Source organism: Coloeus monedula (assembly GCF_965178545.1).
Source record: "Coloeus monedula genome assembly, chromosome: 25".
Lineage (NCBI taxonomy): Eukaryota > Metazoa > Chordata > Aves > Passeriformes > Corvidae > Coloeus > Coloeus monedula.
The window spans coordinates 5,026,130-5,155,851 of NC_138805.1; the positions used below are offsets into that span (position 1 = coordinate 5,026,130).

Consider the following 129,722-nt stretch of genomic DNA (forward strand, 5'->3'; position numbering starts at 1 on the left):
ATCACCTCCGCAGGACTGTCCCTGGTGTCCCCAGGGCAGCGCCAGGCAGGGATGACAAGAGGGGACCCAAGCTCCGCGGGGCCATCAGTCCTGGGGGGGGAGGGTGGCACATGCCCGGGCTGTACAAAACGTTTTGCAATGAAGAGTGTGTGGAAAGGTTAAAACAGTTCCGAGATGTCTCAAAACCCTTCTCGACTGAGCCAGGCCTGGCTGGCACTTCCCAAAGCCTCCGCCACGGTCCGGGACCTGCAGGAGCACCGTGTCCGTCTGCAGAACATCTCTCACAGCAGGCCAGGCCCGGGAGTGGCACTGGGGCCCTACGGCCCCTTTATCTCTCAGATTTGACCTTGTACCTGAGGACCAGGTAAGCCAGGAGCCGCAGGATGACGAAAAAGATGCCCAGGATGAGGAAGTCCAGGTAGAGCTTGGCCTCCTCCACATCCAGCTCCTGCAGGATCTTGATGGGCTTTTGGAAAGGGCAGAAGTCCTCGAGGCACTCCAGGTCCTCGCGCTCCATGGCGTAGATGGTGAGGATGACCCCCTCGAAGCCATACCTAGGGCAGAGCACACCTGAGGGTCACCAGGGGCCCCAGGGGAGCCCAGGACAGGGAGCTCTGGCCAGAGCTGGGGGCCCACCTGACATAGGAGACGTAGGAGCTCCACTGCAGGTAGGTGGGGATGGTCTTGAAGCTGACGAAGAAGCCCGAGAAGAGCAGCACGGGGATGGCAGTGACGGGTCCCACAAAGGTGGCCACCTGGGGAGTAGAGGCCACTGGGGGTCACGCCCTTGCCCACAGCTGCACCAGCCGTGGGCAGCACTTCCCTCCACCCCAAATGGTCATGGGACCTCTTGCAACTCTCCACGGAGCAGGCAAAGCCCCGTCTGACCTGCAGGGAAGTGGAAGCAGCTCCAATGAGAAGCCCGAGGGACTGGGCCACCAGGGCCGTGGCGGTGGCCAGGGCAGAGAAGAGCAGGAAGCGCGTGGCCTCGGGGGGCTGGCCCGTCATCCAGTACACGATGCTGCAGTAGGCGATGGGGCAGATCACCTGCACGGGGACAGAGACACCGCCCTGCTGCACCCACGGCCATCCTCACCCCACAGAGCCTCCTGGGGGAGGCAGGGACCCCTCCATGGCCAGCCTGGGGCACTGGGGAGGAATTGGCTGTGCCAAGGGAGGCACCTCAGCATCAGGGTGGTGGTTAAATCCACGGAAAGCTCACCTGGAAGGGCACATCTGCCATGGTCTTTGCCAGGTAATAGGCTTTGAGGCTGTACCAGTAGTTCAGGTGCTCCCTCAGGAATACGGTCATCTCCTGGGGGACTGCAGGGACACAGGGAGTGAGCAGCCAGCAATTCCCTGCCCTGGGGTGCTCCAGCCCCTCTCCCACCTTCCCTGGTGCAGGCAGGGGAGATGCACCAGGTAACCCCCTGCCTGCAGCATGAGAGGGTGCCCAAACCTTCATCAGGGGAAAAAAAAATCAGTGCCTGATACGGGAAATTTCCTCAAGGAAAAGTCAGCTTGGGTGGGGCTTTTTAAGAAAAGAGGCGAAGCAGAAAACACGGATTCTCAGAAAAAAAATAAATTGAAACCAAACCCAAACCTGCTTTGAGCCAACGAGGATATTATAGCCAAACGAAGGGCAAAGCTGCAGCACAGGCAAACACAAGTTTTTCCCCTCTTCCTTAATTTTTTTCCTCTTCTTTCTCATTTTCCCCCTTCTGCCCAATCCCTCTGGCTGCCCACACCCTGCCCAGCACACACACACACGGCCACACAGCTGGAGCACCCCAACGCCCAGGAGCAGCGAAGGGATTTTGGGGCAAGGAGCTCCTTACAGGTGAGGATGGTGGGCATGAGGGCGGCGAACATGAGGAAGAGCATGGAGAAGAAGAGGAAGCCGGTGTTGTTGAAGACCTTGCCCGCGTCGTTGCCGATGTGCAGGTAGAGCAGCCCGATGAGCACCCCGATGCAGATGTGGGACATGAAGCGCAGGTGGGTCAGCACCTGCAGGCACAGTGGGGCTCAACAAGGTGGGGCTGCACCCCAAAAACATCCCAAGGGAGCAGCAGACAGCCCATTTAACTCCTTGTCTCTGCCAGCCCCCAACAGAGCCCAGCCTCAAGCCCCGTCCCAGCCTCCCCTGCCCTCACCGTGTCCCTTAGGATGCAGATGAAGGTTCTCTTGAAGAGGATGCAGAACTGAGTTGAGGTGCTGGTGGCAAATGTGTGGCTCTCAATGTGATCCACATCCTGCAAGAGCACAGGGACATGGCTCAGGGTCACACCACAGGGTCCCTGCTGGCACAAGAGGCTCCTCTGACCCCCCACTCACCGTCCCACAGGTTGGGCACGATGAATCTGCCTTGTCAGGGCTGCTCTTCTTCTCAGCCATGGTGCACATCCCGTTCTGGACAGCACGGAACAGGACAGGGTTGAGGTCCCCATACTCTCCTGAGGCCACCTCGATGACTGTGGAGGAAGACAGGACCCCTGAGAGGTGCTGAGCCAGCCAGCACCTAACAGGAAGGGCACAGGCATCGCCCTTGGGCAACCTGGGGGTGACCTGGGCAGCTGCCAGGGCTTGGGCACTGGGTTTGGAGCTTGCCACCCTCTGCTGGGATAGGGACACTCACTGAAGTCGGCGGGGTTGTGGTATGTGGGGCAGTGGAGGCCAAGACCCTTCAGGTAGGGGATGAGGTTGGTCACGACGCCCTTGAAGATGCACTGGCCCTGGCTCAGGATGTAGAGCTGCAAGAGAAAGTTGGGATGTGGCAGGTGCAGGGCAGCCAGGGCACTGCCCCCTGCTCCTGCCCACCTCCCTGTCCCAGGGTGACACAGGCCACGCTTGCCAGACCCCAGCCACACAAGCCCCAGATCAAATGCCTGCAGCCCACCCCTCCCATGGCCCCTCTCCTGGGCCTTGGGGCCAGAGGGACCCCGTCCCAGCCCAAACCTTGTCGAACATCTCGAAGAGCTTGGCGCTGGGCTGGTGGATGGTGCAGATGATGGTGCGCCCACCCTGAGCCAGGGACCGCATCAGGGACACCACCTGGAAGCAGGAGGCACTGTCCAGACCGCTGTGGCCACGCAGCGTGGGGAGGAGGAGAGAGAGACAGCAGAGAGAGAAGGGAAGAGTTGAGAGGGGGAGAAGAACATCCCAAAGATGCCCCCGCTTGCCTCTCCTTGTGGGCACCCTCCCCACAGATTGATGCAGAAGAGCACCAGCCCCAGGGGGCACAGTCCCATCCCATACTCAGGTGGGCACTGGAGGGTTCTGGCCATGCCAGCCGGGCAGCCCAGCTGGGTGGGCAGCGCTGGGAGCCCCTGTGGCCTCACCTGGTGGGTTCATCGAAGAACATGACGGGCGGGTTGTTGACCAGCTCCAGGGCGATGGCCAGGCGCTTGCGCTGGCCCCCCGACAGGGAGCTGGTGCGGGTGTACGAGCACTCCAGCAGCCCCAGGGCCGTCAGGATCTCGTTCACCTGTGAGACAGCCAAGGGTTTTCATGGACTTTCATCCACCTCCCTTCGCCAGGAGTTCCTTGCCATCCCCTGCTCCCCTCAGCCCTGTCTTGGGGGGAGACGAGGGGGTCTGGGCCCACCCTCCTCAGCACTCACCAGCTCCTTCTTCACCTCCTGCTTCTCATTCAGCTTCAGGTTAGCAGACACCTGCAGGGAGAGGATGGCCAGGGAGACACAACTGTCAGGTGTCAGGAACAGAACCTGCTGCACCACGGCTCCATCCCTGCCCGCCCAGGAGCAGTGGCTCAGGACAAAGGCAGCAAGGACAGCAGGATTTTGTTCCCGTGTCCCAGAGCCCTTGGAAATGCCTGATGTCAGTGTGGGCTCAGTGCCCACAAGGAGACAGCCCACAGGATGACCCCAGAGCTCACCATCATGGCCTCGAGCACGGTGAGGTGTGGCAGCAGCATGTCATCCTGCATGATGTAGCAGGACATCTTGCGGAAGGTGCGCAGGTCCCGCGGCCGCCCGTTCACCAGGATCTGCCCCTTCATCCCAGTCTCCCTGCAGGAAGGAGGTGTGAGGGAATGCAGCACAGCCCTGCACCCCCAGCCCCGCAGGCTGCCCCCAGCCTCACCTGTAGCCAGCCAGGATGTTCATCAGCGTGGATTTCCCAGCTCCCGAGGGGCCCATGATCCCAATGAGCTCCCGCTGGCAGAACTTCCCTGACAGGCATTTGAGGAGAGTCTTGTACCCTGGAGGGAGAGAGCAGCAGGGGTTTGGCTTCCCAGGGCAGCCGTGCTATGGGGACTGCGATGCCACCCCAGCACCTGGGGCACCTCAGGGCCTCCATGTGCCGTGCCTGGAGGTGTCTCCATCAGCACCCCCAGGGCTATAGCCACAGCAGCTGCCACCTCCAGCATGATCCCTGCCCCTGGTCCTTTGCTGATCCCACTGATTCCCAGTGCCGAAGAAGCTCCTGACCTGGATCACAGCAAAGACCAGGGAAATCCCCAGGTCAGGGCACAGAGCTGCCAAGGAAGATTACCAGGCTGTGACACTGGTCCTGGGCATGTCTTCAGATGCTGATCCCTAAGGCCAGGGGACAGGGCCAGCGAGGAGCAGGGCAGCACGGGGCAGGCAGAGTTCCCAATCCGGCTGCTGCCTTCATTGGCATTCACGCTGTGGCACCCGGCAGCAGCCACTGCTAATCAGACCTGGAATTATCTCTGCTCTAAACGCGGCTGATTAGCATTTTCTGGCAGAAGGAACACGATGTGTCGGGAGCAAGGAACAAGCACAGCCTCAGGCTCTCAGGAGCTGCCCCTGAAATGGAGCCCTGGCTGGACAGCAATGGCATCGGGGCGATAACACCACGGACCGAGCCTGAGCATCCCTCTCATGGAAATGTACCCCCTCTGTGCCCCACGGGGACAGCTGGTGTGGGGCAAGGGCGACAAATCCAAGCTGGGGCAACCCCAGGGACAGACCACTCACAGTCCCACCTCCCTGGGGACCCCTCTGGCTTGTCCATCCCCAGGGAAGGTCATCCAGCACCGCGAGCCCCCCGCTCCTCCTCTGCACCCCTCGGGGTCAGGAACGCTGCAGCAGGAAGGGGTCCCGCGGGCGGAGGGGCGGCCAGGGGAGGGCGGGGGGCTGCGCAGGGTGGCCGGGGCGAGCGGGGCCGGCAGCCCCCCCGGCAGCGCGCACGGCTCCGCACCGCGCATGCTGCTCACGTCGGCGCCACTGCAGCTTGCGCAGCGGTTACTCACGTTCATTGACTGCCAGTAACCTCCTGCCTCAGCACGGCGGGCCAGCCGGGGCCGGGGGCTGTGGCCAGAGCCACCGCAAGCCCCCGCCCGCTCCGCCAGCTCTGCCTGAACGGGGGGAATAAAGCGCCTCTCCCAGCGCCATCCCCGCGACCCCCGGACCCCTCGCTTGCTCCCACCTGGTCTAGCTGCCCGAGCCTTTCCCCCTCCCTCGCTGCAGGGCATTGGCCCGCTGGCAAGCAGCCGGTTCCCTCCTGGGGGCTACAGCACAATGTGCCCTGGCGAACCCGCGGCTGTGCCATGGATCCTCCTGGGATGCCTCCTCAGCATCCCGGGTAAACAGGGAGGCACCATCCCGGCAGATGTCGGGGCTGCTCCCACCGTGTCTCAGTGCCTCGGTTTCCCGAGCTGCACAGCCCAGGGACAGGGGCAGAGCTCCGTCCGGCGCTCCTGGCTGGCAGGGCCCCTCACCGGGCAGCCCTGTGACCTCGGTCCCTGCTCGTCCCCGCCTGCCTTCGGCTTCTGCAGATCAGCTCACCCTCCATCTTATCGGGCTGCCTGATTGGCATCCCATTAACTGAGAGCGCTAATTAAAGCGGACTACCACCCACCAGCCACCATCTGCCTCCCCTCTCCCCTCCCTGAGCTCTCGGCCAGAGTCGTACACAGGGAGGGGAGCCAGGGCCTCGGCTGCACAGGGAGAGGAAATCCCCCCCAAACCACACCTGCTCCTCACCAGGCTCTGAGCTGGGGCAGCCCTGGGGTCTCCTGCTGCATCCCACACAGCCATCATACCCCAAACAGCAGTGCTGGGGAAACCCATCCCATCCCATCCCATCCCATCCCATCCCATCCCATCCCATCCCATCCCATCCCATCCCTCCTGGCCGCCCCAGGATAGCTGCCCTGGCCAGATGTTTCCCTGGAATGCGCTCGGCCTTCGCCTGGCATTGCACAGCACACGCAGGCACGCAGCAACTGCTGCGGGACAAGAGCCTTCCCCCTCCTCCCGCGGGCACCCCGAACAAACAAGCGGCCACAAAGAGCCCCTGGCACTCGGACAGACCAGGGTGAGATCATGGCATGCAGAACGGGAACGAGAACGGGTGTGAGAGCCCTGCAGATCCCCTCCCCTCCCTGCCCTTCCCCACCCGCCAGCTCCTACCTCTCTTCCTCCACCAGGATCCCTCCCGCACGGAGTAGGACAGGTCGATGAACTCGATGTTGACAGCCGAGCGCTTCGGGAGGTGGGAGAACCTCTGGGCCTCTGTGATGTGGTTCTCCACCTTCTTTAAGTGGGTGGTGAGCAGCGGGGCGTCCGGAGGGCTGGCGTGGCACACCGTGTCCTCCAGGGCAATGGAGACGCAGGCGGGATCCATGCCCTTCTCCGCCATCCTGCTGCTCTGTGGGGAGCGCACAGGGATCGGCTCACAGCGGGCTCCCTCTTCCAGGCACTGCAGGGACCAGCCCACAGCGAGTCCTGTCTCTCCTTCTCCCGCTGGCTCCAGGCCTCGCTGCCCCCTCCGCCCAGCTGGGGCCAGCACCCACATCTGGCTGGAACGATGGAGCCGGCCAGGGATGCCGAGCCTGCACCGAGGGGCTCAGGGCGAGGAACAGCAGGATTTTGTGCAGCTCCACAGTCAATAATTCATGCACTTCCTGCAGCTTGGTCCAGCTCCGGCAGCAGAGCTGGCAGGGCTGCTCAGCTCCCCCGGCCCCGGGGCTGCTGGGGTGCCTGCCCCGATCCCATTTGTCACGGTGGGTGCAGGATGGGAGGTGGCAAAGCTGATGTTCTGCCCTGTGCCTGGATGTCCCCAAGGACTCACCAGGAACCAGCCCTGCCCGCCCTGGCCTCAGGGAACACAGGTATGAAATCTGAAGCAAGCAGATTATTCCAGCTGGTTTCTTGGACAAAGCACGCCGTGCTCCCGGGCCAGAGCAGTCCGGGATAGATCAGACCCTCAGCTGGTGCCTGGGGTCCCCCTGGGCTTGCTGGGAGAGCCTTAACAGAACAGGGAGGGGGCCCTGCCGGTGCCATTCCTTCTCTGCCTTCCTTGCCTCATCGTTTCACCTTCCGGGCTCTTACAGCAGAGCCTCGGAGGCCAGGCCAGCCCTTAACTGGGGCCATGACGCTGATACACCTGCCCCAGCCCTCTCCTGCCTGCAGCGCTCTCACGGCGGCTGCAGCCCGGCCGAGCTCCTCGTGTCTCCGCTCGGCTTGGGGACTCTGCGGCGCCGGGGGATGCTGAGCCGAGCAGGGCGGGGAGCACGCTCACCCCGCTCTCAGAGGCTGGGAGGAGATCGGGGATCCCCCCGGCAGCAGGAAAAGGAGCTCGGGCTGTGCCTGAGCGGGCTGTGCCCTGCACCCATCTCGCCTCCCAGTCCGGGGTCTCACCGCCTCGCTAACCTACATTCAGCTGGGGCTGCGGGCAGTGGCTCGCTGCGGATGCCGCGCACAACCACGGCCCCTGCGAGGGGCGGCCGGATGCCGGGAGCTGCGGGAGATCCCCCAGCCCACTCCCTTCTGCAGGCAGATCCCGCTCAGTGCTGGAAGGAAGCCAGCCCAGCCCCGGGGAAGGAGGGGTGGGGGTTCCCAGCCCGCGGGTCCCCTCTCAGCATCCGCGGGGTGCAGCAACGGGGGGCTCGGGGGTGGTGGTGGGGGGCAGCGGGCTCGAAGCGCCCTCGGGCTCACCTTGACTCCTCCGGCTGGGCGTTCACGGAGCGCTAAATCCCGCAAGCGGCTCTCCGCGGCTTAGCCCAGCCCCGAGGCGCGGGGTGGGGACGGGAAGGCTTTGCCGAGGATGCTCTTCCTTCATCCCTGCTCCCCGCCGGCCCCCTCCATCCCCAGCCCCCCCCCGGCCCCGGCCCGGGTCCCGGCTCTCCCGCAGCCTCACCTGGCAGGGTGCGGGGCGGCGGCTCCGCTCCCGCAGCGCCCCCGCCTCGCCTCCTCCGCAGACAAAGGGGCGATGCCCGGGGGGCCCGGCCGGGCGGGGGCCGGCTCGGTTCGGCTCGGTTCGGCGCGGCTCCGGTGCTCAGCGGCGGGAGCCGGGCTGGGCGCTGCCCCCGCGGGTGCCCGGCCCGGGTCTCCTCCCCATCCCTCCGCGGGGCTGGGTGGGCAGGGCGGGCGGGGGGCGCTCCGGCCCCAGCCCCGCAGTGGCTAGCAGAAGCCCCGCAGTGGCTAGCAGCGGCCCCGCAGTGGCCAGCAGCGGCCCCCCAGGCCCGGCTGCTCGGGGGTGCCCCTCTCCGCCAGCCCCGCGGCCGGTGCTGCCGGGCGGGGAGCGGGATGGGCGGCAGGATGGATGGATGGATGGGCTGCCCGGGCGGGCAGCGCTGCCAGGCAGCGAAAAATCCTCTTAAAGGGACCGGCCCTATTTCCTCCCGCTGCCTGCCAGCAGGCCCTGAGCATCCCCGAGCACACGCCTGGGGTTTGCCAGCCCTGCCTCTGCACCCCCCTGCACCCCAGCGCCGGCTCCCGCTCGCACCTGGGACACAGCCCCCACATCTCCCCCCGCTGCCCCCTCAGCCCAAACCTCCCTGAGGGGGCCCAACACACTCTAAACCCACTCGTGCCCCGCTCAGCCCTGCACAGACCCCTGTCCAGACACCCCAACACGGGCACGGGGTGAAACCAGGGCTGCAATGGCTTGGGACAGCCAGTGGGGTGACAGCTGGTCACAAAGGGTCGTGCTAGGGGGGTGTCCCTCCAGGGCTTTATGCCCAGCACACCCTCCCCGCTGCAGCTCATCCTGCAGGACCTGGATCCCGCTGCACCTCCACCCCCCCAGCATCACGCCTGGCTCCCTCCTCGCTGTTACTCACACCTCTCACCCACCACAGCACTTAAACACGAAAGACATATGGAAATGAGCGGCACCAGCAAGAGTATTAATTAAAAAACCATCTGTTGAGCCAAGGAGAGCTTTCCCCACCCCTCACCAGCTTAGGGCTGGGACAGAGCTCAGGGCAGGATCCAGGCAGGGGAGACCATGGGGCTGGGCCAGGGGAGGGCATGAGGAGTTATCCATGGAGCCAAGCTCCTCATGGAGGTCTTAAGTCATCTTGTCATGGAGCAAAAGGCACGTGGGACTCACCCAGCTCTCCCTGCATCCAGCTGCCTCCCCTCCCTGGGGCAGTCCCGTGAGCAGGTCCCAGCCCAGGCCCGCTCTGTGCAGCGCCACACAGCCCTTCCTCCCTAGAGGGGGGCAGAAGGATGGCCTGGGAATGACCCCGTTGCTGTTAAACCCCTTTCTGCTCAGCTGGGCCCAAGCTGGTGGCCATGCAGCAACCAGCAGCTGCTGTGGAGTCATTTCAAGGTGGAAGGAAGCAGAGATGGGGCCCATTCACATCCCTCTAATCCCCAGCTGGGACCCTCCTGAAGTGGCCTTGTCCACAGCTGTGTCCCCGTCAGGACAGTGGCACTGTCCCCACTCGCTCAGGACAGCGGCAGAGAGAGCCTGTCCTGGTTCTGTCATCTGTGTTCAGGGCCCCAGGGACAGAGCAGGCAGCAGAACCTCTTTGCATGACAGGAAAACCTGTGTGATTCCCTGCAAATACACTTTTAATTACCCGTGGCTGGTCCTGCAGCGCCCTCAGCAATGCCACCACACGTGCTCCAGACCTTCTCCTTCCCTGGGGAATAACGCTGCTTCCATGGCTGCTTCATCAGGAGCCAGAGACGTCCTCAAGGGGCACAAAGCTGTTCCTCTCTCTTTGTAGCCTCAAAATGCTGGGAGGAGAAGCCCCTGGGGAAAGGGGCTCTCAGAGCAGACCACAGACCCCCTGGAAGGAGCAGGACCAGCAGCCAGCACGTGGAGCAGCCCAAGGGAAAGATTTTCCACGTGGGAGACAAGACCTTTCCCCACTCTGCACTCCCAGGGAGGCTCAGGGCAGTTTGACCCACTGGATTCCTCAGCAATGCTGAGCCCTGCAGCCCTTGCCAGGCTGCTCTGCCCGTGGCATGGGGACAGGAGGCACATGCCACACTCCTGATGGCCTCAGCAAGCTCAGAGGGCAGCTCCACCTCTCATTCAGGGCCTGGAATTACCCGAGAGGGAGAAATCCCAACCTGCAGCACTGAGGGACAGGTATTTTGCAACAGGCACAGGTGCTGCTTCTGCCCTAGAAGGGGGTCTGGGCCTCCTTGGGGAAGCAGCCAGGCAAATGGGTGCTGGCACCACTGTCCCCAAGTCCAGCTGCAGGAAACACACGCAGATCCCAGCAGCTGCTGCTCCCAGAGCATCCCCTGCCCCTGGAGAGTCCTGGGATGAGCCAGCCCTGCAGGAGTGAGTCCAGAGCATCTCTTTGCCTCGCAGATGGCAGCCTCGGGACAGGCAGAGCTTATGGAAGGAGCACAGCAATGGAGACACGTGGTGAAGGGAAGCAGAACCCAGGGTGGAAGCCTCCCTCAGCACAGGGCCAGTGGCCACAGCCCCAGGTGGCCCAGCTCTACGTGGAGGAACCTGAGGAGAGCAAAGACAGCGGATTTTGAGCTGTTTGCAGCCCTCATCTCCCAGTGCCAACCTTCCCCACAGACCAGGGAGCCACAGCTGGGCAGTGCCACCTCCAGGACTCACCGCAGGGCACGTGGCAGTCGCACTCGCAGATGTCACAGCGCTGGAACCAGCGGGCCCAGCCCGACAGCTTGGTGACACAGGCCGAGATCTTGATGCAGCCGCGGTTGAGGAAGGCTCCCAGGTGCGCCTGGCTGCCGCAGGACGAGGAGCACTTACCGGTGATGTCCCGCTCGCTGATCTCGATGCGGCCCCGCAGGCAGATCCCTGCAGGGGCAGAGCCCATCACGGGCTGCTCACCTGGGGGACGTGCTCGCCCTTGGGGACGTGCGTGCAGCGCTGCTGGCGAGCGCTCAGCGCGGCAGCCGCGGTACTCACGGAGGCAGGAGGGCTTGGGGCTCCAGCGGCCGTCGGACTGGCAGGCGCTGGCGGGCTCCCCCAGCAGCAGGAAGCCGGGCCGGCAGCTGTAGCGCACCACGGAGCCCACCCACCAGTCGTTCCCGTGCACCACCGAGTTAAAATCCGCCTCGGGCCGCCCGCAGTTCACTGCGGACAGGGATGGAACCGGGGCTGGCAGCCTGGACAGCCCCGGGAGTGACCCGGGCTGTGTGCCCGCGTGGCCCGGGCTGCTGGCGGCACTCACACACCTGAATGTGGCACAAAGCCCTGCAGCACCCCCGGGGATGCCCCGTCCTTCCCCCCGTGGCTTTACCTCTGCAGAAGGACTTGTAACCCAGCCAGCAGCAGCTGCCGTTCCCACACTGGCTCCTCTTCAGCTCCTTGTGCCTCCCCTTGCAGCCCCCCACGCAGATGGGCGCCGTGCCAGACCAGTAAGTGTCCAGCTGTCCTGGGGCCGCAGCGGGCAGGGCAGGGCTGAGCGGGGCTGGCGGGACACCATTCCCACAGCCGCCCAGCCCTCAGGGTCCCACAGGGTCACAAAAGCTCAGCCCAGCCCACCCCAGCCCTTGCTGTGGTGAGGAGTGCATCCACTCAGAGCCCAGCTCCCAATTCCCCTGTGCCAAGCCTTGCTCTTGCTCCTCACTGGGGAGGACTGGTGCCAGCAGCTCTGGGGCACCCCATAAACTCCCTCATCATCCCCCAAGGCCCCTGTTACCTTCTGGGTCCTGGCAGGAGACCAGCGTGGCCAGCACGGTGAGGAAGAAGAGGCCCAGTGCCATCATCTGCCCTCCTCCCCTCGCCCCTCCAACCTCAGACCCCTCTCTGCTCGCCCAGGAGAAAGTGAATTGGTTTCCACACACACACCCAGGCCAGGGGATGCTGCAGGACATGGGGGGAGGGAGGAGACATTCCCTTTAATGCCAATCCTCCTGCAGCAGATAATCTCTGGCAGATTACCCTGAACCTGGTGTTTAAAGGGACAACTCCCAGCCACTCCCAGCACCCAACACCCACCCGAAACCCAGCAGGATGCGGGCACAGCCGTGGCTTTGGAGCACATTGGAAAGAGGGCCAGGCTGGAAGTGCTGCGAATGCAAAGCTGGCACGGGGCCCTTCTCTCGAAGGCATCCTCAGCCCAGCTCTGCCAAGGCCCGGGAGCAGAGGCCAGGCAGGGACGGGAAGGCTGGGCAAGGCCACGCTGAGCACCAAGGGCAGGGATGCTCTGCCTGGAGCAAGGAGCATCCTCCAGCAGTGGGTGCTGTCAGGGACAGCCTCTGCCTCTCCCTCAGGGGTGCTGGGATCAAGTGGTTTCCTCCGGCAACCTGGAATTCCAACAGCTTTTGCTCAGCTGCTTGAGAAAGGGACACGAGGGGATAAGTCAGCGTCCAGCCAAGACCAGCAAGGTGCCTCCCTGTGTCCCCCTGGGCACATCACCTCCACACCCAGGGCAGGGAAGGCCTAAGCGTCACTCCAGGGACCCCAAATCCATGCTGTCCTTGTCCAGCACTCAACAAAGGACGAGCTGGCTCGGCTCACAAGCCCAGGCTGCTCCCTGTATTCAGACAAGGCCGGAGCAGGCAGCAGACAGCCCTGGGGGAGGCAGCAAAACTCAATCCCACAGCAGCAACAGCGCCAGAGCTAAACCTGGCCTTCCAGTGCCACCTCTGGGGAGCAGCACACTCCAGTGGTGCCTGCACAGTGCCAGGGGAGCCTGGCAGCTCCTCAGTGCCCACCTCCCACACTGCAGGCATCCCAGTGCCATCCACCCACCACAGCACGGCTGGCAGGGATGGGGCTGAGCAGAAACAGACACCAGACACTGCTGAGCCCAGCAGCCTGATGTTTATTTTCTTGCCAAAGTACACTTAGCTCAGCCAGGAGCCCAAACCCCAATGTGGGGAGGACACCCAGGGCATGATAAAAGCAGCAAGAGGCTCCCAATGTCCCAGTGCTGCAGTGGCCTGCAAGGGACAGCACCTGCAGCGCTGTCCTCCCAGAGACCAGTGCTGGTTATGGGATCAGGGAGGGAAACACCACCACCAGCACCAGGTGAGACAGGAAACGTGTGCAGGAAGTGCTGAGGGAGGCATGAAATCCCCTGGAGAAGGGGGCAGGACAGGCCTGCCAAGGGCCACACACCTCCCCAGGGAAGAGGCGTCCGCACCAGTGTGTGCTCCCACAGCCTGCCTGCAGAACAGGCTCAGCACGGGCACGGCTGGTGACCACCTGCCCCTGCCAGGCCCAGGCCAAACCACCTGGAAGGGTGGGAGAAGCTCGACAGGCCCTAATCCCCAAAAGGAGGAGGCAGACAGCTCCCTCCAGCTCAGATCCCTCGATTCACACCTGGGAGAGCTCCCCCGTCCCTCCCCTGTGCCCATGCTGAGCAGAACCAGCCACCAGCGAGGCCAGGCTGAGGACAAGCCCAGCCCTCTCCCCAAGCACTCCCCCAGCAGCACAGCCCATGGAGGTTTAGGCTCTCCTCATGCAGCCCCTCACACGATCTGGATGCCCAGCTCCTCTGCTGTTTTCTGCAGCCTGTCCATGACGTTCTCCTCCAGCTCTGCAGCCAGGGCTGCTGTGCCCTGCTCCTCCGAGGCCGTGCTGGCCATCACATAATAGACAGTCTCGCTCTGGCCCTGCTCGTTGGTCCTGTTCACCACTCGGATGATGGGGCTGCTCGTGGGGCTGGCTCCTTGCTCCGAGGAGGAGGCAGCCCCCGGGCAGGGGCTGGGCCGCGCTGGCTCAGGGCTGGCAGCAGAGCACAGGGCTGGGGGCACCTGCAGCTCGGACATCCTGCTCTCTGCCAGGGCAGGGTTTGCTGGAGGCTCCAAGAGGATGCCCTGCAGGTTGCCCTCGCCCTCAGGCAGCACCACGCACTCGCTGGAGCCATCCAGAGCCTCCCCACGCTTCTCCCTGTCCTTGAGCAGCTGCTCCGTGAGCTCCACGCTCTCGTAGCGCACCAGCTGCAGCCTCATGTAGCCATCCTCGTGCTCCCTGTACCTGGGCACAGACAGGAAGGGTCAGCCTGGCACGCTCCCCTTCCCAGGAGATGGGGAGCAGCCAAGGAAAGGGCACAGCATCCCAGGTTTCAATCCCAGTGCTGCACAGATGGTACTGCAGCCACTATCCCCAAAAGCAGACCCACGTGGCAGCTCCTGAGCTTTGATGCCAGGCCTCAATCACCTCCCCAGCCCACCACCTTCCACCTCTGTCTCACTGGGAGCATTTCAAGTCCATCCTCTTCCCTTCCCAGCTTCTAGGTTCTGGAAACCCTTTGGAGTTTCCTAGAGGGGGTGCAGCAGAGGCTTCTGTCACAAGACTGATCTCTCTGGAGGGGGACACCTGGACCCAGCCCCTGCCAAGCTCAGAACTGTCCCACCAGAGGCAGCTGTGATGGCACGACTGCCACCCAGCACTGCTCAGATCCCACTGAATGTTTGCTGCCCAGTGCCTCCCAGCCACTGAGAAATGGGTCTTGAGCACATTTACAAACAGCAGAGCCCAAGCACTGACAGCACAGCACAGGACGCAGCTCCAGCGATCCCTTGCCCTGGAGAGGAGGTACTGAGGAGCTAAAGGTGGGCAGTACCTGAAACGAGGATGTCCCGAGGGCCACTTGAACTGGTGCTTCTTCCTGAGGTGCACGGTGAGGTTGTTCCCCCGTGTGAAGCACTTGTCACACACGTGGCACTTGTACCGGGGCTCCGAGTCACCCTGGGGGTAGAGGGAGCCATGTCAGCACCCCACAGGTGCACGGAAGGAGACACAAAGTTCTCTGAGAAGCCTGACATGGGCTATCACGAGCAACGCAAGCTCTGCTGCCTCCCCACCTCGTGGACTTTCCTGTAGTGCAGTTTGATGGAGCAGAGAGAGCGTGCAGAGAAGGTGCAGGCCTCGAACTCGCAGCGATACGCCGGCTCCTTGCTGTGCGTGTCCAGGTGCTTCCGCAGGTCAATGAGGTTCTTGCAGCTGAGGAGACAGCGAGGGGACAAAGCTGCAGCACACACACACTCACACAGGTGCCTCTGGGAGGTCTGGGGACAGGGCCAGCGCCGGCCTTCACCTGTAGTCACAGTAGTCACACTTGAAGGGGCGCTCCTCGCTGTGCCGGAAGCGGATGTGGTTGCGCAGGGAGGAGGGCAGCGGGCAGGTCATGTCACACAGGGGGCACTTGTAGTGGTTCACTGGGCGAAAAATGGGGGGAAACGTCACCCCAGAGCAGGGCAGAGCACACAGCCCACAGAGGCTGGGCTGGGAGCAGGGGCCTGCACTCACCGTGGTTCCTCATGTGGTCGCGGAGCAGCCTCTCCGTGGCAAATCTCTTGGAGCAGTGGGAACACTGAAACCTCTGCTCTGCAGCAGTGGGGACAGGGAGGGAGGGCAGGGTGGGGTGGGGAGAGGGCAGGGCAGGGAGAACAGCACAGAGAGCAGTGAGGAGAGGTGTCACAATGGGGCTGGGTCCCTACAAGAGGAACAGCCTCCAGTCCTGGCTCTGCAAGGAGACACTGCCCAGAGGACACGGCCTCAGGCTGTGCCAGGGGAGATGCAGGTGGGACATCAGGAGGAATTTCTTCATGGAAAGGGTGATTAGATGCTGGAAGGGGCTGCCCAGGGAGGTGGTAGAGTCCCTATCCCTGGTCAGGACGTGGCTGGCTGACAAAGTGAGCATCAATCACAGGCTGGACTCAGTCTCAGAGGTTTCTGATTCGGGAATTCTGTGGCTCACATCAGTCAGCAGAGAAGTCAGGCTGTCCCAAGCACACCCTGCCCTTGGCTCACAGGGTACAAGCAACTCCAGCAGCCCAAATATCCCAGCCCAGGCCTCCCCCAGCCCTCCCTGCCCCAGGGCTTACGGTCCAGGGCGGTCTGGCGGCGGATGTGGTCGAAGAACTTGGTGTTGTTGGCAAACATCCCCCCGCAGGTGGGACAGGCCACCACCTTCTCCTGCGTGTGGCTGCGCAGGTGCTCCCGCAGTTTGCAGCGGCCCTTGAAGCTGCAGTCGCAGTCTGGGGAGGGACAGCACAGCTGAGAGCCCTCCCACAGGTCACAGCCTCGCTGGAGAGCAGCTTCTGCCTCCTGTTCTGGCTGGCAGGGCTCCAAAATCCCCACGGAGAGGGGTGAGGTCACCTCAGTACAACCAGTGTGGGCCCCCCACCCAAGCAGTTAAGGCAATTGCACAAACACAGGAGAAATTCATGAAAAAAGTTAAAATCGAAGGAATAAACTGCAGCCTTTTCTCCAAGGCACGGGTTACATTTAAATGGGAAGTTCTGCACTAAGCACTCAACTGATTCCCTGAAGGAAACTCTGCAGGAACATTTCACAGCCAGAACCATGCACACAGCTGGTTCTGAATATCAGGGGGGTCTCTGAAACCTGTTCCCCTGTTTGCAACCCAGCCCAAAGCTCTCAGGAGAAGCTCTGCAGGCTCCCACAAACCTTTCCAGCCACAGAGCACCACGTGGTTCTCCTTCCCCGCTGCCTTGTACTCGGAGCAGAAGCTGTGATCCTCCACGTGCCGGTAGAACCACTCAGGGTTGTCAAATGATCTCTGAGCGGGGCAAGGACAAACAGGACAGGGTGAAAAGCCCAGAACAAGCCCAGATGCTTCCACACAGCTCCAACAGAGCCAGCAGGCAGCTGTGCAGGTGTCCAGGTGAGCTGCAGCACGGCAGCACCTCCCCTCTCACTGCCACACTGAGCCCCCTGCTCTCACCTCACAGTACTCCCAGAGGCACAGGAAGTTCTCCTGGATCTCAGGGATGATATTCCGGCTCTGGAAGTCCAGCTGGCAGTGGCTGACGTCCGCCTGGCTCTGCAGGGCCCTCAACCCCCACTGCTTGAGCTTGGTGTGGTAGCAGTGGAAGTAGACGTGGCGCACCAGGTCAGCCGGGCTCTCGAGGGAGCAGAAGCCACAGTCCTGCCACAGGCACGTGTACTCCTCTGCAACACGGACAGACAACAACCCCTGCAGCACAAACCACCCCTCTGCAGCACAAAAACACAGCTCCAAGGGTCTCTCCAAGCAAATCTGCCCTCCAAGTAACTTTGCTCTCCAAGCAAAGCTCAGGTTCCCGCAGGTGGACACACACCACGTGTGTTCTCCTGAAATCCCAGTCCTGCAGCACTGCTCTACTCAGGGAGAGGAGGAAAAAGGCCGGAAGCTTTCTCTTGTCAGAAACACACAGGGTTATTTAGGTTGGAGAACGCTCCAACATCATCGGGTCCCAGCTGTGCCCCACCCCCACCCTGTCCCCAGCCCAGAGCACCGAGTGCCACCTCCAGCCCTTCCTTGGGCACTTCCAGGGATGGGCACTCCAAACCTCCCTGGGCAGCCCCTGCCAAGGCCTGAGCACCCTTTCCATGGGGAAATTCCTGCTGCTGTGCACCCTGAGCCTGCCCTGGCCCAGCCTGAGGCCGTTCCCTCTCCTCCTGTCCCTGTTCCCTGCCAGCAGAGCCCGACCCCCGCGGCTGCCCCCTCCTGTCAGGGACTTGTGCAGAGCCACAAGGTCCCCCCTGAGCTCCTTTTCCCCAGTGCCTTACCCAGTGGGTCCATCTCGTCGCGGTGCTCGCCAGGGAGGTGCTGCTGCAGGTGCTGCGCCACGTGCCCGCAGAACTCCTCCATCTCCGAGGCCACGAAGGAGCACTGCTGCCACTCGCACTGCAGCACCACGGCCCCCTTACCGCCGGCCCTGGCGGGCGGCATGGCCGGGGTCGCGCAGGGCTCCCGTCGCTGCCCGGAACTGGCCCCGAGCCCGGCGGGACCCGCGGGGTTCGGGGAGAACGGGGACGCGCCCGGGGAGAACGGGGACGCGCCCTCCGCCCGCCTCTGCCCCGCGGGGGGCCCCGGAACGCGACGGACCGCACCCCCTCCCCCGCCATCCAGCCAATCACAGCCGCCGCCGCCCGCCCACCCACCAATCACCGCGCAGGAACCCGCGGCGTGCGCGCGGCGGCTGAGCGGGCCCGTCGGGAAATGGTGCCGGGTTACAAAGGTTCCCAGGTTCTTTAGGTCCTCGGGATAATTCCACGGATTAATTCGGGTTCGGGAAAAAGCCTATCCCGGGAGCCAGGACCGCTTTTCACTGCACGGAAGCTGTGGCTGCCCCATGCCTGGAAGTGTCCAAGGTGTTAGACGGAGCTTGGAGCAGCCTGGGACACTGGAAGGTATCCCTGCCCATGGCAGGGGTGGAACGGAATGAGCTTTAAGGTTCCCTCCAACCCAAAGCGTTCTGTGACTCCAAGTTAATTTTTGGTGCTTCCGGAATAATTCCTTGCTTAAACAAGAGTCCTCACACTGAAAATCCATCCCAGCCAGCACTGAACACAAAACCCACCAGCTCTGCAGCTCCTGCCGAGAGATAACACAAGGAATTCTCTTTGCTCGTCCATCAGTAGGCAGCTCGGAAGGACAGTTTGAATGAAACCCACGCTGGCTATCCCATCTGCCGTCCCAGGCTCTTTTGTTACCCAAAGCTGAGGCACAATTCTCCAAGTTTGCTCTGGCACAGGTAAATGCCTTTTTAAAAGCAAATGTGGGCGTACAGAGCAGGCCCAGAGCGCGTCGTGCCAACACACAGCAGCTCCAGCAAATCCAACCACACAGCCCAGCTCTGCCCCGATGGGAACGGAAAACACGGGCCCAAATCCACTAAACAATCCAGGAAATCTGGGTGGGATGATTTTTCAAACAAAAACACAAGACAAGAGGTTTTCATCTCAAAGAAGCCTGGCTGAGCTTTTGTTCTCTCTCTGGTTGGTTGCACTTTGCAACCAGCACAGAAAACACCTGAATGGGGCTGGGGTTGAACTTGAACACCCTCACCAAAGCACATCAATATCCAGCCCAGGAGACAGAACTCCGTGCCAGGAGGCAGCTGGCAAACGCAGCCCACTGCTGACAGAGCAAAACCAACCCTTTTCTGTGCCACTCTCCATCTGCCCCGGCCCACCTGGTGCTTCCTGCCCCTTCTGTTACCTGCCAGCCAAATCCCAGACACCTGTGGGCACCAGGAAAGGCTGGGAAAGAACAGAAGGGCCGAAAGGGGAGTTGTTTTTATATAGAAATCCATCCACACACTGGGAAAGATTCCGCACCCAGGGGCTCGAGTGCTCCCTGGGCTCCGTGGTGTGGAGTCCTCCCGGTCCTGAGCAGGCAGAGAACCCAAGTGGTTCTCCAGGTTAAAAACATCAGGAATTATTCAGGATGTTGTTTCAGCTTGCCTTGCCCAGACACGGCCTCGGCCAGATGCTGCTCTTGGTATTTTTTATTTCCTCCGAAGGAAAAGAAGAATTACACTTTAAAAAGAATTACACATCAAAAAACCCTTCCCCAGGAAGGCAGGACACCTGAGAGGCCGAATGAATCTCCAGGCCAGCGCTGGGGAGAGCTCATGGAATGAGCAGGAGGGCAGAATCTTCCCTAATGGCCCCGCAAGCTGGCAGCAGGCTCCACAACGAGGGAGATTGAATTAGGAGCAGCATCTCGGCGCCAGGCTCATCCTGCCCCTGTAAGATGAGCACAGCGATGCTGCACAGAGCCAGCCCCCCCTGCTCGGGCACACAGCACCCCAGAGATGCTCTGTGCAAGCCCCACTGCAGGGAAAAGGCTCCCTACCAGCAGTGTGGGGACGTGTCAAAGCAGGGTTTAAGTGGCAGTGGTTAAAGAAGGGTTTAAAGGCTCCATTCCTTGGTCAGATGTTGCACAGCCAAGCCCTGCTGCCGCCAGAGGAGTGGCCGTGGCAGTTTTGGCCACCAGAACCTTGAATCTGGGTCCAGCAGCTCCTTTGCTGGCTGCTGTTCCTTCTCCTTGTTCCCTCAGCCCCTCAGAAAGGGGAACCCTCAGCTGACAACAGGGAGCCAAACCCAGGGATGCTCCTGCCCCAAACTCTCATGGAGCTTGTCCTGCTCCCTGCAGACTCCAGGCAAAGCCCCCTGGGTTCCCAGGCACAGTTTTAGCTGTGGAAAGCCCAGACCAGTCTGTGAGTCCCAGAAAGGCAGAACTCCTGCCCAAGGCCTTCAACAGCTCGTGGGGATCTCACACAGGACAAGGTGCTCATCCCAAGCCTTGTTTTTCCAGGCAGATTCCTCACCTGTAAGGAAATTGTTCCTCCCTGCAAGGCTTGCCAGCCTTTCACTTCAACCCGAGGGTTTTCTGTCCATAAACCTCTGGTTTTCATCCATGAAATGTCAGCTCGGACAGGAAGGAGGCTCCTGGAGAAGGATCTGCACTGACCATGCAAATTGGAGTGAAACACAGATCCAGGGATTTGCATTTAAGCAAATCCCAAACAAGGTACGGTGCTGGAGTCATCCCTAAATTCTAGAAAACCCATTTCCGCCAGGCTCAGCTGGAAGTTTCCCAGGGAATTATGAGCACAGGCTTCACTCTGCTCTGGGAAGCTCATGAGGGACAGACCTTCCCCAAATTCCTGCAGGATCCGGGAGCTGGGACTCGTCAGCAGCACCAACAATGGAAACAGGTGAGTTCCAGCACCTCAGGTTTTCCCAAGTTGAGGCATCTTCATGGCAATATCAGGGAAAGAACAAACTGTGCTGTCCTTGGGCTCCTATTGAAAAAAAAAAAAAAACCCACAAAAATTGTTTAAAGCAGACAAATGACATCGGAAATGTCCCAGGAATTTAATGGCATCCATTAGCACGCTCTGCCTTCTCCAGACTGAATTGCTGCTCCTTCACACTGCAATGGTTTTTTGGGTTTTTTTTTTCCAAAAGGCAGTTAGATCAAAGTGATGTGAAATTGGATTCAATTTGCTTGGAAATGATACAAACTCAGGCCTGAATTAGCATTTTCTGCCCCAGTGCTGCCAGTGGCAGAGTTGTCTGAAGTTCTGACAGCTCAGCATCAGATGCCTCAGGATAATTCACTGGAAGCAACAGGTTTGGGGGTGTGGTAACTTCAGACCAGGGTCTGAGGGCTGAGCATTGCTTAATTAAAACCATTTGGGCAGAGGAACAACTGAGGGTGTGAGTGAAGTGACTTCACCAGCACAGAGCAGCGTGTAAGGGTGGAGGGGGGTGGAAATGCTTTCCTGATGCCTTGAGACCACAGTAAAGGTGTCAGGAAACCCCCTGCAGAGCATCAGGCTTGCTGGAGTCCTCTGCAGATTCTTGGGAGAGTTGATGTCCATTTTGGGCCACTTTTGTTGCTTTTTGGTATGAGATTCTCACCTTCACCTCTGGTTTTGGGACTCCATCCCTTGCTTTGTGTTTGCTTTGTGCCTGGCCTTGGCTGAATCTGTCTGGTCAGCACTCAAACACCAAAATAAAATTCCAGTTGCCCAAATTTGCAGCTGCTATGACCCAAAAAAACCCATCTGGGGCAACGCCAAGCCAGCACTGTGCTGTTTGAACCCTCTCATCTCCCCTTGCGTGCGTGTGTGTGCACACCTGGGGCCACAATGCCACCAGAAACGGAGCCAAAGGACACATCCTGAGGCACAGAAGAGCCAAATGATCAGTTCTAGAGATCAAACACATCAGCTGTGCAGTGGCAGTTTGTGCTCCTGCAGGAGAGCGTGGCTCTGTGTTTTCCAAGGGATTAGCTTCAAAGTTAGGGGTTATTTTCCGGGATAAGTCAATAAAAGCCCACATGGAAACTCCCCCCTGGCTGTGCAGGTGCGAGCTCTGTGTTCAGGCCAGGATAAAAGAGCTGGCCCTGCTATTGTCCCTCAGCTCTGCACCCTCCCTTGTGCCACAAGCTCTGTGCACAGCGTGGATCTCCCAAAGCTCCGTGCAGGCACGGGGAGAGGGCAGGTGCCTCATGCCAAAGCCACCCAGAGCTGTTTTGGGTTGTGCTGTGTCCCAGGCAGGGCAAAAACACAGGGCCAGAGCCTCCAGGTGCCACAGCAGGGACACTCAGTGCCTTCCTCAATAACCTGGGTAGAGCAGAGCCCTGAGTACCTGCCTGTGGCTGCTGTGGAGACAAAACAGGCTGAGCCTTTCTCTTCTTGAGGTCCAGAGGAGCCTCTCCATCCATCCAGAGCATTTCCATAGGATCAGAGCTGGCAGGGAGCTGTGCTGGGAGCCAGCAGCTCCACAAGGGCTGAGCCACGACCCCTCTGCTGAAAGAAACAGGGACTGAACAGTTAAATAAACATTTGCTGACCCAAACAGGAAATGTGTGGGATTCCCTTTGGAAAAAGAAAAGCCAAAAACCACCAGGCAGAGAGGGACCTGCATGGAAAGGGTAGCACACACCGGTCTTTCCTCTGCTCTCACTGTTGGGCTCCCGAGGGATGATTTTCTACTAATAATTGCAGATTTCTATTTTTCCTCCCTAACTCGATGCCCAGAGGTGATGAATTGGCTTCTTCCAGCTGCTCTGTGCTCTCCCTGAACCCTGCATTCCCTCAGTCCCTGCAGATTTCGGCAAACGCGTGTACCAAGGAGTGCGAGTGAAACACACGGTCAAGGATCTCCTGGCTGAAAAACGATCCCGGCAGAGCAGCGGCTCCCGGTTCAGTGTGAGTCCCATCCCCCCACCCCCTTTTTAACCCCATAAAGTCGTGTCATCCCATCCTCTGCTTTCAAGAGAGTTTGGGGCCCTGTCAGTAGTAACAGAGAACAGCAAAAACGTTTGCAACACTAATGCTTGCCCCAAGACATCGATGATAGCTCCGTGATTTTTACATCTGTGAACCCTAAATGCCTCAAAGCCCTTTTTCCCCCTCCCTTTTCAAGCATAGCAGTGATGTTAAATTCCTCTTTCACATCCCACGTGTGACACCTTCCCAAGTCAACTTCCTTTTCCACCAGCTACACTTGGACAATGCCCTGAAAATAGCTGCTCTTCCCCTAATGCTGAGCTCCTTCCAGCTCCTCTCAGAGTGCCAGGGGGAGCTGCAGGGATGTCATGGGCTGGAAAGAGGCCAAGCATCAGCCGGGAAGAGATGATTTCCTCTTAGAGTGGTTCTATGGCAACAGGAAACCCAAGTCCTACTACACTACATTGTTTTTCTCCTCAATTGCCAGCCAGAAAAGCAACGCTGTCCCCAGGAGGGGACACAACATTGTGATGCCAGTACGTGCTGGCATCCAGTGGCACAACGAACCATCCCCTGGGTGCTTCTGGGACTCACCTCTGCTGGGCAGCAGCTCCTCCCTTCCAGGCTGGCTGGGAGCTCTGGGACACTGACAGAGGAGGGGGTGCTGGAACTGTGTCCTGGAAGGAAAAAGAGGGAGCAGAGCGCCGGGTTACTGGCAGCAGAACACAGAGATTGGGGCTTCTGATGCTTTTCCCCCCAAAAGCCATTCACCTCTGGCTTCTTTTTGCTGAGGAGACCTCACAGGGACTTACTTGAGAGGGTTCTGCTCACTGTGACTTTCATGCCCGTTAACGCTGTGCAACAAAACAGGCAGGAAAAACCAGGATTGGGCATCACCAAACACAGCAAAATCCAGCCACAGATCCATCTGCAGAGCCTTGAGCTGCTGCGGGAAGGTAGAAGCCCCCTGAGCCATGGAGAAGCACTGGGAAAGAGTCATTGGGAAAGACAAGCTCCCACCAGGCAGAAGTTTAGGAAGAGTTCCTTGGGGAGCAGCAGGAAGCAGCTGAGAAAACAGCTCAGAAAACAGCTCCTGGTTGATGATATCACCATTTACCTGCTCCCTTTCTGGAGGCGGCAGCTTCAACAACCACAATCAAAATCCCCTGGAACTGTAAAAACCTCCTCGCTTTATTGCCCTTGGCTTTGTGCTCCGCAGCTCAGCAGTTGTGTGTCTCTGCCTGATGCAAAACCAGCCCTGCTGCTCCTTCCCTGAGAGAGACAAAAAATTATTGTGCAGGGCAAACATCCGTATTTGCTCAGACATATCATGAAAAGAGCAGCTGTAAGTGCAGCTCTGTTTGTCTGGCAGAATATGACCCAGAATCAAAGCCAGTGGCAGATAACTGAACACCCCTTTGTCTCTTGATGATGTGGGGTAATCTAGCTGCATCTTTTGTTTCAGGGTGATCTTTGCTCCAGAAAAAATCCCTTGGCCGTTGTTGGTGTGAGCAGAGGCCGCTGGAGGAGGCCTGAGCTGAGCAGGGAAGGTCAGGGCTCAGCAGAGCAGAGCTTTGGGCTGAGGGTTCAACAATTTCCTGACAGCCAGGCCCTGCACACATCGAGTGATGGGAAATCAGGGTGTGCTGTGAGGAAAACCACACTGGATCGGGGATTCTGCACCAGCTGCAGGGCTCGGGCCTGGGCTTTAGGGAGGCTCTGGCTGTTCCTGTGCATAGGTATGAACCTGCAGTTGTCCTCTGCAGGGTAAAAGGATTCCTGTCTTCTCTGAGGTGTGGAAGTGGATTCCTGCACAGGTGAAGCACTGCAATGCTCTGGTTTAAAGAGAATTCATTGCTGGGTGCCCAGAGGCACCCACAGACCAGGGCCAGGCACCCACAGACCAGGGCCAGGCACTCAGCAGTGCCCTGCCCAGGCTAGGCTTTGCTTTTTTGGAGAATTTTTATTCCTTCAGCTGCTCTGCTACAGACTGGGACCAGAGAAGTGATGCCCTGGAGCCAAAGCACTGCCAGAGAGCAGCCAGTGCAGAGCCAGGTCATTATTTTGAGCTGGATCCTTGAATTTAGGCATTTTTGTAGATGAGTTAGGAGGCAGTGAAGCAACAGAGCTCTCTGGAGTAATCCCAGGCAGGATCTGTGCCTGGCCATGGGCGAGGCAGGCTGAGCCCAGCTTATCAACAGCTGGACACGCTCTGGGCCCCAGGGAGGCTGAGCAGAGCTGCAGGAGATCCAGGCTCCCCATTCCCATGGCATGGAGAGGAAGCAGTGTAGGGAGGAAATGAACTAATGGGTTTCAATTAAGCCTGATAAGGAGCAGGGAAGGGAATGAAATGCAGGGCTCAGCTCTGATGAGCCCAAGGATGGGCTGCAGCAGAGGCTCCTGCACTTGAGTTAAGGCAGGTAAAGCCCTCAGAGCTCCTGGCACCTCTGTGACTCTGCACCACAGGTGTGTGCACAGAGCCAGGCAGTTCAGTGGCTGTTGAACAGACAGGATCAAAGATTAAATCCTCTAATAACTGGAAATGATTCCTGCTGGAGCCTGCCAGCCATGCCCAGGGACCTTCCTGTTCCTCCAGCAGAGCATCCCAGCTCCCATCACTGCAGCCCCTTGTCCTTTGGGCAGCATCTGTGCTGTGTGAACCTCCCAGCTCGGCTTTTTCCTCTGAAAGTGACCTGGATGCTGAGAGAGGACCTGGATTTGCATGTGATGGCTTTAGCTGGGGACAGGTGCAAGCCCTGCCCGTGTGACATGAACGCTCCTCTGTCCACAAGCCCAGGGGCTCCTTCCTGACACCTCCTGTCACCTCTGCAGCGCGTGTGGCCTGTGCAGGCTCAGAGCTCATTTCCATGACAGAGCAGGGAGCAGCTGCAAACCTTCCCTTGGCAGTAAAGGGAAGTCCTCAGAGCTGGCAAATTTAATTCAAATCTAAACCTCTAAATTTGGTTGCCTGCTACAGCAGGAACCTCCTGTTTGCACTATGCAAACTGGACAGAGCACTGCCCAGGGGACACAGAGCTGACATCAGTGCAGCTCGGCCCTCTGGATTCCTGCCCTCGGGATCCCAAAAGCAGAACTCAGTGGGATTCCAGAGGAGAAGATGCCTTTGCCAGGGTGCTGTGTAAGGAATTAGGCACTGGGAGCATCAGGGGCACTCCGGGGGTAATTCTCTTTACCTGGGGAGCAAGAGGACATGATGAGGGTGATTATTATTGCTGTAGGACCCAAATAGGATCTAGGAACTCTCTTTCCACACAGCCTGCTTGTGCTGCCAGGAGGGGCCGGGCCAGGTAAAGCAGCTCTGGGGCAGCAGACCCTGCACAGCTGAGCTGGAACACGGGCTGGAATCTGCCCACTTTGGCCACTCCAGAGCTCAGATCTCACCTTGTCTGGTTTGTGCCAACACCAAAAGGACTCCTCAGCATTCTGCCTGCTTTATGGGATGCTGTGGGACAGGAGGAAGAAGCCAGTTATCTTGATACTCCTCCTCTTATCAGCTCTGCACAAGACCTTCAAAATCTCTGCTTAGCCTACATCTGTTAATACCTCCAAGGCCCCGGGCTGGAAATCAGGGAGTTAAACCCTTCACAGCACCCAGGCTCAAATAATGCACGTGAATTACACTCGGAGAGCTGCCTTGCTTTGAAAAGTCATCTTTAAAATGTTTCTTTCTCTTTTGCAGGGCAGCACCAGCACAGTGCAGTCACCCTTTGGCCAAGTGCCAGGTGAGGTTTTCCCTCCGCAGATAAACACCTTCCCTGCAGGTGGGAGGGTTGGCACAGCCCTGTCTGTTCTCCTCCAGAGGATGTGAAACAAGCTCTGCAGCGGGGCCACCCCTCAGAGAGAGCCCAGGAGGAAAGTAATTAAAAGAATGGAAAAAAGAACAGCAATAATCTTGTGTAAAATCCTCAAAGACAGTAATTAAAGCACTTCCCAGCTCTTTTAGCAGAGGAGCCACACAGAACCCCTCCTTCTCCTCCTGTGTTTTCCAATTTTCCCTGGAGCTGGAGAGAGAAAACAAAATCAGGAGCTGACCTGTTTTATTCCTTGAGCTCTCATGCAGAGAAAGGGGAGTGAGGCTGGAACCTCCTCCCCAGGGGAGCAGAACAAGGCAAAAGCCCAGCCTGGCTAAACTGACCTCAATCTCCCTGCCCTCCTATTTAAAGCTCTCCAAACACGTTTGGTTTGCTGCAGTTGGAGGTCACCAGATGGAACCCAAAGCACCTGGGCTCACACACCTGTGTCGAGGCAGGATGGATTCCTGGGTGGATGATGCTGGACAGAAAAGGGCTCTGCTTTGCACCCACAGAGGTGCCCATAGTTCTGTGGCTGCTGTCAGAGTTTTCCTTACAGTTTCCCACCCTTTTTTCTGGCCCCCAGGCTCACCCACCACGGCTGGGTACTACGGCGTCCGCAGATCCTTCCCGGCCGAGCTGGATTTCCACAGCACCAAGCAGTTTGTCAGTGATGTCTACTCCTCCCCTCTGGGCTCCAAGCCCTTTTCCTGCGACTCCTCTGTCCCCCAGGGCTACCCAGCCCTCCTGGAGCCCTATCTCAGCGAGCAGTTCGGGGATCACCGTGCTCCTCCTCTCCCAGCTGGCACCAGCTCCTTCTTCAGCCCTCCGGCTGTGCCCCCTCTCCTGCCATCCTTCCCCAACGACACGGGGCACTTCCTGCTCGTGAGTGGCTCGATGGTTCCGTCCCCCAGGGCAAGGTCACCCCATTTAAATGCGGGGTTAAGTCAGGGGCACTCGTGGGGGAAGGATGTGGCTGTTACAGGAGCAGCCACAGCAGTGGGGCCGGGCTCTGGGGGAAGGTTTGCTCTTTTTGGTCCCATCTAATTCTCCCCTCTTCCTGTTGGGGACATTCCGCTCTGCTCTGAGCTGGACACCACTCCCAGGCACAGGGTGGGATTGTTGGGGTGCCCTGGGCAGGGCCAGGAGCAGGATTTGATGATTCCTGTGGGTCCCTTCCAACTCAGGATATTCTGTGATTCTATGATTTGACGAAACCCTCCCTTTCTAGAAACAGCCCTTGGTGACTCCAGGCTGTTGCCTGTCCCTATCCCTGCCACTTCCCAGGAGTCAGCTCCACTCACACACCAGGACAGAGCTCCTGGATCCTGTAGGATCAGGGCTGGTCAGTCCTACTGGGACCCTATTCCAGGCTTTGACAGGACGGATGTTTCCTTTCAGCAGTTCTAACACCAAACACTGCTCCAGAGCCACAGAAACCCTCTGAGTGTTCCCAGGGATAGATATTCCATTACTTGCAGGGCAGGCTTTAGTCCCTAAAGGTTTTTCTTGCCTTCTCTCCCTGTTTCCCTGCAGAGAGAGCCCTGGGAGCAGACCTCACCCGAGAGCCTCAGCCAGGCTGACAGTGCCTGCTCAGACCCTCTGCAGGCACTGCCTGCCAGCTCCAGCTGCCTCTCCCCGCCTGAATCCGGAGGTGTTTCCCCGTTCCGAGGTTCAGGTTGGACCCCGGCCATCCCTGGAGCCCAGCCCTACCCTCTGCACCCCCTTGAAGATGTCCACTACTCCCCCAGCTACGCTGCCACCTCGCCCTACAGCTTGTCCCCGTTCATGGCCGGGGCCAACGAGCCCTCCAGGATGAGCCACCTGTGCCCAGAGCAGCCCTCGGAGGCACCGCACCTTCCCGACCACTCTGCCTGGGCTAAAGAGGATGGAAGTGCCCTCTGGGGGACTTACGAAGGCAGGAGAACTTATTGAGGAGAGAGAAGTGCTGGAGGAAAGAGAAACAACAGACCGTTATTGAAGCAAATTTTACACTCCTTCCTAAAACTGCTCCTTCAAACGTGATGCTCTGTGCTCTGGTTAGAAACGCAACCCCTTGGACACACCACGTTTAGCCCAGAGTGGTGCCTTCTAGTGCCTCGTGAAAGGAATTTCTCCCAGTCCCACTGTGCCACAAGTAAAATACTCAGCCTGAAAAATGTCTGCGCTCGGCAGGTTTTTCCTACCAACACGGATTCCTCCTCAGAGGGCTTTTCAATGGTTTAGAGGTTCTGGAGGGTGTGGGCACTGCCCTGCCTGCTGACCCGTGCCCGAGGAAGCCTGCCCATCCCTGCCACCTGCAGAGCACCAAACGCAGCCTCCCCGACATCCCCTCTGTCCCGAGCTAACCGCAGAGCCGCTCCCTCCTTGCTCACACCAGATCCACACACACCTGGTGGGCACGGGGCAGGCTGCTCCAGGGGGCATCCAGGTGGGCTGTCGGTGGGAACGGGACCGATTCCCAGTCCCGGGGCCACTCCGGGGCCCGTGGCCACTAGAGGTAGCTCTGCACACGCAAACACACCGAGCTGGAACGCTCACGGCACATCCTGACTGCTCTGTCCGACGGAGGAGAGCACCCCCTTTGCCTCCTCTCGCCACCCCCCCCCCCCCCCAAGCCTGGCACCCACAGCAGCAGCAACAAAAGCCTCTGCAGCATTCCAGCCCCATGGAATGTGTAGCGATGAGACGTTTTAAATCCCTCCTTGCCTTTTCTCCTCAAATCCTGGGGCTGGGGGGGGGGGGGGGGGGGGGGGTATTTGAAGCCTTCACAGCCCCTTCCCCTCCCACGAGTGGCAGGTATGGAGCCTCCTAGGGTGGCCCCTGCCCAGCCAGAGCTGCTCCCCGATCATCCCAGGGTGTGTGCAGGTCTCCTGACCCCAGAGCCAGCCCTGCTGCCCCCAAACCTGAGTCCTGCTCCAGCCTTCTTCCACTCCCCAGCTGACACCAGTGCATCCCAGTGCCCATCTCAGCTGTTCCTTCTGCCAGGGGCTGGTGTGAGCAGGGCCACCAGGCCAGCATGGCTGTGTTGTCATCAGGCTCTGAGGGAGAAGCAGGGACAGGGTTTTGAGCTTGTCTTGAAAGTGCTTGACGCCGTCGGGCATTCAGCTCCTACCCAAGGCAGGGTTTTTATCCACCTGGAAATGCTCTGAAGCTCGGGCCCTGCAGGAACACCCAGAACTCAGCTGCCTCGTGTTCCCTGAAGGCATGCGGCTCCCCCGGGGCTGGAGATGGGCAGCCTGCCGGCTCTGGGCTCTGCTTACGGGGGTAAACACCATCCCAGCTCCCAGGCATTCCAGCTCCCTGCAGCCTGCCCGGGCCGCACCCACCCACAGCAGCTCCAGGAGGGAGCAGCCCCAGGAAGGGAAGAGCTTCAGATCCCAAATTCCTCAGTGAGACCCCCCCCGCCCCATTCCCAGCACAGCACATTCCTTTGTGCTCCGTGGCAGGCGGGCTCCTCTCCCGGTGGGATGTGTCCCTATAAAGCTGTCCCAGGCAAGGCTTGGCCTACCAGGAGCTGCAGGGGCACATTTCAGAGCCAGGAATGGCCTCATTCCCCGCAGAAATCCAGTGGTATTTGTTCAACTTAAAGGAAAAGAAAAGATTCGGCCGTGACAGCAGCCAGCCTGAGCTTGCCTGGTAGATGATTAACAGCCCGGCCTGCTCTCTGCCTCGACTCCCTGCCCGTGGCAGAGGCCATGGTCCCCAAGAAAAAGCTCAAAAGCAGCCTAAAAATGCAGCTCCAGCAGCGCTGCGAAGGGATGGTCACCTCAGAGCTCTGAGCCACACACACTGAAGCCCAGCAGCTGCAGCTCGCAGCGCAGGCCAGTGCTGAGGCGTGTGGGGAAAAGGCACAGACAAGTGTGTGTGCAGCACAGACAAGCAGCCTGAATTGGGGGAAAACACAAATAAACTCCAGTACGAGCTCAGCATCCGGGCAGAGGGAGGGAATGCTGTGGGAGCAAGTGGGGTTGAGGCAGCTTCAGCCACCTGGGTGCCCAGGGCAGCCTCTTTGTTAGGCCACGCCTGCCCGCTGCCATTTTGGCCCCAAACCCTCAGAATTTAGCCTTAAAATGCGAAAAAATGTGCAAAAAGCAAGTCGGTCCCTTGCAGAGTCCTCACTGCAGGTAGCAAATGAAATATGAGAGGGCTGGAGCCCAGCCTGTGCATCTGAGGGGAAAACACTGAGCTGCTTTGGAGGCATCTGCTTCCTTTGGGGAAAGATGGATAAAACCCTGCAAATGTCCCAAAAGCAAAGGGTGGGGAGGGGGAATCCTATTCCCCCAGACCCTCTGCTAGATGGGGATGTGCTCAGTTTCACAAAAAGATAGCCCATTTTGTGGAGCCTTTGAATATTCAAATTGAAACTATCGCGCAATCATTGATTGTCAAATCATTGGTTTCTAGAGGTTTTAAATACTTGGCATTAGGAGAGAAAAACTCAAACTTATACCCGTAGGGATAAAACAATAATATTGTCGGGATCCACCTGCCATTGCCACCAGGCAGGCAGGTCCCTTCACCCCCAAATTTCAAGCCTGACTCCTCTTGCCCCCTTCGCCAGCTCGTGGGGCCGGGGCCGGGGCCACCTCTGCTGCTGCACCGGGCCCCTGGCGAGGCGCTGCCCGCTCCGGCTCAGGATGTCCGGTAAGCCCCGCTCTGGCCCCCGCCGGCCCCCCACTCCCCGCTTTGGGGCCGTTTCGGGGTTCGCCGGGGTCACTTCGCGAGCGAGGCGATCCCGCCTGCCAAGGCAGGAGGGAGCGGGGAGAGCGGGGAGGGCGGGGAGGAGGGAGGGAGGAGGCAGGGAAGGCTCGGCTGCTGCCCGCCGGGTGCCGGCGCGGCCGGCTCGGGACGGGGCTCCGCGGGCACCGAGCGGGGCTCTGCCGGGTCAGCTGCGCTGCGACCCCCGGGCCGGGGGTGACAGGGGACCCCCGCACCTCTGGGTGCCCTCCTCGCACACTCCGTCCCGGTCACGCTGCTCCTGAACCCCAACCCTGCTCCCCGACCCCGAGTCCACCCCCGGTCCTTGTCACCCTGCTCCTCCTCACCCCGTGCCTGACTCCCAGCCCACCCTCAGCACCCTTTCCCTCGATCTCCAGCCCCATCACTCTGCCCCCTGACCCGCAGACCACCCCTGGTGCCCTTCTTCCTGACCCCCAGCCCCATCACCCTGACCCCCAGAACCACCACTCTGCTCCCTGCCCACCCTGTGCCCACCCTCGCCATCCCACCCTTGACCCTGCTAGAAGGGGCTGCTACCTCAGAGCCCTCCCTGGCTGGAGGGAGGCCTGGTAACCAGGGTGTTCTCCTTCAATTCCACCCTTCCCTCCCCTCATTTTCCCCATCTTTAGTTTGTCGAACAGAAACAAAACACCAAAACATGAGATGGATAATCCCCAGCTGAGCCCAGCTCAGCAAACTGCCCTCAAGGCAGCCCTGTCACCTCTCTGGAGGGACCCGGGTGCCTGTCACAGCTTGTCCTCACCCAGAGCAGCACGGGGGCACTGGGAGGGCTGGCAGAGGTTCCAGCAGAGGAGGACAGTGCCTGCAGTGCAGGATTCCCTGGATGTGTGGGCAGAACCTGCAAACCCAGTGCTGGTTTTGTGCCAGGATGTCCTGGCAGCATGCGGCTGCCTCGGAGAGGATGTCCCACATCCAGAGGTGGCACTGGAAGGCCGGGTTTAGCTCTGGCACTGCTGCTCTCCTGCTGTGGGTTTATTTTTGGTGCTTCCTTCAGGGCTGTCTGCTGCCTGCTCTGGCATTTTTTGAGTTTCTAACCAGTCTGGGTGTGTTTCCTTTTCTTGTGTGATTTGGATTAAAACTCCAGCAGAATGTTAGGGCAGAAACAACTGCCAGAGGATCTGAGTGCTTTACCATGAGTACAAGAAGTGGTTTTTCAGAAGACGTAAATTCTTTATCATTTCCTGTCCTAAAAATCCCTCATCAGGCAGGGACTGGTGATTGCTGGTTGGTTTTGGCTGGATTAAATACACTCTAAATGCTTGTTTGAAATAAATAGGAGTTGTACATGAGCAGAATAAAGAGATAATCTGGGCTTTGCAAGAAAGCAGTCATTTTATTTGTGTTTTGTTTAGCTCTCTGAATAACCACCCACATCTTTCCATTGTTTTATTCCTGGGCTTCATCTGCTGGATGAAGCGCTTCCCACATTTATTTACAGGTCCTGAGAGAGGCAAATATGTTAGGAATTTAAATGAATCCAACAGCAGCACCAGATGGAGCTGGAAGGGGGGAAGAAGGAGATAGAGGAGAATAAAACATGTGTGGTTATTAAACATTATCAACAGCAAGATTTTCATGAGCGTCTGCTTGCCACAAGCTGGAATAGCAGGTGTTAAAGAGGGCTGTGAGTGTGATTGCAAACAGTCACCAGTTAGTCATGTTAACTCTAATTGTTCTCCACATAGAGCATGCCTGAAAACCTGCTGGATTTGCTGTTTGCTCTGAGATTCTCCCTCCTTGTTAAGTGTTTTTTCCATGAATTCTTCCAGGAAAGCCCAAGGTGTACCAAGGTGTGAGGGTAAAGATCACAGTCAAGGAGTTACTGCAGCAGAGGAGAGCACGGCAAGCAGCCACCGGTTCAGCAGTGAGTAAAAATGTTGTGAGTAAAAATGCTTGCTTTGCACCTTCTCCTTTAATGTTTTGTTTGTTTAGGTTTTTTGTGGGGTTTTTTTGTGTGTGGTTTTTTTTTTTGTTTGTTTGTTTGTTTTTTGCCAAGACTGGGCAAAATCTGTAATTTCTGGGCCAAAACCTGAGTGTGACAGGCTGGTGAGGATGGGGGAAAAGAACATTCAGCCAGACTGGCTGCAGCAGTGACCTAGGGGGGTGAGAATCTGAGGAACACAGCGAGAAAACAAAGCTGCTGCTCCAGAAAAGTCACTCCCTGCAGGATGGAAGGCTCACCTGGGCAGCCCCATCCCTTCTGGAGGAGGGGATGGAGCTCTGTGTGCACACACACGTGCACATTCCCTCTCATTCCCTCTTCCAGCCTTTGTAGGATTCCTCCAGCTCCAGCCACTCTGGGGATTTGCATAAAGAGCTTGGCAAATCATTATTTCTTCCTGGTTCGTGACATTACAGCTCTTGAAGGCTTTCAGATTTCAGCTTCTGCACCTTGTTGCAGCTGACTGCACAAAAATCAGCCTGAGAGCCAGGGGCAGAGTGGTCTGGGTGAACAGAATTGTCAGGTTTTGGAAACGCTGGGTCACTCCTCCCCTGCAGCCCCGACAGCAGCAGCCTCTTCATCTCAGCCAGGTGTCCCAGGGCTGTGTGGAACCGCTTTTCACTTCCCACCACCCCGTCACACAACCCCTGTGGTGCCCACACAGGAAAAAGTGAAAAGTGGCGGTGAGAGAAGTCACCTCGGTGACCTGCACAAGGTGTGTCCCGCCCCAAAACCCCCGAGGGTTTGGGCTGGCAGGATGAGCACTGAGAAAAGCTCAGCCTGGGGACTTCATCTCTGTCTGCCTTGTCACATCTGCAACAGGGAGAAAAGGCACTCTCAGCCCAGAAGAGCCACTGTTTAAGGAATTAAATGCACGGGATGTGCTGGGAAGTTGTTACCAGGGAAATGAGCTGCTCACTCGAGAGCATCTTGAATAATGGAAATAAGTGGAGCTCTGTATGAATTAAAACTGAGGGGGAAAATCCAGCAGTGTTTGTACTTGTAGAGTAAAATCCTGGCCCCATGCAACAAACATCAAAACTCCCGTTGCTTTTGGGGTGGATTTCTCCCTTCCAGCAGGGCAGGTTCCTAGAAGTGGTTGATCTGTCTTGCTTCAGATTCCAACATCCCTTAAAAAACGAGGTTGTCCATTGTCTCTCAGAGGATATATTTCCAATTTTGCCCAAACCAGCACATCCATTTTCACAGACCTGTGTTGGAGTGGGGAGTAGTGCCAGAGCTGGTTCTCAAACGACATCAATCCGTTCTGATGGGATCCCTGCGGTGGTCTTTAGTTAATTACTCATTCTCAGTAATATCCATCTCTACGAATTCCTCGGGAATCCCTCCACTGTGGAATTCACGCTCCTGGAAATTAACACACGTGAGTTTCAGAGGCAGCTCTGTGCAATCGGGAGTGCAGCAAACAGAGCCCCTCAGCACGGTGCCGATCCCAGGGCTTCACACTGGGCTGGTGCTGCGGTTCCCAGCGCTGGCACTGGGAAAAGTCCTGTAACACACTTTAATCGAACGTTCTGTCAGTGCCGGGGAGCTTTTCCAAGCCACAGCCATGAGGGAAATTAGGTTTATATAAAGAGCTTACACCAAAATCCAGACTCACCTTGCTCTGTGCCACAATTCCTCTCCTTCCCTTCTCTTTGCTCAGGTTCCTTGGGGCAGCAGCAGCAGCAGCAGCAGCAGCATCCAGTTTGCAGAGCCTGTGTCTCCGCCTCACCCAGGTTGGTACAAAGCCCATCCACACGGCCCTTCCCTCCCCATTCCCAAATTTTCCCACAGCCCTGAGCCTTCCCAGCCCAGGTTTGAGGCCGGCACCACCCGCGGTGCGGCCAATCAGCACCTGGAAGGAGCCCGTGGAATGCAGATGAGGAGCTCAGGAGCACACGGTGCTCTCCTTTCTAGAGGTTGTTCTTCCCACAGCAAGGAACTGGATCCCCTTCGGGAAGGGATGCTCGTCCCTAGGGAATAACAACACCTTCCCCAGGCTCTGGGTGCCACTGAGGGTCAGAGTGCCCTGGAGCACTTGGCTGAGTTCTGTTCTCTTCTCCCTCTCCTGGCAGCATCCATAGGAGTGAGAGAAAGACCAGATTTTCAACACCACCAAGGGTTTCCTCCTCCTGCCTGCAAATATCCCAGGAAAAGGGGGAAGGGGTGAGGGGAGTGGCACTTTGGGCTCACAGATCCTTCAATTATCCCCAGCCAAAGCACAGGGGAAAGGTTGGGCAGGTGTGAGTGCACCCATTGCATGGACAAAGAAATTGTTCCATCGTCGATAGCTGGGAGTCCATTTGCTTATGTTAATAAAGAAATGTGAGACACGCCAGAGCTGACATGCCAAAGCCTTTCCAGGCTGGAAAGTCTCCATCAGTTTATGTATTTTGGGTGTTTCTCACTCCCCACAGCCAGCTGAACACTGCCAACTTGACCCTGACGTGTGCACTTCAGACCTGTGCCCTTCATGTGGACAGGGCTTTGCCTTAAACCATGTTTGAACTCGGTGTGAAAAGATAATAATTCTGAAAAGCCAGGTCTGCTGGGAGCTTTCCAGGAACTCACCATTTGGCCAGTAACACTACGTGATTGCAGTGCCACATCATCCCTGGCTTGCTCCATTTGTTCTGCTCAGAAGTTTGTCTCCTGTCTGGCTGTTCAGAGGATAAAAGAGCAAATTATCCTCCTGTTATCCCCCTTTTCCTGCAGGTGTAGCTGCCCCGGGTCAGGAGATGAGGCAAAGGCACATCTGCCAGGCTGGGAAGCACAAATCACTGCCTGGCACCACCTTCTGGGGCTGCAAACAGTGTCTGAGTGTTTGAGGGTCAAGTGTCTGAGGGAGTTTCCAGCTGGATCCCTGTCCAAAATTCCTGGGGCCAGAAGTTTCCAGCATTTGAAGAGCTTTATAGCCGAGGGGGCTGAATTCCCTGAGTTATTCACATGCTTTTGAGCATCTCCCTCCTGGTTTCTGCTTTCCTGGAAAATTCACCTTGCCCTTGCAGGACCTATTTTAATGTCTAAACTCACAGGGTTACTGAACATAGGAGAGCACTGAAGCCTGGCCTGGGGCAGCACTGCCCTTTGTGAGACAGACACTGAATAACCTGCTGCTGTCTGCTGTCCCTTCTCTCCCAGAACCTTTTGAAGCAGAACCCATCCCTTCTGTGCCCAGCTGCTGCCCGTCCTGGCAGTTTTCCAGCTGCCTCTCCTGCGAGGAAAGCCCCGGATACCTGGAGCAGCTGATAGATTCCTGCCTCCAGTCGGATGCACCCTCAGAGCCAGCATTCAGTGCCTGCCAGCCGTCCTCACACTACACCCCCGACGCCTTCCAGCCAGTCCAGCTCTGCTTCAACCAGGGCCTGGTGAGCTTTGGGCCCCAGGGGAGCAGCCACAGGTATCCCCAAGGGGAGAGGGAGTCACATCCTGGGGCAGAACAGCAGCAGTGTGGGAATCTGGCTGCTTTTAGGAGCCTGGGATGCTCATGGGCTCTGATTGCTTTCCCATGGAAGGCCCCAAATAAACTGGGAGAGGCTGCAGGATGGGGAATGTCCCAAGTTCAAGTAGCAGCCCAGTTCCTGCTAGGGATTGTCCCTACTAACAGAAATTGCCTTTGGGTTTAGACCTCCAAGGGCCAAACTGTCTGCCAGGACAGCCAGACCCCCCTGAGAAAGGCAACAGCACAGGAATTCTGGCTGCTGGCCACATTTCCCTGAAGTATCCCCTTTTTTCCCTTTTTCTCTCTCTCAAACTCCAGGCTGCCAGCTCGCCCAGCTCAGCTGACCTGCCCAGCCCGTGGAACTACAGCTGCTCTCCCCCTCAGCTGTCTCCCCTCACCCCGCTGACCCCCAGCCCGCCCTCCTCTCTGGACACCAAGCCCTACAGCTGCCCCGTGGAGGAGTGGCCCTGCCACCCCCCCTGCCCCTTCCCCAGCCCTGCCTGCTGCTGCACAGCCTGTGGCTCCCAGAACGTGGACAGCAGGGTCCCTCAGTGCTTCCCCTGCCCCAGCACGGACTGCATGGAGTTCCTGCCACCCCTGGCCGTGGCTGAGGACTTCTTCAGGAGGGACAGGAGCTGTGACATCTGCTACAGCTAATGGGGACTGTGGTTTCACACATCCACTGCATCCAAATCAGATTAAATTGCCCATGAACTATGCAAAGTTGTGCTGCCTAACACAGTCCAGTTTATTCTTCACTACTTACACAGTTTCTTACATGATGCTGTCACTACATTAATCCTGTTACAGTCAGGGGTGTTTGGTTGTTGTTGTGGTGGTTTGGTGGGGTTTTTTCCCTGTTTTTTTTCATTGTTGCTGTTTTTGAAATAAATCTTAAGCTGCCTTATCAGACCAGTGTCATGGAAGCAGCTCTTTTTGATACAAATAGATCATTTGGTGCAAATGCTGAATCCTGGTCATTTTTCGTGTGCTAAAGGTCAGTGCTTTTCCCTTCTGCTGCTGACCCTGCTCTCATGGAGGTGAGGATGAGATTTTGATCAGCCTATTCAGTGACATGAAAGGTCTCACTCACCCTTTCCAGCAGATAAAAAGTCCATATTTAATCCAGCATCCAGCTTTTCCCAGCTCTGAGGTGGATCTGCAGCCTCCTCACCCGCTGCTGCTGCCCTGGTGACATTTTCCAGTGGTTCTGGCAGAAAAGGAAAGCTGCTGTTTGCCACACCAGCCCAGGGTTTAGCCCACAGCCCCTCAGAGGTAAAATCCAGTGCCAAACTAGCAGGGTTTTGGCTTTTTTAAAATAAAATATGCTTTAAAAATAGTTTGACACCTTCAAATGATATCTCCCCTTCTCCCCTGATTAATCTCAGCGTTGGCCCAAGTGATAAATTCATGAGGTCACAGCAAGCTCATAAAGAGCTGTAACTTCACAGCAGTTAAAGGTGTGATCACCCCTGGGCAGGGACACCCCACCAAGTGTCATTTTAGTAGTGCTGGCAGCTGCTTCAGCCCCTGAGTGATATTTAGGGGCACTGGAGGGCTGAACTTCTGCCCCAGAGCTCACCCAGTGCCAGCTACCCCTGCCTGCTGCCTCAGGAGCGGGCACACCTCGAGCCACATGTCAAGGCCCCTTATCAGCAACATGAAAGAGCCAGGAGAAGACAAGGCTGAGGCAAGAAATTTGAGGCTTCTATAAAAAATGGGGTGCCCACATCCTCCCCAAGGTTGGCCTGAGCTTAGCAGAGCCAAGGAGATGCTCTCAGGGAGCCAAGGGCACCGTGAAATGGTGAATAAGGGTTGGAGAACACCCTTATTAGCACATCTTACAGGAGTAGCCTAAGTGTGCACAGCAGGGAAGGGAAGTGTTGGAGTCTAACAAGATATCTCTGACCTCCAGATGAGGTGGATGTGTAATTCTGATCGATTATTGGCAGATTGAACAGTTATCAATGTATTGTGGTGTGGATCCTCCCCAGGACTGCTCTGTGCAAGGGCTGTGGTTGTGCCCATCCCTGATGCCATGGCTGCTGCTTGGGCACAGCCACTGAGCAGTGTGAGCACTAAAACCACCCTAAATCTCCCATCCTTATCCTTGGATGATGCCCGGATCCAGGCAAAAAAAAATCTCCTCAGTGGAGGAGACAAGGATATTTCCAGCTAAATGCTCCTACACACCAAGATCTCCAGGCTCCATCAGCTTCCATCCCATAAGCAGCACTGTCCCCCATCCCTTGCGGCCTCTTCCTCTTTCCCTGCTGCTCCTTCTCCAGTGGTTTTGCAATCCTCCTATGCCAGACTGGAAATATGTTTGAGATGCTGTCCCCACCCCCCTGTCAACAGCCCCAGGGGACACACTCAGGGCAAGTAAAAGCTTGCTGGCTGTTGACACAAAGCCTTGTTGACTCAAGAAAGGGAAAAAACACAACAGAGGAGCCATTCAAAGGTTGACTGTGCATTTTCTGGCTGTGAGAAATGTATTATTTCCCTCCTTCATCCCTCCCAAAAATAAAAGAGGAGTTAAAGGAAATACCTAAACCAGAGCTGGCATAGCCCTGCTGAAAGGCTGGCATTTCATCAGTCCCTGCCAGGTGAAGCCCTGATGGCCTTTATAAACACAAACCTGAGGATCATCTCTTGCTCACAAAGCCATGAATAACTCCAGAAGTCACCCACAGTTACAGAGAAAAGAGAAGGTTCTTATTTTCAGCTTTTCTACCTGAGAATTTGATCTAAATGATCTAAAAGTTTTGCTTGCCAACCGACTGACAGCTTTTCTACAGTGCCACTTCAGAATGTTTGTTTGGTGATAACGAGCCTTTGTTATGAGCAACTTATCCAAAGCCACAGGTAGGAAGAGATAAACTGTGCAAATAAAGGGATATCACACGCTGCCAGCAATGCTGAGCTTAGAGAAGTTACATTTCCCCTGAAACAGCAATAAAAAAATGAGGGGTGAACTATGAACTGCTTAAATCTCACCCCAGTAGAGAAGACACTCAGGACAGGTTTGAGGCTTAAATCGATTTTCTTCACAGCTAGGCCAGGAATTAGGAAAGGGAAAGGTGTTTTACACACAGGGGGAAGCAGCAGCTTCCAACAGTCTGGTGGCTCCAGTCCAAAGCCAGCAGGAGCAGCTTGTGGATTGTGGCTGCTTTCAGAGCAGGCCTCTGGCGGCTGAGCTCTGGGAAGCTGAGCACAGAGAGAAGGAATCCTGGGGCTGTCATGGGTTCTTCCCACTCAAACCTCATCCATCAGCTCCCAGCAGCACCAGCTGCCAGGGTGATGCTTTAATGGAGCCACATTCCTCCTAAAAGGATGTTTTTCCAGATACTCTGGAGATGGTGATGATTCCAGACTCCCAGTGACACTGCTTTGTATGAAACACCCAACAGATGACATAATAAAGAGAAAAGCCACTCTGGGAGAGAAAGCTCCTGTATTTTTTTCACTCGCTGCCAAAGGACTTCAGTCACCTCAGAGACATTTCTAGATGGCAAAAAGCTTTTTACATTTTCCCTGCTGCACCACGTGCTGCTCACAGTTTGACAGTTCTGCTGCTGGCAGGTTCCAGAAATTAATATTTTATCCATCATTTTGTCTTGCCACACAGTACTAACTCCCTGATACAGTTCTCTCTCCATTCAGGTCTTGCTATATCATCCTTCCAAGTGAGACAGCACAGGCTTTTGCTGGCCTGTGCTCAGATACATGAAAATTTATGCAAACACATGCAAATACACGTCTGCTTCTCTGTCAGTGGTGTTGGCAGGATTGTAGACACGGTGTAGTGAGAGGCAATGGCCCAACAGCAGAGAGAGGAGGGCTGGAAAACCGAGACCTCTGCATTTCTTAAGAGCTTTTGTTCATGTCAGTTGTTTAAACACCCCAGGCCTTCGAGTGCCTCAGGAAATCCCACGCCACTGAGGCAGCTGGTGAGTGCTCAAAGAAGTGGCTGCAGTGATTTAAGAGCTCTCCCTTCATCTCTGTGCTCATCCTGCTAGAGAACAGCACCTGTGCAACACTGAGAAACCAGCAAAACACAGCTCAGAGTGAGCCCTGAGTGTGGGACAGCCTCTCAAAACACGGCCTCGCCTCCCTTCAGACACCGACCTTCAGTCCCCTGCCCTGGCAGAGACACTGATTGCACAGCAATTCACAAATCATTTCACAGAAACGCTAGAAAGAATCTGTTAAACCCCTCTCAGATGGGAATGGGAGTAGGGGAGCCCTCACTCCTTGCACCCTGACCCTGCTGTGCGCAGACCCACAGAGGTTTTCTGCCCTAAAAGCTGTTGGAGACCCAGAGGAATTCTCTGTCTCCCACACAGGTGAGGGTTCAGCTCCCCACCTGAGGGGCTTCCAGAGCTGTTCTGTGCCACCAGAGCTGGAGACTCGTGTTGGATTGGAAGTCTCCCTTCACTGGGAAGCCCTCAGGAGCCACACAAACCTGCCCCATGTCCTTGTTCTTACAGCACCTGTTTCTTTTCTTGGGCTGGGGTGACAGCCTGGCCATGGAGAGCTGCTCCAGGGCCCTCCCAAAGTGCTGAGAACAGGGAGTTCCAGCTTGCAGGACCCTCCCGTGGGGCTCTTGGGTTTGGATGTCCATTCCCTCAGGTGAAATCCAGCCAGGGATGCCTCCTCAGGCTGACTGGAGCTCTCCATCCAGGCTTTCCCCTCCCCTCAGGATCCTGCATTCCCAGGGGAGCAGGATCAGTGCTAACTGCACATCCCAGAGGCTTCAGCATTTCCAGCAGCCCCTCTGTACAGGGCCCAGCCAGAGGCACAGGTTGGGGGTGTCTCAGAGCAGCATTTCTCAACCTTTTATAGCCAAACTGCCCCCTTGTGCTCTGTCACCTCCAAGGGTTTCAGCTGCTACCAAATCAGAGCTTGGCTGTGCTTTGAACTTATTTGGAATGTTCACTTATTTATCTAGCAGCCATTTGCTCTGCTTGCCTCCTTGCTTGCAAGCAATTAGCATTCTCTGTTAACAAAATTGAGTTTTCAACCATTTGGAAGCTGCTCAAGGCCCACAGGTTGAGAAACACTCTCATCCCACCCTGGTTTAAGCCCGGAGGAGCAGGGATGTGCTGGAGAACCACCCTCACAGTTTTTATAGGAGGCAGAAGCTGGAGTTGGAGGCATTCCATAAATTGCAGTTCACTCAGGATCTGGCATTTCTGCGGCAGGAGATGAATGCAGGTGTGACTTTCCCTTTCTTCAGCAAATGCCTGACCTGCCAAAAAATGTCGAATTTCAGGAATTACCATCTGAGCCACCCAAAACACTCACACACACAATTATTTACATGTACATGTGCAACTAAATAAACATCCACATATATCAGGAATATTTTTATACCTGCAAGCAGGAAACCCACGCACCCCTGGGTGTGCAGGTGTGTTAGGGGAGAGCAGCAGGGTGGATCCCATACCTGATCCCCAGCTTTTCCAGGAGGGGCCATGTGGATTGGCTGGTCATTGTCAAAATTCCGGATGCTCGGGTCTGCCCCGTGGTCCAGGAGCAGCTGGATGATTTCCTTCTGGTTCTTGTCACCAGGCAAAGCAGCTGCCATGTGCAGGGCTGTGTTGCCATGAGCCTAAAGCAGGGGGAGGAGAAGGAAAAGGAGTAAAAAACCCAGATAAACTCCCTCATGAGCTGTGCTATCTCCTCAGAATCATCCTAGAAAAGGAGATGTGAAATGAGAGAAGAATCCTCATGGGATTTGTCCTCAGGAGGTGAGGGAGGATCTCTGCTCTGTTTCTCCCACACAGGAGGTTTGTGGATCTAGATTTTTTTTCTTTGTTAGAGCTCCACAAACTGGGGGCTTTGATGCTTTGGGTGTAGGTGATAAATAGCCCTGGAAGCAGGAACATTCCCTGGTTGCAGGAATCGCCCCTAAATCATACCCTCATGTACGATTGCTCTGAAATCCCCCCCTAAAACTGCTCTGAAATCACCCCCTAAATCACATCCTCATGGAAACAGAGACCTGGGGAGTTACTGGAAAAAAAGAAGGATGTAAGAGCCATGGAAACATTCCACTGGGAAACATTAAATCGGATTATAGACACCAAGCACATCATGCTCTTGCCCACCACACAAAGCTCCACCCCACCAGCCCCATTTGTGCTCCACACATCCCCACTGCCCCCTTTTCCAACACTTCCAAGTGCCAGGAAGTTGCAAATTCCCGAGATTAAGCATGGATTGGCTCCAGTGACAGGATCTGCATGGGAAGGACAGAGCTGGCTGTGAAGCCAGGCATGGATGGAGGGTGCTGCAATTGGGTGCAGAGAAGCTCTGGTGCCACCAGACCGTGTAGAAATCTGTGCCCTGTCTGGTCAGGTATGACTGGTAACGGCTGTAAATGACAAAAACCTGATAAACAAACGCACAAGGCGAGGTATTTTTAGGCTGCAAGAGTCTCATTGAGGCAGCTGCTTGTTTTTTTCTCTCAGAAACAATCACGGGTTTGTTATGACATTGGAATGGCTGGACACAAATTGCAGCCTGTATTAATATTCCAGTTGTTAAAATGACTCCACGTGAATTTCAGGTCCTGTTAACCACTGAGACATCAGGGAGAACTGAAGCAGGAAATAAAATAGCAGAATTTCAACAGCTTTTCTCAGACAAGGCATGTTTTACAAGCCCTGAACAAGCAGATCCTTGTCAATTTTATTATCCCAGGAAGCTGAGGGATGGTTACAAGCTCTTTACAGGATTTCTTGTTAAAATGGAAAGATCTGTACTTGAGAGCTTCCAAATTCGGGCATGGGCTAAGAAAATGAGGCAATCTGACAAGGCCTGACCTTGAAGCCTCTGGTTGACTTTAACAGGACTTATTTGAGACAATGTGGGCTCCAGGAATCCTAAAGGTGAAGCCTCCAAGGCTCCAATGTTTTTCTCGTTGTGAAAACCCCATGGAAACAGATATGGAGTGAGACAAGCACAAACAGTGGGTGAGCCAGGGAAACCTAAACATGGCTGTTTCCTTGTCTTCTTCATGCTTGGAAGAGCTAAAAGAGCCAGGCTGGGCATCAGGCAGCCCCACCATCATATTTCTCCCTGCCCCAGACAGCTCAGCAACAAGACTGAAGACTCCAAGTGATCCTATCACAGGAGGAAGCTCTCCCAGGATTGTGATCAAGAGACAACAGAGACTCCTCTGGACAGGCTCTCACCTGCCTGAAGGGTCTTTAAAGATACAGAAGGAATGCAGTGAAAAGCCCTTTACTGTACAGAAAAACACAAGCTCGGTGCCATTACCCACAACCCAAAATATGTTTTCTCCAGTCCAACAGAATTCTGGAGGGGTAAAAAAAGTGAAGCTGCTCTTTGTCTGCCTCAGTGAGCCACGGAGCTGACAGAGAAATTCAGTTCCTTCCTGAGGGACACAAACTCTGGGGAGCACAAGTAAGGCTGAGAGACTGCAGCTGCTGAAATGAAAACCAGGGACCCCCAGCCTTGCCCCCATCCTCAAAGGTGAAGGACAGAGGGAGGGAAGCACCCAGAATCACCCCCTTAGCCCTGCTGAGACACGGCAGCCTGTCCAGAGCCAAGGCTCTGGCTGGTGGGACAGTGATGTGTCAGCTGAGGCTCCCAGGAATGCCAGGATTTTTGTTTGGGAGGAAGGGTGAAGCTGATGCCTGTGTGAGATAGCAGCGCTGCTCGGGATCTGCTCCGAGGTGAGGTGTGGGCCAGCACCCGGGAGGTGTCCAGCTTGCTTTACCCAACCCAGGGATGGCTATGCCAGAAGACATGCAAACAACATTTAGGGCAGAAAGAACCCCCATAGCCCTTGACAGAAACAGGAACTTTGTCCTTCCTGTGATGGCACATTTAACAGGAGACATGAATCGATACCTGGCTGCCCTTCAGTGCCACCTCTCAGTGTTCTGCTGCTGTCAAACCTTGCATCACTGCAGGGCTGTTTTCTCAATCCTCAGCCCAATGTTCTAAAGTTCATGTTCCTCCTCAAGCAACCACTTCCCACATCCTTCCCCTTTCCCTGGTTATTTCACTATCATTCTGTCAGCTCCTGCTGGGAGAGGGCCTTGCTTTTCATGACAGAGTCCAAGCCAGGTGCTGCTTTCCTGGTGTCTTTGTACTGGAAAATGCAGTTTGGGGTTGAAAAGCAGTTCAGATTCACAGCTGTTGCTCTTTCCCTCTGTAAAAATCCCCTTGTTGTTGACAAAAATTACCTTGTTGTTGACAAAATCCTTGGACTTGAAAGCGTTCAGCTCCAAGAAGTACCTGAGCAGGGAGACGTTCCCATCCTGGACTGTGTAATGAAGAACTGTCTTGTTGCTCTTTACATCCTATTTAAAAACAGAGCAAAAAATATAAGAAACCCAGGCCAAATAAGAAATGTTCTACAGGACAACCTGGAGATATCCCATAAACCCATCAGAGGAAACCCAGGCCAGCTCTGCAGTTGGTGGGGAGCATCTCTTTCCCTCCAGTGACCCTGTGAGTGTCCAGTGTCTGCTTCAGGAGCTCCAAAAGGCAGTACCTAACTCTGCCAGCAGTCCCTGGGGAAGGGGAACAGCCTTGGCCCTTGTGCCAGCAGCTCATTCCTTCTCCAGTTCTATGTTTTGAGCATCGAATGGGGGAGAATTCCTGGAGAAACCCGGGGATAACCGAGCTGATCCTCACCCGGCTGTAGATGGAGGCTCCGGTCTGCACCAGGAGGTGGATGCAGGATTCCAGCTCCCTGCTCTGGTGCTGGAGCTCCCTGTGCTGCTCCTCTGTCAGTGCCTGGCTGCCCTGATCCCTCAGCAGGGTGTTGTGGGCCAGGACAGCGCAGTGGAGAGGGGTATGGCCTGGAAAATAGATATGGATGGAGGTGAGGAAAACACTGATGTGCAGAGAGGAGGCAGGGCTGGCACAGAGAGCATTTGTTCAGTCATTTATTCAATCATTTATTCAATCTGTGCAGGCATTGTTGGGGCACAAGCCCTTCTCTGGTTTCTTCTCTGGCTCTAGGGACATTTTTTGGGGCATTCCAGCATGTTCTCAGTTCCAATTCTGCACTGAATCCTCCCTGAGCCATCAGCACCTTTGAATTTTGTGGTATTTGAGTGCACAGACACGACTCTCTCTCCCCCAGGCATTTCCTGAGCCTGCTCTGGCCTCCCAGCACACCCCAAAAACCAACGAGCATCAGCCAGTGAAATATCCAACACAGGTTCTCACACCACTTGTGCAAAGCTTTTTACCTTCAAAATCCTTCATTTCCAAATCCAGAGGGAATCCCAGTGACAGGATAACCTGGAGGCAGCAGAGAATTGCAGGATTTTAGCTCAGCAGAACTGCGCAAGCCAAAATGAGCCAAAATGAACAAAATCCAAAATCAAACAACATCAGATAATGATAATTTAAGTACAGAGTAACCCCTATTTGCCAGTAGATTTCAGTGCTGTGAGTGTTTTCAAGGTGATCAGGTTCCCTGGTTTCCTAACTCCCACCTAAGTATCCTTTCAGATTCCCAGTTCAGAACAGTAAAATTCAGTCACTGCCCCAGCTCAGGAGAGCCAGACTCCTTCACTTTTACCCTGGATTAGGCAAAGACACCAGTAACACCAGTACATGTTTGTTCTGAGTGATCCTTGACAAGAACAAATGAAAATCTCTCCTTGACAGGTATAGCCAAACTTTATGACCTAAAAGTTTGCCAACACTGACAATTCTCAGGCTGGATTTATTTACTTTTTGTTTTCAGTGTGCAGCAGTGTGTGAAGTTAAACCCTCAGCTTGTGGCAACGAGGATAAAGAAACACCAGGAATTGTGATCTGGAGATGAGAATTTCTTGGATTTAGCAGAGAATCAACATTTTAGAACTCTTTATTATGAGAAAATTATGGATTTAACATGATGGAGCTAAGTAGCTCCTTGTCTATATTATTACAGATAATTTATTTATTTCTTTTGATTGACTAAAGCAAGTTGTTCACATTAATGGCTGAGAATTTCTGCAGTGACTCATCTGTGTCAAGTTAGACAAGGCTCAGGACAGAATCCTCTTGCTGAAAGATCACCCAGAACTGTTAGGGCTTGACTTATCTTCTTACAACAATAATAAAATATGTACAGATCAAATATTGACAGCTAGCTCTGAGGTGCTTGATTATTAAAGATTAGATAGTTAATCCATTAGAAAAAAAAACCCCAATAAAATAAACAAATAAACCATAAAGCCTTTCATGGCTCTGACCACACTGAGGAGCAAGTCTGCGCCCGTTTTCCCTTTTTATGTCAAGGCAAAAAAAAAAAAAAAAGAAACCCACAAAAGAAAAACCAAACAAAGGAGCCCTGCAATCCAAACCACCACAAGGCACTCTGCGAGGCTTTGTTGGCATCATCTGGATTAAAACCCTTTTTCCTACTTAAGGAAGCACCTGTTTTCCAAAGAAGTGGCCGTGTTACACATTAACTGCCTACTAAGGGCTCAGCCTGGGGCACGTGCAGGCACAGCTAACGAATGCTGGACATGGTGCCAGCACCACAGGCACCCCCTGGCACCTCACCCCTGTCCCCTGGCACCTCACCCCTGTCCCCTGCCCTCAGGGAACTCAGTAGCACCCACCAAACTCTGCCTGTGCTCAGTGCTGCCATAACTCAAGGCAGGCTTTTTTTATTAATTCCATTTTCTGGCCAATGGTGAAGCGTTTAGGACGCACAGTGTGATAATCCCTGCTGTGGAATCCCTTCCCAAAATTCCCACAGGGCCTTTTTCAAAGTGCTGTTTCGCTGTCCATGGCTGGCACAGAGCTTAGGTGCAGTTCCTGTCTGCAGAGAAATCCATGAAGCCGTAGGGAAGCAAAGATCTGTGCATATAAGTCAGGTTTTGAAGGAAAATCTGAAAACGTGCCTCATTTTGAAGGCTGTGCCTGTGCTATCCCTGTCTGCAGGGTTACATCTCATTTCTCCTCAGCTGGTTGGAGCCTGAACACAATTTTTGCTCCTGTCTGGATGATAGTGACCTCAGGGAGGGGGTTTCACCCTGGTTTTAGAGCTCCCTCTCCTCACACCTCATGGCTGGGGATCCCCCTCCAGTGCTCTACCACACTGGGGGCTGCCACCAGCAGATTTAGAGCCGTGATCTGCAGAAATCATTTCTTTTGCCCCACAGAGCCACTGAAGAATTTTCCTCTGTAACAGCAGGCTGCAAGTACAGTCCTAAAACAGGAATAAACCCACCCTGGGAAGTCAACTCCTGGCACAAGGAGCCTTTGCTCAGTCTCCATTGCTCGCTGACACCTTGCCTTTATTTAAAAACACCAATATCAACACTTTCTTGTGGTTTTATACTGCCAGCAATTAAAGCCATAAAACTTCTCCTACCTGGAGGACTTGGGCATAGCCGTACGTCGCAGCAAGGTGCAAAGCTGACTGCCCTTTGTTGTCCACGGCATTGACATCTGCTCCTGCCTGGATCAGGTCGTGGACGATGGCTGCCTGCCTGGCAGTGACAGCCACCAGCAGAGGAGTCTGCAACAGCAGCACAGACACCTGTGAGAGCCAGCTCAGACAAATGGGAGAGTCTGGCAGCAGCTGCTGGCATCAAACAGGGAGCGGGGAAAGGGAATGGCTTTGTGTGAATCAGAGCGGCGTCTGAAATCCCACGGATTGTGGTGCCCGCAGTGAGCACAGCTCACAGGATGGTTTGGAATCCCACATGGCACCATGAGATGGGGATGTTTCCCAGCTCTTGCTGGACTCCCTCTAGTGTTCTTCAGCCCTTAATTTGGATGGCAACCCAAACGCAGCATTTTTGAAACCCCCATTGCATCAGGTACAGAACAAGTCAGTTGGCCATAAAACTTTTGGCCTAGGAGACTGATGCCAGCACACAAATATTTTGCTGGACCAGTGTTTTCTTACATCACTCCACAAATCATGGGCTGAAAAAGAATGGGCTCATTCTCATCCCACCTAATTTTATGATCACGCCACTTAATTTTATGATGCTGCCAGAGGCACCTCAGCGAGGCCTACCAGTGCCAAGCCTTCCTTGCAGGAACAGAGGGGCAGAGCTGGATTTTTTAGGGTATCTTGCTCTCAATCATGTCAAGCCAGTTCCCATCCCCAACCCTGCAGTCTACAGGAGAAAGTGGCCCCTTCTTTACCTTTCCTCTGTGTTCCTTGGCATCGAGTTTCCTCAGGGGTTTCATGCGCTCTGCAGCTGCCAGCGTGTGGGCCCGCAGGCCTTTAGCTGCATAAATGTGCAGAATTCTAAGACAGTAAATAGAGACACCGATCACTGCTGGGCCACCAAGCACCCTGGGAGCAAACAGTTTTACAGGGTAGCACTGCCACTTTGGGGGTTTTACACCCAGAGTTCCACAGATCCACGCCATGAGCCCCGAAAGCTCCCATTCCCATGGGAAGGGCTTCCTACCTCGAGCAGCTGCAGTGTCCAAGAGCCCTCAGCACTCCTGAGCTTTGCCATGCTGCCTCCTTCCCACTCCAGCACCTTCTTTCAGCTGAGATTCCACACTGGGAGGTGTCAAAGTCCTCCACAATTCCCAGTTTGGGGAATTGGATGTATATATCACTTTTTGGGGTGATGCAGCCCTGGGTGTGTTGGTGAAGCCTCACCATCGCTAATTGATATTATTTGTAATCAACCTGTTAAATCTAATCTTTATCACAGCTCCTGGAGAGAGGGACCCAGTCCTTACACTTTGCACAAGACAAAGAGTTGTCACAGCCCATGGGAGTGGCTGGTGGCCCTTAATGTTGGGGAAAACACTTCTCTGCTTCACTGTGGTCATCTGGCTCTGGCTGGAGCCAATTCCATTCCCCCAGGTCCTACTTGCCAGGAAAGTCCAACCCCCTAGAACAGGAGACCACCCCACACACAGTCACAGCAGCCCCTGGCTTCATTCTGCTCCAGACAGCAATATTTGATGCTTTTCAAGCAGAAGGTGGCAGGCAGTTGTTTCTCTCCTCGGGTAATTTTGTAGCCCAGAGCCACCCCTCGCACTTTCAGGAAGTGGAAATACAATTTTCTGGCTAATCTGATTTTCAGTCAAGCTCAGCATTAGCTGTGGCTGCACACCCACACATCCCCAAGGGTGCCAGGAGAGGATCATAGTGATCGAAGCTGAACTGCAGGAGCAAGGACTGCTGCAGGAAATGCCTCCAGGCCACAGCTGGATCATGGAATTCCTCCTTAGTCTGCTTAATGTGCAAAATGAGCACAAAGACTGACAGCTAATCTCTGGTTCTAGCCTGTACAGATATTATTGAACTGATTGATTGCTAAACCAATGCTTGTGGATAGGAAATAAAACACTCTAGGCATAGCAAAGTTACTGTAGATCTTTATTGAAAAAAAAAGAAGAATTTGTCTTTTTTTTCTAACCAGAACAACCCAGAAAGAAATGATGAAACACTTTCATCTCTGTTTTATGTTCACACACAGAATTTACATACATTGGAGTGAAAGGAATTGAAAAGCAATCAGAGCAACCACAGGCTTGATTCACAACTGCTTTATCCCAGTTCTACCTAGGGAATATCTCTGTACTTCATAAAACTGGAGGAAGCAGTGGTGAATTAAGCTCCTTTGAATTAATTTCTTTGCTGGGTTTTTCTGCAAATATAAGCCACTAATTTCAATGCAAACCTGAACTACTGCTATTTTCCAACAACTTTATGATCACTTACATGATCTAATGCTCGTGTCTTCCACATTTGTCAATACTCAATAAAAAAAATACTCTTGGAAAGTCTTTAAGACTTTCAACCTGAGTTTTCAAACCTCACCCAGGCATGAACTATAAAGGCCACTTGAAATAGTGCCTGGGTGGCAACTGGACTCCAGGTAATAAAGAGTACAATAAATTATTTTGCAGTTAGTCTTGCAAATAATAAAATCATCTAAAAATCCTGGGCTTTAGAAAGCAGAAAAACCCAGAGAAATTGTGTTCACCAGCCAAAAGCCTCTTGTTTGTCAAGAAACCAGTAAACAGAGTTTGAAGGGGATGTATCTCCTGAAATACATTTGCCTGTGGCATGGCACTCCTGAGCATCAACCAAAATATTTACAGTTGCATCGGAGGGAAAAGTGAAGCTACTCGTTCTCCAGGAGAGGAAATCAGAAAGCCATAAAGGAATTGTGTGCACCTCTGGGCCTGGGGAGCTTTCCAAGGAGAGGTCACTAAAGTGCCCTGGCTCGGCACATCACCAGCTTCACACTCTAAGGCTACAGAAAAGCGAAAATGTTGCCAAATAACAGTAATGCCATGGATTCCTTGTTGGGCTGCAGTCCAGATTCTGGAAAATACCTGTCTTCTCAATGATCTCCTGATACAGGGCCATGAATTGCAATCCTGACTCAGACAAAACTCCCAGGGACTTCAGTGGGACAGGATCTGTCCATTGGCAGAACAGGCAGCGTTACCAGCCAGCCACTAAATCAGCCCCACACCTCAGATTTGGGTATTTCAGAGTCCAAACCCACCCTGCAGCTAAAAGAACACAACCCCAACCCACTGCTCCACACCTGCAGGGCTGGGTTCCAGGGACAGACAAGGTGAGACCTTCCAGTTACACCTTGGTGTGAATTCCTGCCCTGCAAACAGGGATCTCTCACTGCTCTGGCACTTAGTTCAGCTTTATTTTCAGACTACTACACCTACCTGCACCAGCAGAACAAAGCTACACTTCACATTTTCCTGATTTCCAAAGGAGCAGTTCAATTTAGGAGAGAAAAATGTCAATTTAGGCCTTCCAAACATTTTCTAGTGGCCTAAATCTGATGGGACTTCCTCCCCACACAGGTCAAAGACACACAAACAAGGCATTTACACAAAAGCAGCCCTATTGAACCGGGTTTGCCAAAATTTAGAGGCAATTGTACCCTCACCAAATGCTACAGCTGGCCTTGGCTACACTGGATTCTGTCAATTTGAGGCCATGAGGGTGAAAGTCACCTCGTGCTGGTGCTGAGCACAAGTGTGCAGCATCCAAAGCCTGCCTGGGAGAGGCAGCAGGAGCTGGAACAGCAGAGCAATCTTGTGCTGGGCGCCAGGACAAAGCAAATTTCACTCAACACACAAATCGCGGTGTGCTAAAATTCCCACCCCACCCCACCTGCTTTCCCTCCCTACTCAAACCCCACTGAGGTGCTGGGTGGAGCATTGAGCAGGTGAGGACCAGGCCCCAGATGTGCAACCTAAAGCCCTTCAACAGAGAGAGCATGGCTTAAAACATACGTATCATTGTCTTCGTCTTCCAGGAGCAGCTTCTCGATGGGCAGGGCGCCGATGGCTCGCCGGGCATCCTCCAGCTCCTGTGGGGCTGGCTCGGGGATGGAGACGGGCACGGGCACGAACTGGGGCCCGGGCAGCGAGGAGGAGGCTGCAGGGTACTGCAGGGTGGAGGCTGGCAGCGCAGAGAGGGGCTGTGCCCACGGGAAGTACGTGAGGGGTGGCTGCTGCTCCGTCACCTCCAGCGGTGGCACCATGGCCGGGGTGGTGCTTCGGGGCTGGGGAAGGGACAGAAATACAACCAAATGAGACAAAAGGCCACGTGGGGCAGGGGGAGGACACAGCACAGGCTGGGGATGCTCATCCCACTTCTAACATCCCTCATCCTTCTGCTCTGGGTGAAGCTCTGCACTGAGGGTGACGCCTGTCCTGTGTCCAGGTCATGCTTATGTCAGGCTCTCTCCAACTTTCTGTTCCCATTCCCACCCTCCCTGTGACCCTGTAACACCCTGAGCTGGAAACTGCCCTCTGGACAGTCCCAGCTTTGCTGCCATCAAGGCTGAAGGCAGCTCCTTGTGGCCTCTGGAACAGCCCAGGCAGAGCCACATCCCAAACCCATCCCATGGCCCTTCCTCAGCAGTGAGGGCCACAAGGACACAGAAATGGCCTTTGGGGGATTTGCTGGGTCTGCCTGAGCAGCCAAACTGAACCAGGGAAAGGAAAATCAGCTGCCTAAGATCCACTGGAACAGAATTCTCTGCCCTTCCCCTCTAAAGGGGATCAGATCATCTTGTGTCAGCCAAGCAGATTTTGTCTGGCCTGAAGCCAAGTGTTCTGCTACCTCTACGTATTTTGACCTTCCTCTTTTATCCTTAAACAGCAACTTTGGAGAAATTTATTGCCAAGTCATCCTCACCTGAATGACATTCCTGCCTCACCTGGTCCATGTGTTTCCCAGAACCCATTTACAATTTCTTTATTTTAAGCTTGGAAATAAAAGAGTGAAAATCCCTGCTCAGCCTGCAAGAGTGAAGAGAGCTGGGGAAAAGACTGTGAATTTTGCCTGATTCCAGCACAACCACAACTTTTTGCCCTGCTCAAACCATATTATTGTCCAGCCAGAGCTAGGAAAACTACATGGCATGGATGCAAGGACACACAACATTACAGTAATAAAAGAAATTAGACTAACTCCACCCCACAGCTCTTTCTAGAAGGTGGGAATTAACACCATTTCCAGCTTGGTATTTTTGACTTACTGCAAAATTGGTGATGAGAGGCTGAGAAGTGTATGTGAGGACAGAGGAGGGTCCCACCAGGGTGTAGCTGGGACACATGGGCTGGACATACATGTCTGCTGTGTAGGGACAGCTGCCAGCCTCGTGGGACACGTAGTCAGGGTAAGGGCTCCACTGGGCCAGGGGCTGCAGAGAGGTGGGAGAGGGCTGGGAGATCCAGCCAGAGGCCAGAGCTCCTTCATCTGGGCCAGGCAGGGCAGGGGCAGCTGCGTCCATGTCAATGCAAGGCTGGCCTGGAAAACAGGACAGGATTAAAGCCCAGCCCAGCCTTGTCTGGAGAGTCACACAGAGTCAGGGATACGTTACCCATGGGTGAATAGGAAGGGAGTGGCTGATGGGGCAAAACAACCTGGAAGAGAGAAAAAATAAAAGCAGAAATCAGAGGTAAAGCCCATCAGCATTAAATTCAATCCCTTAGAGAAACACCAAGGGACAAAGCATATCAGGCATTATCAGCTGATTATCAATGTCAGGGTCTGAATTCTCCCACCCCACACAAGGGCCAGAAGAACTGAGCCTGGCAGCCAGGACACACCACCCCAAACACCCACAATGTCCCCTCAGCTCAAGGGGACCTTAAAGTGTGTTTAAACCTCATGTGGCAAAGGGAATTCTCCTTCAGAGAGGAGCCAGCCAAGGTGCTGCCTCCTGAGAGGGCAAATTGAGGCTGAAACTAAGCAGCAAACAGCCAAGGATGGCTCTGGGCCATCCCTTTTAGACTCCTGAACAAGCTGCCTCACTTCCAAGCCACTTTCTGGCCCAAGGAATCAGATCCTGCCAAGTGCAAAGCACTTTCCCCTTTCCATTAAGTGATGGAAGGTGCTCAGCACACTAAAACCACTGCACCTAAAGAGATATTAATGGCATTGCCAGGTAACACCAGGCTGCAGGGCCTTCACAGTGCTTTAGAGATGCAAAGGTTTCTTTCACTGCCAAAGCATTGCTGGGGCTGGGCAATCCCTGAGCTCCCTGAGGGAGACTTTTCCTCCAGTGTTTGGGGATTTTTCTCTTACCGTTGTAGCTGCAGTAGTACTGGAATTATGGACATTCCCCCTTTTCCTCTTCAACAGCTCCTTCACGGGCTCCTTCACACGGACACCTTGGTAGGGGCGAGGCTGTGGCTGCTGGTCTGGGGCAGAAGCTGAGAAAAAAAATTTTAAAATGCAGGTGACTTTTCTTTTCCTTCCAGGGAGCCCAAATCCCCACAGCAGCCCGGTGGCTGTACCAGTTCTAATTTATTTTATTCCTCCTTCCCTTTGTGTCCCTCAGTGCCACTGACCTGCAGAGAGCAGCTTTACACACTCCCAAAAGGAAAACCAGACTGAAATACCAAACAGGTGACAAACCAGAACTGCTGGCCAGGCAGGGACATAAAAAAGTAGAGATCAGATATTTAAAATAAATATATTCACTGTTTAGGCACAAGGTATAAATGCAACCCAAAACAGAGAAGCATCCTCATTTGGAAAACCATTTAAACATCATTAGTTGGACTTAAGTACCTCATTTTGAGCTCAGACAGGTGCTGAAGTTGTGTTTCTGTTCCAAACAGAGGTTGAGAAACAGGTGACAACACATCTCGGATCTTATTCCCAAAAACCTCCCAGCTCACTCCCATAAATTCCACTCCATTTTGAAGAATTCAGTTTACAGCCAGCTCCAAAGGCCTCTCCCAAGGCCATGTGAGCAGTGGAAGCAGGAGAAGCCCATTTCTGCCAGGGCCAGCATTAACAACTCATATTTTACGTGCAGTGTTTGGAGGGAATCGATAGCAGAAGGAAACTGGGGGATATCAAAGCCTGGTGTTTGTAAAGCCACCGATAGCAGCAGTGGCTGCCTGCCCCTTTTTACTGCACTTCGGTGGGTAAATACTCTAATTGATAAGTTTTCCATTTTTAAAGATTGCAACTGGCCTTTGGTTCTGTGAAGTACAGGTGGGTATGCAGCTCCAATCTGAATTTTAAACTGTTATTCCACCCCAGGAGCATTTATTTAGATTTACATTCTACAAGAATGAATCATTTCACCTGGGATCACCTCTCCCAGCTACATTTAATTCTGTGCACAGGGAGATGTTTCTGTTGGACCTTCCTGGGAGGAGAAAAATGGAGTTCTAAATACAGAGATTGTAAATCCACCTCAAAAATTACTTAACAGAATAAACGTTTCTGCTCTGTTTTCCTTTTCAAAATACTTTTTTCCCTTCAGCTTGGCTCTTTTATTAACTCTGTCTGACTTTTTACACATAACTTAATTATGAAATCTTGATTGGCCACTTTAAATCCTTCTGGGACCAGACAGAACTACATTTATGCACTGAACTGTCATCTTTGTTATGCACCTTAAGAAAATAGTTTGCTTTAAAACAGTAGTTGAAGCAAAGATGAATTTCCAGCCTTTGCCTGATCTACCTTTGCTTTCTGTGGGCATCCTTTGTGGCACTTCAAATCAGGTTTCTTGCATTCCTATGAATCCTGTGGCTTTGGAAAGGAAGGTTTTAAAGAGAATAATGGTCACTTTAATTCTCCATACAAGGGCTTTTAATACAACTCACATTTTGCCTTTTAAATTTAGTTGGTATTAATTTATATGAGTGCAAATATAAAGAGTTCTGGTGTTCTTGGTGCTTCCTGAAGACATCAGCTCCTCAAACCTGAGCTCTGCCAGAGCTGCTTGAGAGGCAGAAATGAACATTTTGGGGAGTATCTCATGCCCAACTCATCAAAGGGCCTCCCTGCAGAATTAGGGTGGGGAAGGATGGTGGTTTCTGGCTCCAGGTTTGGGGGATGGGAAAGAAGAAATTTACTGTAAAAGCTGACAAATATACCTATTCAGAGTTTCCGGTGTAAGCAGAGTAACCAGAAAAAAAAAATAAAGAGAAAAAAAAATTTAAAAACCAAAGTCTGCAGATCATATTTCGGTTCCCCCAAGCTGACCTCCAGAAATAAAAATAATGCAAGCACAGCTGCTTTTCCACTGCTCAGGGGTGTGTGGGGTCTGAACATCACAGACAGACCACAGCAAAATGGCTTTGGGGCTTCAGGGTGCAATTCCTCATCGAGCTAAAGATACATGGTCATGTACAAATATCAGCATTTGGAGGAATAATGACAATTAAAATATCCTTGTAAAGGAAGAACCTGGATTTAGTCATCTGCAGGTCCTTATAGAAAGGTTTTAACAACCCATGAAGCTGCCTTGGACCAAGGTTCCATTGTATTTTCATTTAAGATATGAGAGCCCAAATTCCATTCAATAAAATCAAAGGAACAGCAGCAGTGTCCTGGCTTCTCCTGCAATTCCAGGACCACAGAACATCCAGGTGCTGTTCCTCAGTACTGTTTTGACTGGCACCTTCTCTGGGAAGCTGGGGCAGTTTGAAACACCTCAAGTCAAGAAAGAGAAGGGATCCAAACCCAACCACTGGGAAGCTTTGCAATGGCTTCTACAATTCATTTGGGCTCATTTCAGCGCTTTGGCCCAGCTGCCTCCCCAGCCCCCCATGCGTGCTCAGCCCCAATGCTTCCATCAATGTTATCACCTGATGTATTTGCTAAAAGTCCACAAAAACCTTCAAGCCCTGTGAGCAATCTTTAGAACACCAGAGCTGCTGGAAAGGCACCAAGTGCAGCAGTCCTTTGCCTCTAAACATCGAGTGACAGCAGCAGGAAGGTGCTGGATTCCAGACCACGCTGCAATCAGCCTGGAAGCGTCCAAACTGCACAAAAAAAGGTTCCATGGGATCTGTCACCCTCAACTGATGCAGATACAGACCCCGATTCTCAATAATATCTGTGAAATACTGATCTGAGTAAAAGGTCAGGCAGAGAAAACCTGTCAAGACATCGCCAAAAAATTAAAACTCTATCCTCCCCTACACATTGATTTAACCATTGGTGAAACTGGAGGGAAGAGAGTGGCAGAACAGCTGCTGGAAGGGTGCAGGCACCGAAGCGTGGCGAGTTTCAGATCACTAAACTTCACCCCAGCGGCGCTGGCCTTCACACACACACGAGCTGCAGCTCGGTTTCAGCCTTCCAGCCAAGGCAGAGCCATTTCCCAGCAGGCAGATTTCAGTTTGAAATGCCCTGCTAATCCTGCCTAGTCCCTGCCTGCAGCAGCAAGTGGCACTCTGGTCCCTCTTCCAGAAGATTTCTGCGCTCACACGCTGACACGTGATAAGCTTATCAATTGAGCAGTGTTAACACTGCAAATATTTTCCCCTTTTTTCTCCTTTCACCTCCAATGTAATAAAAAATTGAAAAGAAACACAATAGAAAAGTTTCTCTTGTTTGCAGTCACACCAAAAAGCAATCACTGACTGCGAATAACAAGGAAAATGTAGATTTCAATTAGCAAACTCCCGAGTTAATGGCTTGGATATTGGAGACCAAATCACATTTTTATCAGACACCGTGAACTTTGGCTAATAAAAAGAAGAAAGGGGCTCAGTTTCAGAGACTTGGATGCTTAGAGTAAAATCAAAACCTTTTTACATCCATGCCCATTGCAAGGGACTCAACATTGGTCATGATCCTGTCCTTGTTTCTTGGCTAATTACACAGTTTCCCTCAAAAAAACCAGGGTGATCTTTATCTCTGCTTTGTGATCAGTCCAGGGCAGGAGAACAGAGCACTGAAATGCATTTAACTGCCCAAAATCCCAGATAGTGACACGACAGGGAGTCACTCAGGAGAAATCATCATTTCAACTCCATCCCTATCCCTCAGCAGCCTTCAGGGTATGTCCCTATTTTAATTAATATTTTAATTGATCCAACCAGCAGTTAAAGGTGAAACATTCTGACATGACCCACCTGCAGCTCCAACCCCTGGAAACAAAAATCCAGTTATTTCTGCCAAGATCCATCTGAATCAGTTGTGGTGGTGGCCTCAGGCTTGGGTGGCTGGTGAGCACCAGGTCCCTGGTACCTGACCTAAATTAATTAACACACACCTGACTGATAATTCTCTGGCTGGTCCTGAGAGTTAATAACCTCATCAATGCCAAATAAATCATGAAACAACTCAGAAAATGTTTCTCTGAGTTCCATTTGGCCATTTCTTGCTTCATTATCCATCAACAGCCTTTCCATCCCAAAGGATGCATCCCAGCTTTGCACATCCAGGCCCATTTGAAGGGCTGGACATGGAGCTTTCTTTGTGCATTTGACACAAACCAAATTTCCCTTCATTTTCAGGTGTCCACCTGCTGTTGGAAGATTTTCCAGGAATCAAATTAGCCTTGGATTCAGGCAGATCCGTGTGCCCTGTGCTGTTCTTGAGGAATGTTTGTGACAAGTGTGCTTTAAAAAAGGTTCCCTTCACACCTAAAAGGATCGAAATGAGTGGAGAGCACCGTGCAGAGCCTGCATCTGTTCCCACACGAGGAAGGTACTGCAGATCAACAAATGCAGCGTGAACTTTGGAGTTTTCCACTTGGACAGAAACAAAAATCAAGGGGAGACACAAAATGCTGGCTAGTCGCTGCTGCTCTGATTATTCTAATTAACAAAAATAAGAGCTTCCACGTGCCAAATGAGAGTTGGATGCCTTGGCCATGGTAGTGGTGAGGGCTACTAAAAATTCTCTGTTTCAGAATAAGAGAAGCCCTAGTGTGAAGGGGAAGCTGAGATAGACAGAAAGTGTCTTTAACCATAAGTCTCACCCTCAGGTCCTAATTCCTCCCAGCCCATAATACTCTTTCCATTTTAGTAATGCAAGCTTTCCATTTAATTGCTGCTGTGGTCATTCGGAGAGTTTGACACCTGCTTTGCAAAGCATGGATGGGCTCAACTTTCGTGCTATCCCTCTTTCCTGGTGGGGTTTTACCAAAATTATCACTCACAAGGTGCAGAATGTCACAGTTTCACCTCTCAGTCTCATTAGCTGATACTTTCAGGGAGGCTCTGTACAGCCCCACATCTGTTGTGGACAGAAAAGCTTTTCCATTCACTTTAAAAGCATTTGGGAAGGGATTTGCAGAGGTGTGAATTCACATCTCTCAGTGGTAAGGGGAATCTGAGCAGCTGAATCTCAGCTGGTGACTGCAACAGGAGCTGAGCACCCAAAAAACCTTGGACATGGGCAAAACCAGCACCTAAACAGGAGATTCTTGCAGAATTAGAATTTTAGAATTAACAAGGCTGGGAAAGACCTTTGAGATCAGCAAGCCCAACCTGCTTCCACGCTTTTCAGAACAGAAACCATTTGTATGAAAGGCACGTTCGGGTTGTTGGCAAAACTTCACTATGGAGGTGACACTAAAAACAAATTCAGAGGAAAGTGCTGGTGCTGCCCATGAATTTCCCATCCCTGAGGGGCTGCTGGGCCTGCTCCCATTCAGCAGAATCCTGGGGAGCCCCGACCAGTCACTTCTCCTGTGCCGTGGGAGGGGAGGCTTTCAGGCTGAGCCACCCTCGGGGTTTTGCGAGCGGAAGCCCAGGGCCCCACTCCTGCAGAGGAGTCACTGTGCCGTGACCCTGGGGAACATTCCCAGCCTGCAGGGCCAGCCAGGCGAGACTCCCTGCAGAGCAAGAGCCTCCAACCACGGCAGCAGAGGGCAAAGTGTCCCAGCTTTCCTTGTGCTCCTGCAGAAATGTCCCCTGAAGGAGCAGGAAACCACCCTTGAGAGGTGCCCTGGGAAATGCCCTCAGGTGAGGTCACATCTGCTGCTTGAGGGCGTTCTTGTATCACTTTTCTGTTTTCACAGATTCACAGAGTATTCTGAGCTGGGAGGGACCCACAAGGATGATCCAGCTCTGAAGGGAATGGCCCATACAGGGACTGAACCCAAAGTCTTGGTGTTACCAGCACCAAATGAGTCAAATCTCAGGGTTTCTGTTTGGAAAGTTCCCAGGTCACCTGAGCTGCCTCTGCATCAATTCATGTTCCAGAGCGAGGCCACGGGTCCCATGTGGCCACGGGAACATCCAGGGGGTCACAGGTGGCCCAAAGCAGGTGGTGCAGGAAACGTGAGGCCACAGCTGGTCACACTGGCAGGAAACAGAGGTGACACCGAATGGGGACCCACAGAGCTGCTGAGAACTCCAGCTCCCAGTGAAACCTGCGGGATCTGGCACCTGGGTACCTGCTCTGACCCCAGGGGTCACACAGGGGGTCTCCAGGACACCCCTCCTGCCTGCCTGCAAAGCCAACACACTGCAGTGGCTCGGGAAAGAACAGCATTAGTAAGATTTCCAACAGTTCCATGCTGGAAAAAGGAACTCTGACATTGCTGCAAGTGGAGGGAGACTCAAGGATTACAAGCTCAGGGGACACTGGCCAGGAGTTGTCTACAAGTTATCATTAGGGAACACCAGACATAATTTGACTTGTAATTCCTGCTTCCCTTTGAGCACTGCAAGTGTCAAAGAAAGAAAGCAGAATAAAAACACCAGTTCAGTTCCCAATTTCCTCCTACCTAAAGCATTGTTGTTGGCATTGCTGTGTCACTGCAGGAATAAAAAACCAACCCAAAGAAACCATTCATGGACTTCTGAGATGGAAGATTAGAATCAGGATTTGGATGTGATCATCTTGCAGGGTTTTCCATGTCTTCTCCCTACTGATCCTGAAAACTGCACAGGATGAAGGGGGAAATAGAAATAAAACTTCCCAAATGCACATTTGAGCTTCCAAAATGTTCAGCTGAAAAGAAAGAAAGCAGGGAAAAAAAAACCAGAGGAAACATTTCAAAGCTCACAAAGGCACATGGTTGGTTTACCACACGTAGTGAAACAACCTGCAGGCTGTGATAAAAAGATGAATAATGTCAGATAAGTCACTGGCAAGGGCTTAAGAAATTAATTTTTCCACTCAGGTGTGTTGTAGCATTCTATGTTAATGGAAAAGCACGGTGAGAGGCAAAGGGTGGCAGCGCAGCTGCCAAAATGAGCATCACCTACTGATGACAAATGAGATATGATGGTGATAAGAGAATGAAAACCTTGCAAGAAGCAAACACCTACCTGGAGTATGATCAGTAAACTACTCGAGCAAAGGTGGGCCCAGAGGAGTGAAATTATCTTGAAAACAAGAAAACTGATTTCCTGTAAAGTCATAACTGTATTGCCCTCAACCGCTTTGTTCCTTATCTTTTTTATTAGCTGAAAGAAGTGCATATCAAAAAAAAAGGCACAGAAATAAGATTTCTCACAGGTTTCACTTTTCAAAAGGAAAATTTTCTGCTATGTAACCACCGTAACCTTTGATATAATACCTGCATCCTGTTGTTGTTTTTATGAATCATAGTCTTCCACTTGATTCATAGTGATGAAAGCCAACAAAGCAGCCCTGAGCTCATATCCCTGCTGGAAAATGAGCATCACACCTCGGCATCTGCCTCTCTTGAGCCATTCATGAGCATCACGTCCCCTGCCACTCTCTGCTGACTGATCCATCACAGCCCTCCGCTGTCACCAGAGGTAGGAAAAGCAAATCAGAGCTCACTTACATTTTTGCCAGTGCATGTTCTGTGGTGGGATGGAGCCTTTTTTCCCCTCTTGGCTGAAGGTGACTCGGCTGTGTGTGTGTGACTCCCGGGTGGGGATGTGACAAGTGAGGGTCAGGATGTTTCTTTCGGCTTTTTAAAAGCGCCGTGTTCCCGCTGAGCCCGGTGACATCATCACATCCTCCAACCACAACCACTTCTACATTTTCCCTTTGCTCTCTGCTCTCCTTCTTCTTCTCCTTCACCGTGCTCAGCAGCTCCTCCGAGGGCAGCGAGCCCTGGGAGATGTTCTGCATAAAAAACGTGTCACCAAGATGGCTTTGAACAGTCGAAGGTGGGACCTGCCCCTCGTGGGATTTTCACCACAGATTTGCAAAATCGGGTCAGAAGGTTGGACAGCAGCAAAGGGTCTTTGAGGAAGATTTTGACCTCTTGTGGCACTAAGGGTGATTTTTTCCTCACATTCTGCTGCTCTGGATGGCACAACTCTTGTCTCCACACAGCCAAACCAGCCCCCAGGCCATGCCTGCCTGGCCCTTTAAATGTGCAACCCTTCTAAACCCAACATTTGAGTGTTTGCTCCTGCCTTATGAGAATCTCAACTCCCCGGGGCCACTAAATTTGAACTTGTGAGGAAACACCTGTAAACACTTCAAGCCTCATTAAGCCAGGGCGTCCTTCATCTGAAAAAGAAACCCCTTTTTTTTTCTGTTTTGTTTTTATCAAAATACAACACTTCCTACCCAAGGACAAGCAGCCAAAATAGCTGCAAAGCTGAAGGAAGGCCATGGGAGCCTGGAGAGGTTCTTGGCATTAACGACAGCACCAGTACCATCCACACCATGAACACAACCCTCTTCCCTCTAAAAATCAGACCCCTGGGATCAATTTTCACAATTAACACCGACTTAGGAGCTTCATTCCCAGAGAAATATTTGTTGGAGTTGCACAGTGAGGTCAGGATCTCATCATTCCCCTCTTGCTGTTCAGTTTTTAATCACTGAATTGCCAAAAGTTTGCTCTCACAAATTTCTCTTCCCATAAAAAGACCAAGGCAGGATCTGGTGGGGTTTTTGGCCAGAATTTCTACTAAGGGAATTTTATGCTTTCAGGTGTTTTAGGCACCTCTTGGGAGCAGATCCATTCTGTGAACCATTCCACAACACACCAAACTGCGTTTAGTGGGAAAACACTGATTAATCAGCTGAATGCTTAATTGTACTCACTCTGCTTCAAAGACTTGTCCAGAAACCAAAAAAGAAGCAAACCCCAGAGCAACTGGAGTGGAAAGAATTAAGGGATGTGCATGTCTGCCCTCCAAAATAGCCCCAACCTCCTCTGTTCTCAGGCACGAGGGCATTGTTCAGCCACATTTTGCATATCTGAATTATTGCTGAGTACCAGCCCCGCGCTGTGACATCCTCCCTGCTGCTGAATTGCTTAGTAATAGCTGACAGCCTCGGAGCTGATACTGCAAAACCTGACAGGTAGGCTGGGGTTTAACTCACAGTGATGCCAGGTGAAGCGAGGAAAAGCACTGAGACTGGTTTCACTGGCATTTCAGCCACACCAGAGCACAAAGGAATCGTGGACTCTCCTATCTGTGAGATATCCGTGGTGCATTTCTCCCCAGCCTAATGAAACTCGGTTTCAGAAACCTCACAAAAGTGTAGAATTAAGAAAATGCAGCAGCAAATCTCTTCCTGACAAATTCAGTCTGAAAGCCAGGGCCCAAGCACACATTTAGATTTGCTGAAAGCCTGAGGGACGAGGCAATGCCAGGGAACAGTGGGAAGAGTTCCTGGAGTTTGGCCGCAGCAAAGGCAGTGCCAGAAGGGGTTTGAATTGTGCTCTGCTGAAATTTGCTTCTGGATTCTGACAGCACAGAGCTACTGGGACAGAGCATGGCAAATCAAGGGTCCAGGCAGGTCTCTGGCCTGGTTTTTCGCTCTGAGAACACCCTCTGTGTACATTTGGGCTCTGCAGAGCAGCAGCAGCACCGACTGAGGTTTGTACGCAGCAGGTCTGAAGTGCAGGTGAAGGCAGATTGCTTCATACCCAAAGTAAATATACAGACTCATATTAAAAGAATCTATATGTGCTTATCATCCTGCCCTCAGCTGTGCTTTAATTGAGCTTAGAAAAGCTGTGGATAACATTTAAATAACTCAGGATTAAACCGGTTTTGAGGTCTTTACATCGATACTTTAAAAATACGAAGCCAGGCAGATAAAGTCTTATTGTAATAGACATCTAAAATGAGGAAGTTGCAGAAAAGGGGCAAGTTTTCCTCAGATAAAAGTGTTTTGGTGGCTGCTAATCATCCATTTCCATATTTTACACGTGGTTTCTAGATTAACTTTTGATGTGCTAACAAAGAATCACTCTCCAAACTTCAATTGTACATTAAGATAGGAAGGGCCACATGACCCCACACCTAGCAAAATAAAAATAGGAGTTTTTCCTCATTTCATGCATTTTATAAACACAATTTAGTTAAGGACCATTTGTTTATGAGGTCCAAAGGAAGAGACAAAAGTGGAGAGAAAGATCAAAAGCATCATATTTGCCTCTTCCCCTGAAAACTCTGTAATTCACGGTTCAGGTTTATAAATGTGAACATGAATGATTATAAACTATGAACTTTAAGTCTATAAATAAATCTGGAGCCTCAAAGCTGTTGCAGACCTTCCATCCTTCCCTCTTTTTCATGGCAAACCCTTCCTCCATGCCCCATCCCTCCTGCCACTGCTTCTCCCCAGCACAGCAGTGCAGATGAGCGGGGTAAAGTGATGGAGAGAAAGCAGATTTTTGGTGATCTTGCAGCTAAGCTCTCTGCAAAAAACGTGTTTATGCTCGAAGCCTGATGCTGCTCTTAAGGGGAACTAAAACCAAGGGCTGTCCCTGCTCTGTCTGGTCTGGCCCTGCAAGAATTTTCAGTGATAAATAGAAATATCCCAATGATTTTATATCAATCTGAAGCTGAGCTTTAATTCACTCCCTCGTCTCTTTGATGTTTTCTTACCAGCCCAGCTCCAGGGAATCAGTAATTTTCTCCCCAAAGTGGATTAATGCTGTTGACAGAAGTGCTGAGTGTTTGTTGTTGTTGTGGGGTGTGGGGGGTTTATTTTTGTTGGTTTTTAAACAAGTCAATATTAGCACTTCAATGCTGCCATGCAGCACGAGAGGTAGGAATATGTGAGGAGTAGTTTGATATTTCAGAAAGTTTTGTGGTCTGCAAGCACAAACATTTACCTTTGAGAACACAAAACCTCAATTAATAAGTGGATCTTTGGATGAATGTAGGGGACAACCACACTTAGAAAAGGTTCTCATACTCCTTTTCTAAGGAGAGGATGGAGGAAATGAAAAGCTGAATCTCATTTAAGGCAGAGAAATCAGACATAGGACTGGGAAAGGTTTGCTATTTGAGATCACAGATTCTACTACCTGTGTCTTTACTTTGTAGCTTGACATTGAATGTGGAAATGCAGCAGGAAACCCTCCAGAACCACAGCTCAGAGAGCCTGGATCTGTTCCAGGCAGTTGATGTAAATCCCATCCCCTGATTTAGGAACCTTATGCTGCGCCCTGGTGAATCCCCTGAGCACAACCTGAGCTCTGGGCCACCCAAATCCCATCCACCCTCAGCTCTTTTGGTAGGACACAGGGCAGGACTGAATGAGGCTCCTCATTCTGGAACTGATGAGATGATTAGACAGCAAAATTGCTTTGCTCAAAGTCACATCAGAAATCTGTAACTGGGACAGGAGCAGAGGCCAAATTTTGGGGCCAGCCTTGTGTACAAGGCCCTGCTTAATCCTGTGCTTCCCAAGGAGTGCATCACCCTTTTATTCAGTACCATAATTAACACTGAAACGAGTGTGGTGCAATAAATTCAGTTTTGTTGGGTTTTTTTCTTCTTCTTCTTTCGTTTTTTAATATTGATGTGAGCCTCACACCTCCCACTGCACCCTCTGCAACGAGTTCTGATTCATTCCTCAGCTTTGATAAGGAACAAATGATGCAGCCCTCGTGTGTGCTCAGCATTGGAGACGAAGCCCTTGGGCAGCACAAACCAGCAGAGCCCTCTCAGACAGCCAGGACCTGATCCTGGCACATTCCAAATCCATTACATGGATCTTTTCCCACAATAAATTATCCCTTGTATCAGGCACAAAGGAAAGTGGGAAACCCTTCGAAACTCTGCTTCAGCAAAGAGATTTCTCAACATCCTCAAAAAAGTTCTGAGTTCTGGAGTAAAAAGTTCTAGAGTAAAGAGGAAATAAAAAAATCCAACTCAACAACATTTGCCTGCACTTAGAGAGGCGAGAATTTCCCATCAGCAAGCCCTTGTGGGTTTTTTAACACACACCAAGTACTAGAAGAGCCCTTTCCAGGATTTTTATCCTTAGGAGATCACCTGGTCTGTCCCTGAGCTCCAAGATGCAACTGGTTCACCCCCTCCAAAAAAACCCAGACCGACACAGAACCACTGCAGCACAGGTTAAATATTTAAGAATATATAAATATCGATGGATACTGTTTGTAGTGATCTCCCCCCTCCTCTCAGCTCTCCCCTGCCCTTGCCTCCACCTTCCTGCTGCTCACACAGACCATGCCCAGCACGGCCTCAGGGCCTTGCCTCAATGAATTCTGTGATTCCCTGAGAGGCTCCTAAAGCACCTGGGCTGAGAGGAGAAGGGGCAGCATCTCTGTAACTTCCCCACCTACAGGAGCATCACCCTGGTGCTTTTCTGGCTTCCAGAGCCTGTGCTCATCAACGAACATGGTGCAAACCACCCATCCAAAACGATCTGTTGGGAAATTACACCCAGAGCCACCCCCAAAACAAACGCGGCGCTGACAGAAATCCAACGCAGGTCACAAATGATTCACGGAGAGAAAACAGGATTAAGGGTACCACTGAGTGCCACGCACGGAAATGGCACGGCTGGCTCTGGGAGCTGCCAGGGTGACACCTCAGGGAAGCCTGGGGTGACACCCATTGGGAAATAAACGCAGCAGAAAGTTCCATGTTCCCTCTGGAGTCTCAGACTTTGCCTGTCCTGCACAGAACCCAGGGAATGTTGCCCAAAAGAAACTTTGCTCCCTCTCTGCCGAGTCTGCCAAAGCACAGCAGGTTTTCAAGGAGTTTTTAGAGGCCTTTCTCCTCACAGCAGCAGAGCTGAAGAGCAAGGAGGGGGTGGAACACGGGTTCGGGGATGCTTCTCACGCCCTACATTCACCATTCGCAGAAGAGGCTTTCATTCCAAATTCCTGTTACTGTTGACACGAGTTTAGGTTCTGAGAACAGCACTTTTGACTGGATGCACACTAAGGCAAGCCCTAGAAAAGCATTTCAGAGCTCCCACTCTGTGTGCTCAGTTCACGCAGTGGAAGAATCATCTCAAACCGTCCTAGAAAAGCCAAATTCAGCCCAGCCCTGTGCCCAACTCAGCAGAGCAACCCAGGGGCTCCAACACCACCGTTCACATTCAGATATTGGTCCAGGCCTGCCGAAACCTAACCCCCAGCATTTCTTGGAGCCAAAGGTGCCTGATATTCCACTATCAGGTCAGATAATCAGGCTGCTTCCACCCGATTCACCCAGCACATGAGCCCTGACTCTGCTACCAAGGCAAAAGTTCAAATCCAAGCTGAGTCACAAGGAAAGTCAAGTCCCCTTTGTCTGGTACTTTTCTGGAAAACAAACGTGTTGAGAGCACTTTCTGGGCACGTTTGCCCCCAGAGCTTCGGGGAGGAACGGGGCTCAGCAGCTCTGGCAGCATCTGCTGCCTGCCTTGCCCTGAATCCCTGCAGAGCAGTGGGCAGAGAGCTGCAGAGAACAATGGTGAGCTCTGAGTGTACACAACAGCTCCCATCGCTTCATTTACTTTTCTGTGGTCTCCTCCAAAGCTCTGGGAAAGCCCCCTGAGGGTGCAGCTGCTTCGGAAAGCTCGGGACGTTTACTTTTCCCAGGAGACGGGGAGCGCGAGGGGTTGGACAGCTCTGCCTGCAGGAGCACCCCCGGAGCTCAGCTCATCTCTGCGGTCACATTAATTCCCTGCTTGGTCTGGGCGAAAAGGCTCCATTAGGAAGTTGGGGGAGAGGGGAAATAGGAAAAGTTTTATACTTTACTCACTCCATGTGTGTACCCTTCCATTTTTGCTGCTACTGTGGCAGCATTTGATCGAAACAGCAAATTCTTGGCATCAAAAGGAATCCACATCAGCGAGTTCAGTCACCTATTTTTCTGTCCTGGCTAAGTTAGAGGGAGAGGAGGTTCATGGCATGAAGCAAAGTGGCATTTTTGTGTTTTGAACAGCTCCCACTCCGAGGAGAAAGCTGCAGCTCCCTTTCGGGAGTCGGTGAAATGTGATCTGCAGCTCCTGCGAGCCAGCGGGGAGATCTCAGCAGCCACGCTCAGCAAGGCTCTCAGAGCCAGGCCAGCCTTGGATGCAGAGGTGTTTATCAGCATTTCAATGATCCGACTCGATTGTGGGAGACAAACAATCCCTGCCCGCCGAACCCACAAACCAGCACGGATTCACCAGCAAGAGCCACCTCCTTCCCACCGACAGCTGTCACTGTCCCCAGACTCCAGCGTGAAGCCGCCCAAACGAACAACAAAGCACAAGCAAAAGCCATAATTTAGTTAAACCCCAAAGCTTCCCGCTCCTGCAGCCGGTATTTATACATTAATTATTATTTATTATATAGGTGCGCATTCGTTGGGTGAAGCTGCCACCTGCTGGTCCCCTCCCTGCTGCTGCGGATCAAGCCGTGAAATCAGGGGAAATGCTCAACAAAATAAATCAGAGACAACCTCGTTTCCCCTCATTCCACCCAGCAAATCATAATTTTAAGAAAGGAAAGTGCAGCAACAGGGGGGTGAACGTGATGTAAGAGCAGCATCCTGGGGCAAACAGAGAGTTCTGCTCTGATTTTCTTTCAGGGCGCTCAGCAGAGCTGCTGGACCCTCAGGAAGATTTAGGACACATTCTAAAAGACACAGAAATAAAACAGAAAGTCTGTTTGCAGACATGAATCTTCTGCTAGCCAGTTCTGCCTGTAAACTTTTTGTTTAACCCCAATATAAAAAAAGAGGGGAAAAAAAAAAGGGATGTTAAAAAAAAAAAACAGCAGATGCTTAAAAGTTTCACCATCACGGCAGTAACATCAGCAGCAAAGAATGTCTCTGAGAAGAATGTTCAAGCCAGACATTCCCATTTTAAACACTGATTGCTCCTTAACCATCTTTTCTACATATTTTTGGATAATCTCCCTCCTCTCCTGCAGTGCAGAGAGAGATAAGGGCATTTTCTTGCACTCCAGATGCACAAAAATGATAAAAATAAAAGGGGAAAAAAAAAAAAGGGCTTTCCTTTTGGAGCACTCAGCTGTGAAAACTCCCCACTCTCAGTGTCTGGAGCTCTCACTGGGTGACTTTTAATTGTGTTTAATCGAGGTACAGAAACCAGCCAGAACTGAACTTGATGATTCTGGTGCAAGAACCAATGAAGGCATTTAATTTTCCATTTAATTCTCCCCTTTGTTCACCTGTCAACAGCTCTGCTCACTCTGCAGTTATTTATTTTCCACACAATTTCACCTCTAAAGGTGTTTTGAGCCAGGGAAAGACTAATGAGGGAAGTTTACCCTGCCGGGGAGTCTGGCCTCAGGAATCCTCACCTGCAACGTGAGCTGGGCCTGCCAGAATTCATTCAGCTCCTGCTCTCTCCTGCAGTGCCAGTCCTGTAACCCTGCATGACCCAAATCTCAAAAAAATCTGATTAAATTCAATTATTACACCCCTCGTGCGAGGTATAGAAACCACAGTTGTGGCTATCTCAGTTTAAATGCTCATTTTCACTGTCAGGTGGATTTTTTGTTGGAATACTCAACTTCTGCAGGGAGAACTTGGGGGTTTCCCCTCACACAAAATGCTGAATAAGTAAAAAAACAATAAAAAAGATTGCAAGAAAGCTGGTCTAAATGATTTCATTTTTTTTCCCCACTAGAAAACATCATTTTTAGCAAAAAAACACAAATTGCAGGATGTCCCTAAATCAGTCTTTCCATAATCTATAACGTGTCAGATTTACAGGGATACCAGAAAATGAAAAATGACAAAGCACCTGGTCAAAAGTGGAAATAACTTCTGTAGGCATTAAAAATCAGGGGTTTTTCCTTGTAATTCCATGCCTTTATGTCACTGAAAAGTATCAACATCCAAGTAAAATCCCAGACATCCACTGGAATCCAGATTCTCTTTGGATGATGCTGTGACCTGTCCACTTTCACACCAGCACTGGTTGTAGCTGCAATTGTCACATTTTGGGAAACCTAAACCCAAATATTAAGACATATTTGTGGTTGGTTTTTGGGTCCTTTTCTTTTCCTGTTAGACAAGGCCATAGAAAGGATTTTAAGTTGTTCTTCTCTTTACAGAAGGGCAGAATTTTCCTGTGGGGACAGAGCCCCCCGTGGTTTGGATCACACATTCAACAACATTAAAATCATTTCTTCCCTCCCAGCTGCAGGCAGTGAGTTTGAGTGCCTCACAAATGCAGGCAGGCTGTGGCCAGGTGAATAAATTCAGGAAGAATTCAGGTTTTCGGGAAGAATTTGCCAAGCATAGGAAACACTTGGCTGTAGAGCACCAATTTGCCATGCCTGGCATCCTCTCCACTCCTGGGCAAGCCAGCACCTCGTGCTCACCTGCAGAGAGGATGGAGCAGAGCAGCCTTTCCTCACATCCTGCCATGGAAAAGGGGAAATTCCCCAAATCCTGACAGGCAGCAAAAGAAGCTCAGTGTGTTTTCAGCAGTAATTAATTTATCTGCAACCTTTGGAAGGCACGAGGTCAGGGCACAGAGACCTGCGTTCTGCTGAAGGCTCTCCAAAATTTGCATGGAGTTTTCTGTTCTGATAACATCGGAGAAAAAAAACCAAAACCAAAACAAATCAGATTGTGCTGTTTCAACCATCAGTTGCTGCAAGCGAGGTAAACGTGGACTTTCCCAGCTAAACCTCTCGATATCGTAAAAATATTGTGACTCATTTATTCTGATGTTTCCTCTGGCTTTGTAACTTATAAATGAAACATCAGGAGCGAATACACAAATGAGCTGAGGTGCTGAATATTTTCATATAAGGAAAAATGTTGTTTTCAGTTTCCCTTCCAAGCTTTGTCAACACTCGATGGATTTTCTCAGCAGCCGCAGCAAATGGAACGTTTCAGCCCTTGCAGTGAGGCAGGAAGAGCCAAAGCACAGCAATAAATCCCATCCTGCCATTAAACCACTGAATACTCAGAAAATGAATGAGCTTTTTGATTTTCGGTATGAAAAAAAAAGGAAAAAAAGGCAAACCCAACTCAAAGAAACAAAATAAAGCCAACCAAACCCAAATTCACAGAGCATCCAGGTCGGGGTTCAGGGATGAAGGGTCCCTGCTGTTCCCACTCTTGGTGGAAATGGGGTTTGGAATATCACTAAATACGTGCATCTTTCTGAATGTTTATCACAGAGTTTAACAATTCCCAGAAAAACTCAGCACTTCTGGGGCAAAAATCCTGCTCGTTGTGAAAACCAGTCCCTTACAAGACATTAGAAAATGGTGCCGCTGAAATTCTTTTCTCACGTAACCACATACAATAAAACACCTACATTTTCAAAATCCCTTTGCTCCTGTGACACAGACCATTCCTTTCCACAGAGGCCTCAATCACAGTCAATTCTTTTTCGTGCATTTTAACCCTGCTGACAACAAATGCCATCTTGCAGCCCTTGAGGAGCTTGACGAGTCAGCGCTGCTGCTTTCCCCTGCGCGCTTACAGGGACCGAGAGGCTGAAAGATGAAGGCACCAAATCCTGTTTTGCATTTCCATTAAGGCTGGGCATCGTTAAATGTGAGACAGGATGAAAGCCTGCCCTGGTCCCGAGTGTGAACAGAATGCTTCAGGGATGACTGGCTGTGGTTTAAGTGATTTGACTGCAGTCACGCAGAGATTTGAGCCAGATGCCACCACAGCCACCTCTCAAACCCTGGCACAAAGCTCCTCCTCGGTAGGCAATGAGCAAATCAGAATTAGCTCCAAAAGCTTCAAAGTCCTGGCCCCATCCTCTGTAACCAGCAGAGATTCCTGGTTTATGTCCTGCCTCGACTACTTTGGGAGAAAACTTCAAAGAAAGCTTTCCAGGAAAACAAGATTTGGGAAAAGACAGAGCCAAGCATGGCTGGACCCTAGAAATCTGCTGAAGAAGTTAATTCATTAATTAAACCTAGTTTCAAATCTCTACCATCCTCCTACCTGCAATTCCTCTCCAGCACCAGCTCCCAAATAAGGGGAGACTTTGGCTGTTCCCTGTATTTTCTGAGGGAGAACAGTGAATTAAACCTCCAATAACACTGACACAGCGCCCAGGGCCACACAAAATAATCCCATTTTGGAGCTTTTGCACAAACATTCATCCTGTTACCAGAAGAGAATCCTGCAGGTAATTAACTCAGCCTGACAGGGCTCAGCAAGGCAGGCCACAACGTGTTTTATGGGGACCAATGCATTTTTCTGCCTGGGCCCTGTTTTATGGGGACCATTCCTTTTTTCTGACCCTTTGGATGTGGCTCCAGGCAGGAGCAGCCTCATGCTCCTGACTCACCCTGAAATCCACCACTTGTCCTGCAGGAAAAGTAGGATTTGCTCAATCCCTCAGGAGCAAATTAACAACTCTCTGAGAGAAGGGGGTGAAAAACTGAAATATCTCTATGTTTCTTCATTGCCAGGTCTGAGGTGCCAAGATATTTTATCTTCCCCCCCCCCCTTCCAACTGTTCCAGTTTCTCTTCAAATTTTTGGCATTTAATGTTTATCTTCAAGAAGCAGCACCTGCAATCGAGTGGGTAAGAGTATTTCTCTAATTAATTTTAAAAAGGCCAATCCAGGGACTTCAGCTGCAGGGAAGGACTTGCAAACACAAGCCTGAGTGTGCTTGAGATTTAATAGACTACAAATATGAAAACACTGAGGTTTATTTAATCCTGCTAATCTCAGGGCAGTCTTTGAGGATCAGATTGGGGACTTTTGAATATTTAAGCCAATGAAATGCAGAATAACTGGGCACACCGTTTCCTGCAGAAAATTTCATTCAGCACGAAATTTAGAGCATCCAGCACTCAGTGGAGCTCAAGTATGTTGAATACTGGAAAAATCTTGAGGTTTTGGTGGTTCTTAGGCATAAATCCCACATAAATCTTGAGCTGTACTTTCTGGACCAGGCCAAAACTGAGGTGGAAAGGGATGGAGAGGGACTGGGAAACAATCCCAGTGCTCCTGGGGGTCACTGCTCTCCAGGTGGGCAAGTCCCTTCTTGCTTTGCACAGGTGGAAAACTTGTCCCAGGTATTTGCTCCTCCTTCAGCTCTGACTTTTTGTCCTGGAATTATAGGAATGATAACAAAGAACCTGCACATTTAACCTGGCAATTGGCATTTCTCTCACTGGGCAAATATTTAATTCTTTCCCTTTTTTTTTAGCCAAGATCCCCTTGTGGGAGCTGTGTTTTCCATTAGCCTCTTAACCCTGGATAAAGAGGAGCAAATTCCAAGCAGCAGCTGTACTTTTGCATTTTCTCATTTCCCTACCTAAACTTTCCCTCAGCCAGTTGCATATCCTAGAAAATTGCATCATCTTTCACCTCAGCTCCTCGATAAATGTAAATTTTGGGAACAAGATGCTGCTTCCTGCAGGAACTCAGCACTCATTCCATGTGTATTGGCTCAGTTAGCAAAGCCCTGCTGGAATCAGTGATTCCCTAATTTAAACAGCTCAGTCTGTGCTTTGACAAGAGAGTTATGAACCTTTTTCATGAGAATTAAACTTTTTCTTGTGGGTATTTCTGTCCTCTGGCCAGCATGGCCCTAAAAACCTCAGGTATTGAGGAGTTGTGTTCCAATCTTTCTGTGCCTCAGGTAAAAATTATGCTAAAAATGGTAAAAAACTGTGATTTGAAAGAGTTTAGATCTTTTAAGGGCAGAAACTTTAGGGACAGCAGCTCCAGCAGAAGGAAATGGTGCTGAATTCACCCAGCCCTCGAGGCAGGATGAGATGCACGTTTGTAGCCATGGAGAAATTAGGTCAGACTCCACAAGCCCCAAAGTGATTTATGCTAATGAAATATTAACTCCCAGCAAGGGGGGAAGATGTTGGCACTTTCATGGGAACTGAGTGCTCGAGAATAATAAATAAAAAACCAAACACGTGGCAAGAAACCAACCCAAACAATGCCCAGGTCGGACTGGTTTGGTCAGAGAGGCTGATCCTCAAAAGCTGACAGAGCAATCATTTATTTGCTCATGGCTCAAGCAAATGACAGGAACTGCAGTGAGAATAATCCCAGGAAAGCTCTCCTGTAGCAAATAAATCCATTTCTGTAAAACACAACTATTTAAGGGCAGCAATCTGGCTTTGGTGAGATCCCTTCTCCTTACATTTTGGGCTTCAGCTCAATGAAACAAAGCTCTGCCTTTTAAAACTGTGTCACAACAGAGCTGGGCACACACAAGCCTCAGAGATTCATTTATCCCACTACAAAGGAATTTAATGCCTCTGAATACATTTCTCAGCCTTGCTGATTACCAGGATGTACTTCCTTATTTTGAGGTAAATGCCAGCTGTCACAATTACCAAAGAAAACCAAAAAGGCCATAAAATACACAACATTTAGCAAATCAAATAACTCAGCAAGCTCGGAAGCTTTGCAGGGTTCTGCTCTTATTCAGAGTTATTATGCAGGCACCAGCACAGGTCAAATTTCAGAATTAACTGTTAATTTTGGATACCATTAATTTGAATATTGACCTTAAGAGTGTTTTGGGGTTTTTTGGGTTTTTTTTGCTGCATCCTCTCAGACCACCCAGATTCAATTCCATTTCTACAGAAAAATATTTTGGGTCTGCTTTGAAATCAATCAAAATTACTTCTCCGTGTGCACAGCGACTGCTTGAGGTCGAGGATAAAGAATAACAATATTTTTACTCCTTTTCAGGCAAAGTGCAATAATTTTCCAAGCACTCACAACAATCCTGACCTTTCCCATCCCTGCAGGAGCAGATTTGGGGAACCCTCACCTGGTTTTCCCCACCTGCGGCACCAATCTACAAATCCCTGGTTTCCGTGGCTTTTTTCTGTCCCCATGTCCAACCACACGCTGAATAAGCAGCATTTTTATGCCTCTATAAAATAATTTGTCCCCATTTTCCTGCGGCCATGGCAGGGCTGAATTAACTGACCTCAGTGGGAGTCGTTTCCCTGATGCTGAAGGAATTTGGATGAAGGCCACTGGCAGTGAAAGAGAATCTGGGTGTATGGGAAAAGGGCTCCGAAACCTGACCCCAGATTAAACCCCATTGTTGTTTGTGACTCCCAATGTATTTGTTCTGAGGGGTAAAATGGATTTAGGGCCTTTCTTTTCTCCTCCCTACTTGTGTATGGCTTCAATTATTAACCCTAAATAAGCAAATGTTCATGTTGCCAACCTGTAGTTAATACAGAGCAGCTGCAATTTGGCCCATGTTAATTCTGGTTTCATTCAGCTGCCCTGGCTGAATGACAGGCTCCAGACTCCCTGACATGCAGATATTTAGGAACATTGCTTACGTGGGATTTTGCTTTGGGATGAGAGGTTTGCTGAGGACTGGGCTGTAGAAACATGAAGTTTCTGGCAAACACCATCAGTGAATATTACAAATGGTTCAAATCCCCTTCAAAGAAGAAATTCAGCATCAAGAGACTGAATTATACAGAAATAAATTGTGAATAATTGAAATATTTTCTTCACAGCCCACTGTGGAAGTCCTGCTTTAACCCAGGCACCTTGGAGCTCATACACAATACAAAGAATTTGCATTTTGGTGTTTTCTCCCCTCTTTCCTTGCTGCCCTGAGAGTGATCCGGTGGAGAATCACCACATTTTTTGTTCCTGCCAGAACTGGATCCCTGTCAGGTGCTCAGATATTCAGGCACCACATCTCTTTGCACAGCAAACTCGATACCAGCTCGATTCCCAAAGCTGCTGCACCCAGGAGCTCCATGGAATATTTGACCCCCAGGAACAAAAAGGTGTGAGGGACCCAGCTCAGACTGCACAAGTTCAAGGTCAATGTCAGGCCAGCACCAAAATTCCTGACTCAAGTGCTTCCCTGAATCCCTGCCAGGCCAGAGACAGCCACGGGATAAAACACGGCACAGAGGAACCTCCCGTCCTTGTGTGACATTCTCCACCAGATCCCCACCAGCTCTGAGACTGGGCAGAAAATGAGAGAAAATGGGTTAAGAAGCACTGTTCAACCACCTCAACCCGAGCAGAACAGGAATGGAGGGAGAGGACTTGCAAATAAAAGAGAACTGCATGGATCTAATGGGAAAATCCAGGGGTTTGGGGCCCAAATTCCCCATTTTGTCCACGTGCAATAAGTCCCTTCTCAAGAGGAGCATGGAAAGCTCTTTGAGCAGCAGCAGCCCCTGGAGAGAAGAGCAGATCCCGGGTGCTGGGGTCTGTTGGGGGCAGGAGTTAAAAGGTGAGGGAGATGTGATTGTGCAAGAGTTGGAAGGGCCCTGTGTTTGGCCTGGCTGCCGGCCACCTCATTGTATTTCAGTGACAAAGCAGATAAATGATCCTTAAAAACACCCAACTGTAAAGAGAGAAGCTCAAGCACCCAGACTCCAAAAAATACCTGGTTTTGTGGCTCTGGCTCCCAAAACATTAACCCTGAGCATCCTAAAGCTGAGTCTGGCCTCTGCTGAACCAGGAAACGGCTTTGGCTTTACTGAGACCTGGATTTGGTGTGGACGGGTCTGACCTGAGCTCACACCCCACGAGCTGCAGGGACACCAAAAGGGACATTTCTCATGCCACGGGGTCCTGGTGTTTTCTGCAATTCTCTCATTTCAATCCCACTTTCTATGGGTCCTTTGAGATGAGCAGTTTCACCTGAGCTCTCACCTGAGCCCTTTTAGTACCTGAAACCAGCCCCGTTTTCTGCACTGTCCCTTCCACCTCCTTTTGTCACAGCTGCCACTGGAGCTGTCAGGAACCAGCACAAATGTTTGAGACATCGGCTTTGCAAGGAGGGAAAAGCAATAAAAATTCTATTTCTGCCGTGTTCTGCGCATTTTAAACCAGCACTGGGAGCACAGGGAGGTCCTCACACATCATCCTCGTACATCAGATTGGTTTCAGCATTAGATTTCCACGCCCTCTCTTCTATTTCCCTTTATGCTGAGCTCTTGTGGAATCTGATGTGCGGTTTTTTTGCAGCCGAGGGTTTCCTTTGGTCAGATTCCCAGCACCATCTAGTGACACAAACTGGGATATAAAACCAGCATTTTATCTTGCTCCCTCTCGATTTCCTTGACCTGGTTTTGCTTTTTACTCATCACAAATTAAAATTCGGTTTCATTTTTACAAAAATATTTTACAACATGTCTCAAAACCGAACCTAATTATTGCATTTTTTTCCCCTCTGCTTTCTCCTCCAATCTCCTTCAACCCAAATAACAGCAGAGAAATTCCCAAAAGAGTTCAGGCAGCCTAAAAAAAATCTGCATTTCAGAAGGGAGAGAAAGTGCTGAGCTTGGAAATCCCTTCACCCTGGTGCCCCGTGGCTGCCGTTGATGCTGGCACTCCCCAGCTGAAGGTTATTTGTTTGAAAGAGGAACCATCTGTGCCTTTCAGAGCACAACCAGCTTGCAAATATCATATTAAAATTTATTTCAGACTTCTTCAGTGCACACACAAATGGATGTGGCCAATTCCTCTGCACAAATGTCTGGTTTTCATCTTGGAAGCAAAACCCCCAGAAGCCCCATGGGTTTAATTCCCATTTTTTCTGTCTCCATGCAGCCAGTCCAGCCTGAGGGAAAGTACCCCTTGTTCCTCCATCCTCACTCATTTCTGCACTCAGGACCTAAATGCACTTTGTTTCTAGAGGCATCTAGAGGATGAAGGGATGAAAAATAATGCCAAGAACAAACATCTCTGAGCCCTGTCCTGGGGAGGTGGAACTCTGAGCATTCCCATTAAAATTTAACAGGAACGTGGCCCCAGGACTCGGCAGAACAAAACATCTTAAACCACTTGGTTCCCTCCCTGGCTGCTAAAAATAATTGTGCCTGGCCTGGTAAGCATTCAGATTTCCAGGGGAAATTTACCTTACTTTCCAGGAGGTAACGGGACACGCATGGAGAGCCAGACTCTGCAAGCCCCAGCACTGGAGGAAGGGCAGCTTTAATTTTTATTATGGAATAATCATGGAATAACCATCCCTGCCCCTGCAGGAACGAGGAAATCTCCCCACCTGCAGCCAGGGAAGGATGAAGAGCTCAGGAAAACAGAGGGGAAATGAAAAGGGATTCCCTGGTCACTGAAACCACAGCAAGTCCAACCATCCCACAAGGTGGGAGCCCACCAGGCTGCAAACGCAGAGCAATTCCTGTAACTCAGCCCCCTCCAACACTACCAAATCTAAATTATTCCTCTCCAGAGTTCAGCAAAGGCCTCGCTGCCAGCCACCAGCAGGTTTTACTTCATCAGCTGCTTCCAACAGCAGCCTGGGATGAATTCTCCTCTCCATCCCACGTTTTAGGTGCTCTGGGATAACAACCACACTCTGCTGAGAACCCAGCACTGACCAGAGAAAGCACAGACAGGCTGCCTTTGAAACAGAGCAGGTGGCTCCTAAAGGTTTGCTTTAGCAAAGGAATCAGAAGGGGGAAACAAAAAACCCAAAACAAGGGAAACATCTGAATTTTTTTGTCTGAATAAAAAACTTCCTTAGGGATAAATGGGTTAAAGTGAGGAGCACCCAAAGGGAGAAACATCACAATGCTCCAATAACAATAAGATTGATCCTTTTTATCTTTCCATCCCTATTAGGCCTCTAAATTTAAACTTTTACCTGGCTATTTGTGCAGTTGTAGACTGGTGAAAACCTGTGCAGGAAAAGTGATGAATAAAAAAGTTGGTCCCGTATTTTTTGGAAAGCTGGGAAGTGCTGCACATCCTTTGGGATCGTGTGACCTATCCCATCTGGGATGAGGTGTTAATTCCGTGCCGGATCTGTCAGGTCCATGGCACGGAACACCCAGCGCTGGCAGCTCCCCGTGCCCAGGGGAGGTCACTGTTGCTGCACAGAACGGCTCCGACGGGGCAGTTCCAGGTTTAGCAGCGCACTTGGAATGTGGAACACCGTCAAACCCCTCCTACAGCAGCTCAGGTTCCTTTCCTTCCTCATCTTTCCAGAAATATCCCAAAAACCAAGCCCACAACCACATAATTCTGAGTGGAGGCTGATAATTCTCAGGGATGCACCAAGAGCAAACCAAATCCCATCCCCAGGTGCCTCAAGGCATCAAAAATGGGCAGATTAAAATAATTTCTTCACCTTTAATCACCTGCAATTCACGACCACGCTGCTTAGAAGTCAGCAACAATTAACTGCACCCGATCATTGCATAAAAATTAGGGAATTATGTCACAGGGGAGAGGAGCTTTGCTTGTCCTGGGCTGAAGAGGGGAACACAGCCTGGAAAATGTCTTGATTCCCCTCTGAGGGGGACAAAGCCAACCCAGCAGCCCCACACAAGAGGAATTTCCTCACGGTGGAACATTTCAGGGAGGTGAAAATCGTCTGAACTTGCCATCCTTGCCATGGCCAGGGAGCTCTGGATCCAAGGAAAACATTTGGAGGTAACCATGGAGCACCATGATGGATGAGTCAGTGGCAGGAAATTCTTGGAAATGAAACAATGGAGATCAGGCAGAAAGGGACAATGACAGTGTCAGCTCCACCTCTGGGGTGAAGGGGCTGGAAAAATCCTGAGGGAGCTGGGAAAGGGGCTGAGCCTGGAGCAAAGGAGGCTCAGGGGGGACCTTGTGGCTCTGCACAAGTCCCTGACAGGAGGGGGCAGCCGGGGGGGATTTGGGATCTTATCCCAGGCAACAGGGACAGGGTGACAGGGAACGGCCTCAGGCTGGGCCAGGGGAGGCTCCGGTTGGACAGCAGCAGGAATTTCCTCCTGGAAAGGGAGGTCAGGCCTTGGAACTGCCCAGAGAGGTTTGGAGTGCCCACCCCTGGAGGTGCCCATGGAAGGGCTGGACGTGGCACTCAGTGCTCTGGGCCGGGGACAAGGTGGGGACTGGGCACAGCTTGGACTCGCTGACCCTGGAGGGCTTTTCCAACCTCAGTGATGCTGGGATTCACCACAGCTGTGCCCTCCTATCTCTCCTGCCTTCAGCAGGGATTTTCAGCTCCCCCAGTGAAGGCTTTGTTTCGTTGTGAAGCATCACCCAGCACAGGACACTGTCCCCAGGCAGCCCAGGTGACCCCATGCCAGTCCCAGTGGAGGTGATTAATCAGGTGGATGTTTGCTCTGAGAGCGTGTGACAAACCCAGCAGCGATGTCCCCAGCCCCTGTCACCGCCAGCACGGGAATTGTCACACACTGCCGCACTTCCCATTGAGGGCATGCAAATGGAGCCTCCAAAACACAGCTCTGCTTCCCAGGGGAGAGGCTCCGAGGGGAAAATCCACCCGTATCCCACTCCAGTTCCTAATTGTATAAAACTTCATTATTCGGCCTTTTAAATACTGCTCACCCGTTTAGCTCAGGATATATTTACACGGGACTGTGTTCACCTTTAAATGCACAATTTTCTTCAAAGATGAGCTTTGAAATCTCTCTTGATATTTTGTTTGTCACCTCATTGCTGAAAGCACATGCAGGGCAAAGTCTCATCAGTGCAAATTAAACCCACCCCCCCCCCCCCCCCCCCCACCACGCAAAAGAGGATTTTAAGAAAGGAAACCTTTTGCAACAAAGGGTTTTCAGTCAGGTGAGTTCAGAGCTGGCATCCAAAGGAAGAGACAGACAAACACCTACCCCAGCAAACGCTGTTAAAGTGGGTGTGTGCACGGAAACATGTAGGAACAAGGGAGGAGGGAGAGGATTCACCCTCCATCCAAAGATAGAAAAGGAGCTCAACCCACGGGCAGCACAACCTGAAAGTTCACATGGAGAGAGGTTTTGCAGAGCTGCCCATCACAAATCACTTAACTACAGGGGTTTTTTCACTAGGAACTTCAGAGGGTGATGGCCATTTCTGCTGAAAATATTACAGCAGGAATCAGAGTCCCTACATCAGGGTATCAGTCATTAATCAGGATATCAGTATATGTACAAAGGAGAAAAAATTCCCCCCCAGCACGAAAACCTGGCACGTGATTTTTCCAAAGCTGTGCTTTGACCTCACCCCCTGCCCCAGGTGATTTTCGCTGAAGACCCTCACCCAATCATATCCTCATTTCTTACACCTTCAGTGCTTGAAACTTCCTCCCTTTCTGAGAATTCATAGCACACAGTAGGTTAAAAAAAGCAGGAATTGCTAAAACTGTGGGAGATAATGAAAATATTCCACACTCTTGAGTAGAAAACCCTTTCCCCAGCCCAGGTTTCACTGGGGAATAAACTGAATATGTCTGTCCACAGCTGTGGGAATCAGGAGGCACCGACTGAAACAGCATCTAGAAATCCTAGAAAGTCATATTTGGGATCTCTCTGTGCTGGCTGTGCAAGCTGGAACCTGCCCTGCCTGGGAGGATAAAAGAGGACATGATGCAGCATTATTAGAGGGTCCAAATTGAAAATTGCTGTTGAACAGATGGGGACGGAGCTGGAGGTGGACAGCTCATCGCCAGCAGTGCTTGTTTACAGAATGAGACTCATGAAAGCTGCTTAAAATTAGAGCAACAAAGGATTCACTTGAAAAGTCAGGTGCCTGTTGAGGTTGGAGAAGCAGGAGAACCACAGGATTCCCAGTTAAACAAACACAAAGCTTTGGAGACCTTGCAGTGTCCACATTCCAAGGGTTTTGTGGCTAGATTTGAAAATCTGCTTCCCCTTCCCATGGCAGGTTTTGGTCCTCTCTGTACCAAACCCAGGCCAATTCCTGCTTTACTGTGAATGTAATCACAAGTTATAATCAGGCAGCTAAAACCCATCCAAGATATGGGCTGGAGGATGGAGGAGAACAGAAAGATGAGGAATCTGATGCCATTTACTGCTCAATAAATGCAGTGAGTCACTGCAGCAATTTCCTGTTTGCAGGAGGCCAAATTCTCCCACCTCTGCAAGTGGTGAGGAGCTCCTGAACTGGTGCCTCATGCTGCAGATTTGCACAGGGTATTTACAGGGTGACACAGCATTTCATGGCACTGAGGGGCTGGGCTCTGCCTCCAGCTTGTCCTGGACTCGTGCAATTGATAAAGTAAAGCAGGTGAAAGGGAAGGAAAATACTTACAACCAGAGCAGGAGGTGTCCTTAGTGAGAACCAGGCACCCTTTGTGGCCGTCTCCGTGTCAGACAGGCACAGCACAGCTCAAAAGTGAAAAGTTCTTTAACAAATCCCTTCCCCTTGAACAAACTGAGCAATAAACTGGGATATTGGCTCACTGGGCCTTTAATCCCTGACCTACAGAGCCCTGGGATTTACCCAGGCATAGGAGAGAGCTGCCCTTGGAAGGTGAAATCCTGGCTCCAGCCACGCCTCTCCCTTATCCATTCATGTTGCCAGATCCAGGTGCAGCTCCATTAATTGACACCAATCATCTGTGGGGCAGGGAGCCAGGGAACAGCCACTGCAATGCAGAGCAGCTGCTGATTCCCTGCTTGTTCTACAAGCACCAAATCTCCTTTGATCAATACCTGAATAATCCTTTCAACACCCCCGAGGCTGCAGTTGCTGCTCCCAGTGCAGGGAAAGCAGGAGACAGGGGATGGGGCAGGTCAGGGAGAGAGAGGAGTCACGGCCCAGCTGAAATGATAACACAAATGTGATCCTGTGCTTTTAGATCTGCCCCAGAAAGTCTGGCTGCTCTCTGCTCACGCTGATGGCACAGGTGATATTGCTCGGGATTAAATCTGGAACGCTTTCCAGGACACAGCCAAGGAAGAAGATGCATGTGATAACATCGTAATCCTTCTTTCAATCTAGGTACTTAAGAGAAATATCTGCTTGTTCGGTTGAAATGGCACAGCCCACACGGCGAAACGCATTTCCCAGGGACATGGGAACGGAGTTTAGATCTGATACTGGGATCTCCTGGTGACAAGGAAATAGATCTCCTATAAGAAGTGTCCCGATTTGTCCTGGTTTAACCCCTGTGGCACCAAGTACTCCCCAGTGACCAGCTCACCCCCTCTCCCTGGTGGGACAGGGAGAGAACGTAAAAAAAATCATGGGTTGAGGTAAGAACAGGTTGATAAATGAAATAATTGAATGAAAATGAGAGAGGGGGAAGAGAGAGAAATAAACCCCAATTAAAACAATAAACACAGAGCAGGCTCCCACCAGCTGCTGCCCTGAAATTGGTGCCTCAATCCCCCAATTTAAATACTGGGTGTGAAAAACGAGGTTCACTCTTTGTAAAATTTGAAGGAAAGTTTAATAAAAGGGACAATTAGGAGACAGCAGCAAAAGGGGTGGTACGGCCGGGTGCTTCGACAGAGAGCCAAAGGCCCACCTGTACAGCCAAAAGATCGGCTTTAAAAGTCCATCGCTTATTTTTATTCATCACCATCATGCACCATTCATTCATTCTTCGGAGTTGCTGAGTATCATCTTATCAGTCTTATCCTTTTCCTTGCCTCCATTCCGTCTGCTTTCGGGTTCTTTTCTTCTGGTAAGATTTTCCAGGAATGTGAAGGCCCCCCCCCAAACTGGCCACCCAGCCATTCTACAGCATTACATCACAGAACCCAGGCAAAGCTTTTCTAACATGAACGAACATGAAAAAGAAAACATCACAATCCATTCATAACAATTGTGGAACACGCGAAAAGCCAACATCACAAAACCATTGATAACAGAGGGATCCGCCGGAGGGACCCGCGGCGATGCGGCCCGGCCGCGGAGGGATCCGCCAGGAGGGACTATTTGTGAGGCGGCCCTGCCCGCGGAGGGATCACCGGCGATGCGACCCCAACCGCGCAGGGATCCGCCGGACTCACCCGCGGTGATGCGCCCCTGCCCGCGGAGGGATCACGGTGAGGCGCCCTTGCCCGCGGAGCTGGACATTTACAATACCTCCCTTTTCCTTTTCTTACACAGCATTTGCCTTGAGCACTATCCAAAACAAGTCCCCCATGCATCAGCCCCTTTCCCTCTGAACTAAGCAATCCCCTTTCTTCCCACATTTTCCCAAAGGCGTGCACCCCTCCAAAAGCGTACCCTGAATCAGTAAAAATAGTTCCCTCCTTGTGTGCTAAATCTTCCAGTGTGCATAGTCCCCCCATCAACTAAAGCCTACCCTGACATTCTTTTTCCTTGGACACATCTGGAAGAACCGTCTCCAGATATTATTTCCTTCTGCAAGGGCTCGTTCCTCGAGATGGAACTTTGGCGTTTTGCTTCTCCTTTCAGAGGAGCAGCAGAAGCGGTCGCTGCCAGGGGAGCGGTGCAGGCGAGGGAGGGAGGGGGGGTAGAAGGTGGGGATCCTCTCGGAGGCCGATTCCTGCAGGAGCGGGGGAGCAAAGGCGGAGGCTGCTGCCGGCACCGCCAAGGGCAGAGCAGCTCTTGGGGCCGGTACCAGAGGCTGGCGTGGAGCCTCTGCACGGGTCCGCAGCAGCCACGGCGCCAGGAGGCCGAGCTGCCGGTGAGCCCAGCGCGGCCCGCGGGGCCGAAGCCGGGTTCAATGGAGCCGCGGCAGAGAACGCAGCGGGGGCAGGGGCTGCTGGAACGGCCGCGGACATCGGGAGCGGGGCTGGGGCTGGGGCCGGGGCGGGCCCCAAAAGCGGCGGGCTGGGCTGGTGTGGAGCGGAGAGCCGGGCTAGGGACGGGCACAGGGGCACCGAAAGCGGCGGGCTGGGCTGGTGTGGAGCGGAGAGCCGGGCTAGGGACGGGCACAGGGACACCGAAAGCGGCGGGCTGGGCTGGTGTGGAGCGGAGAGCCGGGCTAGGGACGGGCACAGGGGCACCGAAAGCGGCGGGCTGGGATGGTGTGGAGCGGAGAGCCGGGCTGGGGACGGGCACAGGGACACCGAAAGCGGCGGGCTGGGATGGTGTGGAGCGGAGAGCCGGGCTAGGGACGGGCACAGGGAGGTCCTCACACATCATCCTCATACGTCTGATTTGTTTCAACATTAAATTTCCACGCCCTCTCCGCTATTTCCCTTTATGCTGAGCTCTTGTGGAGCACAAACTCCAGACGTTCTACAGCATTACATTACAGAACCCAGGCAAAGTTTTTCTAATGTTAGGGAACATGAGAAAAGCCAACATCACAATACATTCATAACAAGTATGTAACATGCGAAAAGCCAATACCACAGTACATTTATAACACTCGGCCCGACTTTCTGCACTATGGAATGTCCCTCTGGCCACGGTCAGCTCTCCTGGCCCTGCTCCCTCACAGCTTCTCCTGCACCTCCTGCCTGGGAAACTGAAAATTCCTGGATTTGGGGGAAGCACAACTGAGCAACCCCTGCAGCATCAGTTTGGTATCACCAGTATTCTCCTACAAAATCCAAACCACAACACTGCACCAGCTACAGAGAACAAAACTAACCCTGTCCCAGCTGAAAACCCCTTTTGAGAATAATTCCCAAAACATTTAATTCAGGATCTTCTGCCACTTTATTCACTTGCACAACCCTGTAAGTCAGAGGTTGCTTTTCCCTTCCCAGTAAATCAATCAGAATTTAATTTTTCTGTTTCACACAGCAGGGAAAAAAATTTTTTTTTTCAACTTGCAGTTAAGTTTTTTCTTGGGAAAAGCAATTTCTTCATCAGCTGCTCAGGATTGTTAGGAAAGAGGGTGGAGCCTTCCCAGGCTGCCATCCTCTGAACCATACCTGAGTATAAAGAGCAAAGGAGAACTGCAGCCAAGAAACTCTCAAAAGCTGCTCCAGAGGCTGCTGGGATTCCAAGACTGGGTTTATTCTTCCGCTGCTGGAACTTGCTGCTCCAAAGAGAAGAGGGAAGCTGGACCCAGCTAATTACGTTGGAGGATTAATTACAACTGCCATGGTCTCAATGTGAAACTGGATTCGATTTTTTTTTTTTTTAAACACAACTGAACAGGGTTTTCTCCTCCCCTCTTCTCTTTCATCTTTTCCTGCACACAGACACACACACAGTGGAGATGTTGCAAACAGCCTGCATGAGTCCTGAGCTCCTTGTCAACCAAAACATGAGCGAAAGTGAAATCTGTGGCTACAGCCCAGGCCAGGGGTCTCCACTGCCTGGAGAAACTGCCAGTCCCAAGAGCTGCTTCCAGCAGAGCCCATCGCTGCCAGATTCTGGATTAACTGAGCTGAACGTTGCGAGTCCCAAGATCTACCACCCTCCTCCTCCATGCAAACCTCCAGGGATGCCTGCTCCTGCTGGTAAGAGAAAAATCTTTATTCCCATTTCCTGTTTTGTGCTTCTTTTGCCAGCTGATGAAGCCCAGTGACCTGGGGCTGCTTTAGTGGCAGCACAGAGCTGGCCCAGCAGCAGCACAAACCAAGCTCAACCATATCAGAGATGTTCAGCACATCCCCCTTCTCAGGCTTGGCTGGATTTTGTTGTGTTCTGCTGCTGAGGTCAGAAATGGCTCTGGTTTCTAAAGGATGCCAAATATTCCATCATTTCTGTCCGTCTCCAGCATTTTGCTGCTCGTTTGCGTTCTGAATTTCAAGTTTAGTTCTGAATTAACAGCTAGGTAATAGATGTGACCTTCTGAGTTATTAACATTGCAAAGTCACAGGAAAGTGTGTTTGGTGAATCAGTGCCTTTGCAGAGTTCTTCCATTCCTAGGATATATCTGATCCATCACTGGAAAATCTTCCCAGATAACAACATGTTGGCAATCTTACTGGCTCATTATAAGCTTTTCAGAGAAACCTTTAAAATACTCTACAAAAGTAAATAATTCATTGTCCAAACACCAAACTAGAAAAAAAAAGGAATCATTTCTAGAAAAGTCTGAGAAGCAAACTCTGCTTTTCGAGGTTTTAATTATTCAGTGATAGGTTAAACACTGAGAAGTGCCAGAAATCTTCAGCACAAAACAACAACCCCATCTCCATTCCAAAGGCACCATTTGCTGCTCGGGATTTCATCTCCCTCCTGCTGGAGGGGTGTCAGCTCTCGTTGCCTGGAGCAGGGAAGGGAAACAAAATCACGCAACAAGAAACCACATCTTGTGGGGCTGGTTCCCCTGCCAGGATTGCCTCCTCTCAGACATCCCAGGAGCTGCACCATTCCCATCTGCTCGGCTCCCCTCCACAGGGCCCAGCCAGATCGCAGCAGCTGCTGCAGAGCACACGCAGGTTTTGGGCAGGAATATCGGTTCAGGCACCTCACGTTTTATTTACCAGCACCACGAGCTGCTGGCCCAATGCACCTTTTTCATTCAGGCTGTGTTGTTTAATCCTGAACTGTGTTTGATCACAAGAACTGTTCTCATTCCTCCTGCCACGAGCTGCAGTGGGAACAGAAAGCTTCTCCCTGCTCCAGCATTGCTGCTGGATGACTCCTTGCTCTCAGGATCCCACGCTCTGGTTCCCAAAGCTCAGGCTTTCCTTGGAGCTGTGGCTTTCTCCACGGTCTGTTTTATTGGGAAAACCCTGGTCATAGGCATTAAATCTATAATTTTCTAATATTAATGGCTGCTTCTGAAAGCATTCTCTATAAGGGTTATTCCAAGTGGGGGCACACACGAGGCAGGGACGTGAACAACAGCGTTACATAAAAGATATTTCAAAAGCCAATGGATTTAAGCTCCTAATCTGGGCAAGTCTTTCAAGTTTGGGGATACAGGCACCAGATGCAAGGAGACCTAACACAAACAATCACAGAGCAGCTTGTTTTGACAAAGAGCAAGCCTGTTTGGACAATGAGGTATATGCTGAAATAACTGTTTCATTTCAGTGCAGAAAATCATTGTTTCCCTTTGAATCACAGCACAACCTCCAAACACACTGAGAGCCATGAGGGAAAGCAACTGGACAGAGCATCCCTATCTCAATTTTGAACAAATTCTGCTCCTTGTTGTTGCACTGATAACAAAATACCAAGCCACAGCACAGGAAACTGCAAAGGCAGATTTACCACAACACAGGAAAATCAGTAAGAGAGGCAGAGACCTAAACACTGCTGACACATTCCCCAAAAGCAAATCTGTGCTCTGTGGCACACAGGAAAACTGAGGAGGAATTCATTAAAGGAACTATTGAGCAGAGAGGAGGCCAGAGCCAAGGAACACGGAGGGAGACGTGGAAATCTCCCACGATTGATGATGAACGTTGGAATCCGAGCCCATTCCCCAGGCTGACCTCACCCTCCCACCCTTCTCCAACAGCTCAGAGAACTGTGTTACTCTCAGCATCGTGTTGTGACTTTTCCAGACTCTGAACTTAGCTCTGATCCCCCTCAGAAGCGCTACATGGGTGTGAGAGTGAAGATGCCGGTGCGGGAATTGCTGAGGAAAATCCGGCTCTCCAAAGGCCTGGATGCGGCTCACAGCAAGGTGAGGGCTCCCTGAGGCTGGGAAGGTTCCTCCTGGGGCTGCAACATCCTGGTGCCCACAGTCACACCCCACTGAGTGTTCTGGAGGGGTCACACCTGCAGCTGCTGCCTCTTCCAGCCACCAAATCAGTGCTTTTGATAAAAATGGAGAATAAACCAAATTTTAAACAGAATGAGGGCTGGGCTAGGAACAGTTCTGACAGTGACAGCAGGAACCCATCCATGCCATGGATGCTGTACATCATTCAGTCAAGCCAAAGATGGCTCAAAACCCAGTAAAAATATTGCAAAAACAGCCCAAGGAGCTGATAGACTCCCAGGCTGCTGTAAAGATCTTTATAATGCTGCCAAGAATTACCCACTCATGGAAATCTCTCCACCTGCAGCCCTTGCTGAGCAAAATCCGTAGCACAGGAGGCAATTTCACTCTGTTCATGTTGCAATATTTGCCACTGTTTCATCTTCTCTCGCGTGTAAGCATCTCACATTGAAGCTGGGTGGTTTTGTCTCCTCAGGAAGCCTCATCAGTGAAGATGGTAACCAAAGGATCCTCAGGAAAAACAGGTTTGGAAACGCCTCACTTGGTAACAGAGCCTCCTTTTCTAGTAGGATCATCACTGTGGGGTACCCAAAGAGCCAGACCACTTCTGTCCCATGGTCAGTGGTCCCTGCTGGGTCCCAGCTGTCCTTAAATTGCAGGAGGCCGGCCAGCTGTGCATCACCACCCTGTCTGGGTTATCTATGTCTTATCTGGGGCAGGACTGATGGGAATCTCTGCTCTGTGTGCCTCTCCTCAGCTCTGAGCAGCCCTTTTCTTCCTCTCTTTGCAGCAGAGAAGAGAAGAGCTCACCCTTATACAGAGAAACAGCTTAGACAGGTATGCAGAACACCTTGAACCCCGCTCTGCCAGGCTCCCGGGGCAGAATTCCTGTTCTATCACCGAGGGAGAACAGGACACTTCATGTCTGCTTCCCTCCCCCATCTTCCGCCCTCCCCGGCTCCTGTTGCTGTTTCAGAGCAAGCAGAGCGCTGGGCAAAGCCCCAAAGGCTTGGAGGACCTCGACATCCTGGTGGAGGTGCTGCAGGAGGATCTGAACAAGAGCCAGCTCAGGGAGGAGCCTCCGCCTCCCGTGCCAGATGGGGTTTGGCAGGAATTCTCCACGGATCTGCAAAGCTCCCGGTGGCAAAGTGTGGCGAGCAAGGAGGCAGCTGGTGGCCTGCAGGGGAGACAGCGCAGCTCAGCAGGGCTTCACCAGGAGTCCTGCTTGAAGGATTTCCACCCCATCCTGCGGGCAGGGGCAGAGCCTTCCTTCCATGGTGAGCAGGGAAGCACCCACGGGTCCAGCTCGCCGGGAATGTTCTGCAGGACGGGCGAGAAAGGGAGCGGTTGGTGGATGCAGGATGCGCTCCCGAGCTCCCAGGAAGATTTCCCGAGGAATTCTCCATCCCAGGACACGCCTGCTCTCCTCAGCCCGGCAGAGATGCTGCTGGAAGCTCACAGGGGCTCTCCAGACACCGAGGGACATTCGAGGCTGACCCCAATCTCCTTCACACAGCAGGACCTCTCTGCCCTCTCCTTCTTCCAGTTCCAGCTGCACAGGGAGGAAAGTTTGCTGAGGAACATCCCGGCGGAAAAACTGCTCGCTCCCGATGAAAATGGCAACAGGTCCTCGATTTTTCTGTTGAAATACCTCGGTTTCTGCTCCCTGGGGACATCACTTTGCTCCAAGCTCACCTGCTGCCTGCAGCAAAAGCTTCTCTGCTCAAGGGGAAGCCCAAACTTGAATCGATAGATAGAATTTTAGGTGGATATTAAAAATATAAATACTCTGTATTTGCAGAAATATTCCTGAGCTACAGCTGATGTTAGGATAAATTCAGAGCGTTAAAATATTTAAGGATGAGAGGTATTTGTGGGGATTCACACGAAAATTAAAATCAAGCAAAATAAGTACTGGAATAAGAAAAAAGATATGAAAAAAAAATCTTTTCCACGTTGCAGACACTCTCAGGGTAATTATTTGTATTATTAGCTGCTAATAAAAATGGATGGGAGGATTACACAAAAAACTGCTCGTGTGGAGCACAGACTCCCAAAGAACTGGGAGTGGCTGTTCTGCTGGAAACAAAACAAAAGCAAAGGTTTTCCTGATCCCAGGATACCCCGGGATTGCCCTGGAATTGGGGTGCTTGTGGAGAAAATAGCCATTTATAAGAAATAAATTAAAATAGCTAATTAGTTTCTATGCAGTTCAGGTAGATTGGGATAGGTGGTATCAAATCAGATTGACAGAAATCATGGCATAGTTTATAAATTATCTGAGTCTTGGGGAGAAAGAGATTAATTACAATTTTAAAAAATTGCTCCAAATTTAAAACATCGCTAACCCCACACAAGGGCAACCAAGCACAGCACTGGCCTCTTCCCTAAAGCACCATGTTCCATTCAGAATAATGATTTTCAGTGCAATAATAAAATTAGGCTTCACTTTCCAGCGAGTAAACAACAAATAAGCCACCTATTTTCATATTTCCTGCAATTTTGTGAATAATATACAAAAAATTTCTCACACATGAATAAAATGAATCACAATTAAGAAATTCAGAGATTTCTACTCCCATGTCCGTGTAAAATTCACAGGCAAAAATTTCCTCACTCCTAAACTCACTTTTATAAAGATTCTGCACTCAAAACAACACTCAAAGGCAGGAGTACAAACTAAATAAGATCGTTCTGAATGGTGAACAGGGTCAAAAATCCGCTAAAAAAACCAAAAAAAACCCCAAAACCAGATCAAACAAACAAAAGACGCCAGACCCAGCAAGAAGTATCAGAGTTGTTCATGCATATTTAAGGATATTTTGCTACAAGAGAAGGGAAGAGCAAATAAATAAGTATAACCAATGCCTGTATTAATTTTTCCTCCATGAGGAAAGGAAGACATGCCCAATTTTACAAGAAAAAAAATAAAATAAAAGAGCCTTTTTTGGGGGTGAAATGCAGTAATCTGAGTAGTTCAGTGAGACTAAACAGCCAGAGGAAATTGAGCTCTTCTCCTCCACAGGACTCAACTCCAGTTTGGAAGTATTTCTTTTAAGAGCAAGTGTTTCCCTTAGTTTTTAGGGATCTTGCAGCCTTTTCCCTGTACAGAGATTGTTGGCAGCAAGGAACCACGGAGCAGCTGCTGGAGAGGAATGGGATAATAGCAAGAAATCCTGGCAGACAAAAGCAGCAACTATAGAGAGTAATAAACCCTTGAATATCCCAAGATTTCAGTATTTTCCAGCCTTAGTATTTGATGCTTTAAAATACACTCTCCCTGCTACTTTGGGGTATTTTAACCCCTCCTTTGTCTTCTGATTGTTCCCAACTGAGTTCTCTTGCAGGCTGCTGCACAAGGCTGTTGCCCAGGGAAGGAGGGCTCTGACTTTCGCCCTGGCACAGAGATTTGCATCCCTCAACAAGATCGACGAGAAGGATGCAGAGAAAAGGGTAGGGTGCTGATTTGCCAAGAAAAAAAGTCTTTTTTTTATCACATGCAACCCTCTTTCAAACCCCAGCCAAACACCAAGCATGCTTCTGGTGTCCTGGAAAAGAAGGGAAACAGGAATGGGGAGGGAATGATGGAGAACAAGTGGCAACAGAGCCCCAAAATCCCAACTCCCCACTTCGTTATCTAAAAAACATTGTTGTTTTAAAGCTGTTTGTGCCTTTCACTGCAACTTTCTGCCCTTCTTCCCTTCTCAGACTGCTTTGCATCTTGCTTCAGAAAAGAACCAGCACCTGATGGTGAGCGACCTGATCTCCCTGGGAGCCAGTGTCAATGTGCAGGACAGCTCTGGGAAAACTCCCCTCCACCTGTGTGCAGAGAACGGATACCTGAGAGTTCTGCAGGTGAATTGGGTGTTTAGATCAGGCAAAAGTGGAGCAAAAGCAACAAATGCATCTTCTGGTGTCTAAAATATCCTGGGGTTTTCCCTACAGCTCTGGTCTGATGGGGTTACAGAGGGATTTGGGGGAGGAAAAGGGTATTTTGGCACAGCCAAAGGTGAGGAATCACCTGGATATTGTTCATTTCAGGTCCTGAAAAGCTGCAAAGACAATGGGGTGTGTGTGGAAGTGGATCTGCCTGACCACTGTGGTAAGAGGCAAAGCTGAACCGCACAGGCGCTGGGTTTATCCTCCCCGATCTGTAAACACAGATCTGCCACAGGCAGGGGGCAGGCTCTGGGTTTGACCTTCCCAGGGGTGTTCCCCGCAGGTTTAACCCCCCTGCACTGCGCTGCTCTCGCCCACACCGTCCTGGTGACAGAATCCCACAGGACTGCCAGGGACACCGACCAGGGGAGGTTCCTCAGACTGCGGAAAGACCAAATCCTCGAGGGAATTCTCTGCCTGCTGCAGATGGGAGCAAAGCCTGAGCTGCAGGTGAGGCTCAGAGCAGGCTCTCTACTCTGGCTTAAGTGTTCTTATCCTTGTGCAATCACAGGATTTGCTGTCATCTGCAGGTACTGAATTCATGTCCAACCTCCACCACCTGCCTAAAACTCGAGGAGAACACAGAGCTCATGTGTTTGCTTCAGACTCATAAACCCCAAGGACAAGATGTTCTTCAAGAGGTAACTATGGCTGCTTTACACAGGCAATGTCTGGCAGAGATTCCAGGATTATTTTCCAGGATTAAGCAAATATTCAGTGCTTAAAAAAAAAAAAAAGGTTACAGCTCTCTTATCTTTTCCAGGGTCTTTTTTGCCTCTGTCAGATAAGAGTTCCTACCAGAGTACATGTCATAAATGTAAGAATAGGATAAGATTTCAATTAGAAATACAGACTTGAAGCCCCATTTCAAGTCATTGAGTTTCTTCTAACAGGAGAGAAAACACAGCAGAGAAAAAAAATCATTTCAATCCAGTTCAACTGGAAATTCACTGTTCTGGTCCCTTCATCTGTACAGAGCTACATCCTGCTGGATGCTCCCAGAGGAATACCCAGTGCCCCAGCAGCAGACAACTTACCTGAACCTTGCTCCATGGCATCCTCAGACCTCTTTGATGTCCTTCTCAAAGGTATTTTGTGGTAGGAAGTTGAGTTCAGGTAGCTGGAGGTTCTTCTGACTCAGCAGCTGTGATGGAGTGGCTCAACCCAGTCCCTTCCCTGCTGTGCCATCCCACAGCATCACTGAGGGTGGAAAAGAACCCCAAAATCATTGAGTCCAAACCTCCACGGTGTGGAGCTGGTGGAAAAGACACCCAGCACCTCATCAGAGCCTTTGGATTTACCCCAGAGGCCTGCCCACAATTTATTTTCCTTGCAAACCTCTGTTCTCATCCAAACCCAGGCAGAAAAGGGGGCAGTAAATCAGTGGCTTTAGGAGGAACACCTGGCCTGGGGATTGAGCTGAGATTTGCTGCTTTATTGCCTTCCAGGGAAATGCTGATAACTCTCCTCACCTGCATCTCGTGGGCCACCTGCTGCAGGAGAACAACCAGAGGACAGGCAGTAAAATATAGAATATCTTGCAGCTTGAACTGACTGCTGGAAAGATCTCATCTGGACCCAGAATTATAGAGCAAACCCATAAAGGGGGAAACCCTCAGTGCAGGTTTCACCAGGAATTCAGTGTTAGATGCTCCAGGAAGAATTAGATCTTCATTTTCTCACAAATTTGTGCTTCTTTGCTCAGGTCTGAGGTGTAGCTGCCCCACAGTCTGAAGCTCTGGCGATTTTTCATGCAGGTGTTCAGCCTAAGAGAAAGATTTTAACCATCCAAGACCCACTCTTGAGGGTTTTGGTCTCTACACTCCAAATTCAACATTCAGATAGACTGAAAAATCTCAGTCATTGTAAACAGGAGCTCTGGGAATTCAGAGCCTGATGAGTTATATTTAATATTTTCTGCAGTCTGGCTCTGATTTTGGCCAAGGCTGGAGTGGTCACACTTTAAGGCAGTCTCGGGGTGAAGTCCTTCCAAAATGAAACATCGTGCTGAGCATGTTTTTCTCAACAAAAATCAAGCTTTTTATTTATGCAATCAGAATTTTGCACCGATAGTGGATTGTAGGTGAAGTCTGGGACAGAGAATTTCAAACCAGGTCCTTTCTAACAGATCTAACAGAGGATTTTACATTTATAAAGGTAAAAACTTTATAACATTTGTATATATAATATAAAACTTAAAAAATTTACAAAATTTAAATAGATAACAACAGCTTTTTAAGGATTATTTTTTACACAAAGCAGTTTTGCAAGTTGGGAGGGTAACAAGGAGCTGAAATTATCCTGTACTGCCAGAAAGCCAAGTTATTTGGTAGAATTACTACAAACTAAATAATTTTTTTAAAAAATTATTTCTTCCCAGACTTACTCTCATTTAATTTTAACTTCTGGTTGCGAGTTTGCTGGTTTCTATGAAACTTCCCTGTTTGCTACATAGGGAGCAATTCTACTTTTACAGAACCTAAAGCCAAAAACCGACTGATCCAGCAACCCCTCACGTGTCTCCTGTTGAGGAAAATGGGAGATTTTCCACGTGAAGCCACTGCAGGATCCAGTGTTAAGTACTCAGCATGTTTGGGGAATATTTTTAATGAACCCTTTGCATTTGCTTCTTGTAAAAAAAGGTATTTTTGTGTTATGGGGTTTCCTTAAGTGTTAAGCTCCAAGAGCTACGTTGCACAAGGTGAATTAACTTTGACTGAGAAGTGGCAGTGTTGAAGTTAATTCCAATGGGATTTGGGTCATATCCCATGATTCTGATGCCCTGCACAGCTAAACAGTTCTCTTTTGTATTTTTCCTTGTCTGAGTGAGACATAAGAATTCAAAATCTTTCAGTATTTCATTAAAAAATAGATATCATTTGTTATTCTCATGATGAGTTGCATATCTCATCCACCTCCTTCCATAACTTCCCCTCGTGTTTTAACCATGTGAAGTCTCTTCTTTTTCCCTTTTCATCCCAGGTTTTACAGATATTTTCCTCTCTGGTTATTTCTCTCTCTGTCCCCCCATCACCACTCATCCTTCTTTGTGTTTGCCTTTTAACTCACATCTGTTCTCCCAGAACTTTTTATTCATTCCAAGACAATTAAGGAGGAACTTCTGGGTTAACTCAGCTTCCATTTGTGGGATCGAAGGGTTCAGATCCAACTCCTTATTTCCATTATAAACTGACCAAGAAATCCTACATCACGAGCATGAAGCAGAGTGTTGAACAGAGAGAAGAGCATCCACAAGCATTTGCAGGGGAAAAAAACTGAATTTTCTCACAGGATTTCTTAAAAAAGCATAGAAAACTCTCATGTAAGAATACAACAATCAAGTTTTTTTAGTCATGCGAACCATTCAGGTGAAAAGACATGAAACTGATGGAGTATTAAACTATTCCTATCTATAGAATATAATATATTCATATATATTCAATATACTCAGAGATTAACTTGCTTCTAAAGTATATTCTACCACAGTTATCCATGAATTGCATTGTTAGTAGGTGGCTTTACATCATTTCACTGCTCCTTCTTGGCAATAAATACATTATTTCATGCAGTACCTTGGTTTTTCTGTACTTTTCTATCCGTACTAAGCTCACAACAGAAGGGACATCATGCAAAAAAACAAATTAAGCAGAGTTTAGAAGCTGAGGGTGTAAAGATTTTGTTGTTGGTTTGGTTTTTAAGATGACAGAAATCCTCCAGCATCCCCCTTTCCCACCACTGATTCCAAAGGGAATTACAGCACCCAAATTCCTGGCAGAGTCTCCCACTCTGGAGAGATCCAGCTGCTTCCCAACCCCGTCCCCCCAGCCTGGCACCTCACCCACAGCAGAAACCCAGCCCAAACCCTCTGTTTGGTTTTCAGCCCCCAAAGTGTGTCCTTGAAAGCCTGATTTGCTGCACAGTCACGACCTTTGCATCAAATGCTCTTCCCCAAGGCTGCTCAGACAAGATCTCACCTCCCAGAGCCCAAAACCCTCAGCTGAGGAGCACAGGGACTGCTGCCCACTAAAGCAGATAATGGCAGGCAGAGAACAATGCCGTGATTGTAAGTAAACCACAGGCAGGCAAAGAAAATAAATTATATTAAAAAAACCCAATTCCTTCCAGCAGACAAACAAAACAAATCCAATCTTTTAAGACAAAGAGCCAAGAAAAGAGCTGGAAGGGGGTTGGACACTGAAGAAAATAATCCACAGCCCTTTGGAGGATATTTTGAGAACACAGATCAACAGCTGCCACTCGGGCAGAAATGCTCACGTTTCCTCTGCACTGCCCTGCATCCCATTCCCATCCCTCCACCTCTCGCCCCACGTGCTGACAGCCAGGCTGGATTCCAAGCAGGGCTGCAGGAGCCAAGTTCCCGAGCCAGGCAGGAGGGAGAGGCCGAGCCCTTGGCAGGTTTGGATTCTTTCAGAGCAGTCTCGCCCATGGAGTTTTATTTTTCCTGCTCTCTTTGTGGCTGGGGAAAGTTGGAAGGCGAAGGATCCGGTTTAAAGCCAGGCACGTTTCTGCAGCTGTGGGGAGCAGAGCAGATGGAATAAATTTGGAGGAGGGAGTCCCACTAACTGAAAGCTGAGTGTGCCAGGCACTTCCAGGAGGGAGCACAGTGGGGAGAGGCAGGGAAAGGAAAAAGGAGGGCAGAACTGGACATGGACAGCAGAGCTCTCATGTCCCACATCGTCCCAGGCACAAACACAAGCCAGCAGCTGCAGGTCACTGTTGAGCCTCATCCTGCTCACTTCATCAATGTTTACCCCAAAATTTCACTTGTCCTGAGGACAAACGTTCAGTTTAACACCTGGCAGCTGCAGGATGTGCCCTAAAGAATTCCTTCTGTCTTGACAACAAGCAGGCTGTCACTCCAGCCATCCCTACGTATTTATATCCACCTTGAGTGGCCCAGTTTTGGGGGTCACTTGGCTTAGCGGCAGGATTTTGGTGGATAAAACATCATGTCCCAGGTATAAAACCCCAAGAAAATGTTCCCCAGTTGCCCCAGGCAACTGCTCTGCTCCGTACTTGGCCATAGAAGCTGCTACACCCATGAGAATCCTGTCTGGGTAGGTCCCAACTCTTAATTATCTCTAATTTTTATCTCTATCCATCAGCAACAGCCCCAGAAGTTTACAGAAGTCTTGGAGTTTTTTGAGCATAACAAGCTCTGCAAACACACACTGAGAGGTGTGTGGGGTGATAAGCACACGCAGAAATCCCCACACCACGACTGCAGAAACCAGAATAAACACCCAGCTCAGGCCTGAAGGAAATCACCCAGCAGGAACTAACACAAAAACCTCGTGCCAGATTTGAAATATTAAGTTTGGTTTGCTTTGTTTTAAATGAAACCCCCTGGATCCCTTTGCTGCTGATGAGTAACCAGTTTTTGAATCCTCCACAATTATTTCTAGAAAGGCATTCACAGCTAATTGTGTGCTAGAGGCAGAGGAACACACACCAACCTGCCTTCAAAGCTCCACACGGAGGCCAAAAGGATTTTCACCCTCACAATCCCTGAGACTTGAAGCATTTTAGAAGCACAGCCCCCTTAAAACTCCAGGTTTAATTTCCTTCAGCAGCTCTTTCTGCTCCTTCCCCAAAGGTTCTGTAGGACTAAAAGGTGGTTTTTGCAGCTCTGCTGAGGCTGCGATGAAATCACATTTTAATTAAGCAAGAAAGGGCCGCCTGCTAGAGAGGCTCTAGGAAACACCAGCGAGCACAAATTCATCTGCCAGGGCTTTAGGCTGGCCAGGTCCTGCTCTCATTTCCCCGTGCTCCCAGGTGTGCATGTTTTGACTCCCAGCTAGCGTGACCTTTCGTTTCACTGGAATCATTACTCACACACTACAGCAATCCCTGCTCTGATATTTAAAACTGATAAGCTTCTGCAGAACCCAGAGGTTCTTGGAGTTCACAGCCAAGCTGCTGTTTGCTGAGGTGAAGCACACACCGTGCAACTCCATCCTGCTGACATTTACCTTGTCATAGAGGTTATTCCAACAGGGCTGTTTATTTTCTTTGCTCACAGCAGGTTATTTATTTCCACATGTCTGTTAAAACCCAAAAACCTCAGCTTCATACCCTCGCTGATTAAATAAACTTTGGGGTTTAACTTCCCCACGTCGCCTCCTCCCCTAGAATCAAAGCTGCAGACAAAATTTATATTTTAACCCATCAATCAATCCCGTTGCAAAAATACAACTACAAAGCCCAAGTGAAAATAAACAACTTACAGTCACTGCGTTGTCCGTTGTCCGTGGGATTTGAATAAATTCGGAGCTCTCTTTGGCCTCCATCCTCATTTGTTTAAATTTAAATTGTGATTCATCTGGCTTTTCAGGATTATCTCAGAATAACCAGCCTTGGGGGTTGTTTTTTTGTTTTTCAACACAGAAATCCAGTCCCAAGTGCCAGAAGTCCTGTGCCCATTTGATCCCCCAAAAACCAACATTATTCCCACGATTCCCCAGAAAGGATAAACAAGAAAAGCAATAAACAGTAGGAGAAAAAGGAGAACTAGACAATAGAAATATACGGGAAGAGGAAGGAAAATAAAAAGAGAATCTGCCACTTTCACAGCCCCAGTTCATGGGTGGTTGTTGCTCTGGAGGTGACAAATGACCCTGCACAGCCACAGGGTGTGCTGGCACATGCTTGGATTTTATGTGGTGCAGTTCAAGATAAACTGCACATTTCAGAGTCCTGAGTCCTCCGAGAGTTCATTGTGGGCAATTCCTGCAAAGGTCACCCCAAGGCCCTTGGCTTTGTACCAAAAGTCACAGGCCAGCCTTTCCCTGGAAGCCTTACATATAATTTCAGCCTTTATACAACTTCTCTTCATGTGATTGTAAACCAAGGGTTATCTAAATACAGCAGAGCCAAAACCTGCTGTAAATAACAGCTAGAGAGTAAAGTTTACGTGGGAAAACAATACTTTATAAAAACAGATTCATCAAATACTTGTAGGTCAACATAATCTACTTGTGGCTCCTTTAGCTGAGAAACTTCTATGAAATTTTACAGAGAAATAAGATCAAAATATGGCTTGACTGACTTGCTAACCACGGGTCAGTACCTACTTATTCAGATATCATGTAATTAAAATAAATAATCTCAAACCCTGATGCCCAGGAAGAAAAATAGTTAAAAATAGCTTAAAACAGCTAAAAAATAGCACAGATCTGTTGTGGCACAGACTGCAAACCAGTGATTAAGTCCAGCAAGGGGAGAAACAAGAGAACTCCAAACCAAAATAATTATATGACTTTAAAAACTCCTGTTAAAAACATCAGGGATGATTTCACACGCTCCAGAGCAGCAAGAGGCTGGTTTTGCTTTGCTCTTTTCAGGAGCTGCTTGAGATGGTGTGAAATTTCTGTGCTTAATAATAATAACGTGAATTTAGATGTTATTTACTCAAGAGCCTGCTCATTTTCTTTGAAAACCGAATAGAAAACTTGAATTTTTTAGTCTTCCCCTCTTTCTCTTGTCCCTTTGCTTGGACTGAAAAGCAAAAGCAGGCAATGACTGAAGTTGGCTAAGCCTGGGAGAGTGACTCAGGCATAAATTCTTGGGCTTGATTAGTCACCAAATGCTTTATGGGGCTGTTAAATTCCCCTCCCTGCCAGGAAAGCCCAGCCTGGCACACGGGACAGCGTTGGCGATCAGTTCAGTGGAAACTGGAAGTCCTGCATCTGCTTATCAGCCAGGAATCACCAGCCTGGGGCTCAGATTTTATCACAAGGCTTTTGTTTATTTATTTTTTTTTACTTATTTATTCTGGGCCCATCACCGCTGGACACTGATTTTTGTGGCAAACAGCAGATAAATGACTCTGAAACACTTCCTAGATGAAGGAAAGCTGCTAATTGCCTTTGTTGTTCCCTGCCTACAAAACTTAATCCCTCAGGGAATCTCTGGGGTCATTTCCACATCGCATTCCCAAAAGCTGAACTCTGCCAGACCCAGGGCCGGGAGGTTCGCCCAACCTAATCTTCACCGGATAAAAATAAATAATAAAAGATTAAAAAATTCCGCGCACCAGAACCTGCGGCTCTGCTGTGGATTCCTTTCTTAAAGGAGCGGGATCGCTGCTGCTGGGTGCGCTCTGAGGCTGAGCCCTGCAGGGGACAGGGGATGGGCAGGAGCACAGGCAGCTCCTGCATCCCAGCCTGGTCCAGGAATCCTCTGCGCAGGATTTCTCCAAAGGGGGCAGCTCCAGGCACGCTCAGGGAATGCGAACCCAGCCGAGGAGGGAGTTCGGGCACTTCCAGCTGCGGCAGCCACGCAGCAGGGATGGTTTGGGCTGCAATTTAGAGCGCAGGCAATTCGGATGGAAGCAAATCCTACTTTGAGAACCGAATTTTAGTGGATGTTCTGTTGCGCGGCCTTTGGCTGAGGACTCCAGGCTTTCCTGTGTGTAAAAAGCAACTGATCCCCTCACTGGAACATCAGAGATTTGTCCAAGGAGCAACAATTTCTGGCAATTTCTGCACATTGCCAGTTAAATCACAATCCTAACTTTTGCAAACAGAAATAAATATCTCCTCTCTCTGAAAACCCCTCTCTTCTGTTTTTCTCCCAGACTGCCCCTCAAAATAAATCAAAATACGCAAACCACTCACTTCTTGTGTCCCTAGAAAGTCCACCCAGCTGGAGGTCCTTGAATAAGCAGTTGTGTGAAGGAACTTTAAGAAAAACGTGCGTTTATTCGTGCCACAGAAGGTACGAGCAGATGGGAAAAGCCATCCAGAAATGCTCTGGAATATTTGATTATAAATTTCTCCACGAGAAAACAGAAGCCTGTGCTGGATGTGGAACATCTCCAGCATGGCACAGGCGGGCAGGGGCTGCGATATCTGCTCTGGGTTACGAGGGCAAGGGCTCGGCAGTGCCATCTGTGTGAAATGTGGCATCAATCCCCTCCTCCTCCATCCTGCAGGGAGCCAGGCTGCCCTCTGCTGTGGGAATAACGCTGGGCTGCGGCAGCCCTGCCCAGGTTTGTCACCTCCAAAATCCCTAGAGATCTTCAAAAGCAGGTCCGTGATTTGCATTCTAGATATTGAAAACCAGAGGGAGCAATCCAGCCGTGGATAATTACATTTTTTTATGGTAAATTCCAAAAAGACACCAATTTCTCAAGAGCTTTTGGCTGCACAGTTTATGATGAGCCTATCCCCAATCCACAACCCAGCTGATCCCACATCAGCTGATGATCCCTTGTGGTAAAATGAGGATTTATGGACTCTCCAAACCCAGGGTTGCTGCCGGGACCCTGAAACTTCAGCTCACACAGGAGCAAACTGTCTGTAATCACAAATCAGCGCCCCCCTGGCCTTATTCCATATGAATATTCCCTGGATTGGGCAGAGAACAGCCCTGCTCTGTGACCTGTGGGGCTCAAATAGCTCCCATAAATATTTCACACCAATCTTTTAACTCTCCTGGCCATGAAATATTCAGCAGGAAAGGAAAGCTCTCCTCGTGCCTCTCTGTTACTTACCCACCTTTGGTGGTTCAAGCTGCTCAGTGCAATAAATCCATGGCCCTTTTCCTCTTCTTTTTCTCTCTTTTTCCAACCTTGCCAGGCATCAGCGGGGAAACACACCTTCAAAATCATGAGGAATGCCAGAGAGGGATTCACTGCAAAAGAAGAGAACAGAGGCTGCCAATTTGTCCAGCAGGTATTTGTGGATCATTTACCAGAGATTATTTGCTTCTCAGTCACATATTCCTCAATAAAAACGAAATCAAGCTTGAATTTTGCTACAATAATTCTTAGATAATCAACTAAGCTTGCTGAAGTTCATATTGTAACAGGTAAGAAAGCTCAAAAAACAAATGTAGAGCACTGGATTTTATTGTCAGAGTTCCTTTGTGCACTGTGTAATTAATATTGAAATTGGGGAATATTTTGAAGCAGGATGCATTTAACTGATTTACGAGATAAATACACTGCACTATTTAAACTGGAAACACAGCCATTCATCTCCACAGCAAACTGCTTTGCAGAAGAAAAACTGACAGGAATTTTTTGCTGTTCAAAGGCTTTTTCTGCCCCGGAGGGAACCACACCGCGGTGCCGTGTCCGCCGGGGACGTTCCGTTCGGAAGGGGCAGCGCTGCCCTCCCACCGCTGCCTGCCCTGCCCCGTGGACTTCTTCAACCCCAGGCCTGGCCAAAAATCCTGTCTCCCCTGTGGCTCCGAGGCAGCACAGCCTGCAGAAGGGCAGCAGACCTGTGTGTGCCTCGGCAAAGGGCAGCTGTTCCAGGTACAGGAGAAATTCACATTGAGCCACCAGGAGAAATTCGCATTTTGGTCATTCTTGCCTTCGCTGTCTCTCTCTTTATCTCATTTCCAACCACGAAAAACCACAGGGAGAGGGATGGCAACACCAGATTCGCAAATATTCTGAGTTTCTCAGGGTTATATCAATCCTCCCCTTCACTGGAAGGTTTAGGGTGCTGTGTAGACATCAAAGCTGCAGGTTCCTAAACAAATCCTTGTTCTAATTTCCAGCCTCGTGACGCTCTCTGCACCTGCCCTCCGGGGTTCAGGAGGTCGGGGAGGGATGGAAGCCTCTGTGTCAGACAATCCTACCCCGTGTGCCGGGACTCAGCCTCCCGGAACCAGGAGGGGCAGTGCTTGACCAAGAGGGGATGGGCTCGCTACTGCTCCGAGAAGGTATTTCCATTTTTGTGTTTGTTAAATCCCAAAACTCGGCAGAAAACGCCCCGAAAAGCAAAATTCCCAAGCTCTTCCTTCACAAGGCACAGCCAGCATGGAAATCAAGAGTTATTCGTGTTTGCACAGGAGTTTTTGCCTCTTCTTCAGCTTGAGGACATTCCTGTACTGCCCTGTTATTCCTTTCTCTCCTCCCGCAGGTCTGTGCTGTCCCCAGCGATTTCCAAGGCTATGACAAAGTTCTTGGCCTCTGCATTTGTCACTCTGACAGCCTGGAGAGGGTGTGCAACACTCAGTGTAGGAGGCAGCAAAAAACCACCCTGCAGCTCACCTGTGCAGAGAGAAAAGCTCAGCTTTTCATCACTCACAGCAATGGGAGCAAGGTGAAAAAACCTGTGGCTATTTCCACCATCTCCCTACTTTTGTCAGGCTCTAACCCTCATTCCCCTCTTGCTCAGAAAAATTATAGAATGCAACAAACAAAACCCCCAAACGTTATTCTATTACACACATAAAGCACTTTTTAATTATATTTCATCCATTAAAAGAATTCAGGTGAAAAAAATCGGAATTATTTTTCTCTTAGACTGCTGTTTTCTTAGAAGGTTTGAGGATGGTTCTACCAAGACCAAATTTCTCTTTGGGAGATGTCTGTGCTGCAGGACAAGGCCAACAAACCCATCCAGCACACGTCGTGGAGATGAGTGGTGAGGGAAAGAACAGCAGCAGCTGGGGCATTCTTGGGGTGTTAAATGGGGTTTGCACACAAAAAAGCCTTTCCACGATGTTTAAAACACAAATAACAAGAGATCTCCATGTTCATATCCTGAGAACAGCAATAGGACTTCAGCACTACACACAAAATTTATCCTGCTCAATCCCAGAGCATCCATTTGAAATTTGTGTATTTCCAGCAGCACAGGAAAGGGCAAATATTCAGGGATTTGCTTCCTAAATTACAATAAAAAGAGCTGGAGAATCCCTTTGCCTGGCAAAGGAATCCCTTCTCAAGTCCTTCACCTGCACAGATATTTTTCTTGGGATTTAGAATTTAATGTGCTTTTACCAAGTAAAATTCGAAGTAATTTAAAAATTTTCCCTCAGAATTCCAGATTTGGACCAAAAATCACAATTTGCACAGCCAGGAAATTTAATACCAGCATTAGGAAAGACTCCTTTGCCCCTGTGCTCTTTGCACAGGTTCATTGACTCGAGCCAGGTTAAACCAGTAGCTGCATCAAACGAACCCCAAAGGCTTTGAGCAAGGCCCAAACATTTTTAAAACTGCCCTAGAATGAGAAGAATGTGCTAAAAATGATCCCATTTGAGTTTAGAGCTTGCAAGTCGTGCTTGGGGGCTTTGGGGAGCAGATACTGTACAAGGAAAAGCAAAATTCAGAGCAAAATCCATGCTCAAAACCAGAAATGACCAAATTTTTTTTATACCCCTCCAGAGAAAGGATTTTTAGGGGTGTATAATCCTGACCCTCAACTACTCCATGACCTCATCATGCTGAATGAGGCTTCATCTCTTCATAAAAAGAGTCCTCCTTCAGCAGCAGCTCCAGGTGAGTTCTCCTGCAAAGCCCCTAAATTTGTATTTAATAGAGATTCTAATAATTAATTGTGCTTTGTGATGTGCACACAGCCCCCACCACCGCCCTGGAGGGCACCTGCAGGGAGCACCACGGAATTCCCTCAGCAAATAACAACCACTTATTAAAATAAACAGAATTCAATACACCCATCCTGCTCCTGAGGTCCTGCTGGGGCTTTTTCTGCTCACATTCCTTGTTTTGGGCAGCCCTGGGATTATTCTGGAATTCTCTGTTTCTCTCTTTTCACGCTGTCTGGACAGCAAACCCAACTCTGGACATTAAATTTACATATATATATGTAAATTTAGTATATATGTATATATATATTAATATATTTTTATATATGTATTATATATATATATATATATAGGTGTGTGTATTTACATTTACAGTTAGAAATTCCTGTTTATATTTCTATCTCCTGAGGGTGTTGTGTGCTCTCACAGATCACTCTGACCATGAGGAGTGCAGGGAGCCCCGGCAACAAAGCCTGAGCCCCCCCAACTCCACATCCCAGCCCACATTTCTTGGCATCCTCAATCCCACCACCTGCATCAGTGGCAATGTGACCCTCGTGTTCGTTGTCTCCAGGGAGCATTTCCCAGTTTATGATGTGTAAGTACATTTAAGAACAAAAAAGAACTCAGCTAATGCGTTTTTAGTTCAACAAAGAGAAATTCTTCACCTTTTTCCAACCTGGAATTGAAAGGAAACATGAGGAGGAACAGTAAAATTCTCATTATTAAACGCAATTCAATGTATTTTTCACAGAGAGGACTGTGCACAGTAGGAAACAGCATTTAAGTCATTAAGAAATTCACATTTACTTATCAAAATAGGCAAAAATAAACTTGTACTTACTGTTCCTGATGTCTTGGCAATGCTGTTTCTGACCTAGAAGGGCTCTCAGTAACTAATTTTTGCCCTGGTAAATAAAAATTCCCACTCCTTAGGGTTAATTGCTGTGTTTGTTTGGGGGAGAGGTGGTTGGAGCAGCCCAAAACAAAGCTGGGTGAGGAAATACTGGAGCTGTGGGGACACTTCAGTGCCTGAACTCCCACTGATGCTCCTTCATTTACTGGTGTGATGAGCAACAGCTCTAAATTTACAAATGTCCACCCTAATCATGAGCCTGTAAGAAAAAAATAATTAAAATTAAAAAGGCAATGACGAGAAATTTTGTACTTTTCCCTCCTAGAAACAACCTGTACAACACAAACGCTGCATTTGACTGGGGAGATTTCCGAAGCCTCAGGGAAGAAATCAGAGAAACCTCACAGAAATTCCTCTTGTTCCTTTTCCGGTTCCAGGCCCCCGGCACTTACGTGCTCCGGCTGAGCAGCAACCGGCACAAGAGAATGGTTTGCACCCAGAAATCTTTCATTTTTACTTACTTGGCAAAGCATTTCGTGCTCCAGGTGTAAGTTTGGAAGCACAGGGAGCTGTAAAAATAACAGCGAGCATCTTTTTAGAGTGCAGAAATAAATACGAGTTTATTTCTGTGAGGGGAAAATGGCACAATTCCTGCAAAGTTTGAATTCTGTAAGAGAAAAAAAAATGTATTTAAATCATCAGCAAGATGAAATTAGATGCACTGACACGTGCCTGGCCTCTCTGTCCTGTCCTGCAGTACCTCAGGGTGATGCCAGCGGGGGGACAGTGCTATGAGGAGGGGCCCTTCTTCCCCAGCATTCCCAGGTTTGCTGTCCAGGTGGGAATTGCCAGGAAAAGGGAGCTGCTCCTCAGCCCTGACTGGGCAGCGATCGCTGGGGTGACCACTGGACTTGTCCTGGTGCTGGCAGCCTCCGTGGCACTGGCAGTAAGTACAGGTTACACAGAAGCTTTTAGAGAACGTGAAAAGATTTGTGATCAGCTCACAGTTTATGTGTTCCCTTAAAGCTGAAAAGCAGAATAAATTGTAGCCCAGCCCCATGTTTTCTAATGGGGTAAAATTCATCCCCGTGAACTGATCCCATTAAAGCCCCTATAGATACATATCTATAACCCCAATATGCATCCCATCAAAACCTGGTTTATAAACCTCTCAAAGACAGTCAAGGTATGGATGAATTTCGTTCTTATTTTCTGATTCATCAATGAGAGAACAATTTACTTCAAGTGTCTGACCAAAACTGCCTCAAAATAAAGAGAACATAAATAAGTCCTGCTTTTACTAAAAAAACCTGTCAGAAATGAATAAATTTCTTCAACTTTTATTCACGTGACATTCAGGTTTGCTCTCCTAATTCACACAAAAGTGACCACAACACAGCTGAGATCAGAATCAAACCCAAGCTGGTCCTTCAGACTGTAAAACCCAAAAAAGTCATTCATTTTCAGCTTTAGCAATTTGGAATTCAGCAGGATTTTTTTTTTTCCCGCAACCAGACTCCTGAGGTAATGATAGAAAATGTGATTTATTCACCCAGCAGATGCAAAAACCAGATAATTACACTTCCTTCCCCTTGGTTTCAGCTGGGATCACTAATTCTTCTGGTTAAGAACAAATGAATGATTATTAATAATTAGAAACCAGACTCTCAAGGTCTTTGCCCCACAGGTGATGATGGATCCTGGCTGTTGAGTGAATCACGTTAATGGGAGATGTAAAAATAAAGAAAGGAACTGATTGGTTTCATTTTGTGGTGTCTTGCAGCTCCTGTGCCAGGGACTGGGCTGGGCACAGAGGGGCAGCCCCCGCCCTGCGTTCCGAAGGCAGCAGCTCAAGTACAGCCTGGACAGATATTCCTCCAAAACTCCAGCTGTTTTTGCCATTAAAAAACATCACCCCTCGCTGCAGCACAAGGCTGGGAGCTCCTGCAGCGCTGCTGGCACAGGTCAGGCAACAAAAACCCCCAAAAACCCGGGGGTTCTGCACAGAATGGAACCAAAACTCTTTGTCCAGCACTCTGCAAAGGCTGCTGCGTTCAGGGATTGACAGGCATTTGTGCTCAGAACCAGCCTCCAATGAAATAAAACCCCACAATTAAGAAAGGAAAATTCCTCTTGCAGCCTGTTTCCTGAGGAGAGGGGATGCTTGGGAGCCTGAAGGACAAATAGACCTCGAGGCTTTTAACACCAATGTTTTCTTTGAACTTCTGCTGAGGCAGTCCCAGTCTGTGACCACCACGCTGGACCACTTCAAAGAAGAGGTAAATCATTATTTGGGGCTGCTTTTTATGTAGAAAAGCCTAAAACCAAGCAATTTTGTCTGTCCCAATTGTTTTATCAACTCCTGACTATGAGGTAGATGCTTTATTTCAGCCTTCAGCTGTTTAGAAGATGATAAATGAATCTAGCCTCATTTTATTAAGCATTTTCTTTATACCCTGCACTAGTGGGAAGAGGAGTGACCTTAAGGCAAAATATTTTGGTTCTCTTAGAATTTTTTTCTCTTGGTACCGAACTGATACAATTTTTGGAAAGTGACTTCAGCTTCCAGCTTCAATTTTCTATCTGTAAAACTAAAAAAAAAGAGTGGATTTTCTACACTGGAAAGCTGCAGGTTAAACTGAGGAGAGATTAATAAATGAATACATGAGTATGTTATTCGAATTTTATAGTAAATATCTACATTTTGCTGCTGAAATTGATAGGAGAATATTTCACCGCCCAAAAATGAATCCACCCGTGGCACTCCTGTAACTCCAAGTGAGGCTTTAAGGACAGCAGAGGGAGCTGGATCACAGCAACAGATAAATAATGGGGAGAAATCATCATTCCCCAGTCTGAGCCAAGCTGGAATTGATGCATTTGTACCAAAAATTGACCCCAGTTTGGGGTTTATTACATAAAAAAGGAAAACTTCACCAGCTCCAAGTTATCCCTTCACTCCTAATGTCATTTTTATTTTCATTTTGCACCTCAGGTAAAAATTCTGTATCATGGGGTAATGAATGAAATATCCTCGCTGAAAAACCTTTGGATAAAGGCTCTGAGCATCCCAGGAACTGGGCAGGATGATGAGAGCACAGTGGCAAAACAGCAGGTAGAGCTCAGCTCAGCAATATTTATAAATGAAACAAATTGAATTCATACATGGAGTAACAAATTGAATTCTCTTCTAGAAATTTTAGGCATGGCCATGTAAGATGTTACTTTTAGTGTAGCAGACATTTAATATTTTATAGGCTGCAAAAGAAATAATTGCAATGTCCATAAACAGGAGGTGACACTGGGTCTTTACTTCATTTAAAGCTGCTGCTATTGCAGAGACATTCCTGAAAGATTAATTATTATTATTATTTTCTCAGAGGTTTCATCTTTGAAAACAGCATAAATTCATCTGCTTGAGTGTGTGGTGCAGCTTCTATTTTTGGCAGGCATCAAACAGCTCTGTCTGCTCTGTGCTGTTCCAGGTTCCTTTCTCTGGGTCACCACAGAGCTTTGAACACTCTCAGACCACCAGGTTTTGTGACCTCAGTGGGGTCTCAAGTAATTCACGGGAGGTGATCCCACAAAAACTGATCCCACTGCTCCAGTCTGTGATTCAGATGCTGGAGGAAAACAGAAAAAATGGTTTTTCACCTGAGACTCCAGGTAAGAGAGAAGAGAAAGGCACTGCCACTGCCCTTATTTTATTCTTATAAAATTTCAACTTTAAATCCAGAGGATTCTCCATCCAACAGCTGAAAATCAGACTTTGATCCCGTTTTGTCAAAGATGTCCTTGGGCTTAACGAGCAAATTAAATTTGTATAAATTTGCCCCTGAGTGGGATGAGCCCTGAAATTACCTGTAATTCTCAGTTTCCCTTGTCAGCCCTCACCAAAGTTACAGTAAATTTGCAAAATAATTAATTTCTTGCAGTAAATATACTTCCCTCCTGTTTCTTGTACAGGCTACTCCTCGAGGAGCACCTTAAAAGCCTCTGCTGCTCACACAGAGGTGTCAAAAAGTGAAGAAAATCAGGAAACCATCCCAGCTTCCATAACATCCCCTGCTCTGCTCCCCTCACCTGCAGCAAGGATCACCCACATGCAGCAAGAAATGCACACAAGGTGAGAAACCCTCATTATTCCCTAATTTTTGGTCATAAAAATACCTTATTTGCAAGTTTTCTCCTCAGGAAGCTTCTCTTTGGGGGTGGCACGTGGTTCAAAAGGAGATCCCTGATCTTCAGGTGTGTGTGAAGAAGGGAAGTGCTGCTGGCAATAATTATGGAAAAGCAGAGATGTTTTCAGGCTGTCTGCACATCTGGCTGCAGGTTCCTCTGGGAGAAGCACAGCTGGGAGCGGGCACAGCTGGAAATGTCCTTGCTGACACAAGAGATGGGCACTGTCTGCTCCTTCTACCAATCATCCAAGGAATGCCACGAAGGAAATTGGGTAAGGTTGGAATTGGGTCATCTCAGATTTCTCAGCTGACACACAGGAAAAGAAAGTTTCCCCCCCTTCCTATCCAAATTCCTTTCAGTTTTCCCACATTGCTTCCAAAAATTGAAGCAAAATTAGAGAAGGAAAAAAAAAAAATCTTCTGATTATGGCAAAGCAAAACAGAACCTGATTTAGTTTTCCTCTCTCAATATTAAGGCACAAGAGGCTTCAATTTTTAGTAACTCTTGGGTACTTAATCCCACTGATGGCACTTCAATGAACACGAATTTCTAATTTCTGGCTGAGTATTTAACACCTCAGGCTCAGTATGGCCCAATTCCCACTCACCTGGTGCTCCTGGATTGTGCAGATGGTTCAGCTGGGATGTCCATCATTTCAGGGGATGAAGAGCCAGACTGGCACCCTGGATTCACTCCTGGAAGAGCTCTCAGAACACCACAGCCAGGCTGGCCAAGCCCTGCTCCAGGGACACCTGGAAGAAATCAAACATTCCAGCCTCAGCCCAGAGCTGACAGTGCCCAAACAGCCCCAACACTTCCTGGAAGAACTTCCACACCAGTTATCCTTTTGTCTGCTTGGCTTGCAAAGCCCAGGCTGTGACCTCAGCGAGCAGCAAGTGAGTTTGAGGCATTTTCTCTGTGTTTTGTCACCTCACTGCCATGCAGGGATGGATGTCACCCACCCTGGGTGGCACAAACACACGGCTGGCTTTGGCCGTTCCACGGTGATCAGAGCAGCTTCAATATTCACAGAAATTCAAGTGCTCCAGGTCTCCCTGGGATCTGGACTCCTCTGGTCCTGCTGACCACAGAGCTCTTTGTTGGAGTGGGAAATCCCCACCCTTTTTTTGATCTTTTTAACAGAAACATTCCCAGGAAATTGAGCACTCCCCAGCCCCTGTAACTCGGATGCTCCAGGTCTCAGGGATGAAGATTGTAAAGCTGGAAGCTCTGAGACAAGTGTGTCTGTACAGAGTCCTGGATCTCTACAGTGACCTCCAGGTAGAGGCATTTTGTGATTTTCATGCCTCATCCATCCCTGCATGAGCCTCAAGGCATCTCACTAAACTCCAAGTGCACAAACGCCCACCCTGACCAAAAATCTACAGGGGTGCAAGGACAGAAACCTCCCATGCAGAACCCCACTCCTCAAATCCCTGTAATTATGCCCAATGCTAGAAAAAATTGGTTCATTCTATTAAAAAAAAAAAAAAATCTCCCTCTGCTTACCTGCTTCAGACTGGGGCTTGCCCAGAAGATGTGAGCAGGACCCTGAGCAGGCTCAGCTGCAGAAATCGAGGTGAAGAAGCCGCCCGAGAGGCTGCTGAGAGCAGAGAGGAGCAGCAAGCAGCCAGAGCAGTGGCTTTTCTCCAGGAGCACCATCAGGAGGGGGATCTGCTGAAGGGTTTGAATGCACAATCCGAGGCTGAGCTGAGGAAAATGCAGGCACAGTTTAGGCTGGAGCTTCAAACACAGACAGAGGAAAAGGTACCTCAGCTAAAACATTGGGATTGTCATTTATGAACAGCCACACAGAGCATGGAGAGCTCAGTAAAACCCCTGGCCTAGTTATTTTAGCAATGTTTTATGGGATTCACAATTATTTAACTTGTGCTGTCAAGGGAAACTTTTTAAAAGTCTTTTGGGAAGCTGATAAATTCCATTATTTTTAGGAGGGTTAATTCCCCCCCCCCCCCAACCCCCCCGGATCCTAATTTCAAAGTTGCAACATTTCCACACTTCCCTCAAGTCTGTAAAACTTTGTTTTTTCTCCCCAGCTAAAAGCCAAAGAAACACAAGTGATCCAGGAGACCAAAGGACAGAAATTTGGGAATCTTGTGGCCTATTCCATCCTCTCCCAGAGGCACCTGAGGCAAACAGTGACTTTGCTCCAGGATTGCCACAGGCTCAGGAACGTGGCCCTGAAATCCCAAAAGGAGGGCACAGGCCTGGAACACCTCGTGGTGGAAGTAAAATTCTCTTTTTTAATTTAAAATGGTCTAGTTTAGTTTAGAGCCTGCAGTGTGTTGCTGCAAAACTTTACAAACTCTCAGGAACTGTGTCTATTTAGAGAAATGTTTCTAGAAATGAAGCTAACTCCAGATTAAAAGATACTCTACTCATTTTTAACGCCAGAAGGATTGAAACCATCCTGGGATTTTCTACTTCAGGTCCAATTTTAACATAGATTTACTTTATGGTCCTTAGAGAATCATGTATCTATTTTCAGTAGATATAGGTTTGTTATTTGGGTGTTTAATAATAACAAAAATAAAGGACTGCCAGGTGCTTTTACCCAATTTCCACTGCTTTTTTTTTTCCCAAAAACTTTGTGTTTTCAAAACTCTATCTCTTAAACCTGTCCTCAATCCATTGTGGAGAAACTAAATTAACAAAAGGAGGTTCAGATATTCCAGGTTATATTTCACATGACCAATTTACCTTCCAGGATTTATCAATGGATGATGACAGCAGGGACATTTTGCAGCTCCTGAAGGACAACACAGAGTATTTCTTTTTAGTGCTGGAATTTATACAAGCTGTAAGATTATTGCAACTGAGAGAAACCCACTTCAGGGAAATGGTGAGAAGCTTAAAAGGCTGCAGCCAGGAGAAGGTAAAACTCAAAATAGATTTCTTTACACTCTGATTCAGAAAATAATAAATAATTGCTGTTCTTACTGTGTAGAGGACTTTGTTCTCCAAGTATCAAAGTTCCCAAAACAATACCAGGATCTTTGGGTTTGGATCTTTTTTTTTTTTTTCATTTACAGTTTGTGGATGAAGCAAAGGCCACAACCAATGAAGTGAGAAAATTCAGAGAGCAGAAAACAAGAAGGCTGAAGGAACAGCTGAAGCACTTCCTGGAAAAGAAAAGAACTGAGAATATTTCAAGTAGTTTTGATCCATTTCAGGTTAGAAAAGAGCAAATCCCAAATGTTTTTTAATTGAATATGGACAGGACATAAAATTAATGGTATAATGTTGATGAGACCATGCCTGTAGCTGTGCTGAATTATGAAATTCACATTTCATATGTGAATATACATACAAATATAATATAAATGTTATCTATATTAATACATATGAAGAAAATGGCTGAAAATAGAGAACAGAAATGTAATACTATAGGAAACTGGAAAGGGATAGGAGAAGAACAGCTGCTTAAAATAGGTTATGCCCAAAATGGTGAGTTTAGGGGTTTTGGAGTTGTTTTTTTAACTGATTGTGAGGACTAGACCTGCCTTATCCACAACACAGAGCTCACCCTTAGAGGGTCTGAAAAATTTAACAGCTTTTTACAGGCACTGTTTCATCTCTTTGTTTTCCTTGTAGAGTTTGATGAAGGAATGCACTGAGAGAAAATCTTCCTTAGGAAAGGATTTCCAGCTGGATTTGCAGAAACTGAGAATGAGATTAGAAGGAGATAAAAAAGGGAAAATGCAGCAGAACAGCCATTCCCCATCACACAGCACCCAGGATTCCCAGATTCCAGGGACAAAGGCAGAGGATCAGCTCCTCTTGTTCCTGACTAAGAGTAAGTCAGAATTTAAATGACCTGTGATTATTTTTTGATATTGATGCATTACCTGGGGGTCCCTGGTGGAAATGAACAGGGGAGAGATTCCAATACACTTCTACATTTTTAAACATCTTCCAAAAATTTTATATTTAGTAAAAAAAAAAGTACAGCTTTTAATCCTACCAGTTCATTTCTAAACTGAGGCCTGAATACTGTGTAGGAAAGTCAAAATTAGCTTATGGAAAAAGAAATGGATGTAAATCCCTCTGGAATTATGCCAGATAACGCCTGCAGATATCCTGTCCTCACAGATATCAAGGTGCTGAAGCAGGCAGAACACCTGATGGCATCCAGGATCACCCTGCTGAAGCCTCAGCTCACAGCACCTCCTCTGCAAGGTAAAAAAATCAAAGTCATTTTGATGACTTTTGTTCTTTTTCCTGCCACTGTTTCACCTTGTCCTCAAAAGTCCCCAGGCGTGAAATGTTTGCTCAGACAAACATGGTAAGAAATGGATTGTTTGGGGAAACAACATTTCTACATTTCTTTACACAGGGGATGAACTGAAGTGTAAAGAAGCCTCTTTTCTCCTCGGCCTCCTGAAGGAGGTGAACGATGAGCTCCGAAGTCACGCAGTGGCAGCTGGGCTGGGACAGAGCCAAAGGCTGGAGAAAAGTAAATTTTAGCATTTTTCCTTCTCATAAAACAGCCAGAATTTGGTGTAATTGGAAGATTTCTGTTTCATCCTTTAGGGAGCTGTTGGTTAGGATCAGATTTTGCTGCACAGACACCTCAGTTATTCTCTCCTTTAGAGGGAGGGCTCTGCCAGTGAAGGACAGAGACTCAGCACCCAAATCACCTGAATTTGCTGCTGACCAGCTCTAAGCCACATGTCATTAATGCCACTTTTCCAGACCTTAACTGTGAGAATTTTCTCTAAGAAAAGTAAAGTTTGGGGCATTTCCTTGATCATCTTAAAAAAATTCACAATGCATCAACAGGGATTCATTTTGCTTTGAACAATATTATAACAAAGATGAGAAATGCAGTTTTTTACCCAGCTGTATTGCAGTGTTACCTCTTGGACAAACAAAATGCAAATAGAAATCAATTAATCTAATGAAACTCTACTGTTCTTGCAGCAGAAATTACTGCTCAGGGCATGCAGGAGTCCTCGAGGAGTCAGGAAAAAGAATTAGCAGCAGTGGATCCTGCAGCCCTTTCTCCCAGGGAGTTTGTGGTGTTCCAGTACGGCCTCTCCATCCAACAATTCCTCACATTTCACATTAAAGTGAGTGTTTAAAATCTGATCATCAGCAAAACTTACCCATAAATACCCTTCAGCCAACAGGCTGCAGAGCGTTTACCAAGTAAAATCAATTAGACAATGACAAATGTGCAAATATTGGGAAATAAATTCCACTTCTGTTTTCTCCACAACAGCATGGAATTGTTTTCCAGTCCAAAGATCCACAGTCAGTTCTTGTATTTGTTGCTTCTTGAGCACACCACTTAGGAAATGAGGAATTAATCCCTGCCTGCTGCATAATTTTGTAATAAAACATATTCCCTTTAAACCTCAGAACAAGGATTCTCTCATTTTCTCTGCACAGTTCTTAGCACACCTCTGGGTAAACTCTCCAGGGTGTTTTGTAACAGCATTAAATAAATAACAATAATAAACTTGTAGTGGCTCCACCCAGAGCTCCAGGCCTGGAGCACACTTTCATTTACTTAATTAAAAAGCTGGCAAGAGGAAATCCTAAGGATTTTCAGTCTCCATTTCCACGTGGATTTTTTTGGCTCTGTGCACCCACTGCAAATCAGAGCTGACATTTAATTGAACTTAGATCCCATTAATCTCTGAGGTGCCTCCAGTGCTTACAGGAGCATTTTCCCTTCTCTTTGCAGGCTCCAGAAATCACCCTGTGCGTTGCCTCCAGCCTCCCCCAGAGCCATGCCCCAGGCGATGCCTTCAGGAATTCTTTCTTTTATCAGGTTTGTCCACCCCACATCCGTGCAATATTTTTATCTCCATCAAGTTCCAGGAGACTGGGAAGCAAAAGGAAAAGCACTGAATATTTTCTGTAAGTCGTACAAGCTTGATGCTTTCTAGGAAAGAAATATATTTATGTAAGAAATCATCAAATGTTAATGATCTCCAGATATCTCTGAGCACAAACCTAACACAGCCATGTTTAAATCCATTAAATCAGCTCTGATTTTCCAGTTTCTCCTGACCAAGTTCTACCACTGTTCATTTCTACCAAATGCTCTCTAGGTCAGCTTTATAGGAGTCAGTGTATCAGCATTTTATTTGTTATAATTAAATTACAGGCCACTATAAACAAATTACAAAACGTGACTATTTAGTCTTATTTTTTTAACTTTTCTAAAGTTCATAAAATATAAATCTAAAATAAATCTAAACCTGCCTAGAGCAGAGAATACAGGAATGCTTTAAATTCACACCATAGATCATTTCATGAAGTCCTGTGCACATGGATATCCCCCAGCACTGATTCCAATCCTTGCACTCACCTAAAAATGAGATAAACCACTGGGAGGGCTGAGCCAATTCCTGCTGTGCCCTTGTCCCAGCTGGGGATATTCCTTTTTTTTCCCCAGAATTCCAAGAAGAAACTCTTCATCCTGAGGGATTGCCTGGGCTCTGTGGGAAGTTTCCTGCTGCTCCTGGTGCACTGCTTGGCTCGTGTCACTGCTGGGGACCTCAGCCACGACACCAACCCCATCTTCCTGAGGCTTTTCCACCAGGTACATCAGTATTTTCTCAAATGTAACCACATTAAACTAATTCCTGTGAAAAATTCTTACTTTGAAAGAGAAGGGTTAATGCTGCCAGAACTGGGGAGATAAAAGCCAGACAACTCCATTCTAACCCTCACCTGGGCAGTAAATGGGAGAATCCAGCAGGAAAAGCTCTTTATCATCACAGTCCTAGCTCAGAACACAGATAAATTCATTGGAAAATAAAGAGGGAACTGGAATTTTCCTTCCCAACACCTTGGTGTGATGCAGGTTCTCAAACCTTTCAGAAAGTCTTTTTTTTGTTGGTTTTTTTTTTTAATTTCTCTAGGCTCTAAAGGCCTGTCTTGGTGAGATGTTCTCCCTCAGACTGCAGCTCTCAGCAGCTCCCCAGAGGGATAAATCCCACAGGATAAATCAGATGCTGCTCAAGGAGGAACCATTCTCCACAGAGGAAATAAACCTAATCTCCCAACTTTTTGAAGTGAGAGTGAAAAGCCTCACAGCCACAGAACTCCTTGAGAAGGTAACAAAAAAAAAAAAAAAAAAAAAATCACAAGATCCAGTTGAAAAAAAATTCACCACCCCTCATTTTTTACTTTGTTAGAGTGGCAATTAAATGGTTTCAAAAACCCAGCTAAGAAAACCCCCTTCCTAAGCAGGAAGGTTAAAATAAATTATTTAACTTCATGTAAATCATTAGGTCAGCATAAACAGCAATACCATGAAAAGATATTTAAAGAGTCTACAAAAAGGCTTTTAAAATTAACATTTATCTGCTCTCTCCACTTCTGTGTTCCTGAAGAACCTCTTGCTCCGTGTGAAACCTGAGGAAACACTCAATGACAAGAGGCTGGGGAAGAAAGAAGAGGATTTCCTTCATCCCCTGAGCAGCAGTGGAAGGAGGGCACGGTGAGAACAATTAACCAGGAGCTATTATTTACTATTTAAATTTACTATTTATTACCCCACCACCTTGTACAGTGAAATTTGTCTTTCTGGTTTGCTCCTGTGAAGAGCCTATGGATAAAATTTTAATACTGGCATTTCTTCCCTCTCAATTTAAACATTTCCCCTGTTTTTCAGCTTTGAAGAGGAAAATGTCAATTCCTCATCCCCTTCAGAGCTGGAGGATAAAGTGGATGCATTAACTGAGGAGCTGGTGCACATCATAGAGGATGAACAGCAGTTTTTAAGTAGTAAAGGCAACGAAGATCTGCTTTCTTATTACCTTGAAATAACCAGTGTGGAGAAGGAGAGTTTGGTAAAACAAATAAATGCATTGGAAGAGGAAATAGCCCGGGGCAGAAAGTTGTGATGGTGCTCAAAACTTGGTGGCTCGGTTCCTGCTGCTCTGCATTTGGCATTAGGCTTCAATCCAAAGAAAATCCTCTATTTTTGCCTTAATTACAATGTATTTTTCCTCTCCATCCTACAGGCTCATTAAAGCAGGAGTGAAAGCAGTGCAGTAATTTAAGTGACAAGACTTTGGCCAGAGGAGCTGCCATTTCTGGCCACAGCCAAGTGGTGAGAAGAAATATTGCTGCAAAAGCCCAGACTCAGAGTTTCCAGGAACAGGAGCAAAATATAGACTCACTCAATTCCTGGTGTTAAATAAATTATTCTTTAAACCAATGCATCCCTCCAGGAGGTGTTCTGAGGCCTCTGCAGCTGAGAGTTGCAGTTTTATGATTTTATGACACAGCAAAAACTGCAGTTATGGTTACTGGGGTTAATTATATCTGCAGAGTTACACTTAAAGTGCAAGAAACATTCTCCACCACACTTCAGCTCTGTGCTACAACCCACCCAGCAGTGCAGCTCCTGCACTGTCCAAGACCATCCCTGCTCCTAAACCTGGGGAATCAGTCTCTCCTCCTCCTCCCAAATTCAAGAGCCAAACATCAAAACACAAAATATTCAGTATTTTCCAATCACTGAAACATCAGCCCCACCTCCAATGTAGATAAAAAGCAAATGAAGAAGAGCAAAGCCACCCAAAACTCTTTTTTTCCCCCATCAGTACAAACCTCATGGGGGCACAGCACCATTTAAATATTTTTGTCAGTCACTAAATACCCCCAACATCCCAGCTGGTGATATTTATGTCTTGGCTCACAACACCTTTGCCAGAAGGAAGCAAAGCATCCTTCAAAGCAGCTTGGGGGATGTTTTTATCTTCCTTCACATGCTGGTGTTTCCACCAAAAAGCTCCTGAACACCCTTCAAAGGCACCACCAGCAGATGGCTTTGACAAAATAAATAAGTAGATTTATTGACTTATTCATTTCCTTTTTAATTCACAAGGAGAGTAAATTTATTTATTTAAATTTATTCTTCTCGTGAGTTAAAAAGGAGATGCACATTTATTTATTCATTTCCTTTTTAATTCACGAGAAGAGTAAATTCATTGATTTATGCATCTCCTTTTTAACTCACAAAAAGAGTCTCACACTACATCTTTATTCTTATGTTAACATCCATTTAAAACACTGAAAAACCTGTATAAAACCCCCCCCCCCAAAATGTTCATAAATACGGAGTCACAGACAGATTAGGCAGCAAGTGCTATTCTTATGAGGTTTTGCAGGGCCAGCCTTCACCCCATAACAAAAGCAGGGCTCCAGAGGCTGAAAGTAGCCACGGATCTACCTCTTGGTGTTGACCCAGTGGTACCTGTCCATCCGTGGGCCTGGGAAGGCGCTCATGGGCCTGTAGGACCTGTAGCCCCTGTAGGCTCTGGGCTGGCCAAAGTGGGAGCCGTGGGCCTCGTAGGGCGTCCTTTGCAGGTACGGGCACCAGGGCTGGAGGGATGTCTTCCAGAAGTCACTGAACTGACCAGTAAGAGGGGAAATAATGTTAAAATGTGCTGGGGAAAGAGAGGAGAGCAGTGAGGCCGTCAAAATTCTACCGCATTCCTTCCTGAGGAAGTTTAGGGAGCAAGCGGTGCCTCCTACCAAAGCTCCATCCCACTCACAGCATCGCTGAGGTTGGAAAAAACCCTCTGAGGTCAAGTCCAGCTGTTGCCTAACCCATGTCCCCAGATGCCACATCTACACATGCTTGAAATCCCTCCAGGGCTGGTGACTCCACCAGGGAGGGTGGTCACCATCCAGAGATGGCAACACCCCATGCCAGGGCTGGAAAACCCTTTCAGGGGAGAAATCAAACCTCCCCTGGAGCAACTCGAGCCTTTTTCCTCTCATCCTGTCACTGCTTCCCTGGGAGAAGAGCCTGACCCCCACCTGCCAGCACATCTGAGGGAATTTTGGAGTGAGAAGTTCCCCCCTGAGCCCCACTGCCCCGGCTCACCTGGTACACACTGTTGGGGTTGCTGACAGTGGGGATGGCTTTGGGCTCCTTGCTGAAGCTCTCCTCATCCGAGGAGCTGCCAGAGTGATTGTCCAGGGCTGCCCTCCCCACGGCAAGGTTGATCTGCTGGGGCAGCTCGGGGTTCTCCTCCCCGTTGAAGCGCACCACGGTGAAGGGCTCGCTCCTCTCCCCGTACCTGCAGCGGCCGCAGGTGAGTGCTGCTGCTCTGGGAGGAGCCAGCTCACACCAAAAGTGGCCAAACCCTCAGGTATTAATTAAGGCTGGGAGCAGGTTTAGATTGATTAAATACACAGCACCTGGTGTTTATCAGCCCCCAGGCTCTGAACTCACCTGCAGGACACCTCGAAGGGATCCACCCACACCGTCAACTCCTCGGGCAAGCCCAGCTGGTTGAAGTCCACGCTGCTCTCTGCACAAGCCTGGTCCAGCAGGGGATCCCGTGGCTGCTGTTTATTGATCCTTACACACCTGGGGAACAGCAAAGTGAGGCTGGAGTTCAGATCTCACTGCAGCTTTGCAGGTTCTGCTCGTGCAGAGCACACCCAAAATCTCTATTTATCGCCTCAGCACTTTTAACCTGGTGATGCAAGTTGTCACTTAGAGCCCCAACGAGCAATTCAGCCCAACAAGCTGAATCATCAACTCAAACAAGGCTTGGCTTTTAATTCTCATCAATTACTAATCAGGCAATTTGCTGCTTTAAGTGTTTAAAACAGAAACATTCCAAAAGTCACTTTAAGACCACTTGAATTCTGCATCCCAGGAGTCAGAGGCTAATTAAGACACTTGTCTTAAGATTTCCTCCCCAGCTCTCTAGTTACTTCTTTTCAGGTGAAAAACAAATGTAATTTTCACCAATTAATAATCCTTCCTTGAAGCTTAAGGAGCATCCTGGTGGTTCCCTTTGCATCCTTTATTTCACTTTAAGGCCTCCAGGAACTGCTTCTTGAATGCCAACCCAAGGCTCCACCTGCCCCGTCCATCTCCTAACAGCCCTCTCACCTGAAGGCTTGTCCTTGGCAGGGACTGGCCAGGTACCAGTGATTTTTGTACTTTTCAAACAGGACCGTGGTCAGCCTAGCTGCAAACTTCTCCACTTCATCCTTGCTCAGCTTGCCTTCCCTCTTCACCAGCTTTGTGATGAAGAAGACCGCAGCAGCAATTTCATCTTTCATCTTGAATTGCAGCACAGGGGGTGCCTGAGCTGCTGGAGTAGAGATGAAACACCACACCAGAGAGATTTAATAACATTAAGGCACTATCAGGTTCCAAGAATAGATGCTGCAAAACCTGCACAAGCCAAGATAGACAGAGCCTGGATAAGCCTGACTGCCAAACAGCAGATTAAATTTAGTTTTGGACATTAAAACCAGTTTAATGCGTTACTAGAAGGCCCCTACACTAAGCAGGTTAAGAGATAATATTCAAAAAGAGTTTAAAATGTAACAGTTCTTACATGTCACACATATTACAAGCAGCAAATCTTACAAATATATAGGCTTTTTTCTGTAAAAAGAAAACCAAAAGCATCACCTTCTGACAGCAGAGACAGGGAAAACTTGAGATAAACTTCACAAACAGCCTCAGAGAGGCACTAAGAAAAGAGACAAAATACCACAAGGCCCTGTATCATTTAGACAGAGGGGGAACCCAAAAACCCCCTCCCTCCATTCCCTGGCAGAGTTTGGTCAGGCTTTATATGGAAGTGGAATCATGTGGAGCTGAGGAATGCAGCAACATTCAGGTGTGCAGGAGCTGCAGGTGTGTGTTAGATTAATTAACAAGCTGGTTCAAAGGTATTTCCAATCTTCTTGGCTTTATTCCAACATCAGTTCCTTCTTTTAGGGGGATTTAATTGATTCCATTCTTTATTCTGTTGTGTCCATCAGTCTACCCCATAAATCCCTGTGGAATATTTAATATTCACCGTGAGGAAAACAGCACCAAGCTAATTAATTAATGATTAGAATTGTGCTTGACTGCTCCTAGCAGACTCAACACAATTATTTTCCACGTGAAACCTTCACATTTGGCGTTCTCTATTTAGAAAACTGCTTGATTCTGGATTTATCACATCACTGATCTTCCTAGTTCACATTATCAGCATAGATTTATTTCGGTTTTCAGGTGTTTAAAACAGAGGGAATGTCTCATTTCCTCAAAATTTGAGAGTTGTGCTCATTGTTCAAAACCCCAAGCCACAATTCTCTGGGCACAGCCAGAGAAGAGCTGATTGTTCCTTTTTTTCCCCTTTTGCTGCCTCAGGAAGTTGTGTCTCCAGTGTCAGATCCCAGGAACTGCCGAGACAAAAGAACAAATGGAGGCAAAAAGAGCTGAGTGTTTAAAACTGGCTCTTAATGGGGCTGGGGATGGAGCAGCCAGGCAGTTCCAGGCTCACATCTCAGCCTGGGGAGTTGATGGTGAGACAAGGGGATAAGAAATACAGAAATACAGAGCCTGAAGGCACAAATTGTGTGCCCTGAACCACAAATTTCTGGCTATTTCTGTGTTTCATTTCTCTCCACTCACACAGTTCCACTCACACAGTTCCCTCCTTGTGCTTCAGTTTCTTTCTACATCACAAAAAAAAGTTAAAAGAAAAAACCCCCCCAAGGCTTTCAGTAGAAATTCTGCTTTTAAGGAATGAGTAATAAAGCACAAAACAGCCCCATCTTCCTTCTCTTCCTTTGTCTCACATATCAAAACACTTCCTCAGCAAGTGGGGACCTTTCCCTTTCCATGACCACTCCAAAGAAACAGAAATCAGAGTCTGAGACAGATAAAGGATCCTCAGAAAAAGCTCTGACATAGAACCCCCAGTGTTGTGACCACAAGGGTTCCCTCATCATGTGCTCCCGGGGTGACACACAAGGATTTTGTTCCCTGCAAAACCCTGAGTCATTCCTTCCTTTTTCATGGAGATAAAGAGGCCAAGGGCAGCCTGCTCTGAGATTTTTGGGGAATGCTGTTGGACAACAGGAAACTGCTGCTGGGAAGAATTTCCACACAACATTTTCTGTCTGTGCAGTCTGTGAAGATTTTGACTCTGTCTGCATCCAGAATTAGCTCTGGGCAACACAGGAGCATTCCTGGACAGCCAAACTGGCTCTTCATGCCTGAGGCCTGAGTGTTATTCTGGAGATTAAACTTGCTTTAAAAATGTCATTTTCTGAGCTGAGTAGATTCCCTTGCAAACACTGCAGCCGCATCAGTTTTTCTTTGCTTTTAAAAATCTGTTGCATGGTGACATGTCAAAAAAACCCCAAAGTAAAAGTTTGCAAGTGACTTTAAAGTTTTAATCACACTGATTTTACTGCAGCGTGGCTGAACTGCAGGAAAAGTGGGTGTTACCAAAAAACTGGAGGCAACCACCACAAATCTGTAGGGTTTTAACTGATCTGACAAAACTGGTGTCCAAGGAAATATCCAAGAGCAAGATTTGCCACCTAAAAAGGATGGGCAATGCACATAATTATAAGTTTTTAAGTTCTTCTCAATAAGTTCCGTCCACTCAGGGTTTCCTAGACAACCCCAGACCCCAAGATTGGGATTCCTCTAGGGATGATGTTGTCTTTCTGGCCAAAGTCTTGATATTAAGTCTGATTTCTTTGATTTCATGTCGTTTTTCCTCAATATCAGATAATAACCTAACAAAAGACATGACCCCTCCCTCTAAACTTTGATTCCCTTTTATTCTTGAACTGTCCAAGCTAAGGCAGAATTCCCACTGCAGAACAGCAGAGGGCATCGTGGGGAGTCCACCCCTTGCTCTGGGGTGAATATTTTGATCCCAATTTCTGACCCTGCCACGTTTCAGCCTCAGGAATTCTCCCGGGACTGTCCTTTCCCAAATGCCGAGGTGGTTGGGATCAGAGACACAGGATGGGATTTTGAGGCATCTCCTGCTTAATGCAGCAAGTCCAGGCAGGCCCTGTGAGTGAGGAAATTCTGTGGCAAAGGAGTGAAGGACTGGAATCCACAAAGGACACGCAGAGGGAAATCTGGATCCCTCCTCCACCTCCTCTGTTGGGTTCCTTGTTCCAATGGCTAACACAGAAACTGCAGGTGAGCAGCAAACAAACCCCTCACCTGAGAAACCAGTCCTGCAATGAGGTGATATTTCTTGGATGACAGGAGGCAAAAGTCAGGTCAAATTTTACACATTTACAACAACAAACACGGGAAAATTTAAGCAAAGTTCTCGGCAGTTCACCCACTTGGCTCTGATCATTAAAATTGTCTCAGAACAGAAGTTCTGAGAACTTTTTAACTTGGTATTTTTAGTGTCATGCAGGAGTTCAAGCAGTATTTCCTGTTAATGTCACAGAGAGCAGAAGAGCAGAGAGTGGTTCTGGCACCCCATTATTGACAAGAAAAATTGGCTGGTTTGATTAGGGAGATTAATTGGGCTCCAATCCTCCCCAGTGCTGTCAGTTGTCACTGCCTGGAAGAAAACACAGCCCTGGGTGCCCTATTTGGGCAATAACTACTGAGGAAGAAAATGTCTGAACCAAAACTGGCACTGCCTGTGCCAAGGAGAGAGAGCTCCATTAAACAACAGCCAACAAATTGTGCTCCCACTCATTCCCAGCTGCATCCAAACAGAAACTGTTTCATCCCAGCAGATTTAGCAAAACCCAGGATGGACAGCCAAGTGTTCTGACTGAGAGGAGCAGGGGAAAAATGAGGAGATATTTGTGCCTTTTGTTAAATGATGCTGTTTTAATCCTTACTAGGAACAGAAAAAAGCCAAACCACTCAAAATCAGTGCCTGGACATCCATGGGACTGATCCAGAGCTCACTGAAACCAGGGGAAACGTGTCCAGAGCCTCAGTGGGACTCAGATCAGGCCCCCAGCTCGGCACAAGCATTCTTAGTCAGATTAAATGAGGTGTCCCCTGGGTCACCAGGCAAGCCCAGGCTTGAGCCACGAAGGGACAGACTCAGGCACAGTTTCTGTAGTAACTGCAGCCCAAACCAAGAGCAAACACAGCTCCCCTAAACACGCTCTGGCAGGAGCCACCCCTGCAGGACTTTTTGCAGTTTTCCTGCTTTAAAGGATTGAGTACATGGAAATAAAGAAACCAAGTGCAGCTTGCCAGTGGCAACCTTCCCTCTGCAAGCCATTTGATTTTTGTGGGTGATGGGTGACAGGCAATTCCTCCAGGTAAGCAGCTGAAGTTTGGAGATACCGATACAAAAATTGGAAAGCCTGAGTGATTTCCATATGGAAAAGCATCCTCAGTGACAATCTCCTGAGGGAAAAGCAGCTTGCATTCGTTTGGTCGCTGTCTTGGTCACACTCAGAAGCTGCAGGTGTGAACACAGCACCAATTCCAGGGACCATTAAGTCCGAGGGCAGAAGAAACCTCATACCCGGAGGTTACAAACTCACACCTTTACTTAAACCAGGCAGTTTCTGTAAAAAGAATTATTTTGGACTGGAGCGAACCAGAAGGTGATTCTGATCAACACCACAAAAATTCTAAGGATTTGAGGACTACATATTGCTAGAATTTAATTTAAGATTTCATGATTTATTTCATAAAATAACCCTAAAAACTCCAGTGGTGTTGATCCAGGATGTCCTAAAATTAAATAACAAAGGAAAGACTGCAAAGCTACCTGGGCTTATTTTATGGAGTCCAAGAGCTGTTGCCATACCTCTTTAAATTCTCTGGGTGTTCTCCCTCTGTTTGCATGCCATGATTTGCAGAGCTGAACAAGGCCAAGCAGAGAGAAATGGCTGGGCAGACCCCGAAAACCAGGGGGAGAGGGGCAGAAGGCGAAGATGAGCAGCCTGTGCCTCCCGCTGTGCCAGCAGCACAGGACACTCATCCCTCTGAGCTGCTTCTCTGCCTTTTGGGAATTCCTGGTGGGAATTAAACCAGGCTGGAGCCCCAGGCTCCAGGGATGTGAGCTGGGACTGCCACCGGTGCCACCCCAGCCGGGATCACCCTCCCCTGCAGCCGCTCGTCCGTGGGCTCAGGATGGAAACTCTGGGTGTGTTTTCCATGTTGACTTTGCCCATGGAAACCTCTCCTGCAACAAAGCTCCCATGGCCAGGGCCACCTGCACGTCCCAAAGTCCCCTGGCCAGGTGGCCATGGTGACAGGGAGTACACAAAGCTCCCAGGCATGGGGCTGACCCACGGCCCCGCTGGGACACTCCAGCCCAGGAGCCCCAGGGGAAAAGATGGGAGCATCCCCAGAGGAATTCTGCCCGGGAAAGGCTCCACGGACAGGGAGCTGTGCCTGGGAAAGGGAAGAGCGAAGAATCCGATCCATTTTTCCCTTCCCATGAAATGGTTTTAGTCTCAACGCTGTCCTTATCAGGATTATTCCAAGGTAAGTCCTCGAGGGTAAGTCCTGAATTCTTTAAGGCATTTATGGAGGGAAGTTGGCAAAATTGTTTCTTCTGCAGACAAACTTCTCCTTGCAAGCTCACAGATTGTGTCTCATTCCTGTTTTAGCTTGATAAATCTATATAAAGCAGCTTTATCACATTATTAATTGCATGCACATCTATCAGACACGAGACATAATTGCTGATAACTCCTGACACACTCTCGGAACAGATCTGTTAATTTCTTTAGCTGCCTCAAATGAGTGTAAAAGATTGGAGCATTCTGACACCTGACTGACAGCACGATCTGTGTTCCTGAATTTTGGGGGGGTGGGGGAAGCTTTCTGAAATTCGGGGAAATGGTGCAATTCCACCATCCCTGCTGCTGCTGTCCATGCACTTCATGCTGGAAAACTCCACGTGGAAAGGGCACAAAATCCGTGGCACAGGACACAGAGCCAAGCAGGGAACAGGGGCAGGTGGGGTGAGCACGAACCTGAGATGCTGCAAACCAGGCACGAGGATATTCCCGTGGAATATTTTGTCTTGCCCCAATTCTGCAGCTGGATTTGCACTCCCACCTCTGGATACAGCAAGGACTCCATTCCTCATCTCCCTTTCCCATTGTGGGGCTGCATAATTATTTCTATTTCAGTGTTCGATTGCTTTGCCTTTGCACTCTTGAAAAGATCTTTGTGTTGTGTTTGCTGCAGTTTTTATTCTTGAGAACTCTTAATATGTGGTGTAAATACTAAATATAGATATAAATATTAAATATAGATATAAATATTAAATATATAGATAGATAGAAATACAAATACAAATATAAATATAAGTGCAAATATAAGTGTAAATATAAATATTTGGAATTTAGTGGAATAAGGGTGATATGACCAATATTTTCCATTATTGCCAGTTCCTTATTATTTTAAGAGCATTTGAGGAGATGGAGAATATGAATATAATTATTGGAAGTGCATTCTTTCGTTCCAGGTTTGAATTCCATGACTCCAGGAGAAGTCCTTGGTTTGCAGGCAGTGTAGTTAGCTGATTGTATCCCCCATCCCACAATCACTAACTTCACTACCATCAAAACAAGGCACAGGATTCCCTGCTCCAGCCTCAGCCTGGAAACTCCAAACTTCCTTATTGCTACTGCAAAATCCTCAATAATGTGATTTATTTGCAGCTTTGTTTCCAGAATTTTACCTTCCCACAGCAGTGTGTTGGTAAATACGAAGTGAAATCTTTGATGTCTTGAAGTTGCTGCTAAAATCCTCAGGAACTTTCCTGCACCAAGAATCCTGGTATTTAAATGATACATTTACTGCATATTTAATTGTTTATACACCCAGACTGGACTAGGAATTTTTTTAGGTTGCATCCTTCAGTTTATCTGCCAGATAGAAAAAATTTTCATTTGTTTTTCATGTTTTATAAAGCAAGCTGGTAAGTGAAGGGAGTTCTGAGCAGTGATTAAATATTAAACTCACTGTAGGTATAAGGTTTTTTTCCTCTGACCACTTAGCTTAACTAAGGATTTTAATTGGAGAAAATAATTAATAATGCCAGAACTTGCCGTGGCTTTTTTGAAGGAAAGGTAAGGGTGAAAGGCTCTGCCATCAGCCTGGTTGCCAGGCAGTGTAGTTAGCTGATTGCCCAAAGCAACAATCACTAGCCACACAGCCAGGTAAAAAGGTCTGGAAGAATGGGATCAGGAATGTGGAAGTGGGAATCAGGCCCACGGGAGTTCTGAGGACACGAGACAGAAGCACCAATGGACAGGACAGTGAAATAAAACAGCTGCTGGATTCCTGTCAAGCCAATTTTCCTGGTGATCCACCTCATTTACAACTCATTTCCACTAAAAACCATGAGGATAAAATGGATTTTTGAGTTTTTCCTTCTCCAATTTGCAGGCTTCAGCTCCCCCTCCAACTGGGCTCGTCTCAGCCTTAGGTCTCTGTTCTCCCATTTCCCTCCATGTAATTCCTGTTGAATAAATGAAATTGAGGCCTGTGGTGGCAGCTCTGTCCCATCCTTGGAGAAGCTGGACTGGAGTGAAAATGGCCTGAAAGAAGATGGAAACTTCTGCTGGAGCCCCAGTTATGTCACTGGTTCATTCATGTGCCACACCATCAACGGAGCTGACACAAATAAAGCGAACTCAGGCAAACCAGCCAACCTTACAACTGCATTTTCAGCCTGACTCTGCAATTTTTTTCTAATTTTAGTGAAGTGTTCCCTATTTTTAGGGGGAAGCTGCAGCCTGGGTTTGGGAGCCAGGCCAGACAGAGCAATCTGAGGAGGTGCAGGGAGGTGCTGAGCTCTGCAAGCATTTCCTGCGAGTCAGCAATCCCCCTTTCCCCATTAATAATCCCAAAAGGCATCTCATCCATTACCATCCATTAGTCTGCTCTGAATTCTGGCTGCAGCCAGCAACAGTGCGCTGAGGCTCACATTCTTTTCATTTTTTAATTTTTTTAATTCAGTGGAAGGTTGGATTTGATGGTTTTGGAGGTGTTTTCCAAGCAGAGATGAAAGCCAGGGTTTGCAGCTTTGGGCAGCCAGCAGCCATAAAGATTCATTTCAAGGAGCAAATGGCTTTATACAAATATAAGACACTCTAAAAACATCCCAGAAGTCCAAGAAAATTAAAATGAATGCACTGGATGGAATAAGAATAATGTTCAGGTTATTATCAGTCATAGGTGTCTCTTAGTGTTCAAATCCAGATTTCAGGTTTGATTCAGACATGAACAAATTCAAAGGAGCAAACCTTGGGAATTGTATGAATCTGGGAAGTGAATGTGGGTTTATCCAACAAATTCCCTAAGCAAGGAGGATCCGGCAGCCTGTGGGGCTCTGAAAGTCCAGGCCAGGTACAGGAGGTAAATGAAGTTGAGCAAGCTAAAAGAGGTTATTAAGGACAATTTTCTAGCTCAAAACCATGAGGAATAAGACAATGTGTCTAAATTTCTCAGTTCAATATGCCAAAGGAATCTTTACAGCCTGGCCATTGGGGGGTTTTTTGGGTTTTGGGGGTTTTTTTCCATTGCTGTCTCCAAGTTTTTATCCACTGAAGCACAAAAACAAAGTTATCTAACCGGCTGCTCTGCTCCCTAAAAAGCTCTCAGAAACTGGATTTGAGCAAGAAAGGAAGAATTCCTTTTGGGGATTTTTATTATTATCAGTGGTGAACTGTAGATTTACTGATTTATAATGGTTTGGCCTGGCCGGATGTTTATCAGGAGAATAAAATCCAGGAGTAAGAGGTCTGTGTTCCATTAAGGCTTTTCTTTCCTTCTGCTGTAATTCCCAAGATACAAAGCAGAGATAAATGAGTTGAAGGTTAAGAACAACATATCTGAATTAATACAATTTAATTCCTCAATTGTACAGAGTAGCACTGAAATATTAAAGCTGATAAGTGCAGTGATTCGAGAAATAACCTGGAAAACAAGATTTCAAAAGAGACTTTCAGGAATGACGTCTTCATTTTGGACATAAAAGCCTCCTTTTTTCCTTCCTCTTTATTTAAGCTTTTAAGTTGGTTCCTATTAAGCACTTCCTCTTCTCAAAGTTTATTAAAATGCTGAACCAAGTCTGTCTGCTTGGCCCAAATTCTGTGCATTAAAGTTGGGCCTGGTTTTTATTTCCCTTTGTCTAAATACTCAGATTCTATTTGGGGGGAAAAGATGTCCTGGATATTATTATTATCATTATTATTACTACTACAAGAACTACTCTGTTTTATCCTGTACTAATACATATTATTACAAGATTTAGAAATTAAAAGGCTGAAAGTCTGCTGCTATTTTTCTATACTTTTCTCCTGTATTTTCTGTCTATTTTCCATTTATTTCTCAAGAGTGGTCAAGAGAAGGGAATGGAAGCTTCACCATTTTTCAGAAGTTATGGAGGTTTTAACTTTGCTTTAATCCTGGCTGGGATTCAGAAAGTCAGGGAAAAGAGTGGGTGTTGAAGAGTTTC

At 49.6% G+C, this 129,722-nt stretch overlaps 7 protein-coding genes across 7 annotated transcripts; 2 read left to right on the top strand and 5 right to left on the bottom strand.

Moving 5' to 3' along the window:
* Positions 1 to 328: 328 nt before the first annotated feature.
* ABCG4 (ATP binding cassette subfamily G member 4) lies at positions 329 to 6,782 on the bottom strand (the record flags this gene model as incomplete). Its single annotated transcript, XM_082297122.1, has 14 exons — positions 329 to 554; positions 637 to 755; positions 889 to 1,047; positions 1,223 to 1,323; positions 1,839 to 2,007; positions 2,154 to 2,252; positions 2,335 to 2,471; positions 2,636 to 2,750; positions 2,956 to 3,079; positions 3,339 to 3,484; positions 3,620 to 3,670; positions 3,895 to 4,027; positions 4,101 to 4,218; positions 6,398 to 6,782. The coding sequence occupies 14 exons, from the start codon at positions 6,780 to 6,782 to the stop codon at positions 329 to 331; spliced, it is 2,082 nt and encodes a 693-aa protein (XP_082153248.1).
* A 6,192-nt stretch (positions 6,783 to 12,974) lies between these two features.
* HINFP (histone H4 transcription factor) lies at positions 12,975 to 17,977 on the bottom strand. Its single transcript, XM_082297046.1, has 9 exons — positions 17,685 to 17,977; positions 16,858 to 17,084; positions 16,581 to 16,692; positions 15,995 to 16,147; positions 15,417 to 15,494; positions 15,205 to 15,325; positions 14,972 to 15,110; positions 14,731 to 14,855; positions 12,975 to 14,141 (listed from the first exon to the last, which is right to left on the bottom strand). The coding sequence occupies exons 1-9, from the start codon at positions 17,845 to 17,847 to the stop codon at positions 13,634 to 13,636; spliced, it is 1,626 nt and encodes a 541-aa protein (XP_082153172.1). The 5' UTR covers positions 17,848 to 17,977; the 3' UTR covers positions 12,975 to 13,633.
* Positions 17,846 to 28,395, top strand: POU2AF2 (POU class 2 homeobox associating factor 2; the record flags this gene model as incomplete). The annotated part of the gene is made up of 7 exons (XM_082297004.1): positions 17,846 to 18,120; positions 20,579 to 20,623; positions 21,970 to 22,043; positions 22,518 to 22,627; positions 26,349 to 26,391; positions 27,047 to 27,345; positions 27,997 to 28,395. The coding sequence occupies 7 exons, from the start codon at positions 17,846 to 17,848 to the stop codon at positions 28,393 to 28,395; spliced, it is 1,245 nt and encodes a 414-aa protein (XP_082153130.1).
* A 2,148-nt stretch (positions 28,396 to 30,543) lies between these two features.
* On the top strand, positions 30,544 to 37,247 carry POU2AF3 (POU class 2 homeobox associating factor 3; the record flags this gene model as incomplete). Its single annotated transcript, XM_082297005.1, has 7 exons — positions 30,544 to 30,558; positions 31,025 to 31,107; positions 31,588 to 31,751; positions 32,973 to 33,067; positions 34,812 to 34,884; positions 36,290 to 36,516; positions 36,909 to 37,247. 7 exons carry the CDS (start codon positions 30,544 to 30,546, stop codon positions 37,245 to 37,247), a joined length of 996 nt encoding a protein of 331 aa, XP_082153131.1.
* Positions 37,248 to 41,769: 4,522 nt separating this feature from the next.
* LOC309582034 (NF-kappa-B inhibitor delta-like) lies at positions 41,770 to 50,940 on the bottom strand (the record flags this gene model as incomplete). Its single annotated transcript, XM_082297007.1, has 8 exons — positions 41,770 to 41,841; positions 42,040 to 42,204; positions 44,813 to 44,929; positions 45,267 to 45,433; positions 45,830 to 45,881; positions 47,956 to 48,102; positions 48,741 to 48,877; positions 50,907 to 50,940. The coding sequence occupies 8 exons, from the start codon at positions 50,938 to 50,940 to the stop codon at positions 41,770 to 41,772; spliced, it is 891 nt and encodes a 296-aa protein (XP_082153133.1).
* An 856-nt stretch (positions 50,941 to 51,796) lies between these two features.
* Positions 51,797 to 61,598, bottom strand: POU2AF1 (POU class 2 homeobox associating factor 1; the record flags this gene model as incomplete). The annotated part of the gene is made up of 5 exons (XM_082296957.1): positions 51,797 to 52,108; positions 53,090 to 53,356; positions 53,430 to 53,477; positions 54,142 to 54,269; positions 61,583 to 61,598. The coding sequence occupies 5 exons, from the start codon at positions 61,596 to 61,598 to the stop codon at positions 51,797 to 51,799; spliced, it is 771 nt and encodes a 256-aa protein (XP_082153083.1).
* Positions 61,599 to 118,698: 57,100 nt separating this feature from the next.
* Positions 118,699 to 120,558, bottom strand: BTG4 (BTG anti-proliferation factor 4; the record flags this gene model as incomplete). Its single annotated transcript, XM_082297008.1, has 4 exons — positions 118,699 to 118,884; positions 119,363 to 119,558; positions 119,714 to 119,851; positions 120,386 to 120,558. The coding sequence occupies 4 exons, from the start codon at positions 120,556 to 120,558 to the stop codon at positions 118,699 to 118,701; spliced, it is 693 nt and encodes a 230-aa protein (XP_082153134.1).
* Positions 120,559 to 129,722: the final 9,164 nt, after the last annotated feature.

What these genes read in the sequence shown, in the direction of transcription:
- HINFP (XM_082297046.1), bottom strand. Translation starts at nt 17,847, where the DNA reads ATGCCGCCCGCCAGGGCCGGCGGTAAGGGGGCCGTGGTGCTGCAGTGC. An exon ending in TGTGACTACTGTGACTACAG is followed by an intron (nt 15,111 to 15,204) that starts GTGAAGGCCGGC and finishes CTGTCTCCTCAG; the next exon opens with CTGCAAGAACCTCATTGACC. An exon ending in ACTACAGGAAAGTCCACGAG is followed by an intron (nt 14,856 to 14,971) that starts GTGGGGAGGCAG and finishes CTCTACCCCCAG; the next exon opens with GGTGACTCGGAGCCCCGGTA.